Source organism: Schistocerca americana, chromosome 3 (assembly GCF_021461395.2).
Source record: "Schistocerca americana isolate TAMUIC-IGC-003095 chromosome 3, iqSchAmer2.1, whole genome shotgun sequence".
NCBI lineage: Eukaryota > Metazoa > Arthropoda > Insecta > Orthoptera > Acrididae > Schistocerca > Schistocerca americana.
Window position 1 is genome coordinate 980,948,261 of NC_060121.1, and position 144,179 is coordinate 981,092,439.

The 144,179-nt window shown below is 44.7% G+C and overlaps 1 non-coding gene across 1 annotated transcript; it reads right to left on the minus strand.

Moving 5' to 3' along the window:
- Positions 1-77,885: 77,885 nt before the first annotated feature.
- On the minus strand, positions 77,886-77,960 carry Trnat-ugu. The gene has a single exon. It is a non-coding gene; the product is annotated as a tRNA-Thr (tRNA).
- Between the last annotated feature and the right edge of the window lie 66,219 nt (positions 77,961-144,179).

A 144,179-nucleotide genomic window follows, 5' to 3' on the forward strand; every position in this document is an offset into this window, starting at 1 on the left:
TAAGCTACACTTTGATCAAAAATGAGACAACTCCGTCAATTAGTTTGCAACTTATGGACTTTTAAACAGTGGATACATTTTTTTTGGACCCCTCTGTATGTACAGGGTGAGAAGTATTCAATTATATAAAAAAACGGTAAATTAGTTACAAACCACGGCGTACACACTCTTTATTCGACATGTAAACGTCACTACAGGTATTCGGATTCAGGTTATGACGTGTTCGATATGCCTGCCATCATTACCGATGATGAGGTGCAGACGAATAGCGAAATTCTGCGTGACCTGCTGAGGTGTCGCAACATCGATGCTGTCGATGACCCCCTCAATGGCTGTTTTCAGCTCGGCAACGGTTTCTGGGTTCGTCTTGAATCTACCCCACAAAAAGGCGTCACATGTGTTCAGATCCGGAGACTACGACGGCCAATCGAGGCCGATGCCAGTGACCTCTACGTTCCCCGGAGAACTGTACTGCTACAGCCCCCACCCTTGTCGGGTGAGGGGGATGAAAGAACGATGTTGTTGTTGTTGTGGTCTTCTGCCCTGAGACTGGTTTGATGCAGCTCTCCATGCTACTCTATCCTGTGCAAGCTTCTTCGTCTCCCAGTACCTACTGCAACCTACATCCTTCTGAATCTGTTTAGTGTATTCATCTCTACGATTTTTACCCTCCACGCTGCCCTCCAATACTAAATTTGTGATCCCTTGATGCCTCAGAACATGTCCTACCAACCGATCCCTTCTTCTAGTCAAGTTGTGCCACAAACTTCTCTTCTCCCCAATCCTGTTCAATACCTCCTCATTAGTTACGTGATCTACCCACCTTATCTTCAGCATTCTTCGGTAGCACCACATTTCGAAAGCTTCTATTCTCTTCTTGACCAAACTATTTATCGTCGATGTTTCACTTCCATACATGGCTACACTCCATACAAATACTTTCAGAAACGACTCCCTGACACTTAAATCTATACTCGATGTTAACAAATTTCTCTTCTTCAGAAAAGCTTCTCTTGCCATTGCCAGTCTACATTTTATATCCTCCCTACTTCGACCATAGTGAGTTATTTTGCTCCCCAAATAGCAAAACTCATTTACTACTTTAAGCGTCTCATTTCCTAATCTAATTCCCTCAGCATCACCCGACTTCATTCGACTACATTCCATTACCCTCGTTTTGCTTTTGTTGATGTTCATCTTATACCCTCCTTTCAAGACACTGTCCATTCCGTTCAGCTGCTCTTCCAAGTCCTTCGCTGTCTCTGACAGAATTACAATGTCATCGGCAAACCTCAAAGTTTTTATTTCTTCTCCATGGATTTTAATTCCTTCTCCGAATTTTTATTTTGTTTCCCTTACTGCTTGCTCAAAATACAGATTGAATAACATCGGGGATAGGCTACACCCCTGTCTCACTCCCTTCCCGACCACTGCTTCCCTTTCATGTCCCTCGACTCCTATAACTGCCATCTGGTTTCTGCACAAATTGTAAATAGCCTTTCGCTCCCTGTATTTTACGCCTGCCACCTTCAGAATATGAAAGAGAGTATTCCAATCAACATTGTCAAAAGCTTTCTCTAAGTCTACAAATGGTAGAAACGTAGGCTTCCCTTTCTTTAATCTATGCTCTAAGATAAGTCAGTATTGACACACGATAATGGAAATAAATTATCTCCTGATGATTACACGAAATGCAACATAAATATTTAGCAATAAGGGTATTTCCAAGGAATTACTACATGCCAAGTCTGGATGTTCGCATACTTTAAAAATGGATCACTTCGTCAATCAAACGGTATTAAACTTCCGCCTCAGTGTGGCATCGCCTTCAGAGTTGGCACAAAAGTTTACTGAAATTTGGCAGATGATACTCTGAACAAGCATAGCTCTTATTGTAAATTACAATGAGTTTTATCTGTGAACTCAAATTTCTTATAGTTAAATTTTTATGAACTTCTTTGTCTCTGGCGACTTGTAATATAGACATAAAAAATTTCATTCTTACGTTATTGTTATCTCTATTACAGATCTAATGATGGCAGCAGCGAAAACGACGCAATGAATGAGTATATTTGAAGTGATCTTGCGGTTTTATACGCAAAAATTCTTCGCATACTCTCTAACGGAATCTATTTTATTTGTTAAGAAAAGAGTGTCGCGTGGTAAAACGAAACTGGCAAATGCACAGCCTTACGAAAGCAGCCGTACTGCTGTAGCCGGAAGAAAAAAAAAATTAACTACAACTAGATCGTCCCGTAGAGTGTGGCGCGCAACACCTTGCCGTGACGAACACGCGTGACACGCAAGAGCAGTGACGGGAGATGAGGGCATCGACGCGCGGATGGCTTCGGCCCTGCGCCCCCCCAAATGCATACTAATCTGTCCGGTCTGGGCTGTAGTGGCCGCAGACACCGCCGCTTTTGCTTTGCAAATTTCGCCCCGGGAACAGGGGGCGGCACTGCACAGGTGGGGGTGAGTGCAGGGCGGAAACTCAACCCCCGGGGTTATCGCCGGAACCGGGGGTGAATAAACTCGCGCGCCTCATTTTTTTCGCCTCCGCGTCTCATCTATTCTCCCTGTTTGTTTTCCCCCGTGTATCCGTCAGTGCCTCGCCCCGATGCAGTACCTCATCACGCGCTGTCCTCCAACTTCCGAGTCGCAAGATCGTCATATTCATACGACGGATAAAACTTGTGCCCCGAGACCTCGTAATACGTGTTCCCGGTCGCTGCACGGATACGTATCAATTATGCATGAGCTGGGTCGTTTTTAAAGCAGTGGGCGCGGTTTATTTCCTGCAGCGCTAATTCTCTCCAGCGAGATAACGTCATCATGGAATTCGATGCAAAAATCCTGCCCCGGCCGCGGCGGAAACACGCATCCGCGCTGATTTACTAGTACTTATTTTTCCTGCGTTTATCAATCTGCAAATGGGAGTGGTAAAGTCACCGTACTCTATGCAACAACCGCCCCGGTTTGCAAATCAAACAACACGAAGGGGAATCCTCAGATGGCTGGATAACGTAACAGTGCAGTCCGTCTCCCGCTCGGATAGAAACAAAGGAGAGTCGTATGCATGTCTCTGAAAATTTGCAAAGCAAAATTTTGCCCTTATGTTTCCGTGAATACACAATCATGTATTGAGAACTCTTTTAGTACTCCGGAGAGAAGAAGATGACCGCAGATAAAGAATAGACACAGAGGCAGTAGCACAACATTATCTTTGCCCTAGACGTAAGAATTCACGGTAGAGATAGTCTTCGGCTGTCTCTCTCTCGATCCACTGTCCTCCTCGATTTCCGTGTACCCGCGAAAAATCGGAATAACAAAAACCCACGCGAATAATTTAGTAAACAACACCTGACCTCGATCAGTTATTTTCAAGTCTAAGGCGCTGCGGTCATGGACTGTGCGGCTGATCCCGGCGGAGGTTCGAGTCCTCCCTCGGGCATGGGTGTGTGTGTTTGTCCTTAGGATAAGTTAGATTAAGTAGTATGTAAGCTTGGGGACTGATGACCTTAGCAGTTAAGTCCCATAAGATTTCAGACACATTTGAACTTTTTTTGAGCTGAAAATAATTATTGATTAAAACCCTTGCTAACATCCGTCGTCCGGTATTTAGAACCGTTACGCATCTAAAAGGCTGCTTTCCTTGAGGCAGGAGGTAGGTTCCATCTAGGGCAAACAGTGCTATTAGTGTGCGTCACACCTATCTCTGACATTTCCGTGCTAGAGGCAAGTAGTATTGCTGACAGGGTCCCAAAACTCGGCGGTTTCCTTAAGATGAACTGTAAACAGATTGGTGTCTCTATTGGACCAATATAACCGTCACAACAAACGTCTAACGAATCGTTTCATTCATGCTTCATCTATTACTCCCTTGTGTTTCTCTTTTCAGTTCTACTTTCCTACTGCACACCACTTCCTCCGCTACTTATTTTGCATATTCGACTCTTTCCTATATCCACAATTATTGTCCTCTATTTTTCCTACCAGCGGCATGTTAACAATATCTGGGTGCTGCATCAAAATTCCCACAAAACGACTCCCGGCTTCTTGTCAGCGTTTCCTGTTGCCTTTTTTACTCTCTTATTTTTGCTAGTCACTTCCAGTTTCTTATTTAATCAGGTCACTTAGTTATTTTCTTTTGTAGAGCCGCTTCTCGAGTGGACCAGTTTTCCTCTCCTCCCGTTTACGCACAGCTCACGTTTCGGATCGATACGATGCTGTGCGGCAAGCATACAGTGCCTGTTTCTTCTTCATCAGTTACATACAAACCACATATGAAGGACTTATTTCAATAGTGGTACAAGTCCACTTTTGTTCATTCTGAGATACAGACTCCTAAAGTTAAACGAGCGCGAAAAATCTGCAGCTGAGATATCAGAAATATTCAAGCATATGGCTTCTTGCTAGAAATAAAGCTTTCTTTCTGTTTGCTTGGACCATTAACGTCAGAAGCATTAAAGACAGAAAAGTGGAGGTAATGTACTTATACCATTATTGAACTAAGCCCTTTATATATGAAACAGCCAAGCTTGAATACTTATTTCGACATACAGTCGTGAATTGTTTCTGAAATATCAAGCGCGTAGTCGAGTGGAGACTGCAGGATCGTACAGCGAAAACCTATTTTTTAATGACTGTACAAATTTCGATGAGTAACTTACGAACTGCGCGAAACACCATAACTGGCAAATGCTTGTTCCTCGCCCATACTCTGGTTCTTACCTGAAATGAAAACAAAAAGTGGTTACATTTCGGCTTTTACTTTAATTGATGAGTTAAATAAGGTATCTGTATAGTGCGAAAAGCGGCAATTGACTCTAAATAATGAACAGTATGAAGTCATTCGCCGGCCGGTGTGGCCGTGCGGTTCTAGGCGCTTCAGTCTGGAACCGAACGACCGCTACGGTCGCAAGTTCGAATCCTGCCTCGGGCATGGATGTGTGTGCTGTCCTTAGGTTAGTTAAGTTTAAGTAGTTCTAAGTCTAGGGGACTGATGACCTCAGCAGCTAAGTCCCATAGTGCTCAGAGCCATTTGAACCATTTGCAGCCAAACAACGATGGAATTTTTATGGATGACAATGCTCCATGTCAGAGGACCACAATTGTTTGCGACTGGTTTGAAGAACATTCTGGACAGTTCGAGCGCCCGACAAGAATCCCACCGAAACATTTAATAGAATCGGGAGGTCAGTTCGTGCACAATATCCTGCACCGGCAACACTTCGGCAATCACAGACGGCTATGGAGACAGCATGGCTAAATATTTCTACACGGGTCTTGCAACGAGTTACTGAGTCCATACCTCGTCGAGTTGCTGTACTACAGCGCGTGTGAGGAAGTACGACGCATTAGTAGGGGATATCCTATGACTTTTGTCACCTCATTGTATGTGGACATTCTGCTTTCGGTCGCTAGGTTTTTTTTCCCGGTTATTTATCGCCCATAGTGTAAGCGAATGGTTGTGGATCTCTCCGCCTATTTATGTACAATATGTTACATACACTACTGGCCATTAATGTTGCTACACCAAGAAGAGTGCAGATGATAAATGGGTATTCATTGGACGAATATATTATACTAGTACTGACTTGTGATTACATTTTCACGCAATTTGGGTGCATAGATTCTGAGAAATCAGTACCACAATTCGTCAAGAGTAGTGACTGGCGTATTGTGACGAGCCAGTTGCTCGGCTACCATTGACCGGACATTTTCAATTGATGAGAGATCTGGAGAATGTGCTGCCATGGCAGCAGTCGAACATTTTCTGTATTTAGAAAGGCCCGTACAGGAGCTGCAACATGCGGTCGTGCATTATCCTGCTGAAATCTAGGGTTTCGCAGGGATCGAATGACGGGTAGAGCCACGGGTCGTAACACATCTGAAATGTAACGCCCACTGTTCAAAGGACCGTCAAAGCGAACAAGAGGTGACCGAGACGTGTAACCAATGGCACCCCGTACCATCACGCCGGGTGATACGCCAGTATGGCGATGACGAATACACGCTTCCAATGTGCGTTCACCGCGATGTCGCCAAACACGGATGCGACCATCATGATGCTGTAAACAGAACCTGGATTCATCCGAAAAAATGACGTTTTGCCATTCCTGCACCCCGGTTCGTCGTCGAGTACAGCATCGCAGGCGCTGCTGTCTGTGATGCAGCGTCAAGGCTAACTGCAGCCATGGGCTCCGAGCTGATAGTCCATGCTGCTGCAAACGTTGTCGAACTGTTCGTGCAGATGGTTGTTGTCTTGCAAACGTCCCCATCTGTTGACTCAGGGACCGAGACGTGGCTGCACGATCCGTTACAGCCATGCGGATAAGATGCCTGTCATCTCGACTGCTAGTGATACGAGTCCGTTGAGATCCAGCACGGCGTTCCATATTACCCTCCTGAACCCACCGATTCCACATTCTGCTAACAGTCATTGGATCTCGACCAACGCGAGCAGCAGTGTCGCGATACGATAAACCGCAATCGCGATAGGCTTACGATCCGAGCTTTATCAAAGTCGGAAACGTGATGGTACGCATTTCTCCTACTTACACGAGGCATCACAACAACGTTTCACCAGGCAACGTCGATCAACTGCTGTTTGTGTATGAGAAATCTGTTGGAAACTTTCCTCATCTCAGCACGTTGTAGGTGTCGCCACCGGCGCCAACCTAGTGTGAATGCTCTGAAGAGCTAATCATATGCGTATCACAGCATCTTCTTCCTGTCTGTTAAATTTCGCGTCTGTAGCATGTCACCTTCGTGGTGTAGCAATTTTAATGGCCAGTAGCGTATTTTAGGGTAGTTCGCAATACTTTATTATTAAACGAAGTGAGTAAAATGTTAAGATTCCATAGCTACGTTCTGCTGTAGTTATGTCATATGCTGTTCTCTACATACCAAATCAATGTTGACAAACCAATAACCTGTAACCTTCTTTCCGTCTTGGCTCAGCATATATTCATTAACGGCGCGATGAGGTTCTTGCGTCATTTCTTTTATCGTAATACTGCCAGTAGAGTGTTTTCTAATATACTTTAATTCCTTACTTCTGGCTCCTATTTTTACATTCAGTACCACAGGCCTGCAATTGCAGCGAACGATCCCGCATCCTGGTGCTGCGTACCTTTGCCGCACAGACGCCCGCGTCCATAAACCACCCGCGCAATTTCAGCTCCGCGTCGCCCGGCCTTCCGAAACAACAAGCCGAGCACAAAGGCAAGACAGGGCGGTTGCCCTCCCTTGCAGTTGAGCTAGACTCGAAAGACCCCGCACCCCTCACAACCTTCCGACTTAAAACTTCCGCCCGTCGTTAAAGCGAGGCAGTTTCTAAAATCAGACGCTCCAACTCCCAATCTTATTCCGCCTCTAAAAAGACTTTGCAAACTCCGGCGAATTAATTGGCTCCGGGTTGATAACAGTGCGGAGTCGGCAAGAGTGACTCGAGCGGAGGGCTGACAATGAAGACGGAGGATTCCAGGAGACAGTGGCAGGTCAGCTGAACAGCGAACCACTGTCGTAAGAGTTCTTCGCTTCTATACACATAATCAGCCACGTGCAGTTCCACGTATCTCATCAGCTCATTCATACAAATAACTATTAACCATGTTTTAATGGACTTTAGTACACTGCAGAAAGCAAATTTACGCAAATGTCATCGTACAGAGCAGAAATCAATAGGTCGTGTAATCCCCCTACAGCGAAGGGACCTTTTTGATCAGAATAGCGGTTTAGATTACTTTTATTTTATTCAAATATCGATTAGAGACCTTGTTTGAAGCTCATCTTTGCTGCGACATCCCATTCAGCTTCCAAACTAGAAAAGACACCAACAGCTGATTGTACGCTTCATTCGGTTTTTTGTTAGGTTGTCGCTGGCAATAGGAGGCGCCAGACAGTCAATCGTATTTTGCAATTGGTTCATTACCAGATTAATAAAAGAGTTGAAACGTGTGTGAAATCTTATGGGACTTAACTGCTAAGGTGATCAGTCCCTAAGCTTACACACTACTTAACCTACATTATCCTCAGGACAAACACACACAACCATGACCGAGGGAGGACTCGAACCTCCGCCGGGACCAGCCGTAAAAGAGTTGAACTATAGATTAAAATTAACTTTTTCTTCGTATTTACTTCAACCTTTTAACATGCATACCTACCAATCTTCACAAACCAAAGTCCGCAGATTCAGCTTTAAAAATCTGGAGGTGCGGATGATTAAAATTCGCGGCTTATTTTCAGTATAAACCCGAGACAACAAGAATAAACTAACAATTGCATCACGCGTGCGAAAGTAATAGTAATAATAACAATAATTAATAATATCAAAATAAAAAGATCAATAATAAGTACATAAAGTTCAACTACCGAAGCGAAAGCACACTTCCAGAACAGAGCTAGATATCAAAATTTTGTACATGGCTGCTTGTTCAGAGAACGTGAATAGTTACAACTGAAAGAAAAACAGCCCTCGGTCACTATTTTTAACAGATTAACCTGATTTCAACACTGCTAGGAGTGTCTCCCTCTAAATTTAAATCAAAAAATGGTCTATATTCTATAACATGGTCACACAATTATGACAGTTTTGCAACCTGCACCACGCAAGTAACAAGCAGCCCTTAGTGGCTCGCCATCACAGTTTTCTTTATCTTAAACATCTTTGTGACTAATGACCTTCTGGCATATTTATTATTTTATAACTGACATATAAGTACTGCCAGTCTTTCATGATGATTCCGTACTTATACCCTATCATACGTTTTTAGTCATAATTCTGTGACCATGTTATAGAATATAGACCATTCTTTGATTTAAATTCTGAGGAAGACACTCCTAGCAGTGTTGAAACCAGATTAATTTGTTAAAACTAGTGACCGAGGGCTGTTTTTCTTTCAATTAGAGCTAGATATTCCGGTAAGTCCTTTTACATCTCAGGAAAATGTTCTCCCATATAACAGCTTCACTGTAAACAGTTAAAAAAATTGTCATCACTGGGAATTTAACGCTCTACGTTTCCACCCTCGCTAGATCTCCAATGTAGTCAATCACATATCGGGTTTGTAGCTCTGTTGATACTTGTAATTAAGGATTAGAGCACGAACTACACTAAAGCGCCAAAGAAACTGTTGTAGGCATGCATATTCAAATACAGAGATGTGTAAACAGGTACAATACAGTGCTGCGGTCGGCAACGCCTGTATAAGACTACAAGTGTCTGGCGCAGTTGTTAAACCGGTTACTGCTGCTACAATGGCATGTTGTTGTTGTTGTTGTTGTTACAACAACATGCTACAATGTTGTTAAACCGGTTACTGCTGCTACAATGGCATGTTGTTGTTGTTGTTGTTGTTACAACAACATGCTACAATGTTGTTAAACCGGTTACTGCTGCTACAATGGCATGTTGTTGTTGTTGTTGTTGTTACAACAACATGCTACAATGTTGTTAAACCGGTTACTGCTGCTACAATGGCATGCTGTTGTTGTTGTTGTTACAACAACATGCTACAATGTTGTTAAACCGGTTACTGCTGCTACAATGGCATGTTATCAAGATATAGCTGAGTTTGAACGTAGTGTTATAGTCGGCGCATGGGCGATCAGACACAGCATCTCCGAGGTAGCGATGAAGTGGGGAATTTCCAGTACGATCATTTCACGAGTGTACCGTGAATACCAGGAATCCGGTGAAACATCAAATCTCCGAAATCCCTGCGGCCGGAAAAAGATCCTGCAAGATCGACGAAACGGGTCGATCGGTTCTAGGCGCTTCAGTCCGGAACCGCGATGCTGCTACGGTCGCAGGTTCTTAGCTTAGTTAGGTTTAAGTAGTTGTAAGTCTGATGACCTTAGATATTAAGTCACATAGTGCTTGGAGCCATTTGAAGAACGACGACTGAAGGGAATAGTTCAACGTGACAGAAGTGCAGCACTTCCTCAGATTTCTGCAGATTTCAATTCTTGGCCACCAACAAGTGTCAGCGTCCGAACCCTTCAACGAAACATCATCGATATTGGCTTTCGGATGCGAAGGCCCACTCTTGTGCCCTTGATGACTGGACGACACCAAGCTTTACGCCGCGCCTGGGCCCTTTAACTCCAACACTGGACTTTTGGTAACTGGAAACATGTTGCCTGGTGGGACGAGTCTCGTTCCAAATTGTATCGAGACGATGGACGTTCACAGGTACGGAGACAACCTCACGAATACATGGACCCGGCATATTAGCAGGAACTATTCAAGTTGGTAGAGGCGCTCTAATGGTGTGGTGCGTGTGCAGTTGGAGTGATAACGGGCCCCTCATACGTCTAGATACGATTCTTGACAGGTGACACGTACGTAAGCATCCTGTCTGATCACCTGCATCCATTCATGTGCGCTGTGCATTCCGACGGACTTGGGCAACTCCTGCTGTACACTGCGACCCCCCACACGTCCAGAATTGCTACAGCGTGGCTCCAGGAACACTCTTGTGAGTTTAAACACTTCCGTTGGCCACCAGACTCCCTAGAGATGAACAGTACTGAGCATATCTGGGATGCCTTGCAACGTGCTGTTCAGAAGAGATCTCCACCTCCTCGTACTCTTACGGATTTCTGGACAGCCGTGCAGTATTCGTGGTGTCAGTTCCCTGCAGCACTACTTGAGACATTAGTCGAGTCCATGCCACGTCATGTTGCGGCACTTCTGCGTGCTCACGGGGCCCCTACACGATGTTAGGTGGGTGTACCAGTTTCTTTGGCTCTTCAGTGTAAATAGGTGTGTTGGTTCATTGTTCATCGACATACACGGTTTGGTTCAAATGGCTCTAAGCACTATGGGACTTAACATCTTAGGTCATCAGTGCCGTAGACTTAGAACTACACTACTGGCCATTAAAATTGCTACACCAAGAAGAAATGCAGATGGTAAACGGGTATTCATTGGACAAATATACACTCCTGGAAATTGAAATAAGAACACCGTGAATTCATTGTCCCAGGAAGGGGAAACTTTATCGACACATTCCTGGGGTCAGATACATCACATGATCACACTGACAGAACCACAGGCACATAGACACAGGCAACAGAGCATGCACAATGTCGGCACTAGTACAGTGTATATCCACCTTTCGCAGCAATGCAGGCTGCTATTCTCCCATGGAGACGATCGTAGAGATGCTGGATGTAGTCCTGTGGAACGGCTTGCCATGCCATTTCCACCTGGCGCCTCAGTTGGACCAGCGTTCGTGCTGGACGTGCAGACCGCGTGAGACGACGCTTCATCCAGTCCCAAACATGCTCAATGGGGGACAGATCCGGAGATCTTGCTGGCCAGGGTAGTTGACTTACACCTTCTCGAGCACGTTGGGTGGCACGGGATACATGCGGACGTGCATTGTCCTGTTGGAACAGCAAGTTACCTTGCCGGTCTAGGAATGGTAGAACGATGGGTTCGATGACGGTTTGGATGTACCGTGCACTATTCAGTGTCCCCTCGACGATCACCAGTGGTGTACGGCCAGTGTAGGAGATCGCTCCCCACACCATGATGCCGGGTGTTGGCCCTGTGTGCCTCGGTCGTATGCAGTCCTGATTGTGGCGCTCACCTGCACGGCGCCAAACACGCATACGACCATCATTGGCACCAAGGCAGAAGCGACTCTCATCGCTGAAGACGACACGTCTCCATTCGTCCCTCCATTCACGCCTGTCGCGACACCACTGGAGGCGGGCTGCACGGTGTTGGGGCGTGAGCGGAAGACGGCCTAACGGTGTGCGGGACCGTAGCCCAGCTTCATGGAGACGGTTGCGAATGGTCATCGCCGATACCCCAGGAGCAACAGTGTCCCTAATTTGCTGGGAAGTGGCGGTGCGGTCCCCTACGGCACTGCGTAGGATCCTACGGTCTTGGCGTGCATCCGTGCGTCGCTGCGGTCCGGTCCCAGGTCGACGGGCACGTGCACCTTCCGCCGACCACTGGCGACAACATCGATGTGCTGTGGAGACCTCACGCCCCACGTGTTGAGCAATTCGGCGGTACGTCCACCCGGCCTCCCGCATGCCCACTATATGCCCTCGCTCAAAGTCCGTCAACTGCACATACGGTTCACGTCCACGCTGTCGCGGCATGCTACCAGTCTTAAAGACTGCGATGGAGCACCGTATGCCACGGCAAACTGGCTGACACTGACGGCGGCGGTGCACAAATGCTGCGCAGCTAGCGCCATTCGACGACCAACACCGCGGTTCCTGGTGTGTCCGCTGTGCCGTGCGTGTGATCATTGCTTGTACAGCCCTCTCGCAGTGTCCGGAGCAAGTATGGTGGGTCTGACACACCGGTGTCAATGTGTTCTTTTTTCCATTTCCAGGAGTGTATTATACTAGGACTGACATGTGATTACATTTTCACGTAATTTGGGTGCATAGATCCTCAGAAATCAGTACCCAGAACAACCACTTCTGGCCGTAATAACGGCCAAGATACGCCTGAGCATTGAATCAAACAGAGCTTGGATGGCGTGTACAGGTACAGCTGCTCATGCAGCTTCAACACGATACCGCAGTTCATCAAGAGTAGTGACCGGCGTAGTGTAACGAGCTACTTGCTCGGCCACCATTGAGCAGATGTTTTGAATTGGTGAGAGATCTGGAGAATGTGCTGGCCAGGGCAGCAGTCGAACATTTTCTGTATCCAGAAAGGCCCGTACAGGACCTGCAACATGCGGTCGTGCATTATCCTGCTGAAATGTAGGGTTTTGCAGGGATCGATTGAAGGGTAGAGCCACGGGTCGTAAGACATCTGAAGTGTAACGTCCACTGTTCAAAGTGCCGTCAATGCGAACAAGAGGTGACCGAGACGTGTAACCAATGGCACCCCATACCATCACGCCGGGTGATACGCCAGTATGGCGATGACGAATACACGCTTCCAACGTGCGTTCACCGCGATGTCGCCAAACACGGATGCGACCATCATGATGCTGTAAACAGAACCTGGATTAATCCGAAAAACTGACGTTTTGCCATTCGTGCACCCAGGTTCGTCGTTGAGTACACCATCGCAGGCGCTCCTGTCTGTGATGCAGCGTCAAGGGTAACCGCAGCCACGGTCTCCAGCTGATAGTCCATGCTGCTGCAAACGTCGTCAAACTGTTCGTGCAGTTTGTTGTTGTCTTGCAAACGCCCCCATCTGTTGGCTCAGGGATCGAGGCGTGGCTGCACGATCTGTTACAGTCATGCGGATAAGATGCCTGTCATCTCGACTGCTAGTGATACAAGGTCGTTGGGATCCTGCTCGGCGTTCCGTATTACCCTTCTGAAACTACCGATTCCATATTCTGCTAACAGTCATTGGATCTCGACCAACACGAGTAGCAGTGTCGCGATACGATAAACCGCAATCGCGATAGGCTACAATACGACCTTTATCAAAGCCGGAAACGTGATGGTACGCATTTGTCCTCCTTACACGAGGCATCACAACAACGTTTCACCAGGCAACGCCGGTCAACTGCTGTTTGTGAATGAGAAATCGGTTGGAAACTTTCCTCGTGTCAGCAAGTTGTAGGTGTCGCCATCGGCGCCAACCTCGTGTGAATGCTCTGAAAAGCTAATCATTTGTATATCACAGCGTCTTCTTCCTGTGGGTTAAATTTCGCGTCTGTAGCACGTCTCTTCGTGGTGTAGCAATTTTAATGGGCAGTAGTGTACTTAAAGCTAAATAACCTAAGAGCATCACACACATCGATGCCCGAGGCAGGATTCGAACCTGCGACCGTAGCAGGACTGAAGCCATACAAGGTTTGGTGCCGATCTGTGTGTCTGACATCTGGAGGTTTGAGTGTTAGTCTCTTTTTATTAAAAAAAGTTACTGAAGTGTTGATAACGCCAGGTCTCCCGTTGGGGAAAGCGATACACGATATTTGCAGGCGCGAGGCACTGACGCTCCGACAGCCAATATTTGACCGGACCCGCAAATTGGATTCACAGCAGCGAAATTCTGTTTTCGTCGTGTGCTCGCTGCCCCGCAGGCGAATTGTAGCGTGCGTGGGTCACGTACTTGGGCGCCGTGTGAGTCGGTCGGAGGAGGGGTGACCCTGCGGCGGGCGTCAGCCGTGAGCCCCAAGGCGGGCGGGTTTGCGGCAGGAAGCGGCGAGCATCCGGCCGCGCCAGTTCGGACAGCGGGGGCAATGGCCGCTGGCCACTGGCCGCTCCACACCACGCTGCCCGCCGCCCAAGCACTCCGCTCTCTCGTTCGTAAGGCATTCACGCCGGCGCTGAGAATTCTGTCGCAGCGGGGCGGCGCGCGTGTTCATTCTTTCCCCCGTTTGGCGGCGTTGCTTACTCTGTTTCTGGTAGTGGAGCCGTGGTCGTATTCAAACGCCCTAGGTTACTGTTTCAATACATCTACATACATACTCCGCAATCCACCATACGGTAATGTCCGATTACGGCTGTACAGGTTCTTATGCACTGGTCTAAAGAGGTGTGACTCGGAAACCCCGAGAGCGAAGTTCTGTACCGCAGCTGGAAAGGTTTTTCTTTTTTTTTTTTTTTTTTTTTTTTGGCACGTTCATATTCATATATTCATTGTTAATTCCAATCCCAAAGAAAGCAGGTGTTGACAGATGTGAAAATTACCGAACTATCAGTTTAATAAGTCACGGCTGCAAAATACTAACGCGAATTCTTTACAGACGAATGGAAAAACTGGTAGAAGCCGACCTCGGGGAAGATCAGTTTGGATTCCGTAGAAATGTTGGAACACGTGAGGCCATACTGACCTTACGACTTACCTTAGAAGCTAGATTAAGGAAAGGCAAACCTACGTTTCTAGCATTTGTAGACTTAGAGAAAGCTTTTGACAATGTTGACTGGAATACTCTCTTTCAAATTCTGAAGGTGGAAGGAGTAAAATACAGACAGCGAAAAGCTATTTACAATTTGTACAGAAACCAGATGCCAGTTATAAGAGTCGAGGGGCATGAAACGGAAGCAGTGGTTGGGAAGGGAGTGAGACAGGGTTGTAACCTCTCCCCGATGTCATTCAATCTCTATATTGAGCAAGCAGTGAAGGAATCAAAAGAAAAATTCGGAGTAGGTATTAAAATCCATGGACAAGAAGTAAAAAATTTGAGGTTCGCCGATGACATTGTAATTCTGTCAGAGACAGCAAAGGACTTGGAAGAGCAGCTAAATGGAATGGACAGTGTCTTGAAAGGAGGATATAAGATGAACATCAACAAAAGCAAAACGAGGATAATGGAATGTAGTCGAATTAAGTCGGTTGATGCTGAGGGAATTAGATTAGGAAATGAGACACTTAAAGTAGTAAAGGAGTTTTGCTATTTGGGGAGCAAAATAACGGATGATGGTCGAAGTAGAGACGATATAAAATGTAGACTGGCAATGGCAAGGAAAGCATTTCTGAAGAAGAGAAATTTGTTAATATCGAGTATTGATTTAAGTGTCTGGAAGTCGTTTCTGAAAGTATTTGTATGGAGTGTAGCCATGTATGGAAGTGAAACATGGACGATAACTAGTTTGGACAAGAAGAGAATAGAAGCTGTCGAAATGTGGTGCTACAGAAGAATGCTGAAGTTTAGATGGGTAGATCACATATCTAATGAGGAGGTACTGAATAGGATTGGGGAGAAGAGGAGTTTGTGGCACAACTTGACTAGAAGAAGGGACCGGCTGGTAGGACAAGTTCTGAGGCATCAAGGGATCACCAGTTTTGTATTGGAGGGCAGCGTGGAGGGTAAAAGTCGTAGAGGCAGACCAAGAGATGAATACACTAAGCAGATTCAGAAGGATGTAGGTTGCAGTAGGTACTGGGAGATGAAGCAGCTTGCACAGGATAGAGTAGCATGGAGAGCTGCATCAAACCAGTCTCTGGACTGAAGACCACAACAACAACAACATTGTTAACCCTAACAGCAGCTGCATTTTCCATAATGCGCATTAACGCGGCGGGGGAAGGGTGTTTAAGGCCCAGAAAGAAAGTTCCTTAACTGTTGTTGGCCCAGAATCTGAAAATATGTTCTCGTACACTCTTGAGCAATGTCAACCGATTTTCAGTAACGTGTACCTCCCTCATAAAAATAAATTAAAGTGCAGAATTCGTTAATTTTAGTTGATTTTTATTCACAACATACTTTTTAAAGAGATACTGATGTGTGAGTAAGGTATTGAAACTGAAAATATTGAATATGTCATCACTGCAGAAAGTGACATCACAACTAAAATTTTTTGGATTAAATTTAACTAAAAAAATAAAAAAATCTATTGAATCTCGTGGAAGAATTCATTAAAAATAATAAATGTTTTTTTCAAAATTTAAAAATATAAAGTACCTCACTAGATTACAATAGTTCTAAAGGGTGGGCAACGAAGTACCTTCCCCCTCTGGTATGGCGAAGGTTAATGAAGGCGTTTGAAGCCAAGTGTATTTATACTGTTGTTCTTCTTCTTATTGATGGCGATGTTGATGGTACGGTTTCAAATCCGTATTAAAACATTGACACAGCAACAGCACGTTTATATACACAATCCCCAAGGCATGCAGGGGTTGCATAGTTTTAGTATTATGGATTTTCTATACCATTCCTGGCGAGTGTAGGGTGGAGGAAAATGACTGTCTATATACCTCTAAACGCGTCCTAATCTCTCTTATCTTTTTCGCGTGATCCCTACGCGAAATATTCGATGGTGGTAGCATAGTGATCGCACAGTCTCACCTAACAGGCTTTCACGAGAATTGCTTCACCTTTCTACCAAGTATTTTCACGTAATTTCTGCGAGCATTCCTTTTACACATTTGTGGAATGCTTGATGTTGGGGAACGAGTCAGTATAATTACGAAGAAATCGAACGCTTCAGACACGGCACGATCGCCTAGCCCAGGGCTCTCCAAACATTTTAGTCCGCGGGCCACATTGACTCCTGCACGAAGGGCCAAGATCTACCTAGTGGGATTAAAGCACCCTAGCACTCCATGGTCACCGTAATGTAAGGCTAAAGGAAAGATGAAATCGCAAAAATCTAAGGCTGTGGGAATAGCTAGCACTGTAACGAACTACGATTTTTATTTAATTACATAATTTTGATTGGTGGACGTACCTGACCGAAATTACGGCGTATTTTATTCTGGCGAATTTCACCGACAAAAAAGTATATCACTGCACATTCTTCACGAAAGCGTCCTGCAAAGTTGACGAAATCTCAAAATCATTGCTAGCAACACTATTACTGCGAGACGTAACAGAGGTAGAGTATGTCAACGCATTGTTATTTCAAGCGGCGCAACAATAAGTTTAGTTCTGTAGTCTTGTAGCAAGTAGCAGAGCCAGAGCATATATTTGATAGTTCTCTTGCGTGATTGTGTCTATGTTGCGACTGTTTCACGAGTTTTTTAGTGTTTTATGCACTGTACTAGTAGGTGAGACGACGAAGTGTGGGACAATTCAAAGTTTGAATTCGAAGAGACAAGGAAAATCTGAAAATCGAAATACGTAAAGCACGACTTGAGTATTTCTTGACTGTATTTTTTAGTGGAACTACAGTGCAATTGTGAGTATTTAATTTAGTAATTAAAGTACCTTAAAAATAAATTCATTGCAGTTTGTTTAGGCAGACTGCTCCCTAGTTTTATTAGTATTAAATAGCCCAATTTTATTTTCAGGTTACAATCTTTTGTGAAGTTCTGTACAAATATGGAAAAGAAACGAAAGATTGACAGCGAATGTAGAATTTTTAAAGAGCAGTGGGGATGTCAATATTTCGTGGTGGAGTCAAGCAACAAACCAATATGTATTATTTGGACAGCCACAAGTTTAACCATGACCTTCCGCTTTGTAAAGATAGAGCTCCGACAATATCGCCGTGTATTGGTCGTGATAGGCCTCGAAACTCAATTGTTGGTAGTATAGGTACCACCTCGAATATTTGGCGGGCCGGATACCGGGGATGTCCGGCCAGCTAAAGCGGGCCGGTTTGCCGGCTCTCGCGGGCCGTAGTTTGGAGACCCCTGGCCTAGCCTGATTACTAGAAACGATTCGCCATCTTCCTCTCCTCCTTTCGTGAACCCAAACCCTGGTGATGTGAATTTCTCGATAGAATAACAGACTCGTTTTACACCGTACATCAAACGCTGACCTACAGCGTTTTTGTAGTTTCTTTCGCCGTCGGATACTTCGCCACTGTGCCTCCAACAAATGTCGGCCTGCCATTTCCCTTTGTTAAAGTGAGAGAATAACGGGGTTTTGTTTCTGCAATCTGCTCGCGCGCGCCTGGCGGAAGGGGATTTAGAAATGGGTGCTTTTGACGCCGCGGCACCAGACACGGGACGAGTTTAGGCGATTTCAGTGGCCCACTCGACTCTGCACTGCACTGCAAAGCCGATGTGCTGTTTATGCCGGCGCCATTGCTGCAGCCGGGGAATGAGATTTGGGCGCTGCGCGGATAGTGCAGCGCGCTATGACAAAGCCGCGTCTTGTCCGGCTTTGACCGGCGAGCCGTTCATTCTGATACTAAAAACGAGTTACCGCGCGCGGCACTGCACTGCCGAGCGCAATGCGCGCAAATTAACAGCGGCGGAAGGCCCGCGGCCTCCAACAGCGCGGATACTGCCTGGTTCGCGCGTGTATTAACATGCTGGTTCGCGCGTGTATTAACAATGTCGTATTACTACGTTCGCCATTGGCCAAGCGTTACGCAGTGGCTGCTTCTGTCGGCAGAATAGTCCATGTGTTGTCCCCTGCGGTAAACGTTACTGGTGGAGTGACCTTCCTAAGGGTCAGAAAAGAGTTGAGATCCTTACTGAATAGCTCTGTCCTGCTTTGGAAAATAATCTACACGGAGGCGCCAAAGAAACTGGTATTAGGCATGCGTATTCAAATACAGAGATATGTAAACAGGCAGAATACTGTGCTGGGGTCGGCATCGCCAATATAAGACAAGAAGTGTCTGGCGCAGTTGTTAGATCGGTTACTGCTGCTACAATGGCAGGTTATCAAGATTTAAGTGAGTTTCAACGTGCTGTTACAGTTGGCGCACGAGCGATGGGACACACAATCTCCGAGGTAGCGATGGATTTTCTCGTACGATTATTTCAGGAGTGTACCGTGTATATCAGGAATCCGGTGAAATACCAAATCTCCTACATCGCTGCGGCCGGAACAAGATCCTGCAAGAACGGGACCAACGACGACTGAAGAGAATCGTCCAACGTGACAGAAGTGCAATCGTTCTGCAAATTGCTGCAGATTTCAATGCTGGGCCATCAACAAGTGTCAGCGTGCGAACCATTCAACGAAGCATATCGATATGGGCTTTCGCAGCAGAAGGCCCACTCTTGTACCCTTGATCACAGCACAACAAAAAGTTTTACGCCAAGCCGCGCGGAGGCTGGTCCCGGCGGAGGTTCGAGTCCTCCCTCGGCCATGGGTGTGTGTGTTTGTCCTCAGGATAATTTAGGTTAAGTAGTGTGTAAGCTTGGGGACTGATGACCTTAGCAGTTAAGTCCCATAAGATTTCACACACACTTGAATTTGATTTTTCACGCCAAACCTGGGTCCGTCAACACCGACACTGGACTGTCGATGACTGGAAACATGTTGCCTGGTTGGACAAGCCATGTTAGAAATTGTATAGAGAGGATGGACGTGTACGGGTATGGAGACAACCTCATGAATCCCTCCATCCTGCATGTCAGCAGAGGACTGTTCAAGCTGGTGGAGGCTCTGTAATGGTCTGGGGCGTGTGCAGTTGGAATGATATGGGACCCCTGATACGTCTAGATAGGACTCTTAACAGCTGACACATACGCAAGCATCCTGTCTGATCACCTGCGTCCATTCATGTCCATTGGACAATGGACATGAATGGACGCAGGTGATCAGACATTCCGACGGAATGGACAATTCGAGTAGGACAATGCGACACCTCACACGCAGAATTGCTACAGAGTGGCTCCAGGAACACTCTTCTGAGTTGAAACATTTCCGCCCGTCACCAGAATCCCCAGACACGAACATTATTGAGCATATCTGGGTTGCCTTGCAACGTGCTGTTCAGAAGAGATCTCCACCCCCCTCGTACTGTTACGGATTTGTGGACAGCCCTGCAGGATTCGTGGTGTCAGTTCCCTCCAGCACTACTTCAGACACTAGTCGAGTCCATGCCACGTCTCTTGCGGCACTACTGCGGGCTCGCGTGGGCCCTACACGATATTAGGCAGGTGTGCCAGGTTCTTTCGTTTTCAGTGTATATTAATAATGAAAGGCAAAAAAACTGAGTTGCAGGTTGCCTATCTGACTGCTAGCAGGGGCAATTAAAATTCGATTTTTGTTATTCCGTATAATTATTGACTGAATTTAAAATTTGAAATGTTGTCTTAATCTGTGCTTTAAGATGTACAACCTTACTTTAATGGCTAAACGCAGTAAATCTGAATTTAGAAAGTTTGTGTGTCTCTTGATCCAGCGTAACCTTCGGCGCGCAAATCACACAGACTATACTCATCAAGTATTTGAGAATGAGAACGCTTTGCGACTTCCAACGAACATTACACATAATTTCAAACCTTTTATAAACTTTTTCTCCCTGACACCCACCAAAAAGTAAGGAAAGGTAAGAAGTTTAAAGCTCGCTAGGTTTTCTCTGTTCGTCCAGTAAATCTTCACTATTAGGCTTGACTTTATAATTTGGGGGACGGGGTTGGCGGCAATCTGCGGTTGTTAACGTAAAGTAATCTGACGTTGGAAGCTATTTTATACATGGGAGTTCGATTTCTTAAAGAACTAGCGTGTATGCGGGGAGTGGGGATGGCGATAGGGGAGGTTACTGGTACTACCTAGATCGCTTATTGTATTTTTTATCCACTACATTATTGACGTGCTTCGGCTACTGTCATCATCAGATTGCAGCTAGAGGAACAAGGTTCAGAGTCAATTGCAATAAAACGTACACAGAATCGGTGGTCCACCTGAATATTTCTTTTTTTTGTGTGAAGAGCAATTTGATAAAGAATTACACGGTTTTCGTGGAGCTATTTGGATATGTGGCGTTCTCTACATTTCGAGTTGATAAAAATATAATATGCTACAAATCCAGTTTGATGAGTTCATCAATATAATGTGATGAATTTAATCGTTGCATCTGATTCCAGGCCTCTGGTCCCAAAGTTCGCTTGTGATATCAGATTTTCGTAACTATGTGCTATGTAAATACTGATAAATCAAAAAAATCATAGCTCAGTATTTATTTGTAGAGAACTTAAGAAAGATGCTCACGACTGACATTTCATATCTTTATGCACATACATTTGGCTGGCATTCGCACAAATTAAAATCATTGTAGGCCTACGTGATCGACCACAACATTAAATATAGCAGTAATTTTGTGAAAAATGTTTGCAACGTCTTCCAGACTCAAATTGAAAGCTTATGGTAACGGATGAAATTAGACATCCTGACTGGGTCGCCATTTTGTCACCAACTTCAGAATACTACATTTTGCAGGGATACTAGAGTTCGGGAACTGTTTATGGAAACTTTTACACGTCTTCTTACATGAACTAGTTACTGTGATGGCCTTCAGCTGTACACACACATTTATTCACAGAATACGGCATACTTAATGTGAATGCCTCACAGAAAAACGAAGAGAGACTCACACCACTTCAAAGCAACAACTGAAGCTGTGATAACTGTGCCTCTCTCGTGTTTGGAGGATCGACTGAGGGGGAAACAGTGAAATCACAATGTGTTGCTTATGAAGTGGCGTTGCTTTGCAGCTCGCACATATTGAACAATACATTTCAAAACGAGCGCCATGGGTTCCGCATCTTTCTAAACGTTAATGGTACAGACGATCACTGGCCAATCGTGGACGAGATAAGTTTAGCACGTTAGGCTTATTGCCTATGAAAGATGGTAGGCATTACGTGAGAGAAAAATTTCGGTCATCTTCTCATAAAATGGATGAATTAAGCTGTTGCGCATCATTACCGAAATCACATCAGATGCCTGTATCATTTCATGTACGCTCGTTTTCCTGTGTGAACCTGCTTAGCTCTCGGAATTGATAATCTAGTCAATGAATGATTTGCGAAATCTGATACCACAATGCATTAATAAACGGCCCAATCCACGTGCCCTGTTGTATGTTACTAAGAGAAGATATTAATGGTAAACAAGTTGTTTCTTTGAAAATAAGTACAATAGCGAAATTTTTGGTTCTTGCGAACACCGCTTCCGATACTCATCTCTAGCAACACCGCAGTACCCTATTACATCGCTAAATTGCGTCAGTGGGCATGCTCACTATTCACAGTTAGGCCCCGAGCCGTGCCATTCGTTCTTGTTTAATATTTACGAGTTGCGACACCTGTCCACGCCCGAGTACAAGCCTGATGAACAATATGCGCGTAACGGAGAGCAATTTGCGTACCCCGATAGCGAGCCGTAATTTCGGGACAGATGGGTGAGAATGGGGGCAGCGCCAGCAGAGAAATGCGTTTACGAGGCTTCAGATAAAGAAACAAAAGAGTAGTTACTGGCTGGAGAGAGAGAGAGAGAGAGAGAGAGAGAGAGAGACAGAGACCGGAGCAGATCAGGCACTGGGGCGAGGGGGTGGCTGGAATAGTAGAGGGGGGGAGGGGGAGGGAATTCCCCGATGTGCATTGTGGCAGGCAGATGAGCGCTCCTATTGGCTGGCAGCGGCGCGTGATCTGACATTTACTTGCGCTCAATTAACTGCTGTAATTGGCAGCTGGGTGCGAGTTGGGAGAGGGTAAAGGAGGGAAGGGGGGTAGGGGGGGACTACGGTATGCGACGTAATTTACCTGTGACCTTGCATTCGTTCATTCATTCATTCATGTACATTTATTCTCCGAAAGTCACATTATGGCGTATCCAGATGTGTACTTCCTGTATTACTGACACTCCCCTGCTACCCCTTTTCCTGTTCCGTAGAGAGAGATGCACGAGAAGATTGATTACTGTTAATCCGTATGCGCTCGAATATCACTAATTTTACACTGCTGGCCACTAAAATTGATACACCACGAAGATGACGTGCTACAGACGCGGAAATTTAACCGACAGGAAGAAGATGCTGTGATATGCAAATGATTAGCTTGTCAGAGCATTCACACAAGGTTGGCGCCGGTGGCGACACCTACAAAATGCTGACATGAGGAAAGTTTCCAACCGATTTCCCATACACAAACAGCTGTTGACCGGCGTTGCCTGGTGAAACGTTGTTGTGATGCCTCGTGTAAGGAGGAGAAATGCGTACCATCACGTTTCCGACTTTGACAAAGGTCGGATTGTAGCCTATCGCGATTGCGGTTTATCGTATCGCAACATTGCTGCTCGCGTTGGTCGAGATCCAATGACTGTTAGCAGAATATGGAATCGGTGGGTTCAGGAGGGTAATACGGAACGCCGTGCAGGATCCCAATGGCCTCGTATCACCAGCAGTCGAGATGACAGGCATCTTATCCGCATGGCTGTAACGGATCGTGCAGCCACGTCTCGATGCCTGAGTCAACAGATGGGGACGTTTGCAAGTCAACAACCATCGGCACGAACAGTTCGACGACGTTTGCAGCAGCATGGACTATTAGCTCGGAGACAGTGGCTGCGGTTACCCTTGTCGCTGCATCACAGGCAGGAGCGCCTGCGATTGTGTACTCAACGACGAACCTGAGTGCACGAATGGCAAAACGTCATTTTTTCGGATGAATCGAGGTTCTGTTTACAGCATCACCATGGTCGTATCCGTGTTTGGCGACATCGCGGTGAACGCACATTGGAAGCGTGTATTCGTCATCGCCATACTGGCGTATCACCCGGCGTGATGGTATGGGGTGCCATTGGTAACACGTCTCGGTCACCTCTTGTTCGCGTTGACGGTACTTTGAACAGCGGACGTTACATTTCAGATGTGTTACGACCCGTGGCTCTACCCTTCATTCGATCCCTGCAAAACCTTACATTTCAGCAGGATAATGCACGACCGCATGTTGCAGCTCCTGTACGGGCCTTTCTGGATACAGCAAATGTTCGAGTGCTGCCCTGGCCAGCACATTCTCCAGATCTGTCCCCAATTGAAAACGTCTGGTCAATGGTGGCCGAGCAACTAGCTCGCCATAATACGTCAGTCACTACTCTTGGAGAACTGTTATATCGTGTTGAAGCTGCATGGGCAGCTATACCTGTACACGCCATCCCAGCTCTGACTCAATGTCCAGGCGTATCAAGGCCATTATTACGGCCAGAAGTGGTTGTTCTGGGTACTGAGTCTTTTCGCGAGCCATACTTAAGGAAAAAGCAGTTTATTAGCTGACAGTCGCTTTTCCCAAGCGCTATTCGTGGATAGAATGGCACGGGGTGAAATGAGAGGTGTAAAAGTTACCCTCGCCACGCACCGTAGTAACGTATGCGAATACGTACAGGGTACAACGAAAAGCTATGGCCAAGCTTTCAGGAAACATTTCTCACACGTAGAGGAAGAAAATACGCTGTATGGACATGGGTTCGGAAACGCTTCATTTCCTCGCTGGAATTCAGATTCTAAATCTCTTCGCCAGTCGCTGTGGCCGAGCGGATCTAGGCGCTTCCGTCCGGAACCGCGCTGCTGCTACGGTCGCGGGTTCGAATCCTGCGTCGGGCATGAATGTGTGTGATGTCCTTAGGTTAGTTAGGTTTAAGTAGTTCTAAGTTCTAGGGGACTGATGACCTAACATGTTAAGTCCCATAGTGCTCAGAGCCATTTGAACCATCTGAACCATCTAAATCTCTTCAACACATTAATCATGGGAAACACACAGGAAAAGAACGTATCAGAAAAGTATGAAACACTTTCCTAAATGAAATGTACATCTTGTACCGGGGTAACCCACACAGATCTTTCAAATGCCCCCACAATTAAAACTCTAGTGGTTCTAAGCCCGGAGTGGGTGCTGGGCAAAGAATTGGTCCACCTCTACCTATCCACCCACGGAATCTGTTATTTAGAAGCCTACGTAGATTAACACTGAAATAAGGAGGAGCTCCACTGTGCATCAATTACGTGTTTTGTTAGAATGGTGAAGCCGCATGTTCTAGCAGAACAGGCAGAATATTCTCCAAGGAAGCATGGTAGGTTCCTCAGTTGAGCCTTTGTTGATGATGTGACTGCACAATTTCGTGAGGATTCTCGGCAGCCCATACATGGTGATTGTGAAACATTTACCATCTTGTCCCGCTGAAACCAAGTCTCATCCGTGAACAGCACATTTCCATTGAAGTGATGGTTAATACACTTTTTTAAAATTTATGGCTTTTGAGTGTCACCCACAGAGCCAACCCCAGAACCATAAACAACATCAGTTATCTGTTACATCCATTTAAAACGAACGTAGGTCAATGGTCTAGTAACTTTGTTATAAATTCGTCAGTTCATCTACATCTACAGGGATACTTCTCAAATCACATGACAGAGACTTGACGATGGCTTCACTTGACAAAGTCTAATTATACCCAACATCGCTATACTAAATAATGGCTTAAGACATAACTTATGATAGTAATATACAAAAAGTACTTTGTGGCAGTCAAACGGTGGAAATATGTTTCAGACAGTACTGTATTCGATGATTACAGGCCTGTTTTTCCTACTCGTTTGCATTAAGTTACATTTGTCTGCATTTGGATAAGCTGACATTCGTAACACTACGCACAAATTGTGTCCAAGTCACGCTGTATCCAACAACGGTCACTCAACGAGCCGCACCCTCCCCTACACTACAGCGCCACCAGCAAAGCAAACAGCGACAGACGTCTGCCCATTTTCTCTGTCAGATCGTTCATGTTTATACACAAAAAGAGCGGCCCTACCACACTTTGCGAGTTTGGTCTGTGTGTTGGTCTGTGTTTTGAAGTGTATCATACACAAAAAGAATTGCTGAAATGTGTACCTTTCACTTCATTGTGGCGGAGCACCGATGAGGATTTAAAAAATGGGGAGATATTACAAAGGGTGGTGCGAGGGTAGGGAGCAGTGTTTCCAACTCTCCAGAACGAAATAAGGTAAATGTGTCTCAAGAAAAAAGCCAGGGAAAAGCTGACATAAAATAAGGCGTACTATGTACAGTTTTATTTTTTGCAAATAATTGTATTGTGTAACAGACTAGCATGAATTTACTTTCTTAATCTGGAATCTGCAGGACATTGCGGTAATACACACAATTAGCTGTGAATCCTACATTATGTGAACTATGCAACCTTGATAGTACACAAACAACAGTAATGCACTGTGAAAAGTTCAAAGCGGATTGTACTTCTATGCATCACTATACGTGTTAATTTAAAAATCAGTTTCTATCCATGGAACCTATATTCAGTATTGCTTCATCCAAACCGTATGTGCGTTGTCCTGAGGTTGACATTTTAGCGAACTACTATAGAGCATTTAGCCGCACCAGGCCTCAGTTAAGTCCCTGGCACATTGTTTGTTGCAGCTGTGGGCTTCTGGTTCAACCTGCAGAACTCAAAGTCTGTTTTGCTTAGAAAAGCTTCCTACATTGTTGTGAATTTACAATACTTTCCTGGTGTCAGCCATGCTGCAACATCGTTTCCCGTAACGCTCTCAACAGTGTATATTGCGCAGTGTTTTCTTTTTTTTGTGCATTCTCACGAGCCCGGAACGCACACCAGCTCAGGTCTAGTTTGTTTTGTTTTGCTTTTTAATTCAATGTTATCATTTTCATGAGATATTAAAACCTGTTTCGAAATCTTGACTTCAAAGTAAATAATTTTCTTTAATCCTTCCTTATAACTAAGATAAAGGAAGCCAGGAAAAAGCGAAATGATGGTGAAAAAAGCCATACTTCTCGACCTCAGCTAAATCACTCACATGCCAGCTAAATAGTAATAAAAATCAGCCCGAGATAGCCCTCAACAAGCTGATTTGGCATCACGTGTGCCGTGGGTGCGAAGTCATGAAATCAGTGTTTGCCGTGGCCGGCAGTCACCCAAGTAACGCCAGTGTACTATGCAGACCAGGGGTTCCCACCCTTCCTTAGACCATTACCCCAGGGTGCAGTCAAGACATTAACTAGTGTCTCCGTTCCTCCTCCACTCCCCCCCCCCCCCCCCCCCACGACCCGGAATTTAGCATCTAACTAAATAGTAGAATGGAATACTTTTCTTCGAACACTTTTATTTTTAAAATGATGAAGGATGAATTACACTTAGTTCGTGTGTATGTATGTGTGTGTGTTTCAGAATGAAATAATGAAGGAATTCGTGTTGTATTGCAAGTGCTACCCACAACTCGTCCTCAGAAAAGAAAGCTAGCTATCCACACTTGTTAGAAAACAGGTTTCGCTCCTGCATTACCCCTCTCCACTGCGGCAATTGCTTCACCTGCACACAGCTACCTCGTTTAAAATTAAACTAGTCCAGACGTGTGCACCATACTTAAGTGTTCGTCTCTCAGTTAATTGCCGCACTCCTTACTTCTGAACTGGCAGAAGTTGGACGGCTTCAGGCTGTTGATGCCTTGTGTCTAACCACTCTAGTATTATTATTATTATTATACCGGAGGTTCGAGTCCTCCATCGGGCATGGGTGTGTGTGTTGCCCTTAGCGTAAGTTAGTTTGAGTTAGATTAAGTAGTGTGTAAGCCTAGGGACAGATGACCTCACCAGTTTGGTCCCATAGGAACTTAACCATCTACCTACCTATTATTATTAATAATAATAATAAAGTTGTGTACATCACTATAGGAGCCCTTATCTGGTTATTGCTGTGTCTTGCTGTCAGTTAATTCATTTATCTAAGTGAGTAATGAAGCAATTTCCAAACTACTGTAGGTACTATCTACAACTTGGAGAAAGTATTTTCTCGATATACCGGGTGATCAAAAAGTCAGTATAAATTTGAAAACTGAATAAATCACGGAATAATGTAGATAGAGAGGTATAAATTGACACACATGCTTGGAATGACATGGGGTTTTATTAGAATCAGAAAAAAATACAAATTAGCATAACAAAGTAAGACAAAGCAAAGATGATGAACTTTACAGGAAATGCTCAATATGTCCACCATCATTCCTCAACAATTGCTGTAGTCGAGAAATAATGTTGTGAACAGCACTGTAAAGCATGTCCGGAGTTATGGAGAGGCATTGGCGTCGGATGTTGTCTTTCAGCATTCCTAGAGATGTGGGTCGATCACTGTACACTTGCGACTTCAGGTAACCCCAAAGCCAATAATCGCACGGACTGAGGTCTGGGGACCTGGGAGGCCAAGCATGACGAAAGTGGCGTCTGAGCACACGATCATCACCAAACGACGCGCGCAAGAGATCTTTCACGCGTCTAGCAATATGGGGTGGAGCGCCATCCTGCATAAACATCGTACGTTCCAGCAGGTGTTTATCAGCCAGGCTGGGGATGATGCGATTCTGTAACATATCGGCGTACCTCTCACCCGTCACGGTAGCAATTTTGCTGTGCAGCGCCATCTGTCGGACATTTTGTGAACTTTTTTTTTGTTCTAATAAAACCCCATGTCATTCCAAGCTTGTGTGTCAATTTATACCTATCTATGTAATGTTTAGAATATTTCGTGGTTTATTAAGTTTTTAAAATTATACTGACTTTTTGATCACCCTGTATCAAGCATTTGTTACATGTATGTCTCACTTTTATCATCAGCGATGTATGGGACAAAGCACAGCATGCGTGTAGTGGATGGATTATGTGAGGAACCTGTAACCACGCCGCATTAATGGTGCTAATTGAGAAAAAGTAATTACTGATAACTTATATAATCAGTATTAAAGTCTTACAAAATTGTCGTAATAGTACCGATCTTTTGAAAATAATCTAATTTCGTGACTGAAACAGAATCAAATCGTTTAGTTTTCAACCCTCAGGAAATTTCATTTTACCCCTCAGGGGGTAACTACCCCCAGGTTGGGAACCACTGATGTAGCCCGTACTGTGCTGTGGTGACGGAAGACCGCTGCCAGAACGGAACTGAATACTACTGACGCAGAAGGAGCCACACAGTCCCACAGACGTGTGACAGCGCGCCACGCGAGTACAGGCGGAGCGGCCTCAAAGGGGCTGGACGTCAGAGCGGTTCGGTGTCGGTCGCGTCCGCGCCGCATCGGTATATAGTGGGGACGCCTGCACTCTGCGCTGACAGCGGCGATGGGCGGTCCGTGTTCTCAGGTGGCGACAGCCCGCAGGTGCGGCTGCGTCACGCGCCAGCGAGCACGCTAACGAGGCCCAAATCAAAACTGCACGCCGAACCCAGCTGGCGCCTCTGGTTGGAACACAGGGCGCGCCCGCTTAGCGTAAACAAGTAACGTCACATGACGCCGGAGAGCGAGGTTCGCGCGGTGTGGAATGCCGCGCTGTAGCTGGTGGGGGAGGGGGGGGGGGCGTAACAACGCAGTTCCCAGTATTAGGTACGCATTTCAGTAATTCTTTTTCGTATGATACAAGTCAAAACACGAACCAACACACAGCCCAAACTCACACTGCCTGCAACAGTAATGCCATTCCTTTCTCGTTATTATTTACGAAATAGGAGCCACAACTACGTGGTCATTCAACGAATCAGTACATACTGCATGACAAATCATTCCTGGAGGCAACTTTCGGCTTGTTATCGGCTGTTTTGAGCGCTGGAGTCTGCTCCCACTGCCTGGCAGAAAGGAGGGGCGGAACTTTATCCAGTCTGGAGACGAGGATGGTAAATCTGTTATAGTGTTGTACCTAGAGTACAGCCTCAGATTCAGGTTGGAGTTTTTAGCGTGTTGCAGACTGGCTTGCTCATCCTTTTTATTCCAGTAATCCATTGCTCAGCCAGCCACAGCTGTCTGGTAATCGTTCAAATGGCTCTGAGGACTATGGGACTTAACTTCTGAGGTCGTCAGTCCCCTAGAACTTAGAACTACCTAAACCTAACTAACCTAAGGACATCACACACATCCATGCCCGAGGCAGGATTCGAACCTGCGACCGTAGCAGCAGCGCGTTTCCAGACTATAGCGCCTAGAACCGCTCGGCCACACCAACCGGCTACAATCCTATGACTACAACATCTACGAGATGTAATACGAATACCGACTGTTCACCGAGCGAGGTGGCGCAGTGGCTAGCACACTGGACTCGCATTCGGGAGGACGACGGTTCAGTCCCGCGTCCGGCCATCCTGATTTAGGTTTTCCGTGATTTCCCTAAATCGCTTCAGGCAAATGCCGGGATGGTTCCTCTGAAAGGGCACGGCCGACTTCCTTCCCCATCCTTCCCTAATCCGATAAGATCGATGACCTCGCCGTTTGGTCTCTTCCCCCAAATCAATCCAACACAACCCGATTCTTCCCCGAAAGTACTCTCTCGCTTTCAACAGTAGTAAACATCTGTTTGATGCAGAATGCCTCTCCTGTAGCGTCTGGTCGTAGACTTTGTTGTCTGCCCAGATAGCTGAACTGTCAGCGCGTTGGAATGCCACGCACGGGGGCACGGGTTCGATTCCCGGCTGGTGACGGAGATTTTCTCCCCTCAGGGACTGGGCGTTGTGCTGTCATCATCATTTCATCGCCATTGTCGACGCACAAGTCGCCCAATGTGGCGTCGCTCTCAGTAAGACTTCCCGCCTGGGAATTCCCGGCCACTGATACCATGCGCTCATTTTTCCTTAGAGTTTGTTGAGCGTCTCTGGAATGCTCTCGCGCTCTCCCATCAGTCCTACTGTTAGTGAGAGTGGGAAATGTCCAGTGAAAAGCCTGTGTTATGCTTTTGAAGGTGACCGGTTGAAAGGCACCGATGTTGAATGAATTTCATAGATCGGCTTGTGGCTGACGAAATCGAGAAGTCGCCTACGGCCCTCGCGGATATAGGGGGCGAGTAGTGAGCGCTTTGGGTTAGAGTTGTTAAGAGTGTGTCAAGTCGGCATTGTGCGATCCCCGGTGATTGGTTCAGTTGTTCTGTCACTACAGAAAGCACTGAAAGTGTTGGCCCATGCGCGAGCGTGGGATTCTACTGTAGCTGACGGTCTTCTAGGCGAGTGTTGAAAGTTGGAGAGGGTGCACATGTCGGTTACGAAGAGGCTCCATCACAGAGCAATTAACTGGCTGCAGGAAGCGCTCTGACATACCAGTGTCATCATTAAGGTAATTTGGTAACACAGACCGGTATTGGTAAGACTGGGAAAATTCTCTGACAGTTGGTTATCGAAGAGATGCCGCTACAATTTGCGCAGTTCGCATACTACGCGCGTGACGTGGGCGGCTTATTTTCTGGTGTGGTCACTGGCAGACCGGTACCAGTTCTCCCGGCTAGCGGTATGAACTGCGAACGTTCCGCTGGTCAGTTGCACAACCTGTCGCAACGCCATCTGGAACACGTTCAGGAAAAATGCGCGCTCGTTTTGAGTAGCAGAACTGGACTGCACGGTCTAGTGGTACATATGGTAGAGGTCGTGATCTAACTCCTCTCACTTTAATGAGGACTCAGGGTGTCGCCACGAATTCATTCGAAACATTACTAGTAACTATTAGGAATTATGAGCTTACAAATTTTTAAAGACTTTTCCTCCAGTACATAACTCAGGTACCGGAAGCATTGCTCCTTTGTGATGCATGAGAACAGTTCCGCGTCCAATATGACTTTGCTGTCAGTGAGGCTTTCTCTACTACACTGGATGAAAGAGACGTGGTTTTTAGTCGGTTTCTCGGCAGACGTGGCCAATACAGGATCTACTCCCCTTTTCCGTCCTAAACCCACAATGCAAAACTAAACCAAAATACAGGTGCATACGGAGCTAATGTATCGGTCTCGTACGCGGACATTCATCCTCAGCAGATAACCTGAAGATTCCACCAAGCAGAGGTGCTCTGACGTCTAACTTAACGATTTATGAGGCCTCGTAACCAAGTAAATGATTTTCGAGAACATTCACGATAATAAGAGAAAGTGAATCTCTCTGCCTCTCTAGCTTCTTTCCCCTAAAGATGGATGCTCTGCCCCGGCAAATAAACAGTACACTATCAGCTAAAACCAAGAACCAAGAAGTAGATAGAGATTAGGGCACGCTGCAAAATCCTCTAACTTTCCTTCTTTGTTGGCAATCAGAGATGAGCAAACTCTTTCATCTTTGGAAACTTTTTCACTGGTGACCGGTCCTCATTAGGAACCGTTCACTTTTACTCTTTCAGTCTTCGGTTTTGGTGTAATTACGCAGTACTGTCTGTATGTATAAACTTTTAATTTATTTCGATACGATCAGTAATTAAATACACTACTGGCCATTAAAATTGCTACAACACGAACATGATGTGCTACAGACGCGAAATTTAACCGACAGGAAGAAGATGCTGTGATATGCAAATGTTTAGCTTTTCAGAGCATTCACACAAGGTTGGCCCCGGTGGCGACACCTACAACGTGCTGACATGAGGAAAGTTTCCAACCGATTACTCATACACAAACAGCAGTTGACCGGCGTTGCCTGGCGAAACGTTGTTGTGTTGCCTCGTGTAAGGAGGAGAAATGCGTACCATCACGTTCCAGACTTCGATAAAGGTCGGATTATAGCCTACCGCGATTGCGGTTTATCTTATCGCGACATTGCTGCTCGCGTTGGTCAAGATCCAATGACTGTTAGCAGAATATGGAATCGGTGGGTTCAGGAGGGTAATACGGAACGCCGTGCTGGATCCCAACGACCTCGTATCACTAGCAGTCGAGATGACAGGCATCTTACCCGCATGGCTGTAACGGATCGTGCAGCCACGTCTCGATCTCTGAGTCAACAGATGGGGGCGTTTGCATGACAGCAAACATCTGCACGAACAGTTCGACGACGTTTGCAGCATGGCTGCGGTTACCCTTGACGCTGCATCACAGACAGGAGCGCCTGCGATGGTGTACTGAACGACGAACCTGGGTGCACGAATGGCTAAACGTCATTTTTCGGATGAACCCAGGTTCTGTTTACAGCATCATGATGTTCGCATCCGTGTTTGGCGACATCGCGGTGAACGCACATTGGAAGCGTGTATTCGTCATCGCCATACTGCCGTATCACCGGCGTGATGGTATGGGGTGCCATTGGTTACACGTCTCGGTCGCCTTTTGTTCGCATTGACGGCACTTTGAACAGTGGACGTTACATTTCAGGTGTGTTACGACCCGTGGCTCTACCCTTCATTCGATGCGTGCGAAACCCTACATTTCAGCAGGATAAAACACGCCCGCATGTTGCAGGTCCTGTACGGGCCTATCTGGATGTTCGACTGCTGCTCTGGCCAGCACATTCTCCAGGTCTCTCACCAACTGAAAACGTCTGGTCAATGGTGGCCGAGCAAATAGCTCGTCACAATACACCAGTCACTACTCTTGATGAACTGTGGTATCGTGTTGAAGCTGCATGGGCAGCTGTACCTGTACACGCCATCCGAGCACTGTTTGATTCAATGCTCAGGCGTATCAAGGCCGTAATTACGGCCAGAGGTGGTTGTTCTGGGTACTGATTTCTGAGTATCCATGCACCCAAATTACGTGAAAATGTAATCACATGTCACTTCTAGTATAATATATTTGTCCAATGAATACCCGCTTATCATCTGCATTTCTTCTAGGTGTAGCAATTTTAATGGCCAGTAGTGTAGAACCAAAAGGTTATTTTTAGTAAAAATAGTAATTGACTATTTTTAATTAACATTTCAATTTGTTATTACTAAGGGATTTCCATATTCATTTACGTTTATTTTTTCCGCCATTGATGATGCGTCATTTGTCTCATCATTAGAGCTGCAAGTACATTGTACTTTGGTCTGACCGTAGGAAGCTGGACAATCACTCGAAGTATAATTCCTGCAGTGCACAGCCCATTTTTCCAACTGCTGTATTTACGAGAGCGGAGAACATGGAGTGTGACCACCAAGCATAGCAGTGGTCAGTGTGGTTTCTGTGGAAGCACGGTGTAAACATAGCGGGTATTTACCTGCGATTAGTGGCACTGCGTGGAGAGAGTGCACCGTCAAGTAAACTGCTCTCGCAACGCGACAACGCACATCGCGATGCGAGTCGGAAAAACCAGTGCTGCCATCGCTGAAATGGGGTTCGAGATACTGCCACACCCGCCTATTCTCCTGACCTGATCTTGTAGCCTCGGTAGGCCCTCCTCGAAATAGTTTTCTGTAGTCTGCAGCAGCCACCGCACGACAGCGGCTTTTAGTTCCTGGAAATATGCGAAATGATGCCCGCGAATAGACTTGTTCAGAGCACCAAATAGGTGATAATCAGACGGAGCGAAGTCAGGAGAATGGGGCGCCTGGAACCCCATTTCGGCGATGGCAGCAGTGCGTAGACGAGATTTGTTGTGTTGCAAGAGCAGTTTTCGTGGCGGCGCACGCTCCCCAGACCGCCTCTGATTGTCAGCAGTGTTTACGCACTCCTTCTACACAAACTACGACGGTCACCGCTGTCCTTGATGAACACAATCATTGTTGATTGTTTCCTTTAATTTACGTCTGTGGTCACAAACTTTTTGTTAACAGATTACCGCTTTCGGTCTTTAATGACCATCATCAAATCTATTTCATGAAGAGAAAGTACATTACGAATTTGTCTTTATGAAACAGATCTGATGATGGTCATTAAAGACCGAAACCGGTAATCTGGTCAAAAAATGGCTCCGAGCACTATCGGACTTATCTGCTGTGGTCATCAGTCCACTAGAACTTAGAACTACTTAACTAACCTAAGGACATCACACACATCCATGCCCGACGGAGGATTCGAACCTGCGACCGTAGCGGTCGCGCGGTTCCAGACTGTAGCGCCTAGAACCGCTTGGCCACTCCGGCCGGCGGTAATCTGTTAAGAAAACGTTTGTGACCATAGACGTAACTTAAAGGAAACTTATTACATATACGGGTCACTGTTTTTTCGCGACAATGTTGCACCTTGTGAAACATTGTTGATTGGTCACGTAATACGAGCAGTTGGAAAAATGGGCGGTGCTGTGCAAGGATAACACTTCGTGTGATCGTCCCGCCACCTACAGTACTCTGCAATTGTAATGGTGAGCCAAATGGTGCACCTCGAATGACGGGAGAAAATACAACGTAAATCAATACGCAACCATCCCTAGTATATACAAAGTTTAAATAAAAGTAAGAAAAAGAAGTTGCTACTATGGAGATTCGAACCAACGACATTACCCTTATAAAACTTCTGCATTACACACTTCGCTACAGGAGACTGGGCTGACGGTTTCGATTTTTTTTGTAGTTAACAGAGCTCGGAAGCCCCGGCACTGACTGCCGGCCGGCCGCTGTGGCCGAGCGGTTCTAGGCTCTTGAGTCCGGAACCGCGCTACGGTCGCAGGTTCGAATCCTGCCTCGGGCATGGATGTGTGTGATGTCCTTAGGTGAGTTAGGTTCAAGTAGTTCTAAGTTCTAGGGGATTCATGACCTCGGATGTTAAGTCCCATAGTGCTCAGAGCCATTTGAACCATTTGAACTAACTTTAGAGTCGTACAGTTATGAACAAAATGCAATAAGGGCGGTCTCCAAGGTTCCCCATTTTCGGTAAATACTGTTTACACGACGGTGTGCAGAACTTAAGGACAAAAGTAACGCTCGTATGTGGTGTCACTGCGAAGCAACGCAGTTCAATGTAACTTGGACCATATGTGAATATTTTTAAAAAATTTTCAATAAAACAAACGTTATTAAGCTTTTGTATGTCCATCCTTTTAGCAGGACGTCTCTGGGACGATGGCCGTTTACTATCGTGACAAAACATAAAAACACCTACAGCCGTCCTTAGGGTTTTCTTTTATTTTTCGATACCAGTTTCGACGCTTCATTGCGTCATCTTCAGGCTGTGTGGATGCGGTACAGGTTGATACGATCCCCATGCATAACCCATCAGTTGCCAGCTTTACTGGATTCGCAGACAATATGTCAGCACGCCAACTATCAACTGCCAAACAACACAGTTCGATGTAACTTGGACGATACACAGAAGGAACTGCTACAGTATAGTGCAGAAAGTTACTGAAACAAATTCGCAACGAAGAAAAGAAATGTCACTTAAATTCAAAGACAATAATTAGGATGAAGGCACCGCAATTCATTATGGTCGTCTGGATACTACAAAAGGCGGGACGCAGTTCTTAATATGCGTGGTCACCACTGACGTCAAAGCACGGTCTACAAGGTGCTCCCCTACTGGCAACAAGGTCGGTAAGGAATTACTTTTACAGGGTGCTCCATTCCTCCACCGCCGTGGTTGACAACTGCAACATGGTCTTTGGTGCATGTGGACTTGCTCCAGTAGCTCTCCCCAGTACATCCCATACGTACGATGGGGATTCAGTAGGAGAAACGAATAGGCGGTCCATTCGGCGAATATACCCTCGTTGCAAGAGCTCCTCCACCTGCTCTGTTCGATGTGATAGGACACTGTCATTCACAGAAATGATAGGCCGAATGCCAGCCTCAAACGTACAGTTGTAAGTAGGCTGTTTAGCTGTAAGTAGGCTGTTTAGGTTTTTATGTTGGTAACGCCATCATTGGGGGAAGTGGCAACAAAACGACTATTCACGTTGGTGTGTAGAATATATGAGTCTGGCGATATACCATCTAACTTTCGGAAAAGCATCATCCACACAATTCCGAAGACGGCAGGAGCTGACAAGTGCGAGAATTATCGCACAATCAGCTTAACAGCTCATGCATCGAAGCTGCTTACAAGAATAATATACAGAAGAATGGAAAAGAAAATTGAGAATGCGGTAGGTGACGATCAGTTTGGCTTTAGGAAAAGTAAAGGGACGAGAGAGGCAATTCTGACGTTACGGCTAATAATGGAAGCAAGACTAAAGAAAAATCGAGACACTTTCATAGGATTTGTCGACCTGGAAAAAGCGTTCGACAATATAAAATGGTGCAAGCTGTTCGAGATTCTGAAAAAAGTAGGGGTAAGCTATAGAGAGAGACGGGCCATATACAATATGTACAACAACCAAGAGGGAATAATAAGAGTGGACGATCAAGAACGAAGTGCTCGTATTAAGAAGGGTGTAAGACAAGGCTGTAGCCTTTCGCCCCTACTCTTCAATCTGTACATCGAGGAAGCAATGATGGAAATAAAAGAAAGGTTCAGGAGTGGAATTAAAATACAAGGTGAAAGGATATCAATGATACGATTCGCTGATGACATTGCTATCCTGAGTGAAAGTGAAGAAGAATTAAATGATGTGCTGAACGGAATGAACAGTCTAATGAGTACACAGTATGGTTTGAGAGTAAATCGGAGAAAGACGAAGGTAATGAGAAGTAGTAGAAATGAGAACAGCGAGAAACTTAACATCAGGATTGATGGTCACGAAGTCAATGAAGTTAAGGAATTCTGCTACCTAGGCAGTAAAATAACCAATGACGGACGGAGCAAGGAGGACATCAAAAGCAGACTCGCTATGGCAAAAAAGGCATTTCTGGCCAAGAGAAGTCTACTAATATCAAATACCGACCTTAATTTGAGGAAGAAATTTCTGAGGATGTACGTCTGGAGTACAGCATTGTATGGTAGTGAAACATGGACTGTGGGAAAACCGGAACAGAAGAGAATCGAAGCATTTGAGATGTGGTGCTATAGACGAATGTTGAAAATTAGGTGGACTCATAAGGTAAGGAGTGAGGAGGTTCTACCCAGAATCAGACAGGAAACGAATATGTGGAAAACACTGATAAGGGGAAGGGACAGGATGATAAGACATCTGCTAAGACATGAGGGAATGACTTCCATGGTACTAGAGGGAGCTGTAGAGGGCAAAAACTGTAGAGGAAGACAGAAATTGGAATACGTCAAGCAAATAATTGAGGACGTAGGTTGCAAGTGCTACTCTGAGATGAAGAAGTTAGCACAGGAAAGGAATTTGTGGCGGGCCGCATCAAACCAGTCAGTAGACGCCATGTAGCGCTCTGTATGAAACTCAGTGACTGTGCTGTGTGCAGTCTGTGGCTGGTTTGCATTGTTGAAATATTCGCTATTGTAGTGTTGGGCAGTTGGATGTGAACAGCGCGTAGCGTTGCGCAGTTGGAGGTGAGCCGCCAGCAGTGGTGGATGTGGGGAGAGAGATGGCGGAGTTTTGAGAGCGGACGATCTGGACGTGTGTCCATCAGTGGCGCTCGCTGTATTGCAGTAGTTCGAGTAACGGAGATTTTTGTGAGGTAAGTGATTCATGAAAGGTATAGGTTATTGTTATTCAGGGCCATTCTTTTGTAGGGATTGTTGAAAGTAAGATTGCGTTGCGCTAAAAATATTGTGTGTCAGTTTAGTGATGATCAGAATAAGTAAAGAGAGTAATGTCTGAGTACGTTCAGTGTTGCTCAACTGTTTGAAAATCAAATAACGTAAGGGGTTTACCAGCACAGTAATTCATGAATTTTTCAAAGGGGACGTTTCACAGTGTCACAGTAACGCTGATCGGTGACCATAACGTGTTCAAAGTTTTGGAGGCCGGTACGCCCGTGCAACATTATGCCTCCACACCATAGCACCTTCACCACCAAAATGATCACGTTCGACAGTATTCCTGGCTGCATTACGCGTCCCCACCTTTCACCACATGAGGCTACGTACGTAGGACGAATGGAAGGTGCGCGGTGACACAAGTTCGGCAGTGTATGGAGACATGGAGAACTGAATCCAGGCAAGTGAAAGGCCGACTGTGCCTGCAGTTTGTACGAGTTCGTGTGGATGTAGGTGCAGCCAGAACGTGTCGGTGCTGTTACTCGACGAGATGGCCGAGGCGAGCGCGGCTGGGGAGACGCAGATGGCGCTCGCTAGCTAGCTAGGGCTGGCAGGGAGTGCCGCGGTGGCGGGACGCGGCCTTGGCAAATAGTTCCGTTGCTGACGCAAGCCGCCTAGCCTTGTGGCCGCACTCACTACGCAGCTCTGGTGTGCAGTGGGCGCCCTGCCCCGGGAGCACCTAGCTGCTCAACACTGCGTCTAAACGACTGCGACATGAAGGCTACTCTTGTTGTTGTTGTCTTCAGTCCAGAGACTGGTTTGACGCACTTCTCCATGCTACTATATCCTGTTCAAGCTTCTTCATCTCCCGGTACTTACTGCAACCTAGATCCTTCTGAATCTGCTTAGTGTATTCATCTCTTGGTCTCCCTCTACGATTTTTACCCTCCACGCTGCCCTCCAGTACTAAACTGGTGACCCCTTGATGCCTCAGAACATGTCCTACCAACTGCTCCTTTCTTCTAATCAAGTTGTGCCACAAATTCCTCTTCTCCCCAATTCTATTCACTACCTCCTCATTACTTACATGGTCTACCTATCTAACATCCAGCATTCTAAAAACTTCTATTCTCTTCCTCTCTAAATTATTTATCTTCTATGTTTCTCATCCCTACATTGCTACACTCCATACAAATACTTACAGAAAAGACTTCCTGACGTTTAAATCTATAATCGATGCTAACAAATTTCTCTCCTTCAGATACGCTTTCCTTGTCATAGTCAATCTACATTTCATATCCACTCTACTTCGAGCATTATCACTTATTTTGCTGGCCGGCCGAAGTGGCCGTGCGGTTAAAGGCATTGCAGTCTGGAACCGCCAGACCGCTACGGTCGCAGGTTCGAATCCTGCCTCGGGCATGGATATTTGTGATCTCCATAGGTTAGTTAGGTTTAACTAGTTCTAAGTTCTAGGGGACTAATGACCTCAACAGTTGAGTCCCATAGTGCTCAGACCCATTTGAACCAACTTATTTTGCTTCCGAAATACCAAAACTCATTTACAACTTTAAGTGTCTCATTCCCCAATCTAATTCGACTACATTGCATTATCCTCGCTTTGCTTGTGTTGATGTTCATCTTACGAGGGTTGGAACTTCAATAGTGTTTCAAAGTTTTACTGGCCTTCAAAGTAGTCAATATACAGATTGAATAACATCTGGGAGAGGCTACAACCCTGTCTCACTCCCTTCCCAACCACTGCTTCCCTTTCATGCCCCTCAACTCTTATAACTGCCATCTCGTTTCTGTACAAATTGTAAATAGCCTTTCATTCCCTGTATTTGACCCCTGCCACGTTTAGAATTTGAAAGAGAGTATTGCAGTCAACATTATCAAAAGCTTTCTCTACGTCTACAAATGCTAGAAACGTAAGTTTGCCTTTCCTTAATCTTTCTTCTAAGATAAGTCGTAAGGTCAGTATTGCCTCACGTGTTCCAACATTTCTACGGTATCCAAACTGATCTTCCCATGGTCGGCTTCTACCAGTTTTTCCATTCGTCTGTAAAGAATTCGCGTTAGTATTTTGCAGCTGTGACTTATTAAACTGATAGTTCGTTAATTCTCACACCTGTCAACACCTGCTTTCTTTGGCATTGGAATTATTATGTTCTTCTTGAAGTCTGAGTGTATTTTGCCTGTCTCATACATCTTGGTCACCAGATGGTAGAATTTTGTTAGGCCTGGCTCTCCCAAGGTTGTCAGTAGTTCTAATGCAATGTTGTCTACGCCCGGGGCCTTGTTTCGACTTAGGTCTTTCAGTGCTCTGTCAAACTCATTATGCAATAGCATATCTCCCATTTCATCTTCATCTACGCCCTCTTCCATTTCCATAATATTGCCCTCAAGTACATTGCCCTTGTACAGATGTTCTATAGACTCCTTCCACCTTTCTGCTTTCCCTTCTTGGAGAATACTACCACACAGAAATTAAAAAAAAAAGAGAGAATAGAATCTGGCGCTGATCACCACAGTCACGAAGCGTTCACTCAGCGTCCCACTTGATATGAATCACTGAAAGGCCGGTCAAAAGACTCCGTCCCGCTCGGAATCGAACTCAAAACTTCTGCGCCCAAACGCAGGCTGCTGTCACTCAGCTGTTCCAACCCGCGTGCGGATCAAAGAATTTCTTGTAAATATTGCTTGAAAAATGGAATAAAGTGCGGCACCGCAGTCGAAATGTTGACTTCGGCTTTTTACGATCCTACTATGAGTAAGACAAGAGTCTACGAGTGATATAAAGGTTTCTAAGAGGGTCAACACGACGCTGAAGACAACAACCGCCCTGGACTCTCTAGCACATCAGTTATTACTGACGACAGTGTGGATGAAGTAAAGAAAATGGATCTCGGAAATCGTCCGAAGCACCATGAGAGAGGCTCCTGATAAAGTCGGCATATCCTTTCGCTCATTCCAAGCAAATTTTTTTGGATGTTTTGGGCATAAAACGTGTTCCGAAACTGTTGAATTTCGGCAACGACGTCACATAGACAACGATCCAGAACTTGTAAAGAATGTTATGACAGATGACAAGACATGGGTATACGGGTATGAAGTCGAAACCAAGGCTCAAAATCGTCTCAGTGGAACATGCCTGAAGAGCCAAGGGCGAAATGGGTTCGACAAGTTAGTTTACATGTGAAAGGTCTTCTCACAATGGGCTACTGCATCATGTGTTCCGGCCTTGTGGTCGCATGGTCAATAAGAATACTACCCGGAAGTTATGGGCCACTTGCGTGAAGCAGTCCGAAGAAAAACGGGTAGAATTGTGGCAAAATTATCCGCGGCAATTTCATTACGATAATACCCCCATTCACACCTCAATGCTTGGGATTTTTTTGGCAAAAAAACAAAACCGCTATGTTGCCTCAGCGATCGTATTGACTGGATATGGCGCCCTGCGACTTCTTTCAATTTTCGAGGCTGAGGAGAACCATGAAAGGGTGTCATTTGGCCACCACTGATGAGATGAAAACAGAATCGCTGAAGGAGCTGAACACCGTAACAAAAACTGCTTCCAAGCATGGAAAAAGCATTGAGACAAGTACACTGCTGGCCACCGTAAATGCAACACCAAGAAAGACAAGAGGTAGCACAACAAAATTTATTTTGTAATTAACATGTTTACAGACGTCTGTGACATGTGGTTCCTGCCAGAATCAGTAGCCAGAGTAGCCGCCATTGTTGGAGATCACCGCCGGCCGAAGTGGCCGTGCGGTTAAAGGCGCTGCAGTCTGGAACCGCAAGACCACTACGGTCGCAGGTTCGAATCCTGCCTCGGGCATGGATGTTTGTGATGTCCTTAGGTTAGTTAGGTTTAACTAGTTCTAAGTTCTAGGGGACTAATGACCTCAGCAGTTGAGTCCCATAGTGCTCAGAGCCATTTGAGCCATTTGTTGGAGATCACCGCTGCCACACGTCTCGGCATTGAGTCAAAGAGACGTTGGATGTGTTCCTGGGGTACAGCAGCCCAAGCAGCTTCCACACGTTGCCAAAGATCATCTGGTGTGGCAGCTGGGGATGTAATCTGGGTCACTCGTTGAGCAACCGTGGACCACATGTTTTCTATCGGCGAAAGATCCGGAGAGCGAGCCGGCCAGGGAAGCACTTCAACCTGGTTATTGACGAAGAACCTTTGGACAATGCGTGCCACGTGTGGTCGCGATTTATCCTGTTGAAATATGGCTGTGGCCGAGCCCTGAAGGTAAGGAAGGACAACTGGCTCCAGCACCTCGGATATGTAGCGCCGGCTATTTAAAGTACCGGCAATGCGTACTAGAGGCGTGCGAGAGTAATATCCAATACCGCCCCATACCATAATACCCGGTGCAAGACCAGTGTGGCGGTGCATAATGCAGCTGTCCAGCATCCTCTCTCCACGGTGTCTCCACACTCGAATCCGACCATCGTGGTGCTGCAGACAGAAGCGTGCCTCGTCAGTAAAGACAACGTCATTCCATTCTGCCGTCCACATCCGTCTGTCATCACACCATTGGCGACGGAGACGTCTGTGGTTCTGCGTCAATGGTGGACGAAGCAATGGACGTCTTGCGGACAGACCACTCTGCTGTAAACGGCGTCGAATGGTACGCGCAGACACTGGATGATGCGTTACAGACGCAATGTGCTGTGCTACGGTTCGGGATGTCACTGAGCGATCCGTCACTGCCATGCGCACAATTTGCCTATCAGCACGTGCAGTGGTGCACCGAGGTGAATGCGATCGACCACGACGGTCCGTCGTACCCTCCTGCATGCAACGGTCACATATCCGCATTACAGTTGTTTGGTTTCGTCCAACACGACTAGCCATTTCTCTGTATGATAATCCACAATCTCGGTAAGCCACTATCCTTCCTCTGTCGAACTCGGATACTTGATCAAACGATGTTCGCTGTTGTCTACGAGGCATAACTGATCGTCTTGTGAAACAACCACAAGGTAAACACACGTGCCGAACGTACACTCGTCGAAATCGCCAAGCCTTAAATGGCGCTATGAGGTGGCGCCACAGGCGCGCGTGATGTGCGTCTGCGCTGAAATTCTAATCAGTTGCATATCTCATCGCTGCAAACCCATGGCGTAAATTTCACTTGATTCGGATGCTTCCTTCAGGGTGTTGCATTTGCGGTGGCCAGCAGTGTATGTTCTAAGGAGAGTTACTGTGAACGGTACACAGCTAGTGTTCATGAATAAATCACGACCCTTTAAGAAAAACAAAAATTCCCGTTACTTTCTGATCACACCTCGCACGTTCGAGGAAGCAATATATTGGTTCACTCTTGTTGCAACGCACACTGTTGGAACTTCAACATTAAACCAAAAAGTGATGCAGACCGCCTCTCTTACAGGGTCTGCCACTGGGGCTGACCATCTACCAGATGCTTTGGTGATTACTAAAAGAACCTTTGATGAAACACGCTACTCTCCTTTGAGTCTTCACTACTGCCTCTTTCTGTCCTTTCTGTTACGGATCCCAGGCTGACGAGCAATATTCAAGTATCGGGTCACCTACTTCGTGGGTGGACTACACTTACTGAGCCTGAATTTCACTCTGACATCTGCCTTACCTGTGATTACTTTCATGTGACTACATTCACTGCTTGTTCAACAATGATGTAACCATGCAATAACTAGTCTTTCTGCACCAAATACGTTACATTCGTTTATGATGTGGATCAACTGCCAATGCTGCACCAACCGCCGATCTTACACGGTCTTGCCGCATATCACTACAATTTTTCAACTTTGTGACTTTCTTCTGTATAACAGCATCAAATGCGAAAATCTCATGGAAATTGACTACGTTGTCCACTATGCCGTTTACATACTATTGTGAAAATTAATGGTACTAAACATTCCCTTGGGGTTTCCCGAAGTCACTTCAACATACACCAAATTATTCGCATTTTACAAGATGATTGCTCAAGGCTTTTTATACAATAAAAGTTCCTTGACAAATATTTTACGGTAGCTAGGACCATGCTTCAACTCTTGTAAAAGTATCTGGCAATATTCTTTTACACTGTAATACAGGTCAGACCTGTTTGTTATTATACCCATTGTTACAAATAGTATTGTCTTGCCGCAGAAGCCGATTTCTCAACAAACGTCCCGAACGTCGTTTCATTTTCATCTACAGCACGTCAGAATTCCTCAACTAATCACGCCTCTTTATGTGACTAATACACTTGAGACATATTTCGGAGCCGGCCGGTGTGGCTAAGCAGTTCTAGGCGCTTCAGACCGGAACCGTGCGACCGCTACGGTCGCAGGTTCGAATCCTGCCTCGGGCATCGATGTGTGTGATGTCCTTGGGTTAGTTAGGTTTAAGTAGCTCTAAGTTCTAGGGGACTGATGACCTCAGAAGTTAAGTCCGATAGTGGTCAGAGCCATTTGAACATAGTTCGGTCTGTGATGCTCTAATGTAGCTATGCTTGCAGGAAGCAGCAAAATGTTGTCGGATTTCTTTGCGTTACAATTGTCAGCGTGACCGCGACGCAGTGTGTTGCGTATACATTTGCATTTGTTTTTAGAAAGATCATAGATCTACATTCCGCTTGTTTTTGCAAAACACGTATTGTCGTTCTTCCACATCCACAAATAGAGAGATCGGAAGCAGATTTTAAATGAATACAAAGCATTATGTAACGGCACAAAGCGTTGTCATAATACGCTGTTCAAAGCACTAGGGGAACTATTCAGAAAAGACAATAGAGACAGATGAAAGGGCCATGGAAAACCACATTTGTGATGAAAGTCGCCGCAGTTAGATATCTGGTGCAGCTTCGCCTTTCGGCATAACATATTGCGTTTTACCTGAGCTTCTCCTGGCGTACAGAACTTTCAAATAACTTCCATGAATTCGCTGAAAGCGGTACCTGGATGAATTCCTGGAAGTTATTTGAAATATTGCGTTTTAGCTTACAAGAAACGTTTGAGTTCACGTTAAGCGTATGCGAAACGATGTATCATATGGCGTGGTTTTTTTTCCCGTTAATTGTTACGAGTTGACAATGACATTTCGTATCGAATGCTCTCAGTACATGTAAAAGTGTGGAGCTTTATGTCGCAACTGTACTTGAAGCTTGCGTTCTGAATGTGAAATTTCTTCCACGTGATCGATTTTGTGCGAATTAGTGGTGGTATTTCTAATGAAATCACGTTTCATGAATAATGCAATAGAACACGACTCGCTCTATACTTCTTAAGATGGATTACTTCGGGGAGCGCAACGTGTTTCGCAGATCAGCTTTTTTTGCCGAATTCTACATTTAGGATTTTTAGCTTCTCATCTGCTTTAGTATACCTCCAAGAGTAAATGTGAATACTTGAGTACTTCAGTTGTAATAATTCGCAATGAAGTTTTCGATGTAAACGTGGCGGACGACGCAGAATTAATAAACATATAGCGTCTGGAGCCTGTTTATTATTATTGGTTCAAATGGCTCTGAGCACTATGGGAGTTAACATCTATGGTCATCAGTCCCCTAGAACTTAGAACTACTTAAACCTAACTAACCTAAGGACATCACACAACACCCATATTATTATTGAATGCGGCGTTCAGAATAAGAGTGTTGAAAATATAAAAAATAGAAAGTTCAAATGGCTCTAAGCACTATGGGTCTTAACAGGTCATTAGTCCCCTAGAACTTAGAACTAGTTAAACCTAACTAACCTAAAGACATGACACACATCCATGCCCGCGGCAGGATTCGAATCTGCGACGTAGCAGCAGCGCGGTTCCGGACTGAAGCGCCTAGAACCGCTCGTCTACAGAGGCCGGCGTCAGTTAGTTCATACATCAGTTTCGAAGTGTGTTTTCAAGCAAGTTCTGGTCTCTGGCAGGAACTTGGGGAAGCATTTTCATGAGACGTTCAGTTTTTGTTACATGTATGTCCCACTTTTACCGTCATCGATGTGGGGTACAAAACACAGAGAATGTGTGTCGTATGTGAACTATTGTGAGGACGAAGATGTTCATACATTAGTTTCGTAAGCTGTAACCTACACTTGACAGTGTCATTCATTGAGTAATTGACAAAATTATTGATAACATATATGATCAATGTTGGAGTCTTAGAAAATTATGTAATACCACACTCAATGATCTTTTAAAAATAATTTAGTTTCATGACCGAAACACATTGAAACCCTTTTAGTTTTTACTCATCAGAAAATTTTATTTTACCTCTCCGGAGCTAACTACCCCAGGGTGGGAACCACTGCTTTAGACGTACTTGTTTATTAATAACATTCCGTTATGGTCTCGTTTGGAATCAGTCTCTAGTCAGAAAAATGTCTTCCCAGCTCTGTAAAGTCTTCGAAAATGGTTCAAATGGCTCTGAGCACTATGGGAGTTAACATCTGAGCTCATCAGTCCCCTAGAACCTAGAACTACTTAAACTAACTAACCTAACGACATCAATGACATCCATGCCCGAGGCAGGATTCGAACCTGCGACCGTAGCAGCAGCGCAGTTCCGGACTTGAGCGCGTAGAGCCGCTCGGCCACAGTGGACGGCTGTAAAGGCTTCCGATGTGTTGATGCCTCCCTCTATGAACTTACTGTGGAAGGCGAGGGCAAGGTCATCAGCATATGTACATTCTGTAGATGTCATATTGCCGTTAGATAGGCAACCTGCAACTGGGAGCGAGTGAACAGGTGACAGCTTCAGCCATTTAGTAACATAGACGCTAATCGGACGAAATGACTCTGTGACAACAGCGCACTTTTGCAGTCGCATGCCGAGGGCACCTGTTCATTCTTTAGCTGTTGTCTTTCTTTTCTCGGTCAGTGTTTTGCGCCCGCTCGGGGCCTACGCCCTGAAAGGCGGACATTTGGCACGCGGGACATTTGCCACACTTGCCTCTTCGCCAGGTAGCGATCCCTCAGGTAAGGGACGCCCTTCCTCGTACTTCTTCTGTCCACATCTTACTCGATACAACCAGTACGTAAGGGACCTTCTTCTTCGACATCTTGGCCAAATACAGAGCTTCTTTTCCGAAATCGAAATATTTATAACTTTTGGGAAACGAAAGCAATATCGACGATTATTTCAGCATGTAATTAGTTCTGCCAAGTATAAATATAGATCCATCTGTCTGTGCGCTAGCATCCTTTCACGCTTACTGTTTGCTATACAAACAGTCCATTGCCATGGAAGCAATAGGAAAGGAACGATGTGAAGAGAATGCGAATGTACGCTAATCATTTCTTTTTGGTCACTGCATTTGTGCGTACTTTAATTACTACAACTGCATGCCCAAAAACAATAAGGAAAAGCCGGCCGAAGTGGCCGTGCGGTTAAAGGCGCTGCAGTCTGGAACCGCAAGACCGCTACGGTCGCAGGTTCGAATCCTGCCTCGGGCATGGATGTTTGTGATGTCCTTAGGTTAGTTAGGTTTAACTAGTTCTAAGTTCTAGGGGACTAATGACCTCAGAAGTTGAGTCCCATAGTGCTCAGAGCCAGAGCCAATAAGGAAAGAAGAAATGGGTATGTGAATGTTTGAAAAGAAGAGCGACATACTCCATATTAATTTACTCTCTAAAATGCGATATCCGTTGCGGCGAAACATTAGTTAATAAAGTGTAGCAGGACAATGTTCAAAACATGACTGAAAATACGTTGACCAAATAGAGATAAGAACATCTATGATTGACATGTCATCTAAAGTCGACGTACAATTTTAAAATGTTAGAAATAAGGAAATGAAGTAATACAGAATGGTATGCTTGTAACGTACGTTGTTGTTCTGGTATTTGCAGGGTCACAGTGAAAGCTTCCTACATTTTGGAGGGAAAATAGGTAATTGTAATGATCTGCACTACAGCAGAAACAAGAAGCACAACTTAAGGAAGAATAATGTGATGTGTGTTCCAGCTCACAAGCGACATTGGAGCAGATAGTCCCTGTGACTTAGTATGGGCAGAGGTTATATTCGACAACCGGAATAAATTAATAACTGGCTTCTTTCAGCGACCCCCGGTCTCCGATGACACAGTTGCTGAACAGTTCAAAGGAAACTTCAGTCTCATCACAATTAGGTACCGTACTCACACAATTATTTTTGGCAGTGACTTCAATCTACCTTCCGTATGTTGACAAAAATACTTCCATAATTGATCTATGTGCTTTTTTTTTAAATTATTTTCAACAATTAGTTCACGAGGCCATTCAAATTGTAAATGGTTACGAAAAGACACTTGACCTCTTAGCCACAAATAATCCTGAGAATCACGACGGATACAGGGATTAGTAAACACACAGTCGTAGCGAGGCTCAATTCCGTAACAAAGAAATTCACCAAAAGTAAACGCGAAATGTATCTGTTTATAAAAGCAACTAAAAATTCGGTTGACGTCTTTCTAAGAGACTGTCTCCAATCCTTCCAAACTATGTAAGTGAAGACCATATGTGGCTCTTTAAGTTCAAAGAAATAGAATCGGCAGCACTGGAGAGATTCATAGCAAATAAATTAATACGAGACGGAACTGATACTCCATGGTACACAAAACACGACAGAAAGCTGCTGCAGGAGTACCGAAAAAGGCAAGTATAATTCAGACGAACGCAAAATGTGCAAGATTGGTGAAGTTTTACTGAGGCTCGAAATTTGGTGCGGATTTCAATGCGGGATGGCTTTAATAGTTTCCACAACGAAAGTGTCTCTAGAAATGTGGCGCAAAATCCAAAGAGATTCTGGTTGTATGTTAACCCTAGGACGCCTAAGGAGGCGGTTCGTTGAACCCACAATTTTTTTATGTCCCCTGCTTTTGTCCAAGTAATTTTCGTACTACATATTCCCTTTGAGTTATTGTTTGTTGGCTATTTTATGAAACGATAGTGTCAATATATTTTATAGAAAATACCTGCTTCGAAAGAAAAAATAAATAAACGTATTATGGGTCCAACCCCCCCCCCCCACCCCCTCCTTAGGCTTCCATGCTATAGAAAATTTCCCTTACTAGGATTTCGTATTTCTCATCTCTGCAACAATGCAAGTTAGTTTCTTGTTGGTATTCTTGATATTCACAACAATCGCTTTACTTTCAGAGGAAGTGATTGTTGCTGTCCGTCAGCTGTTATTTATCTTGTAAACTTGCAGTGAGTTAGTGCAGTTCCCAACAGGTAGGCCTCCAGTAACTTTGGTGTTGTACACAGCAAAAACGAAACTAAGTAAAAACTTACTGATGTTGTCAACAATGCACCAAGATAAAGGCACTGTTGGAGAAAAGAAGAATAAAACTGAGATAAATGCGTATTATAATTCCACTAAAGGTGTAATTGATTCCATTGATCAAATGGCGCGTATGTACACCTGCAAGAGGGGAACAAAGAGATGGCCTCTATCTGTATTTTACTTTTTCATCGACATTTGTGCTATCAATGCAACCACTATATTCATCCAGCAACATCCAAGATGGAATGAAAAGAAACACAACAAACAGAAACATTATATTCTGCAAGCTGGGATAGAACTAGTGAAATTGCAGGTAGAAGAAAGAAGTGCCAATGCAAGAGGGTTATCTAACCAAACTGTTCAATCAATGGAGACTATTCTACAAAAGAAAATCAAAGAAGTGACAACAGAAGCACGTCATTCTCCTGCAGGGAAAGGTCGGTGCCATATTTGTGTAAAAAAAGCTAAAACAAAGAAGCAGAAGTACAAGAATCTAAATAATCAAAAACAGAATTGTGGACAGTGTCATAAACATGTGTGTAACACACATTCAGAAAAAATTGTGAAGTGTGTCTCATGCCTTGAAGTTGAGGACTCACAGTAGTCTATTGTATATGAACACATGTGTATTTTGTATTGTAATATGTCAATTTTTTATTCATTCAAACCAATATTTATAACAATTAACGACTTTTATAAACCGATGTCTTAGTTAAAATACATAAAACAATTTAAAAGTTGTAATTTTTCGTCAGTAAACTTATTTAATACCTGTGGGCTCGCCGAACCCCACTCCCCCACAACCGCCCCTTAGGCATCCAAGTTAGAAAAAAAGGCTTGGGCGCCCTAGGGTTAAGTAAACCAGCGGAAAGGCTCAGTAAGCGATGAGGTGGAGGAGGGGGAGACAAGGGACCCAACCTTTCGGAGCAGGTAAAATCGTGGCAAACGTCCGCACACCAATGCGCCCTAGGCGGGGGCTCCCCGCTGCTAAGGCTGCGGAGCTGAGAGCCGCTCCTGCCGTTTCGCTGTCGCGGGCAGCCGCTCCGCTGCTGACGCCACGACGGATGCAGCGGTCAGAGCTGTGCAGCGGCCGTACCAGGCTCCGGCAGGCACCACACACGGCCCCGCCTGCTCGGCCGCGCTCTTCGTGTTTGTCCGCGCGCCGACCGCTGCCGCCGAGCCGCCATTACGGCCGCTCAGCCGACTCGGTGCAAGGTCGGACGCTAACGACCGCCGGATGGGCTACACAATACGTGCCCAGAGTCCCTCCGCGGCAGCATCTTCCGAGAATGAAACTTCCTGGCAGATTAAAACTGTGGGCCGGACCGAGACTCGAACTCGGGACGTTTGCCTCTCGCGGACAAGTGCTCTACCGTTGAGCTACCCAAGCACGACTCACGCCCCGTCCTCACAGCTTTCATTCCGCCACTACCTCGCCAGTATCTCGTCTCCTACCTTCCAAGAATGTTATGTAAACCGAATGTGGTGGAGGGAGAAAGGAAAGGAAAGTGAAGCTGCATTGCGACTTTTATGCGGAATCAGCGGCGGGGAGTGAAAATATGTGCCGAACTGGTTCAAACGGTTCAAATGGCTGTGAGCACTATGGGACTTAACTTCTAAGGTCATCAGTCCCCTAGAACTTAGAACTACTTAAACCTAACTAACCTAAGGACACCACACACATCCATGACCGAGCAGGATTCGAACCTGCGACCATAGCGGTCGCGCGGTTCCAGACTGTAGCGCCTAGAACCGCTCGGCCATTCCGGCCGGCTGCCGAACTGGGACTCGAACCCGGGATCTCCTGCTTATCAGCTACTTGTGTTAACGACTGCGCCACCCGGACGCAGCGTTTATCGCAAATGCGCGGATTATCTCGGCTGACCAATATTCCTACGTAGCACCACCTATCAGTAGTCCCCATCCGCGTCCTCCATTGCTCGCTTACTCTAGACTCCCGCTGGAGGTCGAAAGTAAATGGGCATCCACAAATTTCCCATCGAGGTGACTAAATTATTTATCAATGCGTGGTGTCTGTTTTTTCGGACATACGGGCAAATTCGAAGTTACCACTCCTTTAAATTTGTAAAAATTCGGGAACAGCCACAGCCTCCTCCAGCAGTACACTTACTTATAACAAATTCCATTCTCAATAATCGATGCTCAAGCATGTTGTTGTTGTTTTTGTTGTTGTTGTTGTTGTTGTGGTCTTCAGTCCTGAGACTGGTTTGATGCAGCTCTCCATGCTACTCTATCCTGTGCAAGCTTCTTCATCTCCCAGTACTTACTGCAACCTACATCCTTCTGAATCTGCTTAGTGTATTCATCTCTTGGTCTCCCTCTACGACTTTTACCCTCCACGCTGCCCTCCAATGCTAAATTTGTGACCCCTTGATGCCTCAGAACATGTCCTACCAACCGATGCCTTCTTCTAGTCAAGTTGTGCCACAACCTCCTCTTCTCCCTAATTCTATTCAGTACCTCCTCATTAGTTATGTGATCCACCCATCTAATCTTCAGCATTATTCTGTAGCACCACATTTCGAAAGCTTCTATTCTCTTCTTGTCCAAACTATTTATCGTCCATGTTTCGCTTCCATACACAGCTACACTCCATACAAATACTTTCAGAAACGACTGCCTGACACTTAAATCTATACTCGATGATAACAAATTTCTCTTCTTCAGAAACGCTTTCCTTGCCATTGCTCAAAGATACTCATAAAAAATTCGAAACAATGAGAGTACGATTTGACGAAATTTTCAGTGAGCATGTGGTATGAAGAGGAAGGCTAAACAATGGTACCCCCTACAAAAAAAAAAAAAAACAGTTACAATGTATTACTGCAGTGTCAATAACAATCGTATTCCTTAGAATGGGGCAGAAAGTAGTATCTAAAAGGAAAGCTCTGTTTCATAATTAAATTGTAAGTATCGGTCTCACTATAGAGTAATAGTTTTGCGTCTACGTTTCTATTCTGACTTGCTGCTCAGGAGAAAATAAGCATTAATTGCTTGCTCTTGTCACATGTGCTTCAAAGTGCTACCCAACCTAAAGACATACAACTTCTAATAGCTGTAATTACACAGGCCAAAGATGGAAATACTTTTTTGCTGAAAATACCTCATTCTTATGTTTTTAGGGTGCTAAATCCAAATATGATGCTTAAAAAAAATGTATCACCCACCAGTTCTTCACATTTTACAGTTAAATTTATTAAATTAAGCGTTTTAAAGAATATAACAGCTTTTGGATAGTTAAAATAGTTTAAAAATAAGGTGTAATGAATGTAGATGAAATGTCGTGTGGCTAGGACCTCCCGTCGGGTAGACCGTTCGCCTGGTGCAGGTCTTTCGATTTGACGCCACTTCGGCGACCTGCGCGTCGATGGGGATGAAATGATGATGATTAGGACAACACAACACCCAGTCGCTGAGCGGAGAAAATCTCCGACCCAGCCGGGAATCGAACCCGGGACGTTAGGATTGACATTCCGCCACGCTGACTACTCAGCTACCGGGGCCGGACATGAATGTACATGACATTGGTAGTACTGCTGAAAAACATTTGCTGGCAAAAAAAGGTCGATTCTATTTTTGTGTTTGCAGATGGAGTTTTGTCTACTGTCAACCCAACCTCACTTTCCCGTTTCCTGTACAACGTCTAATCGTGGTTGCAGACACTCTGCTGACAGTTTTTTTATATTTCTGGTCAATTTGTGATTAAAAAAACACCAAAGAAACATTACAGACTTTGTGAAAAAGGTTTATCTATCATACTTTGGATCTAAATTTGGTGATCAAGATAAATCTTGTGCGCCGCGTAATGTATGTTATGTACGTGTTGAAGATCTGAGAAAATGGTCCAAAATGGAGAAAAAAAGCCTTTAGATTTGCAGTTCTTATGACATGGAGGGAGCCAAGAAATCATTACGATGATTGCTACTTTTGCAATGTTGATATTACTGGTCATAATTCAAAAAACAAGAAGGTAATAAGCTACTCTATCCTTCCGTCCGCCATCCGACCAGTAGCGCATGGTGTAGATTTGCCGGTTCCTGAACCACCAGATGATTTCAGTTCTATTCCAGCAGAACTATTTTCTGATGTACAGTGTGATTTAGATGAACCAGATGATGATGAATTCCATTGCAATACAGAAAGTCTAGAGCCCAAATTGTTTACTCAGACCGAGCTTAACGATTTGGTTATGGATCTGGGCTTAACGAAAGAAAAAGCTGAATTGCTTGGCTCTACATTAAAAGAAAACAAGTTATTGGTAGTTGGAACCAGCATATACATGTATAGAAAGAGAGAGCAGCAATTTTCCAAGTTTTTTCAACAACAAGGTGATTTAGTGCATTGCTCGGACATTCCCGGTCTGATGACTGAGTTTGGTATTGAATACAAAAAGGAAGACTCGAGGCTGTTTATTGATTCATCCAAAACAAGGCTGTTTTATTACACAATGGTAACATGCATGCATCTATACCTGTTGGACATTCTGTACATATGAAAGAAAGCTATGAAAACATAGAAATAGTGCTAAATATTATAGGCTATCCTGCTCATGGTTGGATGATATGTGGCGATCTAAAAGTAACATCCATGCTACTTGGTCAGCAAGGTGGCTTTACCAAAATTTCCATGTTTCTTGAGTGAATGGGACAATAGGGCTAGGGGTCAACACTGGTGCAGAAAGAACTGGCGTGTGAGGGAGTCTTTAAAACCTGGTGAGAAGAACAGTCTACACAAAAACCTTGCAGATGCAAAAAAAAACGTACTCTTACCACCTCTACATATAAAGTTAGGTCAAATGAAACAGTTTGTAAAGGCTTTGCCTAAAAATGGGCCATGTTTTAAGTATCTCTGCCGAAAGTTTCCTCCACACTTTTCAGTAGCTAAACTAAAAGAAGGCGTCTTTGTCGGACCTGACATTAGAAGATCGACGTTTGATGTTAACTTTCAATCCACAAAGTCCTTAAATGGGAAAGAAGCATGGGTATCATTCAAGCAAGTCGTTACAAACTTCTTACGACATGAAAAAGATCCAGAATATGTTTGTATTACAGCTACAATGTTAAAGAAGTTAAAACTTTAGGATGTTTAATGAGCCTCAAAGTTCACTTTTTGAACAGTCACCTTGATTACTTCCCGGACAATATGGGAGATATTAGTGAGGAGCAAGGAGAGCATTTTCACCAGGACATTAAAGTGATGGAAAAACGTTACCAAGGCCGCTGGAACACCAGCGTGATGGGGGACTACTATTCGTCACTTCACCGAGAAGTTCAGCAAGCGACTCATCGTAGAAAAAGCTACACAAGAAGCTTCAAAGAAAAAATAGAAAGAAAACACAAACCAATTCCAGCTGACAAGTGAAACCTCTATCAACACATATCATTGTTTTAAGTAGCTTACTGTAAATACAAACCACACTTATGTTGTAACAAAGCGTTGCATTAATTTCCCCGTTTAGCGTATAGCATAGGATTTTTATTGTGGTGTCACCGCCAGACACCACACTTGCTAGGTGGTAGCTTAAATCGGCCGCGGTCCATTTAGTACATGTCGGACCCGCGTGTCGCCACTGTGTGATCGCAGACCGAGCGCCACCACAAGGCAGGTCTCGAGATACGATATAGCACTCGCCCCAGTTGTACGATGACTTTGCTAGCGACTACACTGACGAAGCCTTTCTCTCATTTGCCGAGAGACAGTTAGAATAGCCTTCAGCTAAGTCCATGGCTACGACCTAGCAAGGCGCCATTAACCGTATCTGAAGATAGTCTTATTTGTATTATCAAGAGCGATGTACCACAAGGATAGAATAAAGTTAAGTATTCGAGGAGCTGCATACTTTTCTTATTAGAATTCACTACTTATCCTGTTCCAGAATTCACGCCCGTCTGCGTTAGATAGCGTGCATTTCGGCCCCGTCTATCTACAAGGTGTTGGCACATTTACCAACACATCATTTATAGCACATAATTAAAAGCATATTGCTCGAAAACTATCGGTGACACAAAAAAACTAAGGCTAGATTTGGATTCAGCTCATAAAAATCTATAAAGATCAGCTACCAAAGTAAAGAAAGATTAAAAAAAAAAAAAAAAATTCGTTGGCCTGTGTTATGAGCCTGCATACGACGCAAATACCAGTGTAATGTTGTTCGATACACCTTTCAGTAGAAATATCTGCAGTTATAGTCGTTACACCGTATATTTTACGGCACTTTCATGGTATTGCGCTTTGTTGGCGAGACAGCGTATAACTGCAGACAGCTACGTTGTGTGCTGTTGTCGGCCAGTAGCCAACAGCAGACTCTATCCAAGGAGAAAGGAGGGGGTGGGGGGGCGGAGTAAAGGGAGAGGAGGGGGAGGGAGGAATCGGTTTCTCAGGGCAGCGCCAGCATTACCGTAATCATCTTACGCAGCAGACCACGGCAGTGTGTGCGCCCCTCTCTGGGTTAGAGTACTGCTACAACGGAGGCGGTGTTCGGTTCGCCAATACAATGCGTACTCTCTCTCTGTCTCTCTGCAGAGGCCATTGTTATTGTAGAGCAAGAGGATACTTGTTGCCGACGTTCCCTCGTAGAAAGCTGAATCCATCCCGCAACCACAGGCATCGCCTGTACAGCATAAAATATTCAATTATAGCGTTCTCTTTTCTATACGTCTCTTCACGTCACCCGTACTTGTCTGTACTGTTTATCATCTACGTTTCATGTTCATAATAAAGCTGCACGCCTGATACGTACTTCAAGCAAAGCGTTCCTAACATCTGAGTTAAAACTTGACTTCACAAAAAAATGGTTCAAATGGCTCTGAGCACTATGGGACTTGACTGCTGTGGTCATCAGTCCCCTAGAACTTAGAACCACTTAAACCCAACTAACCTAAGGACATCACACACATCCATGCCCGAGGCAGGATTCGAACCTGCGACCGTAGCGGTCGCGCGGTTCCAGACTGTAGCGCCTAGAACCGCTCGGCCACACCGGCCGGCTTTGACTTCACAAAATTTCACCTTTTCAGAAAAGCTTTTCCTGTCAGGCTATGATTATGTCCTCTTTACTTCTACCATCGTCAGTTATTTTGCTGCTCAAACAGCAAAACTCATCAATTACTTTTACTGCATAGATTCCTAATTTAATTTAAAAAAGAACAATAAATCCCTGGTAGCTTGAAGTTATAAGAATGTCGGTCCTTGATCGCACTTACGCCCTTCAATTCAGTACAGCCTCGCTGTAACACTCTCAACTGTGTATGCCAACTAAAATCGGGTATTGAGGAGACAGAAAACCAGGCACATCCCGAGTGCTCCCCTGGAACCGCATCTTCCCGCGCAAATCATCCCGGCCCTTTAACGAACTGGGAACATCACCTGATACTGCGTGACGTAATTACACGATGCCACCCCCGTACTCTCACACAAGCGCTAATGGAGAGCAACGTGAGATGCGTGTTCGTTAAACAAAGTGATAATTATGCCATAGCGTTACCGACTCTGTATTAATTTCGGACTAGATATTTACCCGTCGGAGAGTACACTGTTTCAGTTTTGCGGGAGTGCTTGTTCCAACTCTTGTCACCCACCACTAAAATAATCATATCTGGGATATTTATCACCTTATCGAACGAAATATGCGTCAAGCCTCGGGTTCTTCGGCCGACGTTTGTTTGATGATTTTTCTGACGTTTCGCCAGCACGAGTGGCTGGCACTGCCGAAACTTTACCCTGGTGCGCAAACGTCCAAGAGCTTTTCCGCTGCGGTTCTCCTCTTGCTACCTGCAACGGTCGTTCGATGCAGCAGGGGAATCCAGGATCCGTTCATCTTGGGACATTCTTCTTTCTTGTTCGAGCAGTTGGCATGTTTATGTATTTCTATAGCTTTTCTAAGCAAGCAGGTCTGATAGCTTTTCTTTGCAGCAAGATCTTACGTGTCAGAGAATTTTACTACGTACTCGGTCTCACACAGCGCGTACTTCGCCACTGCCGATTTGTCCACCTACTGCAACGTCCATCGTCGCTTATGTTCGGTGATCCTAGTGTTGATTGAACATCTAGTCATTCCAACATAGCATTTTTTCGTATGTACGTGGTATGCAGTATATTGCCGACACTGCAAGTAGGTCCCTTTCCTCCTTTGTCGATCTGAGACATTGTTTGACCTTTGTAAAGGTTTTTTTAAATTACCGCTACCAGTCACAAACTTTGTCAACTATTGTATTAGTTATCTAGCGACATGTTTCGAGGTAAACCCCATCTTCAGGCTAAATGGCATTACAAAAACAACTTTAAAATAAGGCCATTCTGACGTTACGTAGTCTTTTCGTAAATGCTGGGGTCATCCTGTAGAAGAAGAGAAAACTTAGTAAGGAATGATGTCACTTTGGAAGCTGGACTCATGTTCGCACAAAAATGTTTTGTAACGGTCACTCACATTGACCTTCTGTTTCGGTTTATAATTTACGCCGTGTGTGCACCACATACGGCCGATTCTGTCCATCACTTTGGGAATGCTTGGCAGAAAGGCCGCAGCCGACATTTCTTTTTCCGGTGTGTCGTTTCGCTGAGTAGTTTTGTGACACCTTTTACGTAACTGGTGGAGTAGCCATTCTTCCTCAGAAAGCATTCCAGGTGTTGCATCTCGCGTCTGAGGTGTTGCGGTTGACATATTCGTCTCGTTCGCGTCGTCCAGCATGGAAGCTGACACTTACATAAAAGACTCAGGACCATTTTGATTGAGAAGCTGAAGAAACTAAAACATGTGACATTGAGAACCTGAAGGAACACAAATTGAGACCAAACGACATCCTGGTGAGCTTTAAGGTTGTTTCTTTGTTTACCAAATTGCCTCTCATTGAGTCTCTGGAGCACATCGGTTCCATTTTCCCGCAAGACATCGCTGAGCTCTTTCATGCGTGTCTCACCACGACTTATTTCATATGGATGGCCACTTTTACGAACACGCCGTCGCCGTGGGTAGTCCACTTAGTCCAGTGGTGGCCAACTTCTTCATGAAGCTTTTCGAAGCACAGGCGCTGGACTTGGCGCCTTGAAAACCTAAGGTATGGTGCAGAAAGGTCGGCGGTGCCTAGGTCGAGTGGAGCCATGGCGAGGAACATGTCGGTGACTTCCTAAGCCACGTGGACAGTCTCCTTTCAACATAAAATTTACCGTGGAGGTAGAAAAGGATCAACTGCTACTCTTTGTAATGTGCTAGTGACGAGGGATGGTGAAAAGCTGAGACACAGCTGTGTATCGAAAACCTACACGCACGGACCGATACCTGCACAAACTGTCAAACCACCCCACGAGCCAGAAAAGAAGAACGATTAATACGCTCGACGCTAGCAAGACGAATATGTGAGCCGCAGCGCCGAAGCCGCGAGATGCAACACCCGGAAAGCGTTCTCAGCAGCGATATTTACTCCACCAGTTACATAAGCAGTGTCACAGAATCGAACACTCGCCGAAGTGACACATCGGAAGAAGAAATATCGGGTACGGCCTCTCTGCCGTACATTCCAGAGTGGCGGACAGAATCGGCGGTGTATGGCGCAAACACGGTGTAAAGGCTATTTATAAGCCGTCAAAGAAGATCAAGCAATGAGTCAGATTGGCAACGGAAAAACTGGACCCACTTGCAATGTCGGGAATATCCCGCATACCATGTACATGAAGAGAAGTCTATCTTGAAACGATTTGACGATCAATCAACATCAGGAACACCGAAATCACGCTGCAAAGAACGTTGGGGCAGGTGGAGAGAGAGGCCGTAACGGAACTCTCTCTATGCGAGACCGACCACTTGGTAAAATTCGAAAACACGGAAGTTCTTAGTTTATCACACCCGCTTGCTCACAGGAGCTATAGAAATACACAAACATGACAATACCTTCAACAAGAAAGAAGAAAGCCTCAAGGTGAACGGATCCTGGATTCCCGTGCTGCAGCGAACGACTGTTGCGTGTAGCAAGGCGAGAATCGCAGCGAAAATGCGCACGGAAAAGCCTGTGGACGTTGGCGCACCAGGTACGTACCGGGTGATGAAAAACTCGGTATAAATTTGAAAACTGAATAAATCACGGAATAATGTAGATAGAGAGGTACAAATTGAGACACATGTTTGGAATGACATGAGGTTTTATTAGAACAAAAAAAAAAAAAAAAAAAAAAAATACAAACGTTCAAAAAATGTCCGACAGATGGCGCTTCATCTGATCAGAATAGCAATAATTAGCATGACAAAGTAAGGCAAAGCAAAGATGATGTTCTTTACAGGAAATGGTCACAATGTCAACCATCATTCCTCAACAATAGCTGTAGTCGAGGAATAATGTTGTGAACAGCACTGTAAAGCATGTCCGGAGTTATGGTGAGGCATTGGCGTCGGATGTTGTCTTTCAGCATCCCTAGAGATGTCGGTCCATCACGATACACTTTCGACTTTAGGTAACCACAAAGTCAATAATCGCACACACTGAGGTCTGGGGACATGGGAGGCCAAGCAAGACGAAAGTGGCGGCTGAGCACACGATCATCACCAAACGACGCCCGCAAGAGATCTTTCACACGTCTAGCAATACTTTGTTTTTTTTTTTTTTTTTTTGGTTCTAATAAAGCCCCATGTCGTTCCAAGCATGTGTGCCAATTTTTACCTCTCTATCTACATTATTCCGTGGTCTATTAAGTTTTCAAATTTATACTGACTTTTTGATCACCGGTATAATCAGCGGCCACGAGCTCAACTCCAGTCCATCACCAGCAATAAAGGGTGAAGTTTTGACAATGCCAGCCACTCGTTCTGGCCAAACGTCAGAAAACTGGCAAAGGTCTTATGGGACCAAACTGCTGAAGAGGTCATCGGTCCCTAAGCCTACACACTACTTAACCTAACTTAGCCTTAAAGACAACACACACACACTCATGGCCGAGGGAAGACTCGAACCTCCGACAGGGGGTAAGAAAAGTCATCAAACGAACGTCGACAGAAGAAACCGAGACAGAAGCCAGCAGGCAGTTTGTCAAAATATTAGTCACCCCTTTAGTGAGCACACTGCGTAACAGATGGCACCAGGTGGTCATTTAATCCTCCTCTGCTGCCGTTAAGTCATGGCAGTGAAGTGGAGTGTACTTTTGTGCCATCGGTACAGTAAGATAAAACGACGTGGACTCAGAAATGCAAAACGGAGCAACCGTGTTTGCAAGTGCCCGTGCCCACAGCACGAATGGAGTTGGCCGATTTGTTGCTGTATCAATGTGTACTGTCCAATGTGTCTACAAGGAACTTCAATTTGCAGCTACACAACGCGACGGAAGAACAATTCTCGAAAAAATATATTAACCCATAGGGACTGGAGGCGAATGTCAGTTGTTGACAGAGAGAAGTGGTCGCAAACCACACAAGAATTGCTGCTCACTGTGAATGCAGGGCCATCTCACACGATTTTCCGGTGAACGTTGCGAGGGAACTATATGCAGTGGACATTTGAACGGTACCTAGCAAAAGGCTATTGGCTACAGTAGGACGTATAGCTGCAGGTCTTCGGTAGGCCTAACAAAACGGAGATTGGACATCAGCTAGCTCGAGGGCTTTAATGTAGCCCGACCAGTCGCGATTTTGACTCTTTCTAACAACGGCACTGGCCCCTTCCTTAGCTGGTACAAGTTTTAGAATACTAATTGCTTCAGCCTACGTCACTATATTGTAGGAAACGTGTCACGTAAGATTAACTCTATAGTGAGGAGCTGACGAATAAGTGACGGATGACCTTAGATGCTCTGTCTCTTCAAATTCTTAGTCAGCAGCAGTCCCCCCCTCCCCCCCCCCTCCCCCCCAAATCACAAATCACTCTTCTTGTCTAATCTCTAACGATCGCAGCGTTGACGGGATGATTAATCTTTCTAGTCCCTCAATCTCAGTTTCGTGACCATGGATAATGCACGGTATAAATTCGATGGCTCAGTGTAACAAATTACTATTTCACTGGTTCAGCATACACAAAAACTGAAAATACCTCGACACACAAACAAACAATGTGGAGGCAAAAATAAAATTCATTCCACACAGTCATATGTCATCACCGAAACAATATTTAGACGGCGTTCCATACCGAAAGTGACATTACTTATCTCCAAAATTTGTATATGTAATTAGCAAGAACCAGAACAAATCTTAATTCATTTGCGTATTTGCTTTCAAAACTCTAGCTTCGCCCGTAGCACGTAATGTAGTGGTCAGATATCGCGTATGACGAAAGCGGTTTGAGCTGTACTGGTTTAACGGCAGCTGCGCACTGCAGAAAGACCACCGGTCTGAAATCAGCCCAGTAAATCTATTTATTCTCGTGTATTTTTATTTTAGCTACCACAGGGCCGATAATGAGCTCAATTCGGTGACGCGAAAACGTGTGATAACCTATAATTGCATTACAAAATACAATATATTGCGTACCAGCTTTTTAAAGTAACGTTTTTAGAAAGTTGTTTGGACAGATACGCCACCGCGAAGGCTACAAATTAACATTAATTAGCAGCGTCCATATTGGCGGTGTTGTTGACCGTCAAGTGTCAACTGTTTGCTGAAATTGTTTGGTACGTTTCAATAAATACCGAAGTGACAGGTTTCTGCCCATTAAAAAGTACAAACACGCAGGGATAATCAAATTAACGGAAATAACTATAGGAACAAGATTCGTGTGCGGTACGGTAGGCTTTTGCGTCTGTATTCAGTTTCGATAGGGCCCTTCCGGTTGTGAGCTTGCCATATGCCGTGCAATGTGCCGACTGAAGAAAGGAGGGTGACAATTATTTCAACATACCAGCATCTTGTGCTGGCGAAACGTTAAACTTATGGTCTAAATAATTTTCGCCCAAAGAGTCCGACTCTAATGCACCGGTTTCTAACAGAAATACATTAAAGAGCCAAGAGACTTAAGCGGGTTTTTATTATGTGGAAGATTAAAGAGTTCTCCACTCTGCATTTCGTTCGTGTTCATAATTCACATAACATACGTGATCGATTTAAATTGTCCGTCATCGGATGTATCTGGAAAAATAATCACATCTACATCGTTTCAGTGGTTCAAATGGCTCTGAGCACTGTGGGACTCAACATCTGAGGTCATCAGTCCCCTAGGCTTACAACTACGTAAACCTAACTAACCTAAGGACATCACACACAACCATGCCCGAGCCAGGATTCGAACCTGCGACCGTAGCAGCAGCGAGGTTCCAGACTGAAGCGCCTAGAACCGCTCGGCCACAGCGGCCAGCTCGTTCAGTGAAATACGTCCATATATGGATAGTCAATAACCGCTGGTATCCTGTCATAACATTTTAGCCCGCATCTCGTGGTCGTGCGGTAGCGTTCTCGCTTCCCACGCCCGGGTTCCCGGGTTCGATTCCCGGCGGGGTCAGAGATTTTCTCTGCCTCGTGATGGCTGGGTGTTGTGTGCTGTCCTTAGGTTAGTTAGGTTTAAGTAGTTCTAAGTTCTAGGGGACTTATGACCACAGCAGTTGAGTCCCATCGTGCTCAGAGCCATTTGAACCATTTGAGCCATAACATTTTCCCCCGTGGATAAAAGCATGCACAATTATGTGACGCCTTTATTTCTGTCTGTTGGTGGACTTCAGTTTTGGTTACTAAGATGCACGGCCAATTTCAGTTTTGAATCTATTGTAAAAAAAGGTTTTCGCATAACCTAAGTGGCAAACTAGCATGGCAAGATACCAGTGTTATCGGCTATCCATATATGGGTGTACTTCATTGAATCGGTACGAATGTCAATTGTTTACCATACACATCTGATAACGGAAAATGCACTCCGACACCGATCTTGTACGTTATGTGAATAATCAACACTAGCGAATTGCAGCCTAAAGGACTCGATAATATTTCGCACAGTAATAAAATACACTGTCGCTGCGAGTCTCGCCAAGACGATGAAGAGATAAAAAACTCAGTAAGTTATAAAAGTGCCATAGTCAGTTTCTGCTTGAAATTAATAAGCGTCATTCTCGAGTAGAGGTAAGTGGTCTAATGAACGAGACAGAAATTGTGGACAGAAAATACAAATGTTTACAAATAATACAAAAGCTTTCGGAACGCAATAAAATCTGTTGACGATGCACCGCATAGGCCAACGACAAACATAACGACCAACAACATGCGCAAGTGCAGCAAGTGTTCGGAAAAACAAAGTTTACGTACTTCTCTGCGAGTAATACCGTACAATTTGGAGGTTAGCAAACACAATATAAACGCCATTATTCACATGGATTTGGGTAAGACGAACACCGATACTCGATTTGTGTAAGGGGTAAAATGACTAACGAGATTACTGACACCTATTTTCTGCACAGCGTCATCACCACCACCACCACCACCACCACCACTACACTACCACGGTGGTGAGTGATTGAATAGTGTGTTATACTATAAAAGAAGCCTTCGTTGACAGTTTCCACGTACATTTACAAACCCTGACGAATATAGCTTTAAATGTGAATATGATACATGTGGCAAAACCATATAGTAATTAGCCCTAGGACGCACTGCGTCTTGATGTCGTCATCGTCATCGTGTCTCGCACGTGTTACACTTCAGCTTATTGGACTTTGCCTGTTACACCTACTTGCAAATATTAGTCTAAGAACCTTGTCTTTGGTTTTGTGTCTCCCAAAGTGTCTTCGTCCTACTGGTCTGTATTTGCATAGTACTTTTGGTAGTTAGTCACCCTCCTTCATACTTAGCGCTATTTCCATTTACTTCTGTTTCCTCCTAATTTTACCATTTAAAGATACTACTGCTAATTCTGCTCTTATTCCAGTATTTACAGGGTGATTCAAAAAGAATACCACAACTTTAGGAATTTAAAACTCTGCAACGACAAAAGGCAGAGCTAAGCACTATCTGTCGGCGAATTAAGGGAGCTATAAAGTTTCATTTAGTTGTACATTTGTTCGCTTGAGGCGCTGTTGACTAGGCGTCAGCGTCAGTTGATGCTAAGATGGCGACCGCTCAACAGAAAGCTTTTTGTGTTATTGAGTACGGCAGAAGTGAATCGACGACAGTTGTTCAGCGTGCATTTCGAACGAAGTATGGTGTTAAACCTCCTGATAGGTGGTGTATTAAACGTTGGTATAAACAGTTTACAGAGAATGGGTGTTTGTGCAAAGGGAAAAGTTCTGGACGGCCGAGAACGACTGATGAAAATGTAGCACGCATCCAGCAAGCATTTGTTCGCAGCCCAGGAAAATGGACTCGCAGAGCTAGCAGAGAGCTGCAAATTCCACAATCAACTGTATGGAGAGTCCTACGAAAAAGGTTAGTTATGAAATCTGAACGTCAACTACCGGAGGCGATGGATCGGCCGCCAGGCAGCCCGTGACAGAGCACTTCATCACTGGCCTCCAAGAAGCCCTGATCTTAACCCCCTGCGATTTTTTCTTATGGGGGTATGTTAAGGATATGGTGTTTCGGCCACCTCTCCCAGCCACCATTGATGATTTGAAACGAGAAATAACAGCAGCTATCCAAACTGTTACGCCTGATATGCTACAGAGAGTGTGGAACGAGTTGGAGTATCGTGTTGATATTGCTCGAGTGTCTGGAGGGGGCCACATTGAACATCTCTGAACTTGTTTTTGAGTGAAAAAAAAAACCTTTTTAAATACTCTTTGTAATGATGTATAACAGAAGGTTATATTATGTTTCTTTCATTAAATACACATTTTTAAAGTTGTGGTATTCTTTTTGAATCACCCTGTAGATTTCGATACTGCGTAGTGCGTCCTGTTATACGCCCAAGAAATCTCATTTTCGGACTCTAGTGCATCCCTTTCTATTGTTACCAGGTTTCGTACGAGACATCAGAAATGCGAGTGAGAGTGTTTTGAAGAATTTCAGAATTGTCTCTTTCGCCAAACGCTTTAGATGTATCTTGCAAATCAGGAGAGCAACCGAATCTTGAATCATTTCCAACATCAACAGTCGACTTTAAATATCACGCATTTCCTTCTACGCCTCTGACGACTTTCAAACATAACGAACTCGTCAAGCGAACAGAGAAAAACGTAGGCACCGGCGATTTGGTTCCGGTACAGGTAGCCCAATTTACCGACAGTTTCCAGATTATTCTTTGCTGCGTCGGCAGATTTTCATGCGTGAAAAAATTCGCAACCGCGCGCGCAGAGGAAGCCGTCCGCGGCAGGCGGCACGCACATATTCGCGGTGCGTTTCTTTTTAGCGTTGTTCTCGCCCCATTGGGCACATTATTCGCCGCCTTTTGTATTTCACCGCTAGTGCCGAATTCCCCGCGATTTATCTTCTGCATATCGGGGAGCCAACAAATCGATCAGCCATTTGGCTATCGAGGATCAGCTACCGCCAATAGCTCACATACATCACGAGCAGTATATATTAAAACATATAGCTTCCGCCCAACGAACGAGGGCAATACATCCTCTTGACGTTTAGGAAAACACTATTTGTAACCGCATAACTGGTTCCCTTCGGGAGCAAGCTCATAGCTTGCAAAGAGGAGATTTTTCTTTTTCTTTTCTCCAAACGGCGGGATCCGACAGCCGACCTTTTGTGATAAAAGCTAGCTAGAATTTTTCTAGCAGCGAGTTAAAGGGGGTTGTTCGTTCGACTATCAGTGCAATAGACTGCTCTTTGCGTGAATACAGCTCAGAATCGAGAATCGATTCTGCGTCTGTTGCGGTACTCTGGTACCAAGACGGAGCGTGGATGAGAAACACGTTACGTTTGTGAAAGGCCCGGGATTCATTTTCCCGGGAACAATAACTTAAATTTTCTGTAATTCTCCCTAAACAGCTGGAGATGAATGATAATGTGGATTCCACAAGTGTAACTACGAGCCAGCTCCCACAACCTATGGGTCCATAGATTTTGAAATTCGTTATACACTTTTTTGTTAATTGCTAAGGATAGCTGTTGCATAGCCATGCGATAATGGTGCGTAATATTCATAAGAAACTGACTCTAGGTAGCTGGTAAGTAGTGAATAAAGAAGGTTATGGAAAGAATGGGAATAAATCGGCCCTCTCCTTTTAAAGGAATCATTCATTAAAGGAACAATTATTATGGAAAATTCAAAGCTGGATCGTCGGCTTCCTTTCGATTATAAACTCATTGTCTTACCCCTGTGTCACCTACTATGGTAGAAGCAGCGGTGAGCTTAATATAATAAACCGATGGCCTCTCACCCTGGGATGTCCCGTCTTTTTTTTTTTATAGTACTGTGTCGTTGAGAAGGGTGTAAAGATGTGAAAAGTACTGAGACACTGGGGCAAAAAAAGGCGAGCACGACTTACCACTACCACCCATCGCTGCGCTTGGCTTTAACTGGTTAGATGCATGATGGTTTCTCACCTGTAACAAAAGAAAAAAAAAACATTATTTAGAATGGCAATATAAAGGCATTGTATCTATAATATAAGCTTATGAGTTAATAATCTTCTGGAGCTATTTTCGGCGTTTGTATCCGTACTAATGAAATAAATATGGTTTTTATAATACTACTACTTCCTAACCTTAAATTTTTTTTGTTTCCTCCTGTTAACCACACTTGTTTCAGCACCTGTTCGCTATCTTCTTTGGTTCTCAATTCATTTATGTAAGAATATGATACAGGTTTCATCGCTGTTCTATGTTGTACTGCAATACGACCGTTTATCTCAAATATTTTGTGCTGATGGTGTCCTCCATCGCGTAAATCTTTAAAGAAACTCATATTTATGTAGTGTCTGGAGCTGTTGACAAAACTAATCTTTATTTGGTACTTGTTTCAACCGATACGAACATCCGGATAGCGACCGTTTCAATTTTTGGAAGCAAACGAAGATTTTATTTATCAGCAGCTCCCTGTGGTACGTAAATAAGACTTTCTTTTTCAAAAAATTAAATGATTTAACTTAAGATGCTGTATTTCAGACTTGTAGACATTTGAAAATGACGACTCAGTAATAGTAATGTAATCTTTTAAAAATGTTTTAGTGGCTGTTGCTTGATGACAGTTTGTGGTGTCAAATACATATTTTAAATTTCTATGTCACACTCCTTGATGACAGTTATGTCGAAATACAAAAACTAAATGTGTTATACCTGCCGAAACATCACAGAAAATCCGCCTGATAACTCTCAAAGAGGGACACACACTATACATAATGATGTATGACCAGGGACAAACACTAATTTCTTAATTTTTGTTACTTTTCAACATTGTGCTGTTTACTAATCTGTAAGCACAAATCATATATACACAGTGCCTAAATCAAATTACTCTACCTCATTTCGAAAGCAATCGAACATGTAATAAATGGAGCACACACCTAAATAATTTGCGATCGCAGATGATCTTTCTGATGACCATCGTGTCATTTGATTTATTTTCTTTGATTAGGCCGATTGCTGTCAGTGGATTTTGTGTGAGTATCGTGTGTGTGTGTGTGTGTGTGTGTGTGTGTGTGTGTGTGTAGGAAGAGACAGACAGAGAGAGAGAGAGAGAGAGAGACAGCGACAGCGGACACAAACAAGAAATATGGCAAAAGTGATGAGATATCTATATCAGTCACCTATCAAAGTGAGTGTCATGTACACTACTGGACATTAAAATTGCTACACCACAAAGATGACGTGCTACAGACGCGAAATTTAACCGACAGGAAGAAGATGTGTGATATGCAAATGATTACCTTTTCAGAGCATTCACACAAGGTTGGCGCCGGTGGAGCTACTTACAAGTTGTTGACATGAGGAAAGTTTCCAACCGATTTCTCATACACAAGCAGCAGTTGACCGGCGTTGCCTGGTGAAACGTTGTTGTGATGCCTCGTGTAAGGAGGGGAAATACGTACCATCACGTTTCCGACTTTGATTAAGGTCGGATTGTAGCCTATCGCGATTGCGGTTTACCGTATCGCTACATTGCTGCTCGCGTTGGTCGAGATCCAATGACTGTTGGCAGAATATGGAATCGGTGGGTTCAGGAGGGTAATACGGAACGCCTTGCTCGATCCCAACGGCCTCGTATCACTAGCAGTCGAGATGACAGGCATCTTATCCGCACGGCTGTAACGGATCGTGCAGCCACGTCTCGATCCCTGAGTCAACAGATGGGGACGTTTGCAAGCCAACAACCGTCTGCACGAACAGTTCGACGACGTTTGCAGCAGCATGGACTATCAGCTCGGAGACCGTGGCTGCGGTTACCCTTGACGCTGCATCACACACAGGAGCGCCTGCGATGGTGTACTCGACGACGAACCTGAGTGCACGAATGGCAAAATGTCATTTTTTCGGATGAATCCAGGTTATGTTTACAGCATCATGATGGTCGCATCCGCGTTTGGCGACATCGCGGCGAGCGCACATTGGAAGCGTGTATTCGTCATCGCCATACTGGCGTATCACCCGGCGTGATGGTATGGGGTGCCGTTGGTCACACGTCTCGGTCACCTCTTGTTCGCATTGACGGCACTTTGAACAGTGGACGTTACATTTCAGATGTGTTACGACCCGTGGCTCTACCCTTCATTCGATCCCTGCGTAACTCTACATTTCAGCAGGATAATGCACGGCAGCATGTTGCAGGTCCTGTACGGGCCTTTCTGGATACAGAAAATGTTTGACTGCTGCCCTGGCCTGCACATTCTCCAGATCTCACACCAATTGAAAACGTCTGGTCAATGGTGGCCGAGCAACTGCCTCGTAACAATACGCCAGTCACTGCTCTTGTTGAATTGTGGTATCGTGTTGAAGCTGCATGGGCAGCTGTACCTGTACACGCCATCCAAGCTCTGTTTGACTCAATGCCGAGGCGTATCAAGGCCGTTATTACGGCCAGAGGTGGTTGTTCTGGGTACTGATTTCTCAGGATCTATGCACCCAAACTGCGTGAAAATGTAATCACATGTCAGTTCTAGTATAATATATTTGTCCGATGAATATCCGTTTTTCATCTGCATTTCTTCTCGGTGTAGCAATTTTAATGGCCAGTAGTGTACATCAGTCAACAAAAGTTGCAGATGACATCCCACGCTATAAAGTAATAACGCTGATTGGCTGCCGCTGCTTAGGTCCCAAACAGGAAGCATTAAGGTACGTTCAGTAAACCTTCGACGGCCAAGGTACAGTTGTTTCAGCAGCGTGGTTCCTTTTATTTATTATTTATTTATTGTTCCGTGGGACCAAATTAAGGAGAAGTCTCCATGATCATGGAACGAGTCAATACATAAAAATATAACACGACAGTAGAAACAGATAAAATCAAATGTAAGGAACGTATTCAGGCGAGAATTCGTAAGTTTAAATAAAGAAAATCAACAATGTAACACTGGAATTTGCTTAAGTTTTCAGCTGTTCCAGGAGCTCCTCGACAGAATAGGAGTGAGCCATGAGGAAACTGTTCAGTTTAGACTTAAAAGTGTTTGGGCTACTGCTAAGATTTTTGAGTTCTTGTGGTAGCTTATTGAAAATGGATGCAGCAGAATACTGGACTCCTTTCTGCACAAGAGTCAAGGAAGTGCATTCCACATGCAGGTTGGATTTCTGCCTAGTATTAACTGAGTGAAAGCTGCTAACTCTTGGGAATAAGCTAATATTGCTAACAAACGACATTAAAGAAAATATATACTGTGAGGGCAATGTCAGAATCCGCAGACTATTGAATAGGGGTCGAGAAGAGGTTCTCGAACTTACACCACATATAGCTCGAACAGCCCGTTTTTGAGCCAAAAATACCCTTTTTGAATCAGAAGAATTACCCCAAAAAATAATACCATATGACATAAGCGTATGAAAATATGCGAAGTAGACTACTTTTCGTGTTGAACTGTCACTTATTTCAGATACCGTTCTAATGGTAAGTAAAGCAGCATTTAGTTTAGGAACAAGATCCTGAACATGGGCTTTCCACAACAACTTACTATCTATCCTAACGCCTAGGAACTTGAACTGTTCCGTCTCGCTTATAATATGCCCATTCTGCCTGATCAAAATATCAGTTCTTGTTGAATTGAGAGTTAGAAACCGTAAAAACTGAGTCTTACTGTGATTTAGCATCAAATTATTTTCCACAAGCCACGAACTTATTTCATGAACTACATTATTTGATAATGTTTCAACATTACAAACAAGATCCTTCACTACCAAGCTGGTGTCATCAGCAAACAGAAACATTTTTGTATCACCTGTAATACTAGAAGGCATATCATTTATATAAATAAGAAACAGCAGCGGCCCCAGCACCGACCCTTGGGGAACGCCCCACTTAACAGTGCCCCATTGGGACTGAACATCGCTACAACTCTCAATATTGCAGAGAATTGCCTTCTGCTTTCTGTTCTTAAAGTAAGAGGCGAACCAGCTGTAAGCTACTCCCCTTACTCCATAAAGGTCCAACTTCTGCAGTAATATTTTGTGGTACACGGTCAAAAGCTTTCGTTAAATCAAAGAAAACACCTAGCGTTCGCAACCTTTTATTTAATCCGTCCAAGACCTCACAGAGAAAAGAGAATATAGCATTTTCAGTTGTTAAACCATTTCAGCAACCAAAATGTACGTTTGACAGCAAATAATGTGTATTTGAATGCTCCAGTAACCTTGTATGTACAACCTCCTGGATAACGGAAAGCACGGAAAGCCCAACTGGATACACGGTTATCGAAACACTGCAGCTGCAACGGAAGCACAGCTTTTAAATGCGGCGCGAAAAGTGGAAACGGTGCCGTCGAGTCGTGGAAGAACGGGCAGGATTTCGCGATAGGGGGGGGGGGGGCAGTTGGTGAGCTAGGGGCTCGGAAGCAGCCACAACAGCGGCCGCCGTGCGTGATCGGCCACTTGCGGCCGAGCCCGTGGACACACACGCGGCCGCAGCACGGCAATCGCATCAGCTGCCGCCTCTCAGCGGCTCGTAAATCTCTCTAATTGGCCCTCGCGCCGCCATCTGTCTCCAGCAGGTATTGCACACCGAAGCCCATCACCGAGGCGCGCAGTTCATCCGACAGAGTGTTTACCGCCCAGTTGACACGGGAGCGGCTCCTGTTACAACACTAGAACAACGCCGTGACGTAGCTCCCCAGCGCAGGTGCGCGCTCATTCTGTCACATCACGCGCTTTTGTCAACATACTGTGCTTAAACGACACCGACTCGAAGGAAGGCCTCGGCGCTTGTTCGTGACGTCACGTCAGCTAGGCACGGCGAACGCCAGGTCTGTTGCGCAGGCACACTCATAATGGCTGTCCCTCCCTCTCTGACACAGGAAAATATGAAACGATTGGCGGTAGTTGACCAACTCACATTGTTCTGAGAGATTTCTGCAATCAATTAATTGTGCAATTCATTACACCTCTTAACAAATAGTGTACTCCTGAACATCAACATGGATTCCGGAAACAGCGATCGTGTGAGACCCAACTCGCTTTAATTGTTCATGAGACCCAGAAAATATTAGATACAGGCTCCCAGGTAGATGCTATTTTCCTTGACTTCCGGAAGGCCTTCGATACAGTTCCGCACTGTCGCCTGATAAACAAAGTAAGAGTCTACGGAATATCAGACCAGCTGTGTGGCTGGATTGAAGAGTTTTTAGCAAACAGAACACAGCATGTTGTTGTCAATGGAGAGACGTCTACAGACGTTAAAGTAACCTCTGGCGTGCCACAGGGGAGTGTTATGGGACCATTGCTTTTCACAATATATATAAATGACCTAGTAGATAGTGTTGGAAGTCCCATGCGGCTTTTCGCGGATGATGCTGTAGTATACAGAGAAGTTGCAGCATTAGAAAATTGTAGCGAAATGCTGGAAGATTTGCAGCGGATAGGCACTTGGTGCAGGGAGTGGCAACTGACCCTTAACATAGACAAATGTAATGTATTGCGAACACATAGAAAGAAGGATCCTTTATTGTATGATTATATGATAGCGGAACAAACACCGGTAGCAGTTCTTCTGTAAAATATCTGGGAGTATGCGTCCGGAACGATTTGAAGTGGAATGATCACATAAAATTAATTGTTGATAGGGCGGGTACCAGGTTGAGATTCATTGGGAGAGTCCTTAGAAAATGTAGTCCATCAACAATGGAGGTGGCTTACAAAACACTCGTTCGACCTATACTTGAGTATTGCTCGTCAGTGTGGGATTCGTACCATATCGGGTTGACGGAGGAGATAGAGAAGATCCAAAGAAGAGCGGCGCGTTTCGTCACAGGATTATTTGGTAACCGTGATAGCGTTACGGAGATGTTTCACAAACTTAAGTGGCAGACTCTGCAAGAGAGGCGCTCTGCATCGCGGTGTAGCTTGCTCGCCAGGTTTCGAGAGGGTGCGTTTCTGGATGAGGTATCGAATATATTGCTTCCCCCTACTTATACCTCCCGAGGAGCTCACGAATGTAAAATTAGAGAGATTAGAGCGCGCACGGAGGCTTTCAGACAGTCGTTCTTCCCGCGAACCATACGCGTCTGGAACAGAAAAGGGAGGTAATGACAGTGGCACGTAAAGTGCCCTCCGCCACACACCTTTGGGTGGCTTGCGGAGTATAAATGTAGATGTAGAACTTAAATTTCCACTTGTTTTAACGATTGACATACAAAAACAACTTCATGGTCCGGCAGCAACAGAATTCGTGCTCCTTTACCTTATTTGTAAATCTGAGGAAGTTACGATTGTACTGGGTTGCTTCTACAACAAACTGTGAACATATTGGTGCTCTTCTTCAGGTATCTTGGTTGACTATGGGGCGAGGAGCACTGAATGTTAGTGAAATATCGTGCGATTGTACACGTTGGGGGAGGGGGTGGGGGACAGAAGAAGAGGCAAAAGAGAGATACTTGTTTTGTCAAAAAATTTTTTTTTTTAATTTATAAAGTTTCTCCTTTCAATTGCAGGAGGGGAATATTTATCTTTTCTAATGTGCATGTTTAAAAAAGTTTAAGCTCAGCAGTAATTTCGATGTATGAAGCTATTTTGTTTCTTGTTTAGAATTCCTTTCGTTGAAAACGACTGTAATCTAATGACATTTGGACATTTACACATGTAAATTAGTTCACATTTCCAGTGACGATGTCAAACGAAAATAAATAAATAAATAAATAAATAAAAGAAACGAGTTAATTGTAAGGGGGTTGGGGTAAGTTTCGATAGCAAAATGGATCAAGTAAATATAGTTACTTGAAAGCAAAATTTCAGAAGCTTGCAATGGGGCAAAGCATATTCTCATATTGATCTACGTTTGTTTCGACAGGATTCAGTAATAAAGAATTATGATCTTCATTTGTAGCTTCACGATAGTAAGAAAATCTTTCTTCTAAATAAAACTGCAGAATCCAAAACAATACCAAACATTTTGTCCAAAAATAAGAGATTTACAGTGATAAGCACGCCGAGGCGTTTCTTCCTGCAACAGACCTGGCGTTCGCCGTGCCTAGCTGACGTGACGTCACCAACAAGGGCCGAGGCCTTCCTTTGAGTCGGTGTTGGCTTATAGGCCATGCTCTCTAGAGTCCATAACTTTTCCAGATGTGAGTCGAAATCAGGAATGGGTAGACGATTTTGTTCCATTTGCCGCGACTTGAAACGCAACAGATTTTATTTGTGATTTTATTAGTTTCAGGGGTAAGACAAGGCTGCGACCTGCCTCCACTGTTGTTCATGTTATTTATGGATCTTATGTTGAAAACAATAGACTGGCTGGGTGAGATTAAGATACGTGAACACAAAATAACCAGTCTCGCATATGCGGATGACTTAGTTGTGATGGCAGATTCGATTGAAAGTTTGCAAAGTAATATTTCAGAGCTAGATCAGAAATGTAAGGACTATGGTATGAAGATTAGCATCTCCGAAACGAAAGTAATGTCAGTGGGAAAGAGATATAAACGGATTGAGTGCCAAATAGGAGGAACAAAGTTAGAACAGGTGGACGGCTTCAAGTACTCTGGATGCATATTCTCACAGGATGGCAACATAGTGAAAGAACTGGAAGCGAGGTGTAGCAAAGCTAATGCAGTGAGCGCTCAGCTACGATCTACTCTCTTCTGCAAGAAGGAAGTCAGTACCAAGACTAAGTTATCTGTGCACCGTTCACTCTTTCGACCAACTTTGTTGTATGGGAGCGAAAGCTGGGTGGATTCAGGTTACCTTATCAATAAAGTTGAGGTTACGGATATGAAAGTAGCTAGGATGATTGCAGGTACTAGTAGATGGGAACAATGGCAGGAGGGTGTCCACAATGAGGAAATCAAAGAAAAACTGGGAATGAACTCTATAGATGTAGCAGTCAGGGCGAACAGGCTTAGATGGTGGGGTCATGTTACACGCATGGGAGAAGCAAGGTTACCCAAGAGACTCATGGGTTCAGCAGTAGAGGGTAGGAGGAGTCGGGGCAGACCAAGGAGAAGGTACCTGGATTCGGTTAAGAATGATTTTGAAGTAATAGGCTTAACATCAGAAGAGGCACCAATGTTAGCACTAAATAGGGGATCATGGAGGAACTGTATAAGGGGGACTATGCTCCAGACTGAACGCTGAAAGGCATAATCAGTCTTAAATGATGATCATGATTTTATTATTTAATTCGTTCTTCGAAGCTCTCACTGAGACGTACGCCAGATGGGAACTTCGACTTCAAGAAATGAAACATCAAGTGGTGGTAAATGGACGGAGCGATGAGAAGAAAATGAAAAAGAAGATTCATCGTTCTTAATTACTCTCGCTGTGAGTTTGCCGTCTGAAGTGCATCATGGCCGGCGAAACGACGCAAAGTTTATACCCAGCAAGTGCTATGAGACATGAGGACCTCGGCTGTACGAGCCGTGGAGGACGTAATATAAGATAATGGTGCGCCGCAAACGCCCTGAGTCCTTCAAGGATATACCTCTCTAACCACTATAACGCTTCCCTAAAGCGGAAGACGTTGGCAGTCTCACATCATTAACCGTCCTTTACGAGCATCCAAAGGAGACGGTAGAGGTTTCCGCGAGAGTAGAAAAGACTTTTCACATCAAGAAGCTCCTTGTCCGCTTCAGCTTTTTTAATGGGTGTACAGATTCGCAATTCTTTTTGTTATGACGCGGCCCGCCATGAATTCCTCTCCTGTAATCATCCAAGTCATTTCAGAGTAGCACTTGCGCTCAATGACCGCACATATTTATTGGATATATTGCAATCTCTTCCTCTACGGCTTACTCAAGAGCCGCCGAAGCTGTTCCTTAAAACACGTGTCCTATTATCCTTTCTCTTCTTCTTATCATTACTCTCCATTTGTTCGTGCCTTCGCCGATTCTGTCTAGATACCTACTCATGTCTTACCTCATCATTCCACCTAATTTTCAACATTCTTCTACAGCACCTCCTCTCAGACTCTTCGATTCTCTTCTTTTCCGGTTTTCTCGCACTCCATAATTCACTACCGTACAATGCTGTCCTCCAACTGAACATGCTCAGAAATTAAGACCGATGTGCTATTTTCCTGAACACTTCATCTACTTACATATGAAGATAGTAACTGTTCTCGAAAGAACGGATACCATTGATGAACGTGCAGCGTCTCTAGAATAAACGATAATTAAGTGGGCTCGAGTAACGACTGGATGGGCAAAGTATCTATAGGTAAATTACGTATGTAGATTGTGGACAGTTGGGAATGTGGGTCTCCCGGGCAGCGTGCGAGGGATAAGTCCCTGCAGTCGCGCTATTCGTCTGTGTCCTCGGTGGCTCAGATGGATAGAGCGTCTGCCATGTAAGCAGGAGATCCCGCGTTAGAGTCCCGGTCGGGGCACACATTTTCAGCTGTCCCCATTGTGGTATATCAACAACACCTGTCGGCAGCTGAGGGTTTCAATTAATTATCACTTCACCTACTTCTTCGTCACCAATTTTGATGTTATCATTTAAAACTCCCGGGTTAATAGGCCGTGAGTCCGCCACTTTACCTCTGAACATGTCCCCCGTAGTAGGAAAGGAAAAGATAGGAGGAAGATTTATACATCGACCACGGCTTATTCGTCCGGAAGTTTTAAGTGATGTCGGTATCAGCCGTGAAAGCTTACATTATATGACCAATTTTGATGTTAAGTTTATTATTGACGTCATATTTGCTACTACTCTTTACTTTCCTCTTTCTTCTCTTTATCCTCAGTTCATATTCTGTACCCATCAGACTGTTCATTACATTCAACAGGTCGAGTAATTTCATCTTCACTCAGGATAGCACTATCATCAGCAAATCTTATCACTGACGCCCTTTCGCTCGGAGTATTAATCCAACCACTGAACATTTCTTTTATTTCTGTAGTTGCTTCTTCGATGTACAGTTGGAACAGTACTATTAGTTTCCTGCGGTTTTCTTCTAAACCGATTAAGAAGAATACCGTGAGGTTTTTTTTCCTGAATAGGCACGTAAGTTCTACTAAACCTCGCGTTGCTATTTTGTGTCTACGAGAAGAAGATTTTCCCTCAGTTTGCCACTGTAGGCGCATTCTCTTGTCACAGTGCAAGATCTGCAGTGTCGTTTCGTCCAAACGACTACAAACCGACGCTCGCCTATCGCTAGCGTGGTCTACACGGAAATAGTGCGCTTTGTCCACACAGCGGTCGCTTACAGAGATCGCCCGTGTTTAACAATGGCTTTCTTGCTGCTGCTTCGCTACAGTGCTGGCGAGAGAAGCGACGGTGTAAGAAGCAAGCAAAACAGGCAGAGAGGTTATGTAGCTTGCTTGTCCTTCCAGCCAGTATTTTGCTGCTCCCAAGTTTCAGCTGGTACGACCTACTGCGGAAATAGAAAAGGGAATTAAGTAATAAGCCTTCTGAGACTGTTAGTTGTTATGCTTGTAGACAGCTATCCTCTGTTCACCTACACCTTGTGTGAACATACTTACGCTCTGCCAATCGTCCCCTTGCACTTCTCCGGCTTCTTGTGTCCTAATACATCAGAAGTAGGCCTTACTTACTTATTAGGTATTTTGTTGTTATTCTACTGCGAATGAAAGCGTGGAAGATCTTAACGTTCTTTGATAATCACTGTGATAATTCTTCCACCAAATCCCACTGGACAGTCGATTCACTGTACTCCTTATTATATCTATTTACAAAATTAAAACTTGTTAAATATGCGTAGAAGAAACTGCAGAAGTAAAGTTAGGCTTTCCGAGGATGAGAGGGGGGTGGGGTGGGGGTGGGAATTGAGGGGAAGCGCAGTTTTGACAGTCCTGCGAGGTGCGCATGTAACCTCGGTACGGTTTTGTAATAATAATTAAATCAAGACCCTAAGCTGTCGACAGGCGTTAATATACATCAACGGGGACAGTTGAAAATGTGTGCCCCGACTGGGACTCGAACCCGGGATCTCCTGCTTACATGGCAGACGCTCTATCCATCTGAGCCACCGAGGGCAGAGAGGATAGTGCGACTGCAGGGATTTATCCCTTGCACGCTCCCTGTGAGACCCACGGTCCCTACTTAATGTCCACACACTACATTCGTAGTGCCCCCGCCCATTACACTCATTACTCGCGTAAGAGTTCGCGCAATGCGTGTGCATCGAGCACAGAAGAAGGTCAATGGCCGGTTACCCTTAACTATATGAAGATGGTCATGTCCGAAAGAACACATACCATCGGTGACCGTGCAGCTCTCTTAGAATGTAATGACAATTAAATCAACACCCTAAGCTGTCGACAGGCGTTGATATACATCAACAGGGACAGCTGAAAATATGTGCCCCGACCGGGACATGTCCGAAAGAATAGATACCATCTTCATATCGGGACTGTTTTTTCCCAATACCTGCGCTACACAACTCAATGGTCCGACTCCAATGAAGAAATGTTAAACACCAACAGTCCCTTGCTTCACCGAATTTCGTTTAACGCCGTGTTGCTACATCTGCAAAAACATTAATTACGAGAATTAGTCAAGCAGAAACAAATACAACGCTATCTTAGAGTAACCGCGGTTATTTAACACTCGTGTGCAGAATTCAGAATTTGTATGGATCAAGGAGCAAGCCGCGATTGTGGGGAATGAAAAGGCCGACCAACTGCAAAGAAAGTAATACAACAGAGATGAAATCTACCTGGGTACCTAACTGCTGTAGACGGAGATATGGTCAGAAAGAAACAGAACAAACAAATAGTCGGAGACCGAACATTTGTACATGCCCACCTGGAACAGAAAAATCCATCCACATGCAACGAAAGCGCCATGGGACGCTGAAATGAGCGATGTGTAATGTAACTCTACTAGAAAAGGGAACAAGAGGCGGTTTGTAAAGACCATTGCGAGGCTGCAATTCAATCACGGTTGCTACCAACAGCACCTCCACATCACTTCAAGTCACGCCTTCGCTGCGACTGTGGATAGATTCAGGAGTCAAGCACATGAAAGTTTGCTGGTGTAGTCATACAAAGAAGACTTTCACGACCGGATGATTCCGCTGCTGAGAATTTTTCCGGGTTGTATGGCCGTGGTCCATGGACCTCTTCAATCCCTGACGTTTCATCCAAAGCTACGTTGGACATCTTCGGAGGTGCTCCTGGTTGTGCTGAGTCTTGCCGACTGACGAGTTGGACGTCGAAGAGCGGCCTAAATACTGTGGAAAGTGGGCGTGGTCTGGATTTTACGTGTTAGCAGACATAAACCTTGCCAAAGATAAAAAAATTTTAACTATCGATTGTAGTACGTCAAAGATAAAAATTTCTCATCGACTGTGTAGCGCCACAGTCCATATATCACAGAGTTTCATGGCTTCTTCTTTTCAGTTAAAATTATCCCCATGTTTATATATTTCGTTGGCTTCTCTATATAGCCGTGGATAATAGTTCGTCATAGCACATAAAACTTCAGTTTCCGAAAATTTCACTACGTGATCACCTGATTGAAGAGCATGTTCCGCCACGGCTGACTTGTCTGTTTTCCCTAGTCGGCAAAGACTTTAATGTTCCTTCAACCATGTATTCTCACTTCTCTTTGTAGTTCCAATGTAGACCTCGCCACACGTACACGGAATCTTGTATACACTGGTCTAGACCCTAAGGAGCTGATCAAAATGAACCAAGAACTTGCATCTAATCTTCTGATAGTCTTGACAATATCGAACAGAATAACGTATAAGTTACTCGTGGAATTCATGTTAAGAGTTGGCATTGAAATATAATCGATCAGTTTTGTGTGTGCGTGTTTTGGTTGTTTAGAAACTAGTGAATTACCTTAAGCCGGAGAGACTTGATTCGCACACAGCACTTTTTTCAGTGTTAATGGCAATGAAATTTGTGTTTCAAAATGCTTAGCAATTTGTGGAAAGACAGCCCAATAAGTCTGAATTAGCTTTACTGATGTACCAGTCGTGTATACAATGAAACAAGAGAGGTGCAGATTCGCAGCAAGAAACAGCTGTTAGTTGATGGTCGAGAATGGTCCAGGAGCGCCACAGCTCGCCCCTACTGCACTGCCGGACTGGCGGAGAACCGCTGTTTCTCACAGTGATTGGAAGCCAGTCGGTATTGATGAGGCAGAAGCGCGGCTGGCCGATGCAGTTAAAGGATACGGCGGCTACAGGGCCCGTCTTATCCCGCAATCTTCGCTGCCCCGCCGCGCTATCCATTACTGCGACGCTACTGGGCCAGACACAGCACTGCACCAGGCGGTCCTCCCGATCCGGCGAATTTAGTACGGAGAAGCTACAAACTACGGGACATGCGCTGATGTCCACTTTAGTCTGCAGTTGGAACCCACCGCTATCGATATTTTACGAAAGGTTCTCCCCACGACGATCATGATATCTAATCATACTTCTTGACACACCGATGAAGCTAGTGTGATTCACGTTTTTCCTCCCCGCAGTCGAGACATTTTAAAATAAACAAGTCGCAGGGCGGGACAGTAGTGAAACACAACAAGCTGTTTATTCTCAGGAAGCAATGTAATCGGCAGTGGATGTCAAATTGTTTCCATATTTTCACATTTCCAGAAGGCATTTGACGCCGTTTCTCACAAGCGACTTCTAATTAAATTGCCTGCCTATGGGCTATGGTCTCAGTTGAGCGACTGGATTCGTGATTTCCTGTCGGAAAAGTCACAGTTCGTGGTAATTGACGGAGAGTCATCGAGTAAACCAGAAGTAATATCTGGCGTTCCCCAAGGAAGTGTTATAGGCTCTCTGCTGTTCCTGGTCTACATAAACAATTTAGGAGACAACCGCAACAGTCCGTCTAGATTGTTTACAGAAGATACCGTCATTTACGGTCTTATAAAGTCATCAGATATTCAAAACAAATTCCAAAATAATTTAGACAAGATACCTGCGTGATGCGAGATGTGGCAACTGACTCTAAATAATGAGTTCTAGAAGGAATCTTCTAAATTTCGGTGAGAGTATAAAAAAACATAAATCTAACGGCTGTAAATTCAACTAAATACTTACATCTTGCCGGCCGATGTGGCCGTGCGGTTAAAGGCGCTTCAGTCTGGAACAGCGTGACCGCTACGGTCGCAGGTTCGAATCCTGCCTCGGGCATGGATGTGTGTGATGTCCTTAGGTTAGTTAGGTTTAAGTAGTTCTAAGTTCTAGGGGACTGATGACTACAGAAGTTAAGTCCCATAGTGCTCAGAGCCATTTGAACCATTTTTGAACTTACATCTTACAGTTACGAATTACTTAAACTGGCACGAGCACATATATAGGGTGAGTCACCTAACGTTACCGCTGGATATATTTCGTAAACCACATCAAATACTGACGAACCGATTCCACAGACCGAACGTGAAGAGAGGGGCTAGTGTAACTGGTTAATACAAACCATACAAAAATGCACGGAAGTGTGTTTTTTAACTCAAAACTACTTTTTTTTTAAAATGGAACCACGTTAGTTTTGTTAGCACATCTGAACATATAAACAAATACGTAATCAGTGCCGTTTGTTGCATTGTAAAATGTTAATTACACCCGGAGATATTGTAACCTAAAGTTGACGCTTGAAACATTGTCCTCACTTCATTGCAGGGGCCCAAACAGCTGCAACATACATCGCGTTTCTACAGAATGATCTGCCAACGTTGCTCGAAAATGTCCCACTGGAAACGCGTCGACGTATGTGGTATCAGCATGATGGTGCACCTGCACATTCCGCAATTAACACTAGGCTGACCCTTGACAGGATGTTCGACGGGCGTTTCATAGGACGTGGAGGACGCATAAATTGTCCTGATCTTACACCTCTGGACTTCTTTCTGTGGGGTACGTTAAAGGAGAATGTGTACCGTGATGTGCCTACAATCCCAGAGGATATGAAACAACGTATTGTGGCAGCCTGCGGCTACATTACACCAGATGTACTGCGGCGTGTACGACATTCATTACGCCAGAGATTGCAATTGTGTGCAGCAAATGATGGGCACCACATTGAACATCTATTGGCCTGACATGTCGGGATACACTCTATTCCACTCCGTAATTGAAAACGGAAAGCACGTGTGTACGTGTACCTCACCCCTCATGGTAATGTACATGTGCGTCAGTGAAAAAGACCAATAAAAAGGTGTTAGCATGTGGACGTAATGTGCTGTTCCAGTCTCTTCTGTACCTAAGGTCCACCACCGTTCCCTTTGGATCCCTACGTAATTCGGTGCTCTCCGATACGATCGAACAGCGGCGGAGTGGTACTCAAGCGTCAACTTTAGGTTACAATATCTCCGGATGTAATTAACATTTTACAATGCAACAAACGGCACTGATTACGTATTTGTTCATATGTTCAGATGTGCTAACAAAAGTAACGGGGTTCCATTTAAAAAAACGTAGGTTTCTGTTAAAAAACATACTTCTGTGCATTTTTTTGTGGTTTGTCGTAACCAATTAAACTAGCCCCTCTCCTCACGTTCGGTCTGTGGAATCGATTAGTTAGTATTTGATGTGGTTTACGAAATATATCCAGCGGTAATGTTAGGTGACTCACCTTGTATAGCGTTGTGGGGATAGCAGCCCAAAGACTACGATTTACTGGCAGAACACTTAGAAAGTGCAACAGGTCTACTTAAGAGACTGCTAACATAATCCCTGTCCGCCCTCTTTTCGAGTATAACAGTGCAGTTTAGGATCCGCATGAGATAGGGTTGACGGAGGACATGGAAAAAGTTCAAGGAATGGCAGCTCGTTTCGTACTATCGCGAAGTAGGGGAGGGAGTGAAACGGATATGATACGCGAACAGGAGTTGCAATCATTAAAAGAAACTCGGTTTTCGTTGCGACAGGAGCCTCTCATGAAATTCCAATCACTATGTCCTCAGAGTATCAAAACATTTTGTGGCGCCCACCTACATAGGGAGGAATGATCTTCAGAATAAAATAAGAGAAATCAAGAGCTCGGGCGAAAGATTTCAATGTTCGTTTTTCCTTCGCTCTGTTCGAAAGTGGAACGGTAGAGAAACGGTTTGAAGGTTGTTCGATGAACCCTCTGCCAGACACTTAACTGAGAATTACAGAGTAACTATGCCAATGTAGATGTAGATTGAACAAAAAAATTATCTGTAATATAATGTTTTAAACCCTGTAGCTACAGGCGTGATTTTACACACCTATACTCCGCAAGTGATCTTACAGTCAGCTCTTCGTGTGTGTGTTCGGTCTTTCGACTGTTTTGATGAGGCCCGTCAGGAATTCTCCCCTGTGTCAACCTCTTCAGCCCAGAGTAGCACTTGCATCCTACATCTTCAATTATTTGTTGTATATATTGCAATTCCACCTTCCCCTACAGGTTTTATCGTCTATACAGCTCACACACCTGCCATGAAGTTATTTCTTCACGTCTTAAAATGTGTCCTATTAGCTTGCCCGTCTTCTTGTAAATGTTTTCCAGAAGGTTCTGTTCTCGCCGATTCCACGCAGAACCTTCTTATTTCTTATCTTTATCAGTCCACCTAATTTTCAACATTCATCATTAGCATCACACTTCAAACGCTTCGATTCTATTTTCCGATTTTTCCACAATCCATATTTCACTGCCATACAATTCTGTTTTCCAGATGTACATACTCAAGTTTCTTCCTCAAATTAAGATCGTCGTTTGATACTAAAAGGCTTCTTTTTACCAGGAATTCACTATTTGCGTGTGCTAGACTGCTTTTTACGGGTAGATACCATCTGCGCGCGAATACATTTGCTTTTTGCCTAAATGGACGAGAGAACAGGTTCAGCACTGCCTTAGCAAATAGATCGACTGCGCGGGAGCCTTTTCTCGTTTGCTACTTCGTAATGTAATGGATGCCATTTTTTAACCCTGAACTGAAGCGTAAGTAAGTGCAGTCGTAGCACGTAGACCCGCCGCTGAACAAATGATGGTAGTTATGTTTTGGGACAGCAATGGTGTAATCCTCATTGTGTTCAGGATACTATCGTCACAGGTTCCAGAAAAAATAATTAAAAAAAGCTCCTTTGACCACGGCGATGTAATGCCTGAAAGAGGCTACACGTGTGCTTTTCACCGAGACAATGCACCAACGCATCGGGTCAACGCGACGCATGACTTCCTTCATGAAGACAACTTTGAAACGGTTTCTCACACCCCTTACAGTAAGAACACATAGCCGATAAACACTGCGCCGAATGGCGGCACTGTCCAGAGAAGCTATATGCGCCTTCGGGTTGCACACAGAGAACGTTGGTCTGTCGGTCCAGATGCAACAGTACCATTACGAGTAGAACATCGCATGTGTACTGTTCGCCTTGTAGACTTGCTCACACGATTTTACAGCAACTGTCCGGTAAAAAGTTTCATTTTTGCGTTACTTGTAGCCTTATATGCCAGCTTCTTGGTTAAGTGCTCATGATTTCGTTAATGGTTATAGCTTTTGTGATATTTCGCGTTTAAGTAAGACACTGTGCGCAATTCGGCAAATTAGCAATAAAAAATAGTGATCGCTAAGATTTAGCGTTTGGTATATATTACATCACTTGTTGCTGCATATGAAATGTAGCTAACATATTGAATGTTTCGTTAGACTTGGGGGGGGATGTCTCTATCACGAATCTCGAGGAAATGGTCCGCACTCAGTTCCGATCACGTGTGCCAGCGATAAAGCCAGAATGGAATATTCGTAACATCCTTCATGTCATACACGGTTTGAGATATTGAAGCGGGATTTTGGCAAATGATGGCACACAAAGAGGAGAGTATTTTGCCACTTGCCCTATGGTTAATATGAACTTCGTCACCGACCGCGTTGTTCAAGTAGCTAAGCATTTTTTTCGATGAGATTATAAGTGTTTCAAGGGCTAGTGAAAGGTGAATTGCTGTGGATTTTGCAACGACGTAAGTGACACGTTTATTTTCAGACTGTGGATGTGCTTCTTGATAAGCTATTCACCTGACTTGCTCTCACTTCATCACTTAATAAACTACTGCTTCAGGATTGTGTTTCTGCACTGGCATGTAAGTGAGGTGACATTGTGTAAACTCCGCTGCGTTTTAGCAGTAGAACGAAATTTTAAAATACCAACAAGAAAGAAGTAGGTTTTTAGTCAAAATTAGCTACTGTTAACGTTTCTCTGAAGAAGAAAATGGGTAAGAAGCCGGGGGCAAGTAAATCGGTCCTTTTGTAGCAATTTCAGTGGAATCCTGTAATCCAGTGTACTTATAATAATAAGCAGCTGGTAATGAAACTCACCACAAGAATTTTCTTTGTACACCTCAATGATCTGAGAACTATGAAAAAATTCATACCAAATAGTACACCATCGTTTTGATCCGATGAGTGAAGGACCGAATTTATGTAAAAAAAAATGTTTTGATCTTGATGAGTAGTTGCGAGTGGCTCATAAAAGGAATTAACAGCGATTTAACGAATAGAACTATTCTCCTTTTTGGCTGTGGAATATTAGTTCTTGTTGAGGCAAAGTATTTTGTCGCTCTGAAGCTGGGATCACTCTGACGGCTTGCAGAATGATGTCGACTGCTCGCCAACAGGAAAACAGATTATAAATAACTTCGACGAACTAAGAGACATTTCAGGTGAAACAGTTCAGAAATTCACTTTGAATGGGGATAGGCATCAAAAGATCCTGCACTCTGTACTGTGAATAGTCGTTATTTTTCTTAGAATAGTGATGTGTAGAGCGATAATGCTTTGGCAAGTTTCGCCGACCGGTGTGGCCGTGCGGTTCTAGGCGCTTCAGTCTGGAACCGCGTGACCGCTACGGTCGCAGGTTCGAATCCTGCCTCGGGCATGGATGGGTGTGATGTCCTAAGGTTAGTTAGGTTTAAGTAGTTCTAAGTTCTAGGCGACTGATGACCTCAGAAGTTAAGTCGCATAGTGCTCAGAGCCATTTTTTTGGGCAAGTTTCAGTACCAGCTAGCCACTGTAATAAACGCTCTGGGTTTCGTAATTCCGTGGAAAATGTCACAAAAGCAGCGATTTACTTTCCGCCCGACTTGTTACACTTTTCTCACTTTCAGAGAAGCGTCATCAGCGGCGAATTCTGAGTAACACCCAAATTTTTCTTGTTCTCGTGTTATAATCCATGTACTGCTTCAGGCCTATTACTCTGAAAAATTACGTACGTTCCAAGTTTACTGTGTTACTATGTTGCGAAAAAGAAAATCGGTAACCTTAGAACTTCAACGTACCTCGGACCGTCCTAGACGAGATACTGTTGTTGTAGCAAAATAAAATGGGGTGACTGATTGTTCAACTCGTTTCTCGTCTTGGCGGTGCAGCCTCTCTGTTTGTCGGGAATCCTTCGTCTCGGGTGTTACACCTTGATAAGCCAGGCTGTTTTTTCCACACATCTCGCCCAGCTGCTTGCGTCGCTCGCTGGCTACGAAGTAACTCATTCTGTTGGTGTTGTGTGTTATACGTTGCGTTGCGCTGGTGACTGTCTGCTGGCGCACGTGCGTGTTGCCGCGGAGGTAACGGGCAGCAGATCTCGCCAGGGCATCGAGGCGGTCGTGGGAACGTGGCGAGACTTTCACTCAACCACTCGCCGCGCCTCATTTTCTACGACCGCGCTGCTGTTGCCTTCTCTCCAGTTCCTAGCACCACACTTTGCAAGATCACCGCTGCAGGCTGCTGTACCGTTTCGTGCAGTTTGTAACACTGCGTATTGTCGGAAGAGTTTTTTTCAAAATTTGGGTGTTCCAGAGGGATAAGGTAAAACAATGGTAATGGAACAGAATCAGATTGCGAAATGACACGGTAAAAGTAATCGATGAGTTTTGCTATAGCGGCATCAAAGTAACTGATGATAGCCGAAGTAGCGCCCCCCCCCCCCCCTCCCCATGAACCATGAACCATGCACCTCGCCGTTGGTGGGGAGGCTTGCGTGCCTCAGCGATACAGATAGCCGTACCGTAGGTGCAACCACAGCGGAGGGGTATCTGTTGAGAGGCCAGACAAACGTGTGGTTCCTGAAGAGGGGCAGCAGCCTTTTCAGTAGTTGCAGGGGCAACAGTCTGGATGATTGACTGATCTGGCCCCGTAACACCAACCAAAACAGCCTTGCTGAGCTGCTACTGCGAACGGCTGAAAGCAAGGGGAAACTACAGCCGTAATTTTTCCCGAGGGTATGCAGCTTTACCGTATGGTTAAATGATGATGGAGCAAAACGAGGATGCTGGAATGTAGTCGAATTAAGTCGGGTGATGCTGAGAGAATTAGATCAGGAAATAAGACACTTTAAAGCAGTAGATGAGTTTTGCTATTTGGGGAGCAAAATAACTGATGATGGTCGAAGTAGAGAGGATATAAAATGTGGACTGGCAATGGCAAGGAAAGCGTTTCTGAAAAAGAGAAATTTGTTAACATCGAGTATAGATTTAAGTGTCAGGAAGTCGTTTCTGAAAGTATTTGTATGGAGTGTAGCCATGTATGGAAGTGAAACATAGACGATAAATAGTTTGGACAAGAAGAGAATAGGAGCTTTCGAAATGTGGTGCTACAAAAGTATGCTGAAGATTAGATGGGTAGATCACATAACTAATGAGGAGGTATCGAATAGGATTGGGGAGAAGAGAAGTTTGTGGCACAACTTGACTAGAAGAAGGGATCGGTTGGTAGGACATGTTGTGAGGTATCAAGGGATCACCAATTTAGTACTGGAGGGCAGCGTGGAGGGTAAGAATCGTAGAGGGAGACCAAGAGATGAATACTCTAAGCAGATTCATAAAGATGTAGGTTGCAGTAGGTACTGGCAGATGAAGAAGCTTGGACAGGATAGAGTAGCATGGAGAGCTGCATCAAACCAGTCTCTGGACTGAAGACCACAACAACAAGCCGAAGTAAAGAATGTGTAAAATGCAACTGCAAGAAAACTGTTTCTGAAAAACAACAAACAAAAACTTGACAACATTGCACACAAATTTGAGTGCTAGGAAGTTTTTCTGCAGGGATTTGCGTGGCGTGTACCCTTTCACGGAGGTGAATCGTGGTTGATAAGAAGTTCAGACAACAAGAGAACAAAAGCTTTCGAAATACGGTGGTACAGAAGAATGTCGAAAATTAGATGCGCAGAGCGAAAAACTGATGAGAACGTACTAATCAGAACTGAGAAAAAAATAAATTTATAGTAACTTGACTGAAGAGATCGGTTAGTAGGGCACATTTTGAGGCGTCAAGGAATATTCAGTTTGGTAAGGAAGTAAGTATGTGGGTGTGGGGCGGGGGAGATAAAAATCGTAGTGGGAGACCAAGGCTTGAATACAGTAAGTAGGTCCAGACGGATGTCGGGTGCGGTAGTAATGTAGAGATGAAGAAGCTTGCACAGGACAGGCTAACGTGGACAATTCCATCAAAGAATTATTCGGACGAAAGCAACAACAAGAAAACACAGAGGGGAAAAAAGAAGAGAATGAAAATGTTTGACGTTTGCTGTTATACACTAGTAGGTGGACTAAAAAGACATAAAGAAGTTCTCCGCAGGCAAGATGAGATAAGGAATGTATGTAAAAATGTTTTTAATATTTGCAACCATCTATCTCAGTTGCGAACTTCAGTTACGTCCTATCCTACAGATAATAAAAGAATGATTTTTATTATCTATATGATAGAAAATAAAAATGGAAAAGACTGACTACAAGAGGAGACAGATTGATGAAAAATTTCAGCCAGCTCAAGCTCAAAAGTAGCCACACCTGAAAAACCGGAAATTAAAATATCCTTTAATACAAAGAGTACAGTTCCATTGAAACTAAAAACAGCGACAGAAGAGAAATACAATACTTCAACAATCTATGAAAAAAGCCCAATTTCAAATGTACTTGGACGACCGCCAGGACCCGAGGAAGCTGTCGTTAAGATTATTGTCCTTGAAATACAAGGTTCCGAGTTTGACTCCGGCTCGGCAAACAGTTTTAATCTTCCAGAAATTTAAGAGCAGCGCGCACTAGCCACATTTGTGAGATTTTCATCCTGGGAATTTCCCACATTCTCTGCATATTTCGGCAAATATTCTCATCAATTCTCATTTTCCATGCGTCATCTGTCTGTCTTAACAATGAAAATTCTTCCTGCACTTTCTGTTCCTTTTGTTCCTCGACTGAAGTTATACAGGGTGTTTCTAAAACTGGTGTCACATAAACAACGCATGACTCACTGTCAACCATTCACACGCACAGAAGATTTAAGGTGCAGACTCTAGATGGTATAGTGTAGTGCCTAATTTTTTGCAATTGTGGAAATATATTTATCGATAAGGTGTTTTTAGTTAAGTCTCTTTAATTCTTTCTTCTGCAGCCTATATTTCTACTCTATTTTTTAGTGCCGTTCTGCCAACATATTTAAATTTTCTTCTTCTTCCTATTTTACGGATGTGTCTTCAGAAGCACTTTCTAAACATTTTCATCGGCCCTTTTCGTAACTCTTTGCTATCCTCTCTAAAAATATGTAGAAGTATAACTCCTGTTTTTATATCTTGTAAAATCAATACGAAAGGGATAACAGAGACGACGTAATATTCTGATGGATCACAATATGTTGTTCCAGGAACGGATACGTCGCCGTTGACTATATATAATTCGCGTTCGAATGATCGCTTCCTGGAAGCAATATACAAGTATTATTGCCACACGAAATTTACAATTTAGCAATTACAAAGTAATAAGGTTAATTTGAAGACTGTAATTGGTGTTTTCCAGTGAACTTTCCAACAGAATTAATTTTTTGTTGATTATTAACATTACTTACTCGTTATCCACGCCTCGTACACTAGTGTCATAAAGTGAACGTTACTGGCTAAATATCTTTTATTCTACTTGTTTTATGCGCATCTGAACTTTGTAACGCTCCTACTCTGATGTCCACGAACATTAAATTTATACAGTATTTAGTTGTAACTGTATTTTACACAACAAAATTTACGAGTATATTGCAATGTATTTAGAATTATTAAACAAAAGAAAACTTGCTTTAACTATACTTAGCTTCATTAAGTACACTTCTCTTTGTTTATCGTTTGCTGAAGAATGTAGTCATTCTGTTAGTCGTAGAATTTGCTATGAATATGTCATGAGTGCACATACCATCTCCCACCATAGAACAGTCTTCCATGTTCCCCAGAGAACGACATCAACTCCACACTGGTTGCTAAGCTCGAACTAACTCACATCATCTCGCCAAAATTCCCGGAACCGAGTCAAAGACATATTTTACATACAAAAGAAAGTACATTTCACAAATTAATCTGAGTTAATATAAATGAAAACTTGTTCCCTTTATGATTGTTGTGTACTTCTTACAATAATTTTAGGTTCAAATGGCTCTGAACACTAAGGGACTTAACTTCTGAGGTCATCAGTCCCCTAGAACTTAGAACTACTTAACCTTAACTAACCTAAGGACATCACACACATCCTTGCCCAAAGCAGGATTCGAACCTGCGACCTTAGCGGTCACGCGGTTCCAGGCTGAAACGCCTAGAACCGCTCGGCCACTCCGGCTCGCAAATACTAATAGATGGTTGTTTGGTTGAGACAGGATCACAAGCACGTTTGATTATTTACGCAATCCTTAACACCAAAAGTAAATCTGCTATTATTTGTCCGAATTCTGCCTTCCCAAATGAAAAACTGAACTTATCGATACCGCGCTGCAGCACATAATGGAGTGACCGATAGTTGTTGAAGCGAACTTCCGAATCTTCATGTACCGGGTGATCAACAAGTCTGTATAAATTTGAAAACTGAATAAATCACGGAATAATGTAGATGGAGAGGTACAAATTGACACACACGCTTGGAATGACATGGGGTTTTATTAGAACCAAAAAAAATACAAAAGTTCAAAAAATGTCCGACAGATGGCGCTTAATCTGATCAGAATAGCAATAATTAGCATAACAAAGTAAGACAAAGCAAAGGTCTTTACAGGAAATGGTCAATATGTCCACCATCATTCCTCAACAGTAGCTGTAGTCGAGGAATAATGTTGTGAACAGCACTGTAAAGCGTGTCCGGAGTTATGGTGAGGCATTGGCGTCGGATGTTGTCTTTCAGAATCCCTAAGAGACGTCGGTCGATCACGATACACTTTCGACTTCAGGTAACCCCAAGGGCACACGATCATCACCAAACGACGCGTGCTAGAGATCTTTCACGCGTCTAGCAATATGGGGTGGAGCGCCATCCTACATAAACATCGTACGTTCCAGCAGGTGTTTATCAGCCAGGCTGGGCATGATGCGATTCTGTAACATATCGGCGTACCTCCCACCCGTCACGGTAGCAGTTCCAAAACCAGAATCAGGCATTTCGTTGAAGAAAAACGGCCCGATAACGGTAGATGTGGTTCTAATAAAACCCCGTGTCATTCCAAATGTGTGTCAATTTTTACCTCTCTACCTACATTATTCAGTGGTTTATTAACTTTTCAAATTTATACTGACTTTTTGATTACCCGGTACAATAACGTTGTAACCTCCCCACCGAAATTTTAAAAGACAATATTATTTAAGAATGCTAATGGACATTGCGCTAAGTGTAACCTCCCCACAGAAATTTAAAAAGACAGAAATAATAAATGAATGGGAGCCAAACGTAACCTCCCTAGCAATTAAATTTAATGACAATAAAAAATGAGAATCGCAATCTGACCCAAGTATAAGTTCCTCACGAAAATAATGAAAGTCAATTCAGTGATAAGAAAATCTCAGTGATAATGATAATTCAATTAAACCGAAATATCGGTCTTTGGCCCTTGTGCAAAAATCAGAATTAATTTCTTACCTCATTGAAACTGCTTGTCAAATTTCTGCTCTTATTGTTGCGCACGGCTTGGAGGAACTGCATTGCAAATAACATTTTTTTTTTTTTTTAATTTAACTGGAACTTTTCTTTAAGGGAAGTGGAACGAAATCGTTAGTTCAATTAAATAAATTTTTTTTTGTAAAAATTGCTTTGAAATCAAAATTATTATTGGGCATTTGTTGGAAATTAATTACAATAAATAAACTTTACATTATCTGATGATTACCTTAACTAACAATATACCTCATTCAGCATCTTGACCAGAATGCCATGTCGACGCTCGCCGACTGCGTCCCGCTCGCGACCGTGACAGGACTAAACCACTACTGCCGTCAGACTACATCACACAACCGCACTGGGCTGCTACTACCGACCGACTGCTCTGCATGACGTACTGCTGGACGCAACTGAACTGAGCTACTGCTATCGACAGACTGTACTGCACGACGACTACTCGCGTACTCCACGACGACTACTACTGTACTGCTCGCAACACTCGCGCGGTCAAACGCAGACTAACCACGATAATAGGCTCTCTGGTCAAAGATTTTAACGTGCCTCACCATCGCTGCTACGTTACATACGTGTTTCAACGTACACAAGAGCATCTAAAAAAATGGGCTTATTAGTGGGAAAATATTCACCGGTCGACCTTGGTACCGTGAATTCGGAGACAAATGCCTGAGCCGATAGTATGTGACATATTAGTGGGCTCCGAAAGACGTGAAGGTGGGGAGGCAGCCAGGGGTGGGCGGGAGACACGGCAGGGGTGCGGCAGAAAACTGGAACACGGTGGCGGCGATACGCAGAGATTTATACGTCTGCGCCCGCCGGCGCACACGGCTATCCACGGACCGGACCATAGCGCGCTCTGATTTATCGGACCGGCAGTGCTGTTTTAATTCGTTTCCTCGCCGCTCGCGAACCGTTCTTGGCTTCCAATTCCCGCGCTTCACCCTGATGGTCTGCGATTCTTTTTCTCCTTTGTCTGGAACATGGCTCGCTATTGTCCGAGGGAGTGCGCACAGGGTGCTGGAAACGGCTGAGAACCTGGATTACACGCCGGTTTTTTAATCGTGTCCCTTCCTCATAATTTTTTTTAAAGATGTGTCGCGAACATAATCGTACCACTTCCATTACACACGTAATCACGGGACAAAATTTTAGCTTTTACTGTCTGCGAATGATGCGATAGTCTAGGAAGTGTTTATTTTTCCGCCATTTAATTCCCCAGTACACTGTCTGGAATGTAAGTTTGTCATTGTCGTACTACACAATGTGCTTTTTATGTATATATTACGACCCTTCTTTCAAATTTAGAACTGATTTCGAAGAAAATAATACCGCGTCATCGTATGTTCGTTTGCATTGTAAGGTAGCAGATTTTGCACCTTACATGGTGCTAAATCAGTACTAATACACTGAATAATAATTGATAATTGGCCCACAGGTAGGAGAGAATGGCTACAGAAAAGGAAGTTGTGTGTGTCATGTCAGACTAACGGGATGGCCGCGGCCGAACCCCTTTGTCGGCTGGCACTTCAGACTACAAAAAATGGTTCAAATGGCTCTGAGCACTATGGGATTCAACTTCTGAGGTCATCAGTCCTCCTAGAACTTAGAACTACTTGAACCTAACTAACCTAGGGACATGATACACATCCATGCCCGAGGCAGGATTCGAACCTGCGATCGTAGCGGTCTCGCGGCTCCAGACTGTAGCGCTGAGAACCGCGCGGCCACTCCGGCCGGCTCTTCAGACTACCAAAGACGTTCGGAGAGGCTGGGCCATCACAGCAAGAAGCGAGAAGCAGCTATATGCGAAAGAGAGAAAGACGATTTCGCGCCACAGTGGAAAATTTACGGAAGACTGTGACGGGATTGGCGCAGAGCGCGTAGACATACGTGTCAAAAGTTTGGCGGCAACAGTAACCGCGGGAGAATTCTTTGTCGTGATTGGCAACCAACGCGCACGGATCAATGCGGCGAAGAACGGCCAGGTTTGCAAAAAGTCTGAAGGAGGACTCTGGGGTCGGCTGTGGAGGGAGAGCAGTCGCGGTGTCTGGCTGCCCTGCTTGGAGAGCGCGTGGAGAGAAGTAGGCTGGAGAAGTTACCGGCATTGAGTCCAATGGTTACTCTCCAAGTCTGACCAGCTTAGAGCATACGACTCCACACACGTACCATTATCTGTTCCTCTGACAAGGGAACCTCCCCATCGCACCCCCCTCAGATTTAGTTATAAGGTGGCACAGTGGATAGGCCTTGAAAAACTGTACACAGATTAGTCGAGAAAACAGGAAGAAATTGTGTGGAACTATGAAAAAAATAAGTAAAATATACAAACTGAGTAGTCCATGTAAAACATATGCAGTATAAATGTGAATGTTGACTCAGGAACGCCGTGGTCCCGTGGTTAGCGTAAGCAGCTGCAGTACGAGAGGTCCTTGGTTCAAGTCTTCCCGGCGGCGAAAATTTAAATTTCTTATTTTCAGACAATTATCAAAGTTCAAGCACTTACACAAAATCAACTTCGCTCTCCAAAATTCCAGGACATGTTCAGATTTGATTGGACATATGCAGGATTTGACGGTCTACACGCGGAAAAAATTGAAAACGTTAAAAACAAACGTTTTGACAGAATACAGGGAAAACTGTGCGACTGTCAAACTGTTGCATTCATTTGTTGCAGTTTATGTCACAAACTCTTACGTTTTCATCACTTTTTTGGGAGTGATTATCACATCGACAAGAAAACCTAAATCGGGCAAGGTAGAAGAATCTTTTTACCCATTCGCCAAGTGTACAAGTTAGGTCGACAAAATTTTCCTGTCATCTGACGTACAGGCCGTCACCAGTCTCGTATAGAATATATCAGACGTGTTTTCCTGTCGAGGAATTGGTTGACCTATGACTTTGCGATCAAATGTTTTCGGTTCCCATTGGAGAGGCACGTCCTTTCGTCTACTAATCGCACGGTTTTGCGGTGCGGTGGCAAAACACAGACACTAAACTTATTACAGTGAACAGAGACGTCAATGAACGAACGGACAGATCACAACTTTGCGAAAATAAAGAATAAAATCATTTCACCCGCGGGAAGATTTGAACCCAGAACCTCTAACTCCGCAGCTGCTCACGCTAACCACGGGACCACGACGCTTCTGAGGTCACCAGAGCCATGATTTTGCATATCTTTCACATGGGCTACTCAGTTTGTATATTTTGCTTATTTTTTTCATAGTTCCACACAACTTCTTCCTGTTTTCTCGAGTGATCTGTGTTCAGTTTTTCAAGGCCTATCCACTCTGCCAGCTTATAACTAAATCTGAGGGGGGTGCGATGGGAAGGTTCCCTTGTGAGAAGAGAAACAGATTTGCGCTAACCTGTGGTGTTCACAGGCAATCTGAAGTGTAGCTTTGCTGCCGCGCACTTGAGTCGCCCAACTACTGTTGGCATATGTGCAAGTGGCTTGAGTACTGACTAGTGACGGACTCCGCAGCTGAACACTTACGTACAGGAGTTTACGGGCGCAAACCACGTCCACGTTGGAGATTAAAGCCAAGCTCGCTCACGGGAAAGACGGCATCACGACGTTGGCTGCGCCGACCGTCGAAATCGTCACGGAGTATTACGGTGATATTAGCAATCACCAGCCTAAGTAGGGCACTGTAATTCTAAATGAGTTCGTATTCCGCTAGCTCTTTGACTGGCGCTCTCCGAGTCTGTGTCCGTTCAGGCAGAACTTCAATAGAGTCACTTGTGGGTTCACTGTTGACTTAAGTAGTTAGGAAAAGATGATGCATCGTGCCAATGATAGGCTAGTTAGGTTAGCAGTGTATTGTATTGTCATGTTAGGCTAGAAATATTGCTCATCCTGTTTTCTGAATAAATCTTAATTTGGTATCATATGCTAATCACCGCATTATTGATTTCGTAGCTAGCAATCACCGTATTTTGGTTTAATAATTAGAACGTAATGGTAATTTCGATGCAAATGATACTGGGGGCATAACCGCGCCTTTAAACAGAGCCAGTTTAAGTCAGATAGCAACTCATGGTCGACAAACAAGGGGAGGCCGCCAATTGTGAAATTCAGATTCGATTCATACTGCGCATAATAAAAGCTCATGGCCAGAGGTGTAATGTGGCAAAGCACCAAGTTGCACTTCTCAGCCGTTGTCGAGAAAATCGACAGTTAAAAGAAACCGTTGCGGTGAAATACTCTCTACGATTAATAATTTTCTACAGCGTCGTGGCGCAGGGTAAGCGCTCGCGTTCGTAATACGAAGGTCGCCGGATCGAATCTCGAGTCATGCAATTTTTTTTATTATTAGTTTTTCGTAATTTTTATATATATATATATATATATATATATATATATATATATATATATATATATATCGGAGTTTATATTTCATACCTGCCGCAGCGAATTTGTGTTCGTGGGGTCTCTATTCTAATTCGAACGTTTGACTTACGCTCTACGTATTCGTTTCGGAATACCGTTTCTACGTCTTCCGTTAACTATACGTGGTTAACATTATGAAGACAATTAATAACATTTGTGAAATACAATTTTGTTTGCGGAAAACATAATGATGTTCGAAGTCGCCAGTTTTTCCACGACAAACGAGTTTCAACAACTTATTATATGCATAATTGTTGCAACTGATTGCCGGGAATTATATATATATATATATATATATATATATATATATATATATATATTTGAATTACAGAAAACAAATACAAAAAAAAAAGGTTGCATGGCGCGAGATTCGAACCGGCGACCTTCGGATTACGAACCCGAGCGCTTGCCGCTGCGCCACGACGCTGTCGAAAATCATTAATCGTAGAGAGTATTTCACCGCAACGGTTTCTTTTAACTGTCGATTTTCTCGACAACGGCTGAGAAGTGCATCTTGGTGCTTTGCCACATTACACCTCTGGCCATGAGCTTTTATTATGCGCAGTATGAATCAAATCTGAATTTCACAATTGGCGGCCTCCCCTTGTATCACTATCAACAGATATTTTTCAATATATTGATAATTTTACAATAGACCCCCGTACGTTGCAGCATGGCTAGCTTCTGTAGTAGCTGCTATAAATGTTACTACACTTGAACCGCAAGATCGCTACGGTCGCAGGTTCGAATCCTGCCTCGGGCATGGATGTTTGTGATGTCCTTAGGTTAGTTAGGTTTAACTAGTTCTAAGTTCTAGGGGACTAATGACCTCAGCAGCTGAGTCCCATAGTGCTCAGAGCCATTAGAACCATTTTTTTTTTGTTACTACACTGAAGCGCCATAGAAACTTGTATAGGCATGCGTATTCACATACAGAGATATGTAAACAGGCAGAATACGACGCAGCGGTTCGCAGCGCCTATATAAGACAACAAGTGTCTCGCACAGTTGTTAAATCCGTTACTGCTGTTACAGTGGCAGGTTGTCAAGATTTAAGTGAGTTTGAACGTGCTATCGTAGTCGGGGCACGAGCGATGGGACATAGTATCTTCGAGGTAGCGATGAAGTGCGAATTTTACCGTACGACTATTCCACGAGTGTATCGTGAATATAAGGAATCCGGTAAAACATCGAATTACCGACTTCGCTGCGACAGGAAAAAGATCCTGCAAGAACAGGATCAACGACGACTGAAGAGCATCGTTCAACGTGACAGAAATGCAATCCTTCCGCTAATTGCAGCAGATTTCAGTGCTGGGTTGTCAACAGGTGTCAACGTGCGAACTATTCAACGAAAGATCATAGATATCGGCTTTCGGAGCCGAATGGGTCTATCGTTGATTCATAGCAAGTTCTGTCATGGATCAAAGTAAATACGATGCAACAGAGCCGCCTTACGGACAAGTAAAGCAAACAAAACCTACATCATGACTTCCCACCGAGCGAGGTGGCGCAGTGGTTAGACACTGGAGTCGCATTCGGGAGGACGACGGTTCAATCCAGCGTCCGGCCATCCTGATTTAGGTTTTCCGTGATTTCCCTAAATCGCTCCAGGCAAATGCCGGGATGGTTCCTTTCAAAGGGCACGGCCGACTTCCTTCCCCGTCCTTCTCTAACCCGATGAGACCGATGACCTCGCTGTCTGGTCTCCTTCCCCACAACCACCAACCACCACCATGACTTCCTAGTAACCAGGCTCGTCCTCCTTGTGTCCTTGCACAAAATAAGGAATGTACATTTAAATAAACAGCACAATGCGTGTAAACTGTACGCATATTGGTTGTAAACAAGCTGGAAAACACTGATGCTAGAAAAAGCGGTAGAGAAGTTTACTTCCATATTTCCTTAAGCTGGCTTCTCCGATCCCAGGTTGCCTGCCTCAAACTGTTCAGTGGAGCATTCCATATGTCCTGTTACATTTTTGCACCCACTATATGTCGTACATGTCTTGTTCATCTTTCAGTGAAATACATTTATAGCCTCAACTATGAAAATTGTCATTGTTGTCTACTAGCTTTCTCCTTAGCTATCCGATTATACTCCAACGTCGCGTAACAACAAGTAGACGAAATAAGTATTACGGAAGGATGTGTATAAGGAATCTGGGGTATTATGGAGGTAAGGGAGACTTCGATGTGACTTGGAGAAGGGCGAAACAAAGTAACTAAGAACGAAAGAATAGGTATCTACGTTGAAAGGTGATCCTCATTGGTCAATACACCAGCACAGAAAAAACAAGAAAAATAAGAAAAACAAATTGCGAGTGTGGTGTCACCGCCAGACACCACACTTGCTAGGTGGTAGCCTTTAAATCGGCCGCGGTCCGTTAGTATACGTCGGACCCGCGTGTCGCCACTATCAGTGATTGCAGACCGAGCGCCGCCACACGGCAGGTCTAGAGAGAGACTTCCTAGCACTCGCCCCAGTTGTACAGCCGACTTTGCTAGCGATGGTTCACTGACTACAGACGCTCTCATTTGCAGAGACGACAGTTTAGCAAAGCCTTCAGCTACGTCATTTGCTACGACCTAGCAAGGCGCCACATTCAGTTACTATGTCTTCTTAACAAATAATATTGTGACTCATGTACCGTCAAGAGCGACGTTCATCATTAATGGATTAAAGTTAAGTATCAAACTAATTACGTCCGGTTTCTGAATTGTAATTCCTTGTCGTGTTCCAGACCTCAAGTCAGTACTTCCCTCCTCACGCCAGCCTGCGTGTGCTGAAACGCGTGCATTTCGGCCTCCACTCGTAACACGGTGTTGGCTCTTCTGCCAACACAAAAGCGAGAATAGAAAAAGCCGGTTTCTTAAGCTCGAAGGCTGTGGAGAAGACGCCTGAGAACACGCAACGCATAGTCTGCGGGCGTGTGCCGTAAGTTAAACAAAACGAGGACGAGAAAAGATTTGTCCGGTCGGCAAGGCTAATGAAGGAGACTTAATGAACGGCAAAGACGGGACGCGTTATGAAAGGCGGCGGCACGAATAATTTCCCAGCTAGTTAGCGCGGTGAGGAGGGGGGGGGGGGGAAGGGGGACGCCTGGGTTTGCATTCCTGCCGCAGAGTTGGCAGCACTGCCACTGTGTGCATCTGAGACGGCGGGGCGCGGATGCGCGCTTTGAAGTGGGGCGGGCACAACCGGCTCCACTTAATTACCCCAGACAACGGCCCGGGCTGCGCGAGTTTGCTGCACTCTGGCTGTGCGCGCCGCGATTACGTGCAGTCGGCGTCTCGCGTCTGACCCCGTTATACTGGGCGGCGACAACCTGTCCACATCACAGGCGTCTCTACACTGTACTCACGGGCACCCAGCAAATATGATACGTTGAAAGGCGTCTGTACCAAATTCTCTCTCACTCCTGTATTTTTTTCTGTCTGTCTTTTGCTTCACTTGCAACTGTGTTCCACGCTTTTCTCTCATGTGTACTCAATTCGTTCCAACTACGAAGGCAATTTCTTTTTCCTATATCTGATCGACGCGAAATGGAAACCACAGTAAAAAACCAAAAATACCCTATTTGCAACATTTAACTACACTATTTATCCGATATAATTAATGTCTCCTTGAGACATCTGAGTCTGGTCTTTATCTACGATAATAATGGACGCTGAAGAAATGAGTTGAAATTTGTACAGTGGCCGAAACTTGAACGCAACTCCCTTTGCTTACTACGCAGGTAGACGTACACTTACTGGAACTTACTTTGAATCAGGCAGCGTAATTGGATGCATCATGTTTTAAACAAGATGCAAGTCCTCCCTTTCCTCCAGGAAACTGAACGAAGAAGTATGGGATTAAACATTTAAAAATAACTGAATTGCCAACTGTTCGACGAGCGTTCGCAAGGTTCATAACTACGATCAATAAAATTCTTCTGGGCTATTGACCGCAGTGTCAATATATAAAATTGACACACGTTTCATCTACTGTTGCGAGTGGCGTTCCTCATGGCTGATCTGATTGCTGAACGAAAGACACTTTAGACCTTATCTAGTAGCGTATCTAGCTGTTTAAATAATTTTCCAGGGTACTTCAGGATAGGAGGGGGGGGGGTAAGGCGTTCTTTATTATTATTCTTTGTCATTGGTGGATAAAGACGTGCTTATCCACCAATGACAAGGGATAATAAACAGACCAATAAAAAACGCCTAACACCCTTCGTCTTATCCTCAAGTACCCTATTAAATTACGTAAACAATTTCCTCCGCTACTACGAGGCGTGTTTTTTAAGTAAGTACCGTTTTGAAAGTTCAAAAAGACGTGCTAAGATATCGCAATAATTTTATTTTTACATAAAACCCTGTACCTTAATCTATTTTTCTACATAATTTCCGTCAATATTGAGGCACTTGTCATAACGTTGTACCAGTTTTTGAATACCATCCTCATAGAAGTATGCCGCCTGACTTGTTAACCACTGCATCACCACTGTTTTCGACGTCGTCATCAAGACACTGACCGCCCAGGTGTTTCTTCAAGTACAGGAACAGATGGTAGTGACTGGGCGCAAGATCGGGGCTGTACGGAGGATGACCTAGAGTTTCCCATCGAAAAGATGTGTTGAGATCTTTAGTCTGATTCGCCACATGCGGACGGGAATTGTCTTGCAGCAAAACGATGCCCTTGCTCAACTTCCATGGACTGTTGCTTTGATTCTGGTGTGACGTAGGCCACCCATGTCTCATCGCCCGTAACAATTTGGCTTAAGAAATCATCACCATAAACGGTACTTACTTAAAAAACACGCCTCGTATATAAGAGGTGAAGTTTCTCTCATTCAGCAGTCAGATCAGCCATGAGGACGGCCGCTTGCAACAGTAGACGAAACGTCGGACAATTTTATACATTGACAATGCAGTCAACAGCCCAGAAGAATTTTACTGATAGTGACAACGGCCGTGGAAGGCTACGCTTACATTTCATAACTCCTGTCCCGCCCCCTGATGAATTTTTTAAAAGTCTCTAACAAATGAACAGCGCCGATTGCGAGAGGGATTTTAAAAATGCACGATCCGTAATAACAGGGCAGAAACTCGCCGCTGTTTCCGCGTGCGCGCTCTGCTGCCGGGGTAGTGCAGCTCCTGGCGTTCTCCTCTCGCTACAACAGAGTGGAGGGTGACGGGGTACAGATCCGCAGAACCGGCGCAGGTTGAAATGAGAGATCGCCACGCTGGCAGGCTATTATTGAGGCCCATAAAGCGTGCTGGCATTAGCAGGGACTCCTGTCGCCTCTCGACAGCGACCAATACCGCTGTCCGCACAAACAGAGAGCGTGATCCGCCCGGCATTCTGTGTCGCTCACCAGAGTCAAGCTATCCTCACATGGGACGTGTCAAAACGGACGTGTTCTGTGGTGTGACACAGAGGTCATTCACATTGCAGAGCATTCTCAAGTGTGCTAGGCTGAATACGAGCAATGTGATTTTTGCTTCGGGAGACGAGCGTGACCAGAGAGATGAAAGACCTTTGCCAGGTGTCAAGCCAAAAATGGTTCAAATGGCTCCAAGCAAATGGCTCCTAGAACTTAGAACTACTTAAACCTAACTAACATAAGGACATCACACACATCCATGTCCAAGGCAGGATTCGAACCTGCGACCGTAGCGGTCGCGCGGTTCCAGACTGAAGAGCCTAGAACCGCTCGGCCACCGCCGCCGACTTCTTGCTACAAGCTCGCCTTGATGCAGCTTGATACACGTGAAGAAGCATACGCTACAAAAGTGGGGTGAGGTGCAAGCAGCGTATGGTACAGTATGTACCATTCCCGAGGGATTGAGTCCTCCAATTGTACTGCACTTGTTTCTGATTGGTCGGCACAGTCAGGTGTTAGGCGCCAAAACGCCTAACTTCACTTATTAATTATTTATATACCTTTTATTGTATTTAACCCAGTTTTCAGTATGACAATCTCTCATGGTTACCCTACGAGCCTACCGTTTTTGTTTATTAAATTTCACTAGTTTTGAGAAAGATAAGACCACTGCTTTTTTTTCTAAGAAAAAAACGTTTCAGGGTACTCCGACATTGGATGTAATGCAGCGAAAATTACTTATAAATGCTTTTAACAACAACGTCATCAACATGTCGAACTACAAAAAAATGGTACATCTACATGATTACTCTGCAATTCACATTTAAGTGTTTGGCAGAGGGTTCATCGAACCACAATCATACTATTTCTCTAGCATTCACTCCCGAACAGCGCGCGGGAAAAACGAACACCTAAACCTTTCTGTTCGAGCTCTGATTTCTCTGATTTTATTTTGATGATCATTCCTACCTATGTAGGTTGGGCTCAACAAAATATTTTCGCATTCGGAAGAGAAAGTTGGTGACTGAAATTTCGTAAATAGATCTCGCCGCGACGAAAAACGTCTTTGCTTTAATGACTTCCATCCCAACTTGCGTATCATATCTGCCACACTCTCTCCCCCATTACGTGATAATACAAAACGAGCTGCCCTTTTTTGCATCCTTTCGATGTCCTCCGTCAATCCCACCTGGTAAGGATCCCACACCGCGCGGCAGTATTCTAACAGAGGACGAACGAGTGTAGTGTACGCTGACGCTTTAGTGGACTTGTTGCATCTTCTAAGTGTCCTGCCAATGAAACGCAACCTTTGGCTCGCCTTCCCCACAATATTATGTATGTCGTCTTTCCAACTGAAGTCGTTCGTAATTTTAACACCCAGGTACTTAGTTGAATTGACAGCCTTGAGAATTGTACTATTTATCGAGTAATCGAATTCCAACGGATTTCTTTTGGAACTCATGTGGATCACCTCACACTTTTAGTTATTTAGCGTCAACTGCCACCTGCCACACCATACAGCAATCTTTTCTAAATCGCTTTGCAACTGATACTGGTCTTCGGATGACCTTACTAGACGGTAAATTACAGCATCATCTGCGAACAACCTAAGAGAGCTGCTCAGATTGTCACCAGGTCATTTATATAGATCAGGAACAGCAGAGGTCCCAGGACGCTTCCCTGGGGAACACCTGATATCACTTCAGTTTTACTCGATGATTTGCCGTCTATTACTACGAACTGCGACCTTCCTGATAGGAAATCACGAATCGGACTATTCAGTTGAAATGCTGCTAAAATGAAGCATGCGATACCGAGAAACACCCAAACATACAAGAGAATGTGGTATCGAACACTTCAGTTTACATCACCTCAAATGAAGCATGCGATTCCCATCAACCCCTAGTTCTCTGCTCATCTCTCACCTCCAACTTAACTTACAAGTTGCAACGAAAGACAGGACACACTTTACAACTTCGCCCAACCGACAAGGACGGAACAGCAAATGCAAACGTATCAAGAATAACAAAACAAAGATGGCAATAAATCGCGAAGGATGATGGTAGCGGGACAGTAGAGACATCTATCGGTAGCTCGCTGTTGAGAGCGTACGCATATCCGTTTAACACTACCATCGCCCACTATTAGGGAGCGAGGGCACTACATGCTTGTCGTACTGGCTGCCAGCGGTTCAGTTGTCGAGAACGGTTGCCGCAGCTTCGAAATGCTTGAAAGAGTCAACGATACCGCTTTCCCCACTAAAAGCAGCACTGGTACCGTTCGTATTGCAATCACCAACACGAAAAAATGAAATAAAAAATTTACGTTCGTGAAATAAATATTTGGCACTCTTCCAAGTTCTCAACGTCGTAAAAAAATTACTTTGTCGACGAAAAAGTTTAGGGGTACGCATCCCCCAGCGTTCCCCCGGAAAAACAGCACTGCATAAGAGTAACGATATTACAACCGAATTGCTTCGGGTACCTTCGGGTCGCTTTGGCGCGCCTGGGAGACGATGTACTTCGGCTGCGCTAGCCATTCTGCTTCGAGCGTTCTTCATAGCCGGACGTGTATCTCTGTTTCGGACGAAGATTTCGTACTCTGTATCGGAAGTTGTCAGAAAAGTTACTGCACTATTAAGAAAGCTATGTCGGGTGTTGTAGAAGACAGCGTAAGAAGTGGTATTTTAAAATACATTGCTGGCCACCGTAAATGCAACACCCTGAAGGAAGCATCCGAATCGAGTGAAATTTACGTCATGGGTTTGCAGCGATGAGATATGCAACTGATTAGAATTTCAGCGCAGATGCACATCACGCGCGCCTGTGGCGCCACCTCATAGCGCCATTTAAGGCTTGGCGATTTCGACGAGTGTACGTTCGGCACGTGTGTTTACCTTGTGGTTGTTTCACAAGACGATCAGTTATGCCTCGTAGACAGCAGCGAACATCTTTTGATCAAGTATCCGAGTTCGACAGAGGAAGGATAGTGGCTTACCGAGATTGTGGGTTATCATACAGAGAAATCGCTAGTCGTGTTGGACGAAACCAAACAACTGTAATGCGGATATGTGACCATTGGATGCAGGAGGGTACGACGGACCGACGTGGTCGATCGCATTCACCTCGGTGCACCACTGCACGTGCTGATAGGCAAATTGTGCGCATGGCAGTGACGGATCGCTCAGTGACATCCCGAACCGTAGCACAGCACATTGCGTCTGTGACGCATCATCCAGTGTCTGCGCGTACCATTCGACGCCGTTTACAGCAGAGTGGTCTGTCCGCATGACGTCCATTGCTTCGTCTACCATTGACGCAGAACCACAGACGTCTCCGTCGCCAGTGGTGTGATGACAGACGGATGTGGACGGCAGAATGGAATGACGTTGTCTTTACTGACGAGGCACGCTTCTGTCTGCAGCACCACGATGGTCGGATTCGAGTGTGGAGACACCGTGGAGAGAGGATGCTGGACAGCTGCATTATGCACCGCCACACTGGTCTTGCACCGGGTATTATGGTATGGGGCGGTATTGGATATTACTCTCGCACGCCTCTAGTACGCATTGCCGGTACTTTAACAATAGCCGGCGCTACATATCCGAGGTGCTGGAGCCAGTTGTCCTTCCTTACCTTCAGGGCTCGGCCACAGCCATATTTCAACAGGATAATGCGCGACCGCACGTGGCACGCATTGTCCAAAGGTTCTTCGTCAATAACCAGATTGAACTGCTTCCCTGGCCGGCTCGCTCTCCGGATCTTTCGCCGATAGAAAACATGTGGTCCACGGTTGCTCAACGAGTGACCCAGATTACATCCCCAGCTGCCACACCAGATGATCTTCGGCAACGTGTGGAAGCTGCTTGGGCTGCTGTACCCCAGGAACACATCCAACGTCTCTTTGACTCAATGCCGAGACGTGTGGCAGCGGTGATCTCCAACAATGGCGGCTATTCTGGCTACTGATTCTGCCAGGAACCACATGTCACAGACGTCTGTAAACCTAATCATTTGATACTTGGTCAACATGTTATCTACAAAATAAATTTTGTTGTGCTACCTCTTGTCTTTCTTGGTGTTGCATTTACGGTGGTCAGCAGTGTATAAGCAAACAGGTCTTGCCGTCTGTAGATAAAGAGACTAACCTGGACAAGTGGCATCCCACAAAAAAACAGGCACAATCACAGGTTCAGGTTGACAACATAGCAGCCTCCGCCGAAGAAGATCCCACGACCGGAGAGCTGTCTTCTGCGCTGGGGACGACAGGTTGGTGGAAAGAACGGCTAGGGATTCTTATCCAGTCTCTACAGTTAATAATTGGCAACCAATGCTGTACAATCGCAATAAAGCCATGAGATGTTCAATTGACTCTTATTAGAACATGTTACGCGTTTCGGGATTACACCCATCTTCAGACATCACAAAGTTTTTGATGTCTCAAGATGGGTGTAATCCCGGGCCTTACTTTAGTTACAACGTAAGGTCCTTCTGAGGAACACGTTTATCTTAAGATGAGCGCTCGACATTCTGGAAATCGGTACTCTGTAAACGTAATTTTGACGGTTTTAACAAAGTTGATTCACAGAAACCAGTGTGTCTTTGATTCCTCTACGCATTCACTGTCTGCTTTTAAGGCGGTAGACGTAGTTATATATTTCCACGCTTACAAAATTAAATGTATGTAACTGTGGGCATTTAGGACCCCTAGTTTCTCGCAGTGTCTCTCAATTAAGATAACCATTATTTTTTAATTGAGTTAGCAGTACCGTACCTGTCATATAGAGCGCTTTTTACAATCCAACATAAAATGATTACTTTTGATAATGTCTTTATAGAGTGATCCAGTATGGCAGAAAGGATAAAAGCAGATTCGTGGAACTGAATTGCACTCTGGAGAGACTGCAGGGCATAGTATTCGCAGATATATTAAACTATCAATAAAAGTGGCGCCGGATATCAGACTATGCAACTGCAAGTATCAGGCAGTTTTATCCGCCGTCATGCTGTTTTCATTACGTACTGAGTTAATTAATTACCTCAACAGTTCGTTGACAAGTAACGGTTGCGTCGCTGTCGATTACTACTTTGCTCGCGTGCGTGCGCGCGCGCTTGTGTGTGTGTGTGTGTGTGTGTGTGAGAGAGAGAGAGAGAGAGAGAGAGAGAGAGAGAGAGAGAGGATTGTATCGCGGAACTAAAAACGTACAGTGCTGTTAATTTCAATTCCACTGAGACTGGAAACGATATTTCATTGTGTATTTGGGCAATGTTTGCATTACCCGTAAATGAAAGCTTTTTCAGTCATCTGCATTAATAAGGGCAGTGCAGCCCGTACTGACGGAAGCTTCCTGCCTGCTAAAGATAGGCAGGTGGGAAGACATCCAAATACGCTATATGATGCCTAGCAAGGCACTGACATAACGTTGAACCTAATCAAAAAATGGTTCAAATGGCTCTGAGCACTATGGGACTTACATCTTAGGTCATTAGTCCCCTAGAACTTAGAACTAGTTAAACCTAACTAACCTAAGGACATCACACACATCCATGCCCGAAGCAGGATTCGAACCTGGGACCGTAGCGGTCACGCGGTTCCAGACTGAAGCGCCTAGAACCGCTCGGTCACTCCGTCCGGCCGAACCTAACCACAAAGTGGCAGCTGTCGATATGAAATAAGTGCATAGATAAAAACAGTGAATTACCTAGGTGGAAACCACTCTATGTTGACAGCGCAGCAAGTCGGATTTAGACATGGATACAGCAAATCGACTATTTGGTCGTCGTACTTTGGAACGGAGTACCGTCCATGAACCACGACTTTGCCTGAGATTCAGAGATTATCCGAGAGCGTCTGTCTCATTTTCAGCAAAATCTATACTAACAGTTATATACTTGTTACACACGATCAGTGGCAACTTCATTTGCGGTGGCCGGCCGATGTGACCGAGCGGTTCCAGGCGCTACACTCTGGAACAGCGCTGCTGCTACGGTCGCAGTTTCGAATACTGCCTCGGGCATGGATGTTTGTGATGTCCTTAGGTTAGTTAGGTTTACGTAGTTGTAAGTTCTAGGGGACTGATGACCTCAGATGGTAAGTCCCATAGTGCTTAGAGCCATTTGAACCATTTTTTTCATTTGCGGTGAGTAACAGGTATGTGACTCGTCCATGCCATGTTGTTGTTGTTGTTAGTTGCATACGTGTAACAAAACTGTACTGCACGCACGTGTTATTGATAAATATAAGGCAAGTCTGTTACACACTTTCTAAGACATGCATCAGCTAAATAAGTGATGGCTGCAAAATTTTAACGTGAACTGTTTATAGAACAATGGAATGATGGATAGAATCCGACTTCCGACTTCCCTGAGAAGACAGACTGGAAACTTAAATGTTTATAACATTAGCGGATTTAGACAAAGCTTTTGTGCTGACTGGAATATACTCGTTGAATTTCTGATAGTAGCTAGGACAAAATACAGACTGGATTTATAACAGTCGAAGAACATGAAAGTAAGTCGTTAAGAAGTGAGTGAGATGCGGTTGTAGCCTACGCCACATGTTGAACAATCTGTACTTTGAGCAAGTAGCAAAAGAAACCAAGGACTTCAGTTAAGGGAGAAGAAGTAAAGAGTTTTTTTAGATTTGCTCATGACACTGTAATTCTGTCAGAGACGATGACGACGACTTTATAGATCAGTTGGCCAAATGGTTCAAATGGCTCTGAGCACTATGGGACTTAACATCTATGGTCATCAGTTCCCTAGAACTTAGAACTACTTAAACCTAACTAACCTAAGGACATCACACAACACCCACTCATCACGAGGCAGAGAAAATCCCTGACCCCGCCGGGTCAGTTGGCCAGAACGGACAGTCTGATGTAAAGACGTTATGAGATGAACACCTAGAACAACTGAACAACGGTAATGGAATCACAGCAAATGTCGAGGAAAGTCAGGAACTAGATGTAGTGGATGAGTTCTTCTATTTGGGCAGAAAAATAACGATGATGGCCGAATTACAGAGGACATGAAGTGCACACTGCCAATAACATGAGGACATGCTTCAATACGTCTTCCCAAAGAACATCACAAGTGCTCGATGGGAGCTACCTGATTAAAAAGACCCCTCTATGGCGGCTTTTACCCTGCTGCTGACACTTTGAGTGAGGTGTCTGAATGTCTGTAGACAAGTGGCAGTCCATCCTTTCTCTAGAGCCGAAACCAGAGAAGGTACTGATGTTGGAAGGTGGAATTTGGAGTGAAGTCATTCCAAAAGTGTTTCATTGTCTTCACGTCGGGATTCTGCGCAGGGCATTCCATTTGAGGAATGTTATTGTCCGCAAGCTATTAGCTCACAGATGCTGCTTTATGAGTAGCCACAGGGTATAGCGTGATTCATCGCTTCAAATCATAGGTTTCCAGCCGTCCACAGTCCAGAGGCAACGCCCTTTACACCGCCTCAGTTGTCGCCTAGGACTGACTACGGAAATGTTTGGCCTGTGAGGAGCTGCCCAACTATGGTACACCACTGTTTTTACCTCCCTACACACAGTGATAGCTGGACTGCTGGACGCCCGCTGGAACTCACGAGGGATTCCTTCCGCTGATTTCATGCGGTTTCTTACAGCCACCTTCCGTAATGCTAGACGGTCCCGTCTGTACACGACTTGGGCCTGTTCTTGGTTTAAATATAGTTGTTCCCGCTTGTACCCACTTCACAGTCACACCACCGACATTCGACGAGAGCAGCACGTCCCTGATGGATTTATCGCTCAGATGACATCCAATGGGACTTTGCTGATGCATTAGCTCCATACTTAACAATCATATACAACCGTTCGCTCGACGAAAGATCCGGACCCAAAGGCTGGAAAGTTGCACAAGTCACACCAATATTCAAGAAAGCTCGTAGGAGTAGTCCACTAAATTACAGACCCATATCGTTAACGTCGAAATGCAGCAGGGTTTTGGAACATATATTGTGTTGAAACATTCTCAATTACCTCGAAGAAAACTGTCTATTGACACACAGTCAACGTGAGTTTAGAAAACATCGTTCCTGCGAAACACAACTAGCTCTTTACTCGCACGAAGTGTTGAGTGCTATTGACAAGAGATTTCAAATTTATTCCATATTTCTGGACTTCTGGAGGCTTTTGATACTGTACCACACAAGCGGCTCGTAGTGAAGTTGCGTGCTTATGGAATATCGTCTCAGTTATGTGACTGGATTTGTGATTTTCGTAGTAACTGACGCAAAGTCATCGAGTAAAACAGAAGTGATTTCTGGCGCTCCCCAAGGCAGTGTTATAGGCCCTTTGCTGTTCCTCATCTATATAAACGATTTGGGAGACAATCTGAGCAGCCGTCTTCCGTTGTTTGCAGATGACGCTGTCGTTTATCGACTAATAAAGTCGTCAGAAGATGAAAACAAAGTGAAAAACGATTTAGAAAAAATATCCGAATGGTGCGAAAAGTGTGAGGTCGTCCACATGAGTGCTAAAAGGAATCCGTTAAACTTCGGTTACACCATAAATCAGTCAAAACTAAAGACCGTAAATTCAACTAAATACCTAGGTATTACAATTACGAACAACTTAAATTGGAAGGAACACATAGAAAGTGTTTTGGGGGGAAGGCTAACCAAAGACTGCGTTTCATTGGCAGGACACTTAGAAAATCCAACAGATCTAGTAAAGAGACTGCCTACACTACGCTTGTCCGTCCTCTTTTAGAATACTGCTGCGCGGTGTGGGATCATTACCAGATAGGACTGACGGAGAACATCGCAAAAGTTCAAAGAAAGGCAGCACTTTTTGTATTATCGCGAAATATGGGAGAGAATCTCACAGAAATGATACAGGATTTGGCGTGGACATCATTAAAAGAAAGGCGTTTTTCGTTGCGACGAAATCTACTCGCGAAATTCCAATCACCAACTTCCTCCTCCGATGCGAAAATATTTTGTTTACGCCGACCTACATCGGGAGGAACGACCACCACGATAAAATAAGGGAAATCAGAGCTCGTACGGAGAGATATACGTGTTCGTTCTTTCCGCGCGCTATACGAGATTGGAATGCTAGAGAATTGTGAAGGTGGTTCGATGAACCCTCTGCCAGGCACTTAAATGTGATTTGCAGAGTATCCATGTAGATGTAGAATGACTAGTCCACTTTCGGAATCACTGGGCTTCCCGAACGACCCATTCTGCTGTGACAGATACTGCAGTAACGACACAGCACTCCCCGCTCCCTCTGATACCAGAGAATCCGCCTGTCGTGGTGGGTTCCGCATTACATCGGGCTGTCCGGGTACTTTTGATTGGATAGTCTATGTTGTGGTCTTCAGTCCTGAGACTGGTTTGATGCAGCTCTCCATGCTAACCTATCCTGTGCAAGTTTCTTCATCTCCCAGTACCTACTCCAACCTACATCCTTCTGAATCTGTTAAGTGTATCTATCTCTTGGTCTCCCTCTACGATTTTTACCGTCCACGCTGCCCTCCAATACTAAATTTGTGATCCCTTGATGCCTCAGAATATGGCCTACCAACCGATCCCTTCTTCTAGTCATGTAGTGCCACAAATTTCTCTTCTCTCCAATTTCATTCAATACCTCTTCATTAGTTATGTGATCTACCCATCTAATCTTCAGCATTCTTCTGTAGCACCACATTTCGAAAGCTTCTATTCTCTTCTTGTTTAAACTATTTATCGTCCATGTTTCACTTCCATACACGGCTACACTCCATACAAATACATTCAGAAACGACTTCCTGACATTTAAATCTATCCTCGATGTTAACAAATTTCTCTTCTTCAGATACGCTTTCCTTGCCATTGCCAGTCTACATTTTATATGCTCACTACTTCGACCATCATCAGTTATTTTGCTCCCCAAATAGCAAAACTCCTTCACTACTTTAAGCGTCTCATTTCCTAATCTAATTCCCGCAGCATGACCCGATTTAATTTGATTACATTCCATTATTCTCGTTTTGCTTTTGTTGATGTTCATCTTATATCCTGCTTTCAAGACACTGTCCATTCCGTTCAGCTGCTGTTACAGGTCCTTTCCTATCTCTGACAAAATTACAACGTCATCGGCGAACGTCCAAGTTTTTATTTCTTCTCCATGATTTTAATACCTACTGCGAACTTTTCTTTTGTTTCCTTTACTGCTTGCTCAATATACAGATTGAATACCATCGGGGAGAGGCTACAACCCTGTCTCACTCCCTTCCCAACCACTGCTTCCCTTTCATGTCTGAGCACTATGGGACTTAACATCTGTGGTCATCAATCCCCTAGAACTTCGAACTACTTAAACCTAACTAACCTAAGCACATCACACACATCCATGCCCGAGGCAGGATTCGAACCTGCGAACGTAGCAAACGCGCGGTTCCGGACTGAGCGCCTAGAACCGCTAGACCACCGCGGCCGGCTTTATAACTGCCATCAGGTTTCTGTACAAATTGTAAATAGCCTTTCGCTCCCTGTATTTTACCACTGCCACCTTTAGAATTTGAAAGAGACAACACTGTCAAAACCTTTCTCTAAGTCTACAAATGCTAGAAACGTAGGTTTGCCTTTCCTTAATCTTTCTTCTAAGAGAAGTCATAAGGTCAATATTGCCTCAAGTGTTCCAATATTTCTACGGAATCGAAACTGATCTTCCCCGAGGTCGGTTTCTACCAGTTTTTCCATTCGTCTGTAAAGAATTCGCGTTAGAATTTTGCAGCTGTGGCTTATTGAACTGATACTGCAGTAATTTTCACATCTGGAAACACCTGCTTTCTTTGGGTTGGTTGGTTTGGGGAAGGTGACCAGACTGCGTGGTCATCGATCTCATGGGATTAGGGAAGGATTGGGAAGGAAGTCGGCCGTGCCCTTTCAGAGGAACCATCCCGGCATTTGCCTGTAGTGATTTAGGGAAATCACGGAAAACCTAAATCAGGATGGCCGGACGCGAGATTGAACCGTCGTCCTCCCGAATGCGAGTCCAGTGTCTAACCACTGCGCCACCCCGCTCGGTTGCTTTCTTTGGGATTGGAATTATTATATTCTTCTTGAAGTCTGAGGGTATTTCGCCTGTCTCATACATCTTTCTCACCAGATGGTAGAGTTTTGTCATGACTGGCTCTCCCAAGGCCGTCAGTAGTTCTAATGGGATGTTGTCTATTCCGGGGGCCTTGTTTCGACTCAGGTCTTTCAGTGCTCTGTCAAACTCTTCACGCAGTATCGTATCTCCCATTTCATCTTCATCTACATTCTCTTCCATTTCTATAGTGCATATCGATTTGAAGTTGTGCATAGCCTTCGGGCTTGTGTCAATTCTGGAATCCGCGCCTGGCCACCGCGCCGCTTGTCTTGCTGGCGGGCGCGGTCAGCAGAGCCGTCTGCCGGGAAGTCGGCTCCGTGTAGCAAGGTGAGGCGGGCCGGCAGGAAGCAGCCGGCGTGTCTCGCAGGCGTTTCCCCGCGACGGCGACCTACTGCGCCGCGCCAGGGAATCCGGGTCGGCCGCTTTCTCCGGCGCGGTTCGCACGGCCCGCTCCAGCGCAGGGGTCACCGCCGACGCCCGGCTGTGCACAGCCCCGCGCAGTCTGCGTAACGCACTCCTCCCTGCGTGCGACGCCTCCAGCAGGCAAGCACGTCAAACACACGACGCTGTTACCAGGCACTGGTGGAAGACGGGTTCAGCGCGCTTCATTTCAAAAACGCAACTACGGGACGTTAGTATTTAAAGCCTAATGTTCGGAAGAGAAACATGGACGATAAATAGTTTGGACAAGAAGAGGATAGAAGCTTTCGAAATGTGGTGCTACAGAAGAATGCTGAAGATTAGATGGGTAGATCACATAACTAATGAGGAGGTACTGAATAGGATTGGGGAGAAGAGAAGTTTGTGGCACAACTTGACAAGAAGTCCCATAGTGCTCAGAGCCATTTGAACCATTTTTGATCAGTTGTCTGGTCAGCAAAGACTGCCACGCAACGCTTAGCCCGAAAATGGCGTGGGCAAGGATCTATTTTGAAGTCAAAAACCATTACGAAACGCGGCCGCACACCCCAAAATGGGATTGGAGTTCACCAGAAAATGCTTCAGAGTCCTGCCAAACCAACCCAGTGCCTGTCGCAAGAGATCGGCGTATCACGTCGGTCAGGCGAATGAATACTCCACCTGGGACCACCGCATGCATCCCTATCGAGCGTCTGTTGTTTATGCATTAAAACGAGCAGATGCTGCTCGGCGCCTCGGATTTCGTGAGAGGCTGTTCGCTTCGATGACAATGAATGGCTTGCACACTGATCTGTTCTTCATGTCTCATGAAGCCTGGTTTCGCCTGGCCAGTGGTTACGTCAACTAACAGTAGCACAGGTTCTGGGCAGCGGAGAATCCACACAACTTCCACGAAACACCATTGAATGATAGGGAGGTTGGGGTTTGGCGTACAGTGTCTGCACGCCGCATTATTGGTCCCATCCTTCTTTGATTGCACACTGACTTTGCCGCATTGCATTGCAAGCATTTTGAAACGATTTGTGGCAGCATTCACAGAGGCGGGGGGGGGGGGGGGGGGGGGAGGGGGGAAAGATCTATGGTTACTCCCAACAGGATGGACCAACTGCCCATACGGCCGGCCGAACTATGGAGCACATTTAACACTCTTCACGCCTGACAGAGTTGTTAGCAGAGGTCCGTCTGGTCGACACCCTAGGTGGCCAAATGGTTCATATGACTCTGAGCACTAGGGGACTACTTAAACCTAACCTAAGGACATCGCACACATCCATGCCCGAGGCAGGATTCGAACCTGCGACCGTAGCAGAAGCGCGGTTCCGGACGGAAGCGCCTAGAACCGCTCGGCCACAGCGGCCGGCTCCTAGCTGGCCAACCAGGTCACTTTATCTGTCAGCCATACTTTGTGTGGGGAGCCCTCAAGCCTACGGTGCATCGCAACAACACTCATGGTCTTCAAGAACTGCAGCAGAAGATTCCGGATGAGACTGCAGCAATTCCAGCAGTCCAGCCTTCAGCAATTTGCTGACCAGGACCCAAAATGTTGTGACTTGGCAAGACAGCCAAGCCACTATGAGAGGAAGCCGAAAGGCACGCGTTTAAGCTCACGCAGGCTGGCGTGAGGTCTGGTACAGTTAAAGGAGTTGAGTCTAGTAAAAAAAGGTACGTAGCTTCTGGAATACTTAACTTTAATCCATAATTGGTGAACATCGGTCTGACGGTACATGCATCGCAAGATAAATAGCAAATGATAATGGCGCCTTGCTAGGTCGTAGCAAATGACGTAGCTGAAGGCTATGCTAACTATCGTCTCGGCAAATGAGAGCGTAATTTGTCAGTGAACCATCGCTAGCAAAGTCGGCTGTACAACTGGGGCGAGTGCTAGGAAGTCTCTCTAGATCTGCCGTGTGGCGGCGCTCGGTCTGCAATCACTGATAGTGGCGACACGCGGGTCCGACGTATACTACCGGACCGCGGCCGATTTAAAGGCTACCACCTGGCAAGTGTGGTGTCTGGCGGTGACACCACACAAAAGTGCCAAGAGACGAATGGAGATCTCGTTCAACATTTGCTATAGTCAGGTTAGTACTGTATTTCCTTTGCTGTATTTCTTTCTACCCTGCCACTCTCTTCCGCGGGCCACCTTTATTTGCCCCACCCTGTACGATCTTTGCAAACGTTTGATTGGCTCGAGGAATATTGAGCGCAACACTACCTCTATTGTTGTAAATATGCAGACATCAATACAAGTTCTGCATCACCCCGATTCGTCGTGCTGGTGTGTGGGGCTGTTGTGACCGTTTCTGCAGCGGTCGGAAGGTCCCTGCCGATATAGTGAGCACTACCAATGGGTACAACGCCGCACTCGCATGCACTGACGCAGTTCACCCGAATGCAACGCACCAGTAGGGATGCACTAGAGTCGTCTGTGGAACAGCAGAGCGAACTTCAATTATGCCACGAAAGAAGTCGCGACCAATGATGCGATCCACATTTATCACGTTATGCGCAGAAGGCTCGTCAACCAGACATGTTATTCGACGTGTGGACTGGAGCTAAACTGATGCGGTGCGTGTTTTAAGACTTACACCGCACAGCCTTACACACTGAACAGGTGCACAGGATGATCGATATCTACGACGTTTAAGCCAAACAACGACCACGTGCACAAGGAAACTTACCCAAAATTGCTATTGAACAGTGGGATGATTCGGAAAAAAGGCTCATCGATGACACGCAACGACGGGGTTCAGGCCTGTATCCCACAAAGGGGGCATTCCACCACGCATTGATGTTGCTCAGGAGTTCTGTGAAAAATACCTCATCGGAATAGGACGACACTGTCGTTACACACTGCCGGTCGTTGTGGCCGAGCGGTTCTAGGCGCTTCTGTTCGGAACTGCGCTGCTGCTACGGTCGCAGGTTCGAATCCTGCCTCGGGCACGGATGTGTGTGATGTCCTTAGGTTAGTTAGGTTCAAGTAGTTCTAAGTTCTAGGGGACTTATGACCTTAGAAGTTAAGTCCCATAGTGCTCAGAGCCATTTGAACCATTTTTTTTTTTTCGTTACACAAATGTCTGTAGCTTTGATGTCATGATCTAGTCACAATGAATATGAATATGTACAAATGCCTCAGAACCAATTTCGAAATAAAGGGGTGATGCAAAACTGCTATTTGTACATAAACTATTTAGCACACAAGATCAGCGGCACTATAATACTGATCGCTGGAGATAATGTTGTCCACAAGAAAGTATTGTAAAGAAATGCAGGAAGGCATGGTCGTTGTGGTGTCACCGCCAGACACCACACTTGCTAGGTGGTAGCCTTTAAATCGGCCGCGGTCCATTAGTACATGTCGGACCCGCGTGTCGCCACTGTGTGATCGCAGACCGAGCGCCACCACAAGGCAGGTCTCGAGATACGGAATAGCTCTCGCCCCAGTTGTACGGACGACTTTGCTAGCGACTACACTGACGAAGTCTCGTTTATTTGCAGAGAAGATAGTTAGAATAGCCTTCAGCTAAGTCAATGGCTACGACCTAGCAAGGCGCCATTTGTCCTTTGCTATGTATCTAATGAAGCATGTACAGTAACAAGACCGATGTTCACCAATTGTGGATTGAAGTTGGGTGTTCCGGAAGCTACGTACTTTTCTTTATAGCATTCATTACGTATCCTGTTTCAGACCTCACGCCGGCCTGCGTGGGTTTGGGCGCGTGCCTTTCGGTTACCCGTCACTGTGGATTGGCTGTCTTGCCAGTCCACAACAGTCGTAATTTACATTTGGCATAATGAATGGCAGTTCTTTCAAAATGTGGATAAAGGTAAAATAATGTCGATAACGAAAAGAAAGAACCCGATTGCAAATATTTACAAAATTGCTGGTGAACTTGTCAAATAAGTCAAGTCGTCTAAGTATTTAGGGAGAATGCTAAGGACCGATATGAAGTGGGGCATTCACGCAAAATCAGTGTTAGGGAAGGCGAATCGAAGACCCATATTTGTCGGAAGGGTTCTCAGAAAGCGCAGCGCGTCTGCAAAACAAACGACGTACAATACGTTAGTACGGAAAAATCTAGAGAACTGCTTTGTAAAGCAGGCTTGATAGCAGCCAGCGAGCGATGGTAGGTCGGTGCAGCGTACTCGAAAGTGTAGCAGAAATGCTCGGTGAACTTTAAACGCAAATCCTTGAAAGTCAGACGATGTAGTTCTCTCTGTTGAGTAAATTTAGAAAACTTTTATTCGAAGATGAGTGTGGGGCTATTATACTGTCATTGACATTTATGTCGCGTAGGGATTATGAAAATGAAATAAGAGATACTGGGGCACGTACAGAGCACCCCTCTCTCAATAACCGGATGGGATAGGAAAGAAAATCGATAACTTTGGTATTACATTTTCTATCATGCATTGTACAATAGCTTACGGAAGTAGAAGGGGGTTTGTACGCCCCTTCCGCCCGATGCCATTACTGTATGCACCTAGTTGAGGCATAACATACCACCAGAGCAATAACATCACCCCCTCCCAAAAACAAACAAACCAGATTTTTTAAAATTTTTGCCTGGGGCAAAACGGATAACATTATCACAAAACAAATTAAAAACATTTCCAGTCCCTCGGTGCCGACCAAACTTTTACGGACGTTTCCCTTGTTTGTAAAGTTAATGTCGCAACTGGTAATTCCCTCCCATTAGTTCCCAACTGGAAACCCTCCACCTCACTATCAGCTCCTCTGGTAATTGGCTGAAATGAACAACGACTCTATAATGTCCCGGATTTCAAACACGTTGCTGCCCCCTTGGAGTAGAAACTAAAAAGTACAAAAAAAATCTAATTTTCCACATACTAATGGGAGAAACAAAGTAGAAGAAGCAGCAATAATTCATCTATATTTACATGATTCCTCTGCAATTTTCAGTTAAGTGGCTGGCAGAGGGTTCATCGAACCACCTCCAAGCTGTTTCTCTACCGCTCCACTCTCGAACAACGCGCGGAGGAAACGAACACACAAATCTTTCTGTGCACGTTCTGATTTCTCTTATTTTATTATGATGATCATTCCTCCCTACGTGGGAGAGCACCAACTAAATATTTTTGCATTCAGTAGAGGAAGTTCACGAGAAGATACAGCAGCAATGAAACACTACCCCTATTCGCGTATCATACCCATAACACACTCCCTATTTCGCGATAATACAAAACGAGCTGCCCTTCAATGAACTTTTACGATGTCCTCCGTCGATCTTATCTGATGCGCTTCCCACACAGCACAGCAGTACTCCAGGAGTACAAAAACGCAGACACGGAATCGGATACTATATAACACACACGAAGTGAAGACGAGATAAACAAACAAACATAGCAAAAGTAAGCGAAGGTTCTACAACACTAAATCGAGTTAATATGAAACTGTTAACTCCCTGGGTAGCTGTTTGCTACACCATTTCGTAGCATGTAACACCAGATGTTATGTTTTTTCTTCTTTCGCTGATCAGGTGTGAAGCTTTAGCGAGACGTCGCTCCTAATGCAGGTGTCTGTGACATTTTAAATCAACTCTCAGTTCGGAAACACATTATAACCTAACTAATTGCAGAAGGTATAAAGCGAAGAACTGTCACAGCGTATCTAAGTTGCCATCTCTTGTTTCTTCCATTAAATACACTTTTAAATCGTACCGGCCGCTTAGAAGCTGTGAGAAAACTGATGAAAAAAATGTACAAAAACTTAACTGAAAGTATTTCGTCTCCAGGAATTACCTTGTCTAGTCCGAGCCAATACGTCATGCGGAGTATGGGTGTCATTAATTACTCGTTGAATCATAGCAAAAAAAAAAAAAATATCCGTAGCCTCCGTCCTGAGCAACACGGCTTCAAAACCGAATGATGATAATGGTGATTATGTTGGTAGGGAGAAGTGAAGCATATTGTGTGGATAAACGCATCAGAGCCATAGGCACCTGCATGCATATGAGGCAATTCATAGCGATGGCTCAACATTTGAAGCGCTGCGCCGCTGTATTGTCATTGACGACCGCTATTGATATTATGCGAGGTACCAATAAACCAGGGAAAGCACTCTATCAAAAGCCGCTGTTTCAACACAAAACGATTGATTGACAATGCTCTTTCATACAAGCGCAAAGTACGTGTCATAATCGGGTAATGCTATCCGTTTCACAATGCCTCTCTCTATGTCGCGACCAATACCACGAACTACAAATTACAGTTGAAATCAGTGAGAATACAGTGTCCTGTGTTTAATACCAAAGGAGGCGAGAGAGGTGTCGCAATGGTTAAGACAGCGAATTTGCGTTCGGGAGCAGAAGGTTTCGAAACACCGGCCGTCCATCATCTCTTAGATTTTCCATCGTTCTCCTTAATCGCATAATCCTTATACTTCGTATCCGACGAAATCATCGTCGAGGAGGCGTTAAATATCAATCTCCTTTTGTTTTTTAAAACCATAAATGTTGAACTTTTCGCTGAATTTGAATTTTTGCTTACATGTACCAGCACGTACCTAGCTTACTAAATTTCCACGTCGAATACCGCTGGTGTGTAGACAATTGAAGGGAGTTTCGATAGAAATACATGTGATTTGGTCGTAACATGTAACACACTCTTGTAAATTGAGAAAATGGCAGACGATAGTAGGAACTGATTTGAGCGATATCTTTTAGCTATTATTACAGAAGGGCAAACGTCTGGAGAAATCGGATGGTAGTATACTAGAATATGACAGGAAATTATTCCTGAAAATACCACAACTTGTCTCGATAACTAAATAATACTTTTTATTCAAAGCACGGATAACTGCATTTGTTTATGACTCTCTTCTATCAGAAGTAGGACGGAAGAACCAGTCGATATTATATTTGTGTACAACCATATGCTGTAAGGAAAAGTAAGAATAAAATTCAGTTCATTCCGAAAGAGGAGCTAGATACAGGGATTTTCTGACGGCCGATGATTCATTCAAAAAAATGAAAAAAAAAGGAAGAGGAAGAACTACGAATGATTTATGTCGTAACCGCTTCTTCAGGACAGAAATCATCCGTAGCTCCCACAAGAACAATGTGCAATTATTACCAGTCCAGTAATGGTATCATAGCAAGTAGCGTACGAAATATCAAAATTTCAAAATCCGAAAAATTGTATCGTGAAAATGCGTCCATTGTTTTGCAATTCAAATGACAGTGCTATCTGTAACCTATGACAAGATGAGAGGAAACCCAGATTTCGACCGGAAAACCTATAACGTTAAATAGTAATTTATTAATGCAAGAGTTGTGACGGGAACGTTTCAATAATTTGCAAGTATTGCATATAAAAACAAACCTGTGTTATTCCAGATTAAACTCACTAAAGACGCCTTAATATAGCGTTATTCAGGAGGAAAGGTACACGCTTCAAGGGATGGTAGTATTGGTGATTCTGAATAGTAAACACCATATGGACATAATGTCCCTTATTCCGAATGGTTTCCGAGAGACAACACAATTGACGTGCATTTTTATTTACTTACTGCATCATTCAAACAGTGTCATTATTTATAACGTACCACAGCAGTGTACTGGAAGGTAGAGACGAACATTATGCTATATTGATAATTTTTACTTTATGAAACGTCTGACAGCAACTGAATAAAACCCAATTTTAGTGCCATCCGCGTTTCGCCTTTATTTTCTGCAAGGCATCTTCAGTGGCCTGTAATATGTACATATATTTGCTATTTAATTTACATTTTTGGTCACTGTACCTATAGGTTATAAACAGTTCTGGCGGCTGGTATTTCCGGTTAAGTAGTAATGTTTTGAACTGTACTTACAGGTTGCGTGGACGATTTCCTACATATTACGCTCTTGTTGCATTTTTGGTGTTGTTCTTCTTCTAAATGCCAATCTGCGGTTTTTTCCCCCAATTCACAGTACTATGAACTTGACACTTGTTTCGATGCAATGTTTTGATTTGTGTTGCCGACTGTCGGATGTTATTGCCAAAGATAAAATGTTATTGCCGAGCTTTCGAGTGTAATTATTGAAGTATCTGTGATATGTTTGTGTATGCATTTGTGTGTGTGTGTGTTCAAATGGCTCTGAGCACTATGGGACTTATCTTCTGAGGTCATCAGTCCCCTAGAACTTAGAACTACTTAAACCTAACTAACCTAAGGACATCACACACATCGATGACCGACGCAGGATTCGAACCTGCGACCGTAGCGGTCGCGCGGTTCCAGACCTTAGCGCCTAGAACCGCTCGGCCACCCCGGCCGGCTGTGTGTGTGTGTGTGTGTGTGTGTGTGTGTGTGTGTGTGTGTCAGACGGTCAATAAAGTAAAAATTATCAATATACCGTAATATTACACGCAACTGAGGAAGACAGGACTACAAAAGTTGAAGATAGAGACGAACAATTTGATTCAGGGTACACGTGATCCATTCTATTAGTCCTAGAGAAAATATGAATAGTGCCTCGTACGAAATTTAATGTAGTTTAGTTTTCTACTGCGGCTCGTTTTTCCATGCAGGTTGCGGTTTTCGAGTTGTTCAAGAAAAACGCAGAAAAGTTATATTAAATGCGTTCTATCTCGGAAACCATTCGGAATAGGGCATATGATCGTACAGTATTTTGTTGAAATTCGCTAATGCTACCTGTGATGTCACCGCCAGACACGACACTTGCTAGGTGGTAGCCTTTAAATCGGCCGCGGTCCGTTAGTATACGTCGGACCCGCGTGTCGCCACTGTCAGTGATTGCAGACCGAGCGCCGCCACACGGCAGGTCTAGTCTAGAGAGACTCCCTAGCACTCGCCCCAGTTGTACAGCCGATTTAGCGAGAGATGGATCACTGACAACTACGCTCTCATTTGCCGAGACGATAGTTAGCATAGCCTTCAGCTACGTCATTTGCTACGACCTAGCAAGGCGCCATAGCATTTGATATTATTTTGTATTGTGGTTATAACGTGTACCTTCAAGAGAGATGTTCTAAAATTGTGGATTAAAGTTTAGTATTACCTCAACTACGTATTTTATTTGCTACTATTAATTCCTTTAACTGTTCCAGACCTCACGCCAATCTGCGAGAGCTTAACGCGTGCCTTTCGACTTCCTCTCATTGTGACTTGGCTGTCTTGCCAAGTCACAACACTACCACCCCTCACAGAATGTACTTGTCACCCTACCTCAATTTGTACAAAAGGCGTCCACAGTGTCATTGCCCATAGATCGCGGGTTCGCGAGATCGATTCTACATCTACATCCATACTTTGAATACCTCTATCGGCTGTCCCTTCTATTCCAGTCTCGTATTGTTCGTGGAAAGAAGGACAGTGTATGGCGGGTCGTGGCCCATCGAACATAAGCCGGTGTGAGGTGGAGGTTACACCATTAAGTTGAGTAACGGTTTTAGACTTTGTACATTATGTACTGTTTGTGTTTCCCTTTTTTCGTTTATAAAGGTATAGCCATGGTGTTCTTTTAATAATTGACAAAGGTCTTTTTAGGCCCTTGTGGGTTTTATAGTTCTGAAGAAGGTATAGTTATCTACGCCGAAACCTAGGTAAACACTAGATGCTTTTTTCGCAGTCGAGGCGGGTTTCTAGTTTTTTAATATATTAACCAACGACTGCTGACGCGCTGCAATGTTGAAGGTTCTTAATGTGACAGCAGTTGCAGTTATTCTCATCCACACGTACTGTGTTTGTGAACTGCACACGTCGAACAGGCACAAGTAGAATGCAAAAGATGGTGAGGGGTAGAGGGGAGGGGGTAGAATAAGGCGTCAGTGGAGCGAACCCGGTCCGCTAACGACTGCTTTTACGCGCGTGCGTAAATTCGCCGCTCGCCGTGCGCTGCACAGCCGGCCAGGTGGAGGAAATGTGGGAGACGGGAGGTGTTTCAGGAGCGGTCTGGGGCGGGGGCGGTGGACTGGTGGCTGAGTTGTGGTGGTGGCCGCGTGTGCGGGGGACGCGAAAGTGGTTACAGGAAAAAGGAAGGGGCGGTGCGAGTGAAAAGCCCGTGAAAGAAAGCGCGCGGCGCGGCGCGGGGCGGCGCGGCCGGTTTCCAGCGCGGGCTGTAAATCAGGGGGGTTTACGAGATGCAGAGTGGCCGCCGGCCTAGGTAGGGGTCCTGGACGGCGGCTGGAGCTGGAGCTGCCGTGGAAAGCGAGCCGCAGCGCGCAGGGCAGCTGCCGGGAGGGGGAGTCGCTGCAAGCAGAGATCAGCAATGAGCTCCGTACAACTCGCTTTGAACCCGCCAGCTACTCCTATGACGTCATTTCCCAACTCGCTGTCGCTCTGTGCTCGGATACTCGGCTCGCCCGTCTCCGCCGCTGCCCGTGTAACCGAAATGACGTCGCTCGAGTCTCTTGCGGGGCCGACGAGAAATACGGGCCTCGCAACGAATTTGTGACGTCTGAATAGGGCGTTACACATTAGAGGTAGTAAGTACCGATATAGCAGGTTGATAAGCAATAGTTGCAAAGCTCCAACAGGAATTATTTACAGAAGAAACTGGTAGAAGCATGCCTCGGAGAACTACAGTCTGCGTTCTGGAGAAATATAGGAACACACGAAGCGATACTGACTCTTGGGCTTATCTTAGGATCTAGACTGAAGAAAGGCGTACCTACATATACACTGAGGCGATAAAAGTCAAGCAATAGTGATATACACATATATAGATAGCGGTAGTATCAAGTACGCAAGGTACGAGGGTTATTCGGAAAGTGAGCAACGAGCGCTCGCGAAATGGAAAATACGGTCAACATCCGATGAAGCTTCCCAAAGATGCGTTGGGCACTGTGTCTAGAATCCCTGTCGATGGCATCGTGTCGCTCTTTTCAGTTCTGAGCTCACAGTGAGAACGTAAAGATGGCTGGAAATTAGCGACTCCCGCCAAGTATGAGGGAGTGGCGAAAGATTTCGCCTGAAGCTATGCAATCCACATAACTGCCATGTGGTCCGTTCCACACGACAATTCTCGGCCGCACTCTGCAGGGGCAATGAAGATGCTCCTGCAGCGTTTTCGATGGGAATCGTTTGATCACCCACAATACAGCCCGTAATTGGCTACCCTCGAGGTACATCTCTGCTCAGATGAACCGCTGGCTACGAAGACAATATTTTGACACAGACAACGAGCTGGAGTCCAGAGTAGAAAATTGTCGAAAAGCGCTGGCGGCTGTCTTCTGTAACGAGTGAATTGAAAAGTTGGTACAACGCTACGACACATGTCTAAGTATGGGCGGCGACTGTGTACACAAGTCGCTGGAAGGTCTTGCAAATAAAACAGTTTTACTTTTACAATGAAATGAATACCTCTAGCTGCATATAGGCGTTGATATAAGTCAATGGGGACAGTTGAAAATATGTGCCCCGACCGAGACTCGAACCCAGGATCTTCTATTTACATGGCAGACGCTCTATCCATTTTTTTCTTCATTTTGTTCGATATAGTTCTTTGCATTTGGTCTGGGCGGATGTCACAAAGACATCCGTTCACATTGATCGTTGATTCTTTGACTCAGTTTTTTTTTATTACAGAAAGCACGCAGCCCTCCGATCGAACACGCTGAGCTACCGTGCCAGCATAAGTCAATCCATCTTGTGAGCCACCTAGGACCCAAAGGATAATGCGACTGCAGGGCCTTATCTCTGGCACGCCTCCCGTGAGACCCACATTCGCAACTATATTCATAGTGGCCCTGCCCATCATACTCATTACTCGCGCCTTTACTGCCGATTCCCGTAAGGGTTCGGGCACTGTTTGTACATCCGCACAAAAGAAGATGGTCAAATGGCCGGTGAGCCTTATATACATGATATCTGTTGAAACACGTATGTAACGCAGCAGCGATGGCGAGGCATTGTAGCATCTGTGACCAGAGAGTATGCGCTTGACCGCGCGAGTGTTGCGAGCGGTTCTCAGTCAGTAGTAGTCTTTGCGAGTTAGTTGTCGCTATGCAGAGTAGCAGTCAGTCTGTCGTTGCGAGTCTGTCAGTTCAGTCGTTGCGAGTCTGTAGCTCTGTCTAGTTGAGAGCAGTACTCAGTCTGTAGTCGTCATGCAGAGCGGTCGGTCAGTAGTACCAGCCCAGTGCGGTTGTGTGATGTAGGCGGTCGGCAACAATGGTCAAGATGAGGAATAAGGTATACTGTTAATTAATATAATCATTAGATAATGAAAAATTTTATTTATTGTAATCATTCTCCAACAAGTCTCCCAATAATAATTTTTTATTTCAAAAGCATTTTCTCAAAAATTTAATTTTTTATTGAACTCAAGATTTCGTTGCACTTCCCATTTCATTCCACTTCTTTTGAAGAAAAACTCCACTAAAATCACAAAAAAAGAGAATATTATTATTTGCAATGCAGTTCCTCGAAGCGGTGCGCAACAACAAGAGCAGATATGTGACATCCATTTATTCTGAGGTAAGACTTTAATTCTGATTGTTTTACACAGGGCCAAAGACCGATATTTCGGTTTAATTGTATTTTCTTGTCACTGAACGGATTTTAAATTTTGTGAAGAATTTATATTTGAGTCAGATTGCGTATTTCACATTTTTGTTGCCATTGTCAATACATTTCATTGTGGGCAGGTTACGCATAGAGCCATCTCCATCAGCATTTCTAATTAGTATCGTTATTTTCTTTTAAAAATTTTGTGGGGAGGTTACACTTGGCTCCCCATTTGTATTGAGTATTGTCATTTACTTTTCTTATAAAAATTGCGGTGGGGAGGTTACACTGTTCTTTCGGACATGTTAACCTGTATATGCATGTAATGTATACATCTATGTAAATATATGTATAAACAGGGCAATACTCACTGCTAACCAGCCAGCCTTCGTACTGGTATAAAACAACAGTCAAGTCCAACGGTTATGTATGCAGCGGAATGCCAGGAGTCCGGGAAATCGTGTAGTCGCTCTGCTTTCTACGCAGGACGAGTCCTCCTGCACCCGACAACGCACTCCAGCCGTATGAGAAGACAGGCCGTCGCGCGAAGGTCTTAACGAGACAGCAGCCGTCTTCGGCCGGGAGCAAGTGACTGTTTCAGACGAGTTTAATAATTCTTGACTGCGCGCGTTTAAATGCGTGCAAGCTGCCTATAGCACACGACAAAGGGGATGCCTTCCCAATTACACAGTGATTTTCCGTGGTCCTTGAACGGAGCAGAGCGTTCGCGAAGTGTAGCGGTCGAGCCGACGAAACAAACGGGCGCTGCAGCGAACTTGTGACGTCACACTAGTAGGCTAGTGCGCCGCAATTCAGAAACGCTTGTATGAATATCAAGAGGTCAGATGGAAACCCACTTCTAAGCAAAGAAGGGAAAGCAGAAAGGTGGAAGGAGTTTATAGAGGGTCTATACAAGAGAGTTGTACTTGAGGACAATATATCTCCTTCTTATGACTTCGTGACGAGTCTGTAGTCAAGAATTTGCTTTGAAATTCAGGGAATAACTCTCGTACAAGGTGAACATCAGATTAACGCCTGGCTGTTTGTGTCTATATCTAAATATATACCTCGAAGGCAACATATGGTGCATAGCAAAGGGTGCGTTGTCCAACTGCTAGTCATTTCCTTTCCTGTTCCGCTCGCAAGTACGGCGAGGAAAAACCCGCTTCCCCTGTACGAGCCCTAATTGGTCGCATCTTCGCGATCGCGGAGTTACGGAAGGCATTTGTTAGTTGATATTAGCGCCAGCCACTCCGTCCCGGACACTTTGAGGGAGCCGCAGAGTATTTGGCGACAACACCCTAACGAGGACGCGGTGGTCTCCAGTGGGGACGTCTTGCCCGGTGGCGGCGACACAATGAGAGCAGTTAGCGGAGACGTCGGCAAGGGGCAGCCCGCGCGGGCAGCGGGTTGCGGTGCACTCGCCTGCCTCCTGGCCAGGTGGGCGGCAGACGACGGCGGGGGCGGCGGCAGACCTGCAGGGCCCTTTATGGGTGCCGCCGCCGGCCAATTACGGCAGGGAGCGGTCTTCCGCCATTCATGCTCCAGCTGCTGGAAGGACATGTCCGCGGAACTGCCCCACTACAAGACTCCAGCCCCAATTTCTCTGTAACCTGCCCACCACCCGGCAAGACTTCCTCACTTGCGTCACTGCACCTCCTTCAAAAGCCCTTTCATTTCAATTATACCGCTAGCCATTAAGATGACATAACCCCTGATGGACAGAAAATAAATCTGGAGAAAAGAGAACCACTTGTACGAACGTCAAGAGCTCAGACGGAAACCCAGTTCTAAGCAAAGAAGGGAAAGCAGAAAGGTGGAAGGACTATACAGAGGGTCTGTACAAGGGCGATGTACTTGAGGACAATATTATGGAAATGGAAGAGGATGTAGATGAAGATGAAATGGGAGATACGATACTGCGTGAAGAGTTTGACAGAGCACTGAAAGATCTGAGTCGAAACAAGGCCCCGGGAGTAGACAACATTCCATTAGAACTACTGACGGCCTTGGGACAGCCAGTCAAGACAAAACTCTACCATCTGGTGAGCAAGATGTATGAGACAGGCGAAATACCCTCAGACTTCAAGAAGAATATCATAATTCCAATCCCAAAGAAAGCAGGTGTTGACAGATGCGAAAATTACCGAACAATCAGTTTAATAAGTCAGAGCTGCAAAATACTAACTCGAATTCTTTACAGACGAATTGAAAAAGTGGTAGAAGCCGACCTCGGGGAAGAACAGTTTGGATTCCGTAGAAATGTTGGAACACGTGAGGCAATACTGACCTTACGACTTATCTTAGAAAACAGATTAAGGAAAGGCAAACCTACGTTTCTAGCATTTGTAGACTTAGAGAAAACCTTTGATAATGTTGAATGGAATACTCTCTTTCAAACTCTAAAAGTGGCAGGGGTAAAACACAGGGAGCGAAAGGCTATTTACAATTTGTACAGAAATCAGATGGCAGTTATAAGAGTCGAGGGACATGAAAGGGAAGCAGTGGTTGGGAAGGGAGTGAGACAGGGTTGTAGCCTGTCCCCGATGTTATTCAATCTATATATTGAGCAAGCAGTAAAGCAAACAAAAGAAAAATTCGGAGTAGGTATTAAAATCCATGGAGAAGAAATAAAAACCTGAACGTGGAGAGTCGCTAACGTCGAAACGGTCCTCGTTAAAACGAGAAAACCAGTTTCTCGCCGCGCTCTGTCCAATGGCGTTATGGCAATACACGGCGCAAAAGTTTCTGCATCCCTTCGCTGCTGTCACCCCTCAGCTGAGCTCAAACCGAAGTATGTATCGGAAATATTCCGATTTCTCCACTTGACTCTCCATTTTCTACCGTCCACAGCTCCACTCATTATTCCCAAATGACAAAATGAGAGTATCTAATCTCAAATAGCGACAGTGAACTACAAGTAAAAAAAATGACAATCGATAAACAAACCCGTAGCAGTCGGAATACCAACATGCAAAACAAAAACACTAAGCTCTTACGCGCCAACATAATATTTTAGTTTATTTATAAATCACGACATAATCTGATTTAAATCTATAATTTTCTTCTTCTTCTTCTTCTTCTACCTTGCCTTTTCCCGTGTTTCTCTAAGATGTCGACATTGTTACATGGGTTTCTGACTGTTTGTGACAGTGGCTGGATGCCCTTCATGACGGCACCACTATCCCGAGGCAGAATCTCTGTATTCCATTTGTCTGAACCTAGGGTAAATGTCGAACGTTCAAGTGTGAGAACGGTTTCTAAGTGTTTGCGTACCGTTTATGTGAGCCAGGACACGGGTACCAGCCCGGCGTCTACGTACTCGAATGCGGGAAACCGCCTAAAAACCACATCCAGGCTGGTTGGGTCACCAACCCTCGTCGTGAATCCACGTAACGGGTTCGTTTTGTGGTATGTTAGCCTCGCCGAATCGCAAGAGCGGCGCATGAACAGGCTCGGGTGTCAGGGCGGATGATTTAAATCCTTAGCTGAAGCCATATTTGTACATGATGACCAGGAACAATCTGAAAAGCTTGTTAGGGACTTGCAGGCTCGGTTGTGCTGACAGATAACTATCAAGAAAGTATTTTCTATGTCCATCCTTTTAGCAGGAGGTCTGTGGGACGACGGCCGTTTGATATCGTGACAAATAAAAACACCTACAACCGTCCTCATGATTTTATTTTCTTTTGTCGCTACCAGTTTCAACGCATCAGTGCGTCATCTTCAGGCTGTTTTTGATGCGGTACAAGTTGATATGATCCCCATGCGTAACACATCAGTTGCCAGCATTACTCGATACGCAGATAATGTGTCAGCACTCCAACCATCAACTTCCAAGTTGGAGCACGTCAACCTGTACCGCATCAAAAACAGCCTGAAGATGACGCACAGAAGCGTTGAAACAGGTAGCGACAAAATGAAATAAAATCAATGCTGAAGGTGTTATTATTTGTCACAATTAAGAAACTAATTCGATACAATGCGCTGTTTCTGAGTTAATTAGTGTTGAAGTTAGCCAATCAGGCGGTTGCGGGCGCAAATTCATGCGGCCCGCCAAGTGTGTACTTCGTTTGGTTTCCTAAAACGGAATAAGAAAGCGATACGAAATTTGGACACGGGACCGTAGTAAGGATCGAACCCGAGCCATGGCTGTGAGTAGCCTCGTGCGCCATCGTCTACGCTGTGAGAACAACTGACACCAATTCTATATGGCGGGCCGCTTGAATTTTATTACGGACAACCGCCTGATTGGCTACCTTCAATGTTAATTAAATCGGGCCGGCCGCTGTGGTCGAGCGGTTCTACGCACTTCAGTCCGGATCCACGCAGCTGTCACGGTCGCAGGTTCGAATCCTGCCTCGGGCATGGATGTGTGTGATGTCCTTAGGATAGTTAGGTTTAAGTAGTTCTAAGTTCTAGGGGACTGATGACCACAGATGTTAAGTCCCATAGTGCTGAGGGCCATTTTTTAACCATTTTTAATTAAATCGGAAACGGCGCAAAATATCGAATTTTTTTCTTAAGAATTATTTCTCAGCACAACCTACCCTGCAGCACTCTTACAAGCTTTTCGGACTGTTTCTGACCACCTGAGGATGGCCTTCATGCAAAAGGCGAAAAGCGTCTGTGGAAATAAATGTCGACATTGCAGTAAGCAAAAGGCGTGTGTTTGTGAAAGAGTATTGTGTGCGCAGAGAACTCTAACATGTAAATCTCTGTCAGTTTACGCTTACACGTTAAACAAATTCCGAAGCAACACTAGTACATATATCTGTCTGAAAACAAATTCGTATTTTGTAATGCAGCCAGCCGACTTATATGCGACAGCAGTACTTTCGTAACAAAAATATGGGTTATCCCTAAGACGTATTAGGATTATTTTTCGAGATGAAAGTGGCTGGGTGCTGCAGAGCACAGAGGAATTGCGTGTCTGATGTTACGGAATCGCAGCGCCACTTTTAATAGTTGTGGGAAGTTTCACACTGGACACGCAACTTTCACACGGGCTGACCGCAGACGTGTATTCTGCTCTGTGACTCCCCACGGCTAATTTGCTTGCGGGAACCTGGTTTGCTGACTGCATCACTCGCATCGCGCGACATCGAAAGTACAAAACTGTAATTAGTGAATGCGGTGCGGTCTCTCATTGGTGTGCACAAGGGCGTGTGCAGATTGTTCGCCGTCCTACCGAGCTGTTTTCACACGTCATCTAAAAGCGCAGGGGGGCTGAATGTTACTGTGGTCACTCCACAGCCGTGCGACTTCCAGTTCACTGTGCCATGTGTGTAACACACGCCACGACAGTCAGTCCTTATGCAAAAATATCTCTATACAGCGAAGATTAATTATTCCGTCATTAGTGGTGATGGAAGGTAAGCTCAAATAGACCGAATCGACTGCAGTTGATCGTATTGCCCAGTCTCTGTTTTAATAAATTATGCTGTTGCGGCATTACGACGTCGCCACCTAATATATCAAAATTTCAAAATGAAAGTTGCCCGAAAAAAAAAAAACCCATCGAATTTAAAGATATGACATGCAGCAAATTGTCTCTACGAGGGCGGTCCAGAAAGTAAGTTATGATTGATCGCGAAATGTAAATCACAGTGAAAATCAGAAATGTTTCATTTCTAACAGTTAGCTACAACTTTCAGCTACTTCTCTACGTAGTCGCCGTTCTGACTCAGACGTTCGTCGTAGCGTTGTACCAACTTTCCAATACCCTCATCATAGAAGGCAGCCGCCAGTGCTTTCCGGCAATTCTCTACGCTGGCCTAAAGCTCGTTGTCTGTGCCGAAATGTTGTCTTCATAGTCAGCGGTTCGTTTGAGCAGAGATGAAACTCAGTGGGAGACAATTACGGGCTGTATTGTGGGTAACCAAACATTTCCAATTGAAAACGATGCAGGAACATCTTCATTGCCCCTGCAGAATGAGGCTGAGAATTGTCTTGAAGAAGAAACCGCACGACAGTTATGTAATGTTGGTTGCATAGCTTCAGGGAAAAATTCTCACCAGGGCCTCGTACTTGGCGGGAGACACTATTTTCTATAACACCTTTACGCGCTCACTAAGAGCTCAGGAATGAAACGAGCGACATAATTCTACCTAGAGTCATACTAGAGACACTACCCAACACATCTTTGCAAAGCTTTATCGGATTTTCATAGTCGTTTCCATTTCGCGACCGATCGTAACTTACTTTCTGGACAGTCCTCGTATTATCATATACGTCAATTAGTCGCCTGAAAAGTCTGTTCGCTTTTCCTCCAACTCTTCTGCGGTAAGGCAGCAATTGTAATGTACAGGAATCTATCGCGAAGGACGTTTCCGTAAATAACCTGTTACGGCAGCGGCCGGTTAATGTAATCTGCTGATACTTTGGCGGTACGCATTATTGGCCACTTATGTACTGTAATTACACTGTGCTCTGGATTGTATGCACGTTTTGCTATTGCCCTGAACTGTTTATTGTAGCGCCGGAATGTTGATAAATGTCGGACATTAGCGCAAAGCAAATGCAATCCATTGACGAAGCTAAACAAAATTTTAAAATATAGGCCTCTATAGTTTACATTACTAGGGTAAATATTATTACTGTTACGCGCTGTTGGAACAGGTGCTTTCACTTGTTGCCTGTACGATTAAACCCACTCCAGCTTTCTGGCTGTTTGCTAGCATACCAACGATAGTTCAGAAAATTTTGACTTCCTTAGAAGACATTTCTGGAATAGAAAACATTGCATGTATCATATTTTGTAATTTTAAAATGGCTCTGAGCACTATGGGACTTAACTTCTAAGATCATCAGTCCCCTAGAACTTAGAACTACTTAAACCTAACTAAACTAAGGACATCACACACATCCATGCCCGAGGCAGGATTCGAACCTGCGACCGTAGCAGTCGCGTGGTTCCAGACTGAAGCGCCTAGAACCGCTCGGCCACTCCGGCCCGCTTGTAATTTTACGTGATGGTGTTTCCATTAAAGTAGAAGAAGTTCGTGATACCAAAATGCTACGGTTTATACTATCTACATACGGCTGGTGTCATACTCGACTCCAGCTATTTTAAATACTTCTAGGCTCCGAAATACAACTATCACTATGCATCCAAAGCTCAGTGTACTGAAATTGGGAAGGAAAAGAATTCTCATCCCGATTTGGCCACCCACATTTAGACTGAGAGCTTCGGTGTCACTTACTGTTTGCTTGGCAGGTTAAAGTGTGCAAGGGGCCTAACATCTTTCTCTTTTGTTTGGGGGCGGGGGGGTGGGGGAGAAGGGTGAAGAATGTGCCTTACGTAATACTTTCTTTAGCATTAGCGTCAGCTGTTTCGTTGCCTATAGTACCAAGACAAAGTTTATTTCAGTGTTGACCGTCCTTGAGATGTCACCGACGTAGCCGGCCGGAATGGCCGAGCGGTTCTAGGCACTACAGTGTGGAGCCGCGCGCCCGCTACGGTCGCAGGTTCGAATCCTGCCTCGCGCATGGATGTGTGTGATGTCCTTAGGTTAGGTAGGTTTAAGTACACCACTGGCCATTAAACTTGCTACACCAAGAAGAAATGCAGATGATGAACGGATATTCATTCATATGTGACGACACTGAAGAAACTTCAAGCTCGACTGACTCGTGTTCGACCACAGGACGTTTTGCTGATGCACGACAGTGCACGACCACATGTCAGACAAAAAAACCATGGAAGCGATCACAAAACTCGGATGGACGACACTGAAACACCCGCCTTACAGTCGTGACGTGGCTCCATGTCGACCATCATCTCTTTGTGAAACTGAAAGACTTTGTTCGTGGAACAATGTTTGTAGGTGATGACTCCCTTGTGCACGCTGCCAAACAGCGGCTCCAGCAGGTTGGTCCAGAATTATACCGTGCGGGTATACAGGCGCTGGTTCCAAGATGGCGTAAGGCAGTTGAGAGGGATGGAAATTATGTGGAGAAATGAAAGTATTGTTCCTAAAGAATGTTGAAAGGTCTCTGTTGGATTCCTTTCATGTTAATTTCTTAAATCTGTTGTCATTTACGGCATAAATTCCACTTCCAAATTTACTGTGGCGTTTCTGACTATCTGGGAGGAGACTGAGCAGTGGAACGTGTTACTTTTACACATAAACAAGAACGATCTGTCACACTACTACACTTTAAAACACAGTTTATATGTAATTCATGTCACACAGTCTCATACGGAACCTACATCCGCTTTCTTTTATATACTGTATATGATAAGATACTGCATCCCCCTTCCCTTCTGTGTGAGAGGATGAATCAGCAAATGTATTTCTAGTTGCATGCTTGAGGGTAGCAGACAAGCCTGTCTGCTAGAGAACAGTAGGACCAACGTCGGAACAGGTAGCTACGCTTTCTAAAAGCAAAGAGGTTTCTATTCTTAGTGTGGTCCTGTCCGTCCCTTGTCAGGTTGCTATAGGAAGCTGCCTCTCTGGTCACTTCCGTTTGTATCTGTTAAGCACGCTCGGTAGGAGCCCAGGTCAGTCGGTCCGCGGCGAGCGTCTGAAGTGGGAAGATCTCCGGCTAAGCGCGTGTCTGCTAAGTCCGTAGGACAATGGATTTCTTAAGTTCAGCCTAACTGAAAATTTAATCACCTGTATTTCAGGTTTAGATCTAAAATACCTAATGTTATCTTAAATTGCAACTCAGTGTAATTCGAGTGTGAAGTTCAGAATATCTTCTAGTAGTTGCTTTGTCACTACTTTGCGAGTAAAGTGGAACCACGTGTGGATGATCAGTAACTCTAACTAAGATCATCAATCTTAAATGCGAATGTGCGTGAGATTATAACGTCTCGTCTTGACAATATTTTTCAATATAGCAACTTTTCTTTATGTTCAACCCACGTGGGGTGTACTTTGTGAGACCAGTACCACGTGCTTATACAATTGTTTGACCCATCAGGTTAATAGTAAGACGTTAGTAACCAGTTCGAGGTTTTCCTTTTGTAAATTGCGTTTCGATGTAATTTATTTTAACTATCGAAATTTATTGTGGAGTTAAACTCTTTGTGTAAACCAGGTTGGCCACGTGAAGCATGTGGTGTAATCATCAAAGTAGCCCTCAGCTATTCTTTTCGGGAAGATTTCACAGGGAGTTAGTATGAATTTAGTATACCAGTGTGTGGAAATTACATGACGGACAGGATTGTGTTACGAACGTAATTTCTTTGGGTGAAAACTGAATCGGTTGGTTGTGGTTAATTTCCTCTTGCATATGTTTCAACGTTCTTCGTGTGTTGTTTTATGAATGCAGTGTTGTATGCAGTCTCCCAATCTTGGCTCCATATTTGATGTGTTCCGTAAGACTACAAACTCACATTTTCACAGTTCTAAATAAGGCACCAGCTTAGTTATGACTCACGTTTAATATGCTGAAATTTCAATGATCAATGTTAAAATAAATTTCCAAATATAAACTGATTTATTTCTTTTTATTTAAATTGTCTTATATATATATATATATATATATATATATCACCGGTTATCGTAAGATGAGTACTAAAAGATTATAATTAATGTTAGTCTGGTTGGGAATTTGGTAAGCTAGACTGGATACCTGGTGAAACAGTTGCTCAGTAATGCAAGGTTAACTTCCCAAGATAGCTCACGGCCTTTAACCCGCTTGTATTGTCTTGAATATCAGCAGCTCTTTAAGAACAATTTAATGCATCAACATTACAATGTGTCCACACACTGTAAACCTGTCAAACATGTAGAATAAAAGATGGATTTAAAAAGGAATAGTGTGCATTTGTTTTGGAGTGACACTGGTATTTACAGGTGGTGCACCGTCGTACAAATGCTGCTGGTTCGGACCGCGTTCCCCGGCAGGTCTTCAGTGGCTGCGACGGGCGCCTCGGCGCGGAAAGCCTGCCCGTCCTTGGCCCCGAGCCGCGTCACGGAAGAGGAGCCAGCAGCCAGCAGCCGGAAGGCCGACATTCGGCGGATTTTCCGCCCCGTGCGGCTGCGCGCAACTTGCAGATCCACGAGCCGCCCTAAGGAGCTTCTTAGCGCCGATACGATCTGAGGGGAGTTTCCCGCGCCGGCGGGGGTGTATAAGAGGCGGCGAGCCGAGGCGATAAGAGCGGCCCGCGCGGGCAGACAGCGTAAACACGACGGCTGCCCGTAACGAGGGCGGCTTCCGACCCACTGCCGCGCGTCACACTGCACTGCGCATTCACTGTGGCCGCCCCACCCTACCCAACTGGGCTCTCGTACGAAGCTCATCGGATGAAACTTTCATCTACATCTACATACATACTCCGCAATCCACCATACGGTGCGTGGCGGAGGGTACTTCGTACCACAACTAGCATCTTCTCTCCCTGTTCCACTCCCAAACAGAACGAGGGAAAAATGACTGCCTATATGGCTCTGTACGAGCCCTAATCTCTCTTATCTTATCTTTGTGGTCTTTCCGCGAAATATAAGTTGCCGGCAGTAAAATTGTACTGCACTCAGCCTCAAATGCTGGTTCTCTAAATTTCCTCCGTAGCGATTCACGAAAAGAACGCCTCCTTTCCTCCAGAGACTCCCATCCGAAATCCTGAAGCATTTCCGTAACACTCGCGTGATGATCAAAGCTGCCAGTAACAAATCTAGCAACCCGCGTCTGAATTGTTTGTATATCCTCCCTCAATCCGACCTGATAGGGATCCCAAACGCTCGAGCAGTACTCAAGAATAGGTCGCACCAGCGTTCTATAAGCGGTCTCCTTTACAGATGAACCACATCTTCCCAAAATTCTACCAATGAACCGAAGACGACTATCCGCCTTCCCCACAACTGCCATTACATGCTTGACCCACTTCATATCGCTCTGCAATGTTACGCCCAAATATTTAATCGACGTGGCTGTGTCAAGCGCTACACTACTAATGGAGTATTGAAACATTACGGGATTCTTTTTCCTATTCATCTGCATTAATTTATATTTATCTATATTTAGAGTTAGCTGCCACCAATCACAAATCTTGTCCAAGGGCCACCTTTAAAAGACGACACTTGTCGCTTCCGAACCCACTGCAAACAAATCCCTGTCGTCTATATTACTAAACGGCCAACGGCGGCCACAGTCCCAGTTGCAGGTTCCCTTTGTAACGGCTTTCTGGAGCAAGACAAGTGTTTTTCTTCTTCAGTACCAGAATAGAAACCCGGCGTTTCCCAGGTATTTATTTATACCACGCAACTTCTGGCCTTCAACTTAACGTTTATGACGTCGCATTTCCTGTACTATGTGTCGCACAGTGACCTAATTTTGTAGGTAAATTCAGTGGCACTTGTGGATACTGCTTGCAAAATATGTTGCGAATATAGTGGCAGCGAAGTAACAAATTCAAAAATTTTTGGTAACATTTTCGGAGAACAGCATCCTGAAAAATAAAAGCACTCCGTCATCAGGCCACGAGTGGCCTACCGGGACCATCCGACCGCCGTGTCATCCTCAGTGGAGGATGCAGATAAGAGGGGCGTGGAGTCAGCACACCGCCCTCACGGTCGTTATGATGGTTTTCTTTGACTGGAGCCACTAGTATTCGGTCGAGCAGCTCCTCAATTGGCATGACAAGGCTGAGTGCAGCCCGAAAAATGGCAACAGCACATGGCGGTCAGGATGGTCACCCATCCAAGTGCCGGCCACGCCCGACAGCGCTTAACTTCAGTGATATCACGGGAACCGGTGTATCCACTGCGGGAAGGCCGTTGTCAGCGATCCTGGAAGCTATATAAAATTAGTGAAAAGGTGTCTAGTCGCAATGGTTATTTTATTTAAAATGACCGGTTTCCGCCTAGTCTTAGAGCATCTTCAGAATATCACTGTGAAGGATAGAAATCGTGCTAGTCGCATAAAGAAGTCGGTGTCTTAAAATAATTTTTACTTATTGAAATCGAATAGTAGCTACCCATCAGCTACAGCGGACGATGTCCAGAAATAGGAAAACAGATTTTTAAATAATTATAATTGTTCACTATTTTTAACAATCCATTCTGTCATATAGGCGCTACTTTTTTATAATTATTCGCTTATAGGTAAACTGCATCTTCAAATGAAACGTAATTTATGTAAATTGTTCCTCATTGGTTGACGCTCAGGTCATACAGCACAAGCACGCCCTCACCAGATACACATAACACAATACAGCCTGGCCAGCAGTAGCAGTTTCAGCGACTGACAGTTGTGGTCATCAACTTCAGCTAATGGATAATGAGTCTTCGATTTCAATAAGTATAAATTACGTTATTTTAAGACACTGACTTCCTTGTGTAACTAACACGATTTCTATCCTTCACAGTGCTATTCTGAAGATGGCATAAGCTAAGGCCGAAACCTGTCATTTTAAATAAAATAACCATTGTTATCCATAAGCAGACAGTTTTTCACTCATTTTACGAAGTAATAAATTTAAACGCCATGCATGATGCGGTCGTGTTTCATGCATCTCATTCTTTATCACGCCATATCTTGTTAACTACGTGTCGTACAACGATTTAATTTTACACTTACATTCACTGCTCTATGTACATACTGTCTGAAAAATGTGACGCCAATACAGTTAGTGGTTCAGAAGTAATAAATTACAGCGTCATGCCTCATGCGATACTTTTACTGCATGAACAACGGAAAAATTTTGAGTGATAAACATTTTTCCTTTCGGCATTTTGTAAGGATTGTTAGCGAGAAAATTTTTTTAAGTGTTTGAAACTATGTGTAAAGCTTGTTGGAAGAGTGCTTGCATTCCGAAATACTGGATCAATAGTGTCTCAGAGTTCACGCATCGCGGACTACGCTTTTTTTTTTTTCATCCCCACCGTCACCCCCATCCCCATCCCTTTGATAAGTGAGTGATTCTTACCCACCACTCCAGCGATTGTTGCCTGACAATAAGGTATGTGCGTACCAAGTTTGGTTGGAAAATCAGTGGAGTGATATAGCAGGAGATGTGGAGCAAACAAACAAACACACACACACACACACGCACGCACGCACGCACACACGCGCGCGCGCAGACACACACACACACACACACACACACACACACGCACACGCACACACACGCAATCATTTTTATAATACATACGGCTTTTGTACAGTTATTGCCCGAGTTTAAAAATTTAAAGTGCTGTCATAATTTGCTCGTAAACAGCTACAATCCTATGTTAAAAGTTTAATACGCAGTAAGTGAAGTATAAGAGCTAGATACTGGGTCTCTTATGTGTTGAGGGAGCATAACCCATGGCGCGCTAATTACCCACATCATATTCACCGAATACTTGAGAATTGGAGCACTTACCGACTCTCAACAAGATTTACACATCATTTCAAACCATTTCAAAACTTGTACTGCTTCGCATCCCCCACAAAGTAATGAAAGGAAAAAAACTTCGTAGCTCACTACATTTTCGCTGCTAACGCAGAAAAACTGCAGCACCAGGCACACGACGTTTTAATTTATTTTTTCTTTACTGTACTCGCAGCGCATTTTGCTTACAGCATCCACATATACCACTGAATTTACCTGCAAAATTGTATCAATGTACGACACAGTATTCGTTAGACATGACGTTTTATGCATGGGAGTTCAGTTCGTTAAAGAAGAGAGGGTGAAGGTTCACTGGTACAAGCTAATGAGCTCACGAAGCTCCTCGAAACAAATGTTTATCTCTAAATACATGCACAGCAGTACCATATTTAAAAAGAAGAAGAAACTATAGCCAATCTTCAATTTTTATATCTCTCGAGCGTGGATCAGAGCAGGCAGCTACAGCGCACATCAACGGTTTATACTCGCTAAGACTAATGGGCCTCGGGACAATCTGGTCGCTGCTGCCTTATATGGATGCAAAAAAATAGACAGAACGTCACAGTACCTCGTGAAACCACCAGTCATTCCTAAAAGTCCAAAATGCAGTGGTTCCATATAGGCATTGCAGGCCGGCAGTAGTAGTTAAAACACTGTGCGCGTATTCGGGAGGATCGGTGTTGAAATTCAGATATAGATTTCCAGTGGGTCCCCCAAGCTCGCTTGCAGTAAATGTTAGAACGGTTCCATAGCTTGCGCTATGTCTACAGGGTGCCCAAGGAGGAATGGTCAGTATTCAGGGATATGATAGTAACGGTCATTCGAAGCCAAAAAGTCTAGTAAATAGGGGCAGGCATAAACTGCGTAACTTAAGAGCTATGTGCACTTATTCCATCTTTGCTACTGAGAAACAAATCACTTCTACTGCGTAAGAGCTCATAGCACTTACGGTATGCATTTCAGAGCTAATGTTTAATAGTCTGTTTTTCTTAAAATGACCGTTCCCGTCGTATCCCTGAATATTGGCCATTCCTCCTGTGACACCGTGACATCATCTGCAGACCTTGCTTCGTTCTTTCCTTAGCAAAAATTAAGAGAAGGATTAAGTCTGAAATCAGTCATAGTAAGACTCAAACAATGAGAGCACACCGGACAAATAATCCATTACCCCTAGGATATCACGGAGTAACACCAAGTCTAGCCTTCACAATAATTTCAGTTCGGCAGCAGAGAAGTCCACAGGTTTACTCAGGCACACCAAGGGCAACTGCAACCACTCACTGGTGAACAGATATAGCAGAGCTACCAAACTGAGGCGTTGTTGATTGATGCGTTTCACCTGCTGTTCCCAATAGCGCCAAACATGTTCTATAACGGGCGAGACCATTTTGACAGTCGAGTGGCAAACTCAGATGTACGGGCAGCTCGCAATCAGTTAGGGCTTTCCGGTTTACGTGCACTGCATACTCCAGCCCTTCCTCTGTAGTTCCTTCAATGCGCCAAGTTTACTATTTCTGCGTACTGCAGCACTACTGTGTGTGTATGTGTGTGTGGTGTGTGTGTGTGTGTGTGTGTGTGTGTGTGTGTGAAATCTTATGGGACTTAACTAAGGTCATCAGTCCCTAAGCTTACACACTACTTAAACTAAATTATCCTAAGGACAAACACACACACCCATGCCCGAGGCAGGACTCGAACCTCCACCAGGACCAGCCGCACAGCGATTCACCTAGACCGCTCGGCTAATCCCGCGCGGCTGCAGCGGTAGTCTCATTAATCGAATTTTACTCTTTGTTCTGGGTCCCGGGTTCGATTCCCGGCTGGGTTGGGGGTTTTCTCTGCCCGGGGACTGGATGTTTGTGTTGTACTCATGAACGTGGCTAGATTGGACTGAGTACAGATTGGGAATGTGTATGGGCACTGATGACCGCAGTTCAGCGCCCCATCACTCTTTGTTCTCGCATTCACTCAGAATACAGGGTTATTACAAATGATTGAAGCGATTTCACAGCTCTACAATAACTTTATTGTTTGAGATATTTTCACAATGCTTTGCACACACATACAAAAACTCAAAAAGTTTTTTTAGGCATTCACAAATGTTCGATAAGTGCCCCTTTAGTGATTCGGCAGACATCAAGCCGATAATCAAGTTCCTCCCACACTCAGCGCAGCATGTCCTCATCAATGAGTTCGAAAGCATCGTTGATGCGAGCTCGCAGTTCTGGCACGTTTCTTGGTAGAGGAGGTTTAAACACTGAATCTTTCAATAACCCCACAGAAAGAAATCACAAGGGGTTAAGTCGGGAGAGCGTGGAGGCCGTGACATGAATTGCCGATCATGATTTCCACCACGACCGATCCATCGGTTTTCCAATCTCCTGTTTAAGAAATGCCGAACATCATGATGGAAGTGCGGTGGAGCACCATCCTGTTGAAAGATGAAGTCGGCGCTGTCGGTCTCCAGTTGTGGCATGAGCTAATTTTCCAGCATGTCCAGATACACGTGTCCTGTTACGTTTCTTTCGCAGAAGAAAAAGGGGCCGTAAACTTTAAACCGTGAGATTGCAAAAAACACGTTAACTTTTGGTGAATTGCGAATTTGCTGCAGGAATGCGTGAGGATTCTCTACCGCCCAGATTCGCACATTGTGTCTGTTCACTTCACCATTAAGAAAAAATGTTGCTTCATCACTGAAAACAAGTTTCGCACTGAACGCATCCTCTTTCATGAGCTGTTGCAACCGCGCCGAAAATTCAAAGTGTTTGACTTTGTCATCGGGTGTCAGGGCTTGTAGCAATTGTAAACGGTAAGGCTTCTGCTTTAGCCTTTTCCGTAAGATTTTCCAAACCGTCGGCAGTAGTACGTTTAGCTCCCTGCTTGCTTTATTCGTCGACTTCCGCGGGCTACGCGTGAAACTTGCCCGCACGCGTTCAACCGTTTCTTCGCTCACTGCAGGCCGACCCGTTGATTTCCCCTTACAGAGGCATCCAGAAGCTTTAAACTGCGCATACCATCGCCGAATGGAGTTAGCAGTTGGTGGATCTTTGTTGAACTTCGTCCTGAAGTGTCGTTGCAGTGTTATGACTGACTGATGTGAGTGCATTTCAAGCACGACATACGCTTTCTCGGCTCCTGTCGCCATTTTGTCTCACTGCGCTCTCGAGCGCTCTGGCGGCAGAAACCTGAAGTGCGGCTTCTGCTGAACAAAACTTTATGAGTTTTTCTACGTATCTGTAGTGTGTCGTGACCATATGTCAATGAATGGAGCTACAGTGAATTTATGAAATCGCTTCAAGCTTTTGTAATAGCCCTGTATATCCATTATATCTATTTCTTATTTTAACAGTCCACATTTTCCGGTTTTTTTTCCGGACCTACCCAGTTTCTTCTTCTCCCTTTGCCGTATAGCGCATGTTTGGGTGCTGCAAACATAAACCGTTGGTAGCGTCTTCTTCAATTCAGTGTCAAGCACATCTTTACAACTCCCAGAGATAAGTACTCATTTATACGGGCAGTTGTGAATTTTTCAGTCTCGAGCAAGCAGTGTGAAACAGCTTCCTCAATTGAACAGCAAAAACAATAACTTTTGTATCAAAATATGAATTAATGAGTAACTTACGGTTACTGCGAAACATCACATCAGACGAATGTTGGCTCTTTCATACTCTGGTCCTTACCTGAAAGAAAAACAAAAACTGGTTACAGTTGGCGCTAAGTTAAACTAAAGATATTGCATTTGTAACTAATATGTACACTAGGCAAGCCACCCTACGGTCTGTGGCAGAGGGTACCTCAGGCGCCACAATCTGTTTCCCCTTCTCTGTTACTTCACGAACGGCGTGTGGAATGAATGATTGTCGATAAACCTCCGTATGACTCTAGTTATTCTCATTTTCTCGGCGTGGAAGTTTAGCGAGACGTGTGTGGAGGGAGTAACATGTTGCCTGATTCCTCTTCGAACGTACGCTCTCGAAATTGATACACAAAGCCTCTCTCGTAGCTGAATTTTCTGACCGTGTCCATAAAACCCGCGCGCCTACAAAGCGATCCACTGAAGAAACGCGCCGCTCTTTGTTGGATCATCTCCTTTTGTTCTGTTAATTCTAACTGTTAGGGTTCTAGAGTGATAAATATATATTTACTATCTAAAACATAATTGCTATCAAAACCAGTCTTGATCACAGATTATTTAATGCGGCGACCGGTTTCGACCAATAAGTAAGAACCGGCTTCTGGTGGTAAATAACTGTTTTTGAGAGTAAATATTTGTAACAACATTGGTCCTTGCATGGTGGCTGCTCCACAGATCGTATGCGTTTGGTAAAAGATGTCGCCCGGCGTCTACCAAGAGTTACACTTCCAAAGCATTCATTTCCCAGGCAGGTATTCGGGTACACAGCCCGTCATCAGTGGCAGACACTGTGGGCGTCTACATCAAACTACGCGTATGTCAAGTGCAAGTAACAAAACCTCCATACGATTAGAAAGAGTGGCCCTTTAGTGTTTAACAGTCACAGCATGTAAATACGACGAATTGCGTACAGGAGAGAACCACATAATTTTTTATCAGCTTAAAGATGTGAGACACTTCGTTTGATGCAGACAAGGGCAGTATGTGGCACTGGTGGTGAGTTATATGGCCGAATACCGTTCAGGCATATAAATAATTTTGAAGCGCAGCTGATGGTGGACATCGAGATGTTCTTGATCATAATCCGGAATTGGTATTGTTGGTTTTGCTAACTCACTTCTTTCGTGGATGAACTACCTTTCCTTAAGATTCTCCAAATTAATCCCACACTGGCATCTGCTTTTCTTGCAAATAGTCTTATCTCGTTACTGCACTTTAGATGGAACAGGACGGTTACTACGTGGTATTTTTTGGTGGTTAATATATCCAGTGATTGATTGTCAATGGTGTAATGACCACAGTGTATCGAGCAGTAAACCTGCTCGTATAGCCTAGATCCGATGGGGTTAAGCCAGATCTGGATAGAATCAGTGCGGTATATACTACACCTGTCCTGTTACAACGGTCGTCGTGAAAGTGATTTTTAAGCGTGTTTCAACGCTCGGTTAGGAAAATGCTGGCCTGCTCCACAATCTCTGTCACAGGACACACTACACAGAGTGTAAATACGATAACATGCAGAACAAAGTTTGCACGATTCACAGATGGGGCACACGACTACCCTCCCTTTGGTTGGGTGACTACTGCGACGACAAGAACGGCGTCCGGAGAAAATGCCAAATCGTGAAGAACTGCGAATTCA